Genomic DNA, 144,179 nt, shown 5'->3' with positions numbered 1-144,179 from the left:
GACTCAGACTGATCAAATCTACCACTTGTTTTTCCTTCCTGTTACATGAAAGCAGGGTTCAATAAAGTTCAGATCAGAACTAAGAACTACTTTTGTGATGTCTTGACAAACCTTTCTTGAAATACTTAACATGTTAGTTGAAAAGAAAGAAGCACAAAGAAACTCTGTCATCTTGTTATTTATGGTTTTTTAAATGAAACAATGAAAGGAACAACTAAGTAAGTGTGATTCCTTTCTCTAGACTGCACTACATCATAGATTAATAGCTCTATGAACAGATTTGCAAGTAGCACCATCATGCTAATCAAGATATTAAAAAAGTTTATGAGCAGTTGCTTAGAAAAACCAAGATAAAGCCTATGGAAATCTGATACTGGTCAATGGTGCATTTATTCAAAACATAACAGTCACTTCAAGTCTCCATAAATCCTTTGTAAATGAAACTTCCATTGTGATCACTGTTCCAGATCTAAATGATTTATTTTTTTTCTTTGGTAGACTTTAGATATATCTCAGACTGTACAAGTTATGTACCTATTGATACAGAGTTAATCATGCCCCCATATATTATAAATATTAAATTCAAATAAGAAGATAATTCAAAGAAGGAGTATCTTTAGAAGAAGATTTTTTTTTATTTATTAGTGGATTAACTTACATGAAAAAACGCACATTTCTGTGAGATTTGTTTCAAAATTCGGGGCTTCCACAGTTCTAATCAGTTAGCTCTCGGGAGCAGAGCAGACGCTGGATAGTGTGCAGTTTCAAAACTGAGTTCTTAGCAATATTTATCTCATTGCTTCACCCTAAGCAGCATCAGCCTTTGCAATTTCTATGTGCATTTCAGGAAATGGGTTCTACTGCTTTGAGTAGCTGCTAGAAAACAAGGAATATACTGAAAGGCCAAGCAGAAGAGACCCACCAGGAAAACAGTCTGTCAGCCCATTTTCCTAACTCCATGATCTGAGCTTCCCAATTTGTAGAAGCCTTGTGGTCTTCACCACCTGTAGCTTTCTGGGTTTTTGCATGCTTCTCTCCTAACTGTTCAAATCCAAATGGATTCTCAGTTATCAATTTACTCTCAGAACCTCTGGGCAGAAGTCAAAACAAGTTTGGCAAATTGGTTGGATATCAGCTAAAACCACAATTTTTCATCAGATAAACTTCTCTCAGAGGAGCTACTGGAGTCAGCTTTAGCCAGATACCAGATCTATAATGAAATAATTCTATGTATGGGTAACATGAACACTTTGTAATAGCTACATATGCTTTATCATGGAATGAAAGTTCTTGAATAAGCTGAATAAGTTCTTGAATAATTTTCCTTATTTTACTAGTCTCTGTTTAAGCATAAAAAACCTCTCTGGCCAAATAAGGATTTCAGAGTATTTCACAGTTGCAATATGCTCCACTCCAACACCATCTATCAATAATAGCCATCCAGATATCATAAAGGTTTGGGCCCAGATTTATGAGGACATACGCAAACGCATATGCAATTGCCACCTAACTTATCTTCAGAGATCGTGTCCCTTTGCATAGCTGAATCCAACCTTGCAGTCTCCTGCACTTAGCATCAAAGAAACAGGATTACTCCCATAACCACAGCAAACATATTTGCATACACAAGCCTAGAGGAGGTAGGTTTTCTTCAAGAGCTGTAATATTATTTAGTAACCCTAACCAAAAGAGAAGCCATAGGTCGGCCAGCACACAAGGGATGCTCTGGGCTGCCCAGCAAATGCAAGGAATCCAAAGAACCTCAAACACAGTTAAAAGATGGGAAGCACTATCCACTCCTGGATGCCAAGTTATTAGGTGACTACAGAGCTATGCTTTGGGAAGCACTGGGAGGCTCTGAATAGTCTGGTACAACTTTTCCCAAATCACAGAAGTCTCCTGGGAAACTTCAATAATCAAACAAGATCTCGCGGTCAGGAAGCTTTTCTTCATCCAGCCAATTTTATTTCCACTTCATCATTCCATCTATTACTCATTACATCCTCCTGCCAAACTCGACATAATTCTTCTCTCTCTCTCATGCTTACATGTTTCAGTTACATATAGACCATTATGTTCTTTCATCCTAGCTTTTCCTACCCCTTATTCAGGCTGCACATATTTAGTCCTTTTCATTTCTCCTGCTGTCCTCCTCTGTTCCCTCCAACAGCATCCCTCCAGAATAGAAGCACTCCGAGTTGAACTAAATATTCTGCAAACAATTATATTTGGCAGTCTCTAAATGTAAGGACACACAAACCAATGACTAAATCACCTTGAACAACTGGGTGAGAGTTCAAAACCATAAAATTGTCAAATCAGGATAGGGAACTTTGGATGACACTGCAAGATCACCTTCACAGGAAGCCCTTAAGTAATGACATCTTCAAAAAATTCCCTGGTCTGCTTTATGGTCCTCGTCTCAATGAATGTGTCATTAAGTACATATTTGCAGTGATTCCTATGTACAAAATATTTTATGAGCATTCTGCCACTGCAACATTAGGAAGATACTGGTAAGTGCCCATTATCCTTACAATCTTGTAATATATTCTTGAGACACAACTTAATTATTGTTCAAAGATACTAAAGTTCATGTAAAGGCAACTTTTTACCCAATTAAATCACTTATTTACCCAATTAAGTCACTCATGAGCAACTCATGCTTAAAACATTAGAACATCACTGTGTTACACAGTTACAATAGTTTGCTTCTATCACCATATCCAGCTTCCACAGCCTTTCACTGCTAGAAACGTGTGGTTCTTATCCATAAACAAGGCAGGGTCATTCCACAAACCAGAGCATTTTACAAATTATACTTCATCTACATAACTCACAATTTTAGAAGCTCAGGTTGAAAGACTTCAAGTTTAGTCATCTGAAGATGGTGAACATGGTAATTTATCTCTTCAAAACCTGGGAACACTATATATTTGAAACTGGGTTTACATTCAGTTAGGAAACACAGTTATCTGGATACCCATTTTTGCTAAACTTTATCAGCTTTATGATTAGATGTTGATAACGGTGTATGTTTGTGTAAGGTGCCAAAACTGGCACAGAGCTACATTATCACTCCCTGAACTCAGAGTCTGATTTTCCTTCTATAGCAGAAGAAACAGGTAAAGTTACTGGAACTTCAGAGCACACATCAGCCCCAAGGAGAGAGATGAGAGCCAGGTACTGGTGCTGCGACATGCAGTGCAGCATGTTAAATGAGCTGTGTGCAACACACAGAGAAGCAGTAACTCCTTTTTTAATCTGTGGAAGGTTTCAGGTTTAGTGAGCCCCGATGCTTTCTGTGCCCTTGCCCAAAGCATGTGCTAGGACTGTTCTAACAGCACAGTCCATTTGGGGTCACTGAAACTTCCACCATGCCTGGGAGAAGGGTGATGGCCGCAGAATTAAGACAATTACTATGTGACCTGCGGGAGCTCTCAATGCCTGAGCAAGAAACATCTGGGCATCTTTCAAAATGGAAAGGGCAACTGGCAGATTTAAAGGATCATGAATACACAACAGAAAGGAGACATCTCAGTGAAGCACCTGCATCTACCTGCTAAGCCTGCACCTCCGTGGAGCAGAAATGGCACATAACATGTGTGTCCCAATCCAAGCCCAAATATTCGTACTAGAACTACATTCTTACAGCATGGTTTCTGTCTTTCCATAAAGCTACTCTTTCCCTCTCCCCCTGACTTCCATGTTTGTTCTCTTCCCCCTGAATTTGTTCTTGTTATAAAAGAGAAGGATACACTCCATTTCAGTCTTTCCTAGGTAACTGAAAAGAGCTACATAACACAGAACATTTGCAGATAATTGTCATGCCAAAGACACAAAGGTGCTCTGATTACCTGGCACGCATTTACCAGGGGAAAGGGAGTGAAGGGAGTCTTAGCCCAGCTCTCCTCTCCCCTGCCTCCAACACTGGCTGGTGCAGCACATGGCTCTGCCTCACCTCATGCAATTCTGGACTCTCGGCTGTTCTCTGACTTTTCCCACTGTGAACTGGGGTCACGTTCTTTCTTGATTATGGCCAGAAAAAATAGGTGGCACAGGGTATGCAAGGTATCAGGCCCTACGACTGCTGACAAATCTCTAAGTACTTATGTGGATTATGTTGGAAGCATATTCCTAGAGATACTGTTCGTGTTTACAAAGTCTTTTGGGGTGAACATTGCTCAATGGAAAAGCAGCATAGAAATTTAACAAAAGCCACGCTGCAAAATGTAAAAAAGTAATTCTCCCACAGGAACTGAAAGGCATTTCATACATGTCCAATGAGACATTAAAAATAATTATGTGGAAGAGTAATAGCTCCCTTGGTTGTTTTAATATATTTTTGTCTACAAACAAGAAACGTTCTCTAAACTGCTGCCTTGGCTTGGCTTGAAAGGTCTCTCAAACAAAAGCCCTTCAAGTGACCCTTAGATTATTAAAGCTCAGTAACAATGAATGTGGATCTCAGTTCAAACAAAGACTGTAAAAATAAAAAGACAGCAGTTTCGGTCTTGGAAATGAGTATGCCTCAGTAAACTGGAAACACATATAAGGTATTTTTGATCAATAGTCATACCTTCTCTGAACAAAACCAAAAACCTTAGACAAAAGTTTTCGACATTGTTTTTCTCTCAAAAAATAACTGCAAATAGACTTACTTCTAGTACAAATGGAAAGGTTGGATGCTGTGTCTGAATTTAAACTTCCCAGAGTTCATTCAGAGAGCACTGCAGATCACGAAGGGTTTTTTTGATTCTATTCTTAATGATTTTTCCTCCAAAACTTGCTAAATGTCATTAGTATCAACAGAAACGTTTGTGGTGAACAAAAAATGCCAGCAATGCCAAATTACAAAGCTTAAACACTCTGATCTGTGTCTCCCATGAGAAAGATACAAAGGTTGAGATGTTCAATGACAGACATTAATGTCAGATGCCAAAGCAGGAAAAGCAAACATAGGAGTGGGGAGAGATATATAGGCCCCATAGAGTATCTTGTTTTGAAAGTCATATGTCATTTAAATGGCCTTTATAACTGAAGAAGTTAATTAAGAATATATTTTTGTGTAGTTTGCTGGCAGAACGTACGCTGCTGCCAGTTGATAGAGTCAGTTTTGCACTTGTGAACTGGAGGCACAACTTTTTGGTATCTGCTTCATTGCTGTGAGCACCAATGGCTGTGCACAACACTCCATCTAAGCATAGGCCAAAAAGGATGTTGCCAAAGCAAGTGGACTATACAAAATGATCACAGTTCCACCTCTTTTGTGTCTACCAGATTTGCTCTTGCAGCCAGTGGAAGAATTGGAGAAGTAGGGACTGTAGCTATAGCTGGGAGAAGGGGACAATCTCCCTAGAGGACAGTGGTCCTCTGTCCTTTCCACCTAGCTCACCAGGCACCCCACCAGCCCCTCACCAGTTGCTCTGGCTTTCTGTGTGTGCCCTAGTCTCTTTTCCCTCCCACTCTTCTTCCTTTTGAAGCAGCAGCCCAGCTCTCCCATCTCTGCGGCACTCCCATCAAATTGTGTCATGAGCTCCACTTGCTATTATCAACACACCGGCATCAGACAGACACAAGTGTTTAGCCATTTCTCAGCTGGGTAGACCATGTCATACTAAAACTCTCTCTGATGTTTTCATTATGGAAGTTCACCACCACTGGGAGTACTGGTCGAGCTGAACAGGTAGATAAAAATGCAACACATTTTCCCAGAACAGACACCCTCTATACGTTAACAAAGGCAGACAATGGATGTGTAGAAATGATTCCTCTCATTTGCTGTAGCCAACCAACCTTGTCTCTCCTTTGCCAAATTTCTGAAGAGAAAACTCAGATGGGCTTGATATTTGTAATAGAGAAAGTACAGACAAAACTGTGCATCTGCTTTAATGGCTTGGAAACTGTAACATCACTTCTCTACATGGGGATGCTTAATGACTGGAACTGGATTAGTACCCTTGCTCACCAAAGCTTTCTATTCAGTCTATTTCTATTCAGAGCAGTAAATTAGCTATCTTTGTGTTACGCCTGATTCCTGCCCAGGGGGTTAAGAAGATGTTTGTTCTGCCTAACCATGGCAACAAAATTGGCAATTAGCATCAAGTTTGGCTATTCCTGTGAACAGGAATTACCCTGTGAACTCCATTTACCAGACACCAAGCAGCCAGCAGTGTGACAATGATGCATTTAATACTGTCAAGACTGGATCTGAATACAGTAATAATAAAAGACACTATAACCTACCAATATACCTCTTTCTCACCCTCTCCCATGTTTCGAGACACTCGCATTTTCTCTTAGATTTAATGAGCATCTCTCTTTCCTGCCTTAACAATCATCTCTTTGGTCTCACATTGCAAAGACTAATGTACTAAAGCTCACCTGTGGCATGGAGTGATCACACAGTTCCCTGAAAGCATAACTTCTCTTAGTACATTTTACACAATGCATTAAATGAAATACAGGACAAAAATTAATAGTATATGAAGGAGGAAAATGTTTCTGAATGACATCTGGAAATTAGGACAGATGAAAAGAAGACAGTTCACTGAATAGATTAATAGTTGAGAATGTCATTACCGATGTTCTTCAAAGCACTGATTTACTTTTCATGAGAGTTCACAATCCATAAATGCAGGAATCTCCTCTCTGTTCTGTGTTTATACAGTGCTTAGAACAGTATGGCACTGGTCTGCCACTAGGTGCTTCGGTGGTACAAATAAAGAATAGCAGCAGATGAAAACTGATTATTAGAAAATCTTAATTCTTAACAGCTTAGCTTCATATCTGGTACTAAGAAACTAGGGCCTGGATTTCAACACAATTCTTCGCTGAGTTACTGATTGCTTTTGGCAGTTGCATCATTTTTATAGTTCGTCCAACTCTTCTTACTCTAAAGTTAGATAGATGATAGCACTGATGGCCTCCTTCAGTCATCTTTTTATTATTGTTCTTTCTATATAACAGTATAGTAATAGTAATTAGCTCCTTGGTCAGAAAAGAAACCATAACCACATTGTGTCTTTGCAAACACCAAGATCACATAATGACCTTCAGTTGTATTACAAAACACTGGTCATAATTGTAGAATGAGTTAGGAAAAGGAAGATGAATTTGAGAGAAACTGGGTCTAGTGAATGAGGTATTTATGAATTTAAGAGTCAAGACTTTTTTTCATGAGGATGGACATTCAATTAATGTTGATGCCTGCTATGCTTACAAAAAGGAAAACTAAATACCTTTATCATTAAATATGACATAGCAAAACATGCCAGAAGACTCCATCCTGGTATTCATTTCTGTCAACAAAAAAGCCCAAACAGAAGCATGATGTCTGTTCAAGGAAATTGCAGATGAGGACTTGGCATTTCAAAAGGCCATGGTTTATTAATACTTAAGGAATACTTAGCCATTTCTTTGTACTTTTTGATCTTCTGTGTTAAGTAAAGCTACCTAACACTCAAACACCTGAAACCATGCTAAGGTGAGGAGAAAAAAACTTTTGGACTAATACCATAACCTTTTAAGTCAGCAAAGTCTCAAAGATACTGTGTATTTCCCCCACAAAGACAGCAACATTTGGGCAATGCATCAAATGCAGAGGGAAAGAAGAGGGATATCAAAGGAATAGCATCATGATAGAAAAAATTCTGTGAAGCCAACATGAACTAGGCAGGACTAGCTGTGCCATGCCTCGCTTGTAAAATATGTAAAGAAATAAATCCACTGCTATTTTTTAAAAACAAAATATGCATAAACTGACAGAAAAGTACTAACATGCTTGAAGTACCATTTCATACGCAATGAAATTTAGTTTAATTTTATTTAGTTTAATCCAAGCAGTTAACAATTCTTGCAAGACAAAGCAAAAATACTTTATCTTGGTTCAAGCAAAGCATCTGAAGGCAGGCTCCTTTAGGAAACAAGGCTTATGTGATTGCACTGCCAGTCCATCTGTCTCTCAGATAACTTCTCAACCTCAGACCTGTTTCAGCCAAATTCTGTAGAGACATGACATTCCCAGCAACTCTAAGTGTGCACAAACTTCAAGAAACTGGCAGTTCAATAGAAACAAAGGGACCTAAACTAGTGCCCCCACTAAAGAAGCACTGCTGTGTGAGCTCAGCAGTTATTTGCACAGTTCGGCTCCCCGCTGGCCAATTACTCATCAGAACTAACTACAATATGTGCTACCATTGCCTAGCTGTTATCTGGGGAGAAGTAAGGGAAGTGAAGGTAGTGGGAGGGGAGGGAATCACAGGGGACATGTAGGGAACAGGGGTCGAGGGGTGGGCAAAGAGCTCCAAGGCAAGGATTCAGATCCAGGCAGCTAGGATTCATTAGTTGCACCGTCATAGAACAACTTCTTTCTCAGTTTTTCAGTTCAGCCAAGAAATTAGTGAAGGGAGTTACTTGCACAGCTCAGTTGATACTGGGCTCTCAAAACCTTTATTTGCTGGCATTTCAGATCCTACTTCCAACCATGGAGGCTTGCGCAGGTAGAAGATTTGATCTATCCTCAGCAAGCTGAACTGATGGGGGAAGGAAAAGATGCATAATGACATTGATCTAGCGGTGCAACAAACATCAGGTTGCTTTAAATACTCCAGAGAAGAGCTTGTATCCTTCCAAAAGGGGCTATTTTCTGCTTCTTTTCATCTGCACCATTGTCTCCTATAAACCAAATTTTACTCTGCTTGGGAATAGTAGAATGTGAGAGTAAGGACAGAGTTTACTAAATGTTGAATTAGTTGGGATTGATTTAACCGTTTAGGCTTTTACTTGTGCTTAGGGAAACGTGCTGAACTTTGAAGAAGTTGTTTGATGCCATTTTTTTTAAGCAGGATGTAAACCGATTCTCTTTAATTTCCTATAAAGGACCCCATAAAAAGTTGTCCTGTGACATACACAAAAGGAGGCCAGAAAAAAAAGCAGCTGACAGAAACCACCCCAGACAGATGTATTTGTGAGCTATATATCAATTCCTTGCTCTGTCAAAAACTGAGTAGATGATCTAAAAGTGTCCAGGTCACTCTAGAATACATAGTCTTACAAGAAAAATTTCAGTCTTCTCATTCTCAGTTTTCAGTTTTTCCCATGTGACACCACCTGTGACATCAGCTCCATTGTTATGGTACCCTCCATTCCTAAATGTCATTAAGCATGCAGTGACATCCAAAATGAGCTTCAGTTTTGCTCTCGGTAGAGCAGAGAGTGAGCTGTTAACAGGGGGCTTGACAAGAGGAGAAATGGAATTATCACCAAAGGAGTGAGTTCTAATGTTTATCAGATAAGTAGCTGTCACTTAAAACTCCAGTTGTTATTTCTAACAAAACCATTCCTAAAGGAGTGGTACAAACCCTCTGAAAGCCTTTTCTGGTTCCACTTTTTTTTTAAGTGCAGAGATCTAACTCCTCCATGGTTTGCTCCCAATAGCAGTAGCAGTTGAGGTTCCCAAAGAGGAAGTTCAATATCCATGGGAAGAAGAAGTTTGGACTGTTCTTCAATGTCTCGCTAGCTGTGGGCTGGGACTAGTAGCACTTGGGGCTAAACCTTCTTGATAAAGATTTCCCATCCCAGTGACTGTGTCTGTCTAAACTGTCTGGAGGTACCTGCTACAGCTTGTCCTGAAGAGCTGTCCCCGAGTTACCCATGTGGCTTCCACTGGGACTCTGGGGGTTTCTTCTTGATTGCAATTGAGATGTAGGAGGAGAAGAGAATGAAAAAGACTGGTATGCGCCCAGGTCTCACTCAGAATAAATGGCCAAAGCACGCTGCAGAGAGGAAAAGGGTCTTGATCATTCAGTTCAGATGTAACATGTGGCACCTTCATAGAAAGAAAAGCAGCAGGATTTGCCCACAGAGCAGCTTTAGTATGGGGTTTCATCATTTGGGTTGCAGCATGCTGCAGAGGTAAGAGGAAAGATGAGATGCAGGAGCCAGAAAAGGTCATGCAAACTCACTGGTGGAGCAGACCTGGGTATGTCATGGTGCAGCCAACAGTCTTAGCTGAAGAGACAGCAGAGTTGTTTCTGGAGTGTGGAAGGGTGCAAAGAGGTTTGGGAGGAAGTTAAAGATGGCTGTGGGAGATGGCTGTACTCGCTCTCCTGCCATCATCTCCTGTCCAGGGAATGTCACACGTATCCCTTCTCTGTTCTCTAGGGGCCACCTAATGGGTTGTGTAAGGAAAAAAGATAAAAAATAAGGCGGTCACGGTGGTGAGGAGTGAGCTTTCACACCAGAGAATCCACAGCTGCTTTTTTGGTAATCAAAGCTGGATGCAATTCTTTCCCATTGGTGGCCTTTCGTCTAGACAGACACATTCACAGAGCTCTAACTTGTACCTACGAGAGCTGTATGCCTAAGAAAGCCCAGACCATCTTCTGTTGGCTCCATTCATCTGGCATTTGTGTTCTTAGACTTCCTATTGTCCAGACAAGGACGCTGACAGGGCTAAACAACTCCACAACCAGCAAATAAATCCAGAGCATATCAGTGTCTCGTATACCAGTGTCTCATATAATGCACCACTGACTTCCCATACTTTCAAAACAGATCCAAGAAGTGACACCAGCTACAAGAATGCCCCATATAAGCTAAAGAATCCCTTGCTTAGAGAGCAAGCGGGATTGCACAGGTGTGCGCTTCAACAGCAGACCTACCTCTATTTAGCAGCACCTCGGTCTGCACAAAAGGAAAAGAAAAGGGGGGATTACAAGGCAAGTGCACCTGCATTTGAAATATTACCTTATTTTCACTGAACAAGGCTTGCATGAATCATAACTCAGAATTGCTCAGAACTGAGGTGCATTTAATGTTTTCCTTCTCTTCAGCAGATGACAAAGAGATGCTGATCTTTGCTGTGCTTCACAAAAGGAACGTTACTATGGCTGTCTGCAGAGCAACTGAAACCAGAAGTTCCCAAGACCTAACCTGGTTCTGACACAAATCCCTCCATGAGTTTGTCACTGGCCTTCAGTATCTTGGTTTTCCTACTGATTCAAATTAGGATGTGAGTGACAATGCTGGGGCTAGCGTACAGCACAGCACAGATTATCCTGCAGCTCTCTGGATCATCTGTGGTAGCATCAAGTAACTTCTTTAGATATTAAGCTTTAATTGAACTTGAGTGACTAATATGTTCAAACCAGAAACTTTCCTGTGGGTTTAAAAATTTAATTATATTCCCCCCCCAAATTTTCCTAGTGCTACTCATTGAAAATACACAGCTGCACTGGTGAAGCTGTCAGTGAAAGGAAGCTAGAGGTTTTGGCAGCTGCACAGAGGGGAAGAGGTGAGGCCCTGGACTCATGAGAAGGCGTTGGAGACAGTTTAGGTTTGGAGATCTCTGGAGTCTGCTGACATTTTTGGCGATCTGAAGAAAACTCATTTCATCCCCACCCTTTTGTGAATAAGGCAGAGGTGACTAGGTTACAAGGCAGTAGGTCTTAGTCTCAGCTCTTTCAGTGACATATCGTATGACTATAGTCAAACAGAGCTTGGTTCCTACTTCCATCTGTAAAAAAGGAGGAGGTGCACTTTCTAAGACGAACATCAAGATCTGGGGCAGTTTGGGAGGAGAGTTCTTAGATCCATGAAACAGATGTTTTTGAGGCCCAAAGTGCTTAAGGCATGTGCTGATGTTCCCAGCATGGATTTTAGCTCAGGAACATTGCATACACAATTCTGAGCTAGAGGGTCTTCTAAGGAAAGAACATGTTCATCATGCAAGTAACTCTGAAGGAGCTACACTGAGAAAAAGAACAGCCCTCCTGGTATCTATTTTCCTTTGCATGCCACAGAAATATTTTCTCTCTCTTTGAAGCAAAGTTCACCTTTTTCTACATTTATACAACCCCTATCACTGGAGAGGGAGCCAGCAGTGTGGCTCCAAGGCACTACCACAGAATAAAACAGTAACAGAAATAGTTATTCTCTAGGGAATTTATTTTCAACCTGTATTTTAGTCACTTAAAATGTAACAGAGAAAAGTAAAACCCAGAAGACATACCAATATTCTCTAAATTTCTGGGACTGTGAAATATCATAGAAAAAAAATAATCACCACCTTCAAAACAGGGCTGCCTGAATAAAATGGGACTTCCCTGTGCAAGAGATGCCATTTCACTACAGCAGATGAAAAGTGCTATATAAGTATTGACTAGTATTAATTCTTACTGCTGTTGTTTGAGCTGCCTATACTACACATCAGATGCGTCCCAGCCATGCAGTACAGCAAGACACTTTTGACATAGAATAGCCAGCTTTCAAAGCACAACTTTACAGGAAGGAGTTCGATACCGAAGTTGCATAGCATTATACTGTCACTGACATTAGTATCAGCCTTGTAGAGCATTGCAGTTGATATGACTACTTTATTCCTGAACTATGATCACTTCTAAAATATGTGAACAATGTATATATATAAAACTTCCCATATTCAGAGCTTCTCTCCCACCACTGCCTGTGGGGATGTTCTGCAGCTCACATTGCAGTATGCAATAATACAAGTATTACAAGATATTGTATAATCCAAATAAAATAATGAGACAAAATAAAGACACATTATTGAGAGGAAGAGATTCATGGCATCTCCAAGAGATACCAATGGCTAAAGCAGAGAACAGCTCTCACAAAGGAGTGTTTATGGAAGCGGGGAGGAGCTGTCTGCGCAGACTCTCCACAGGGAGGAAAGCTCCACATTTCACAAACCTGAGCTACCAACTCCTCAGTAGTACAGGGATGACAACGTACCTCTCACAACAGAAGGTCCATCTAGGAAAAAGTATTTTCTCTAAGAGCTCGCCACTCCCCCTTGCAGCTTCTGCATTAGAGAAAAATCTTACTAATGCCATTTCTGGAGTACTCTGCCTTACACACACTGTGCAGGTGTAGATGAACTGGTGATATCTAAGGTGCTGTTAATCGGGACCTGCTGCTTCAGTGGATATGAAAGAAAAATAGTGCATGTGGTCTCACTGACACTGTGAAATTCCCTTTTTCCTGCTCTGCAGAACTGGCCCCTCAAGCTCTCCTTGATGTGGTAACGTAATAACAGACCAAAAAGAAACGTGCAGCTTTCAGCAGTGTACATCAATGAGGAAACAAAAATAGGTTTATCAAAGAAAAACGTGACTCTGACCCATCCTTGGAACCAAATCAAAGAGTATCTAATGGCAGCAGTAGGTCTCCAAGAAGAAAACAAAGCCAAACTAGTTTAAAATAGATCCAAACAAGAATACATGGGGGGTTTTGTTGTGGTCATTGCCAGCCAGATTATGATTGGTTACAAATGTTAAGGGCCCTTGAGTTGCTTGAGTCCTTAATCCATCAAATTGGTCATCACTATGTGCCAAGCGATGACCTCAGTCAAAAGCCATAAATCACTGCTCAGTTAAAGAACCAAGCCTGCAAGCTCCCTCAAGTACCGCTTCTCTCAGCACTTGTGAATGGGGAAGGCAGGCTGCCCAGGATTTTGGATTAGCTGATTTACATGGAGGATGACATAAAAGCTTTCAACTCCAAGTACCAAATTTTACGTTAACAGAAGCTGGCATGGAGCATATGAATAAAACATAATGCCAGAGTGTGTGCTTTGCATGTGGGTTTAGAGCTGAAAGATGTGGTTCCTTACAGTGTGGTCCCAGATTTAAAGCAGTCTGTAAGAAGTTAAAGCTAACCCTCTTGTTGCTAATCCTCTTCAGGGCATCACAAGCCACCTCTCAGTTACTACACTTTGTAAAGAATGCCTAAGCCACGTACTGTTCACCAAATATTATTGCAAATTCCCAGAAGGCTCACTCTCCATTCAGAGGTAGGGGAATCATTAGCTGTATTCTACTTGGCATATGTACCAAAGATGATGAAGCCCTTTTTTAAGTATAAAAGTTAGTTCATCTTTAATTATGTAAATAAAGCAGGTGTTCACCTACAAAGCATTTTTCAGTAGGAACTGAATGATGAAAGTGATCTTAAAAAACCTGTTGTTATAAGGATTTTGAAGACCCAAGAGCATGCAGGGAGGGGAGACGGAAAGGAACATTTAAAACAGTAGAGAATAAGCGTGGTCACATTTTTCACCACTGAGCACTTTACCACAGTGTTTCCTGTGGTAGGACATCTTTCATGAAGCCTTCCACCATCTCTCTCTATTCCAGTGACTGTTAGTCTTGTTTTTCAAATATTTATATGTTTGCGTGTGTGTGTGTTTGTATATATATATATATGAAATATATACATTTAAGTGACACTAATTAACAGAATTATACATTACAGTAAAAACACATACTGAGGTGCTGTACAGTTAAATACAAATATTTCCAAGGCAGTTTGGAGCTGGAGGCTGTATCTGCATTAATAATAACCTGCAAAAAGTCTTAATCTCACAAGCTTTTCGTGCATCCCAAATTAGGTTGTAGCAATTACAGAAGAGGCCAGTTATATTATTCATTCAAATTTAAATACAAGAGTCAGTCCTTATAGGAACAGACTGTATTTTGGCAATGAAATCTTACCTCTCACAGTCCAAAGTTTATCTTAAATGATAATTCAACAGAATGAAAAGCACTGGCAAAGTAAGTATTATGGGGTTTTGTAGTTTGCTCACACTTTTATTTTTAAATGCTTTTGGCAGTTACCTCCTTAATTTTTAAAATTCCATTACATTTATCTGAAATTGCCTTCTATGTTGAAGTGACTTAAAATGATGAGGATAGATTTACTCCTTTCTTTTTCAGTTTCAGGAACTCCTGAGGAATAATACCCTACACATTGGGGATGAAGTGACTTGGCTTTCATGGCAGGATGCTCCCTTTCACAAACCACGGGAGGACAGAACCACTCTGTACCCACTACAGTCCCTCAGGCCACGAGACCCTTGTTCCAGTAAGGTTGGGGAATTTTGTCGCTGGGCCAAAGCTAGTCACAACTGCACCCTCCTGCTGCAAAAGGCATCATGACTGGAGACAGCTTTTTACCGCAGGCTCACATGCTTTTTTTCCGTACACCTGCTCCACCAGCTCTTTTTCAAACTTGTGTGCCTCCTGACATTTAGGAAACTGAGAAGTGCTGTCCTGCTGTGCGCAGGAATCATTGCATAAAGTAATCCAGTCCCTCAGGATTTACAGTGGAGCTACAGTCAGCAACATGCTGGACATCCCCTGGCTGTAGAAAGCCTGGGTTTTGACCTGAGCAGCTCAACATAGAAGGCAAGTTACAATACACAACTGCCAATGCAACATGGTGTCTTTTTTGGCAGAGAAGATAAAAATAGCAAAGAAACAACAGCTCTGTTCTTTTCATGAAAGCCTGGCAGTTTTCCAGACTGAGAGACTTAAGTACTTTTTGTACTTTGGGGGGAAAAAAATGATGGGATGTGGTCCAAGACTGGTCATACGAACCTGAGAAATATGGAATAAGAGGCTGGGCTGAAGCAGCCAAAGTGGTACCACCAGCTGCAGCCCCATTAATTAACGCTCTGCGGTATGTAGCTGTAAGTATGACCCTGATACTTGTTGAATACAAGCAGATAACTATTACAGAGCAGCTACACTTTTCTTACTGAGGTATATTTATCCAAGAAGTACCTTGCACATTTCCCCCATCTCACAGGGCAGTAAATTAGTTCTAATTGCAAAGGTATGTAGTAAAAGCTGTGCTCAGCCTTCTGCAGCATTTGAAGATTTATTTTACAGTTTTAGGTTTTCTCTGGATATCTAAAATTGGGGGGAGAGCAACACGAGGGAAAAATGCAGGTTTTATAGATCTATAAAACTACCTCACTTTAGATAAATAACGTGTTTCTCTGCAACTTAAACAATGTAACCGAAAACTACAGTTCTGTGGCTGACAGTGCACTGCACTAGAATATAGATTTCTTTGTTTGCAGTTCTTCTTTTAATTTGGAAAGAATGACAATTTTATCTGCTTAAAGGGGAAAATATGACAGCTATAATAAACTATTTTAACATACCCTAACTCTAGTTTTATGAATAGTTTCAAAAAAAGTACTGATAGTAGATACAGAGCAAAATTCTACAGCTCCACTGACAACACTGACTTGTGCAAACAGTAGCAGCTGCCTGAACATGAGCTAGGAGAGTCACTGGGTGCAATCCTAAAGCAGAAAGAGCCCCAGGATTTTGGATCTTTATTCTGTGCCAGATATCATCAGCTGGATGTAGCCTTTAGTCACTGTGTGGCATTCAGTCATGCTTTAAATCCTCTTTTACAAATATTAATTTTCTTTGTCCCTTTGGTCTGCTGTACCTTCCTGATACCCTGCTACAAGTGAACCTCCACAGTAACATCAATCAGGGAACATCAGCTACCCACATCAGCTACTCACTCCTTTCAGACCCAGATTGTTCTGGTAGTTGTAAACTTGACAAACAGCCTGAGGATTTAATCTTGAATCAAAGCTATTGTGCTGGTTCAAGAAAACAATGTTTATATCAGACTCCGCAGAATATAACTTGCGTGTACTGTGCTGATGGTGGACACTTAACATGTCTTTCATTTAGCAGTGAGCTGCCTGTTTCTGTCTAGGGATCTAACATACAGAGAAAATACTGTTTTCTTGTTTCTCAGTAAGTGCCAGAAAGGAACCATTTCCTCTGACCAGAAACCAGCATAACAATAGATATGTAGTCTTGCAAATTAAATAAACAAACAAACAAAAAGTGGTCACCTAACTCAAGGCCAAACAAAAGAAGAAAAGACAGGAGAACATTTTTGGACTGGCTGGCTCTTCTGGGAATGCAGCTGTGCATTCCAGCAGGCAGCAAGAATGCGGATTTTTCCATTTACGCTGATCACAAGCTTTGCTACATTCTGGGCAAAAGCATTCACCCCCCATGTATATGGCTCAACTAGATACTGTTTCACAAAATGACACTACTTTGTATAAAAAAATGGAAATTAAACAAAGATTCTTTAGAAGTCTTCTAATGACAGCCAGCACCATAGGACATCAAAATTATACAGGTCACTGTTAGGAACACACATTTCTTTTTCTGGCTGTGCAAGTCTGAATATACTGGGCATAGCTGAGATACAACTCGATCCTGTCTCAGGATCTCTTCAACTCCTACCACAGCCGGTAGCATAGAATCCGACAATTTTGTCAAGTGATAGAAATTCTCTCATGCAGTTGTGTTTCTTGTAGTTCTTTACACCGATTTAATATGATCAGTAATTATCAGCCAAAAAGCCTCCTTGAATCCTTACATTACTGCATGTTTTTCTGTCTCTCCAAAAAGTCACAAAGGGCTGGCTTTTCTAGTGCTCCCACCTTTGGCTGAAACCTGCTTGTGCTGACGCCAATGTGAACAAAGGGATGCAAGGGAACTTCTGAGGAAAACTCCCCCTGAGCTGCTACCCACTGTGACTGTTAGAGATACAACTAATCCTATAGCTAATAAATAAACTAGTGCAAAAGATTCTTGAAACTCATTCTTGCTGCCAAACAGAACAAAGCTTAAAGAGCATCTCTATCTTCCTTGAGTATGCTGCATTAAAAACAGATCCTCCCATTACTGAGACAGCATTGTAGAAAAAGAAGCCAAAAACCAAAAAAAGAACTTTTGGAGTAGCCATCTCATAATGACATGACAAAAATGACCAGTGAGATAAGAAGATTCACAAAAGAATGTGCTGCCATCCCTTCTTCTATCTGACTTTCAAACTGTGTCATTTGCTGATTTCAAAAGTAAGTTGACCATTATGAAAACACCCAATCCATTACCTATCTCCAATGGCATTCAGTACAAATCTGACCAGCTTCATGGCTTTGCCGTATTTTCTAACAATGTTTAAATGTGGAAACAGGCAGAAATTGCAACAAACGTCATGACCGGACCATCACTTACTGATATTTGCTTAAAGCTCTACCTCCACTCAGAGCAAGTACCTACCTGCTGCACCAGTAGATGGCTCCTAACTCCCTTTAGCAGGACACACTTTAAAGTTAGAGCTCTGTCACCTCTCGAAGGAAAGAGTGTTTCATCTTTTTAAATGTCTACAAAAATCTCTTGGGACTTGGTCTGGCTCTCATTAATTTCAAGGGGAGTTGAAAAAAGCACTAGGAGAGTTTAAAAAAATAACAAACAATGAGAAAGAATAGGATATAAAAATAAAATTTATTGCCTCCAAATCTGCCCCATTCTCTTTTTTACCTTTCAATAATGGTTGCATGTGTCTTCTGCACATTTAAGCATCAGAAAAACATATAAACCATTTTTATTGCATACAGAAAAAATGTATCTATGTATTTCAGCTTAGATCTGCAAGAATCCACTTAAATTTTAGAACTGGAGTGAGAAAACAGAGACAGTCAGTTTTATTCCATGCACAGCAATTACTCCAGCTGTCAGCACAAGTCACTTTTACTGCTAAAGCAAAAGTGCGAAGCATCAAGTGGATCCCACAAAAACAATACAAGTTTATTTAAAAAGACCACACCTCCTGTTCTATAGTCCCTCGACACTGTTAGGCACAAGTAACAACAAATTACCAAGCAGAATTAAAAGGAATGAAAGTGCCGTGCATTCAAGGGAGAAATCTAATTATTTCCTTAGCACTGAGAAGAACCAAAGTTAGTACTGAGTTTCAAAAACATTTACAGATCTTCTGCAACTCTCCCATGCTTTGCTGTACAGAGAGAAATCCTGCTGCTAGCATAGTCAACAGGAGTTTTGGTATCAACTTCAGTGGAAGCCAGAACTGTACCCTCTTTTTATTATCTAAGTCCACAAACCCAAAATTTAGCCCTTTGTGATTTGTTTTCAACAATACAGAGGGGTGTTCAGCACTTGCTGTAAGGCGGTGAGTTTTTCAACTGCTGGTTATGCTAAATACTATTCAAACTGTGATCTCTATTAGTCACGAAGGTATGCATATTTCTGGAAATGTCACACTTTAGACAATTCATCAGTATAAAAACGGTAACACTAATTTAATCCTGACAATTCTAAAAGTCTCGTTTTCTTCAAAACAAAATACAAAAATAAAATCTAAAATCAAAGTCTAAAGTGGATGGGAAAAGGTGTTACTAAAAACTCTCTTCTGGATTCTGCTCCAGGTCACACTGATGTAAATACTGTGTATTTCTACTGGTTCTCTTGGCTTCCTCAGCATTTAAACCTAAAAGGGAATAAATCCTAGAACTACAATATGAAATACGTTCGAGCAGTTTAATTAGTACTTGCTGCAATAATGTAAATCATGTGTGTGATGTGTAAAAATAGCAGATTATAGAAAGAAAAAAACCCAAAGCTCTAATTAAATTATATGTCATCCAAAACCAGGATGAATACTCAGAGTTCATCTACCATAGAAGCCATTGTACCTGAAATGGGGTAATGTATAAACAAAGTGCTTTATCTAGGGTATGACTGGAAGCTCCAAGATTGTAACGTCCTTTAAGATAACATTCCAAATCTATCCTTTTAAGTTTCCAGCCAAGAATTTGTTTTTATAATTTCTTTGCTCTTGGCAAAAGGAAACTGTACTTCAGGCGAAGTTCTCCCTCTCATTCAATGCCACTGCCACTCCCCCATTTTTTGCCAAAGAAACGATACAAGTGTTTTGAAAGCCCAAACTACAGGGAACTGGCTATAACTGCTCTTGGTCACTGTTTCTTTCTTTATCACATTTACCATGAAGTATCATAAGACAGCTCATTAAAAACACAGATAATAGTATTGTTTTATCTACCACTGGATCTCACCCTGCAGTTCCTGCTCAGGTACCCCAGAGGCTGCTAGCTGATCTGAGACAAGCTAACACTTGTGCAGAAAAGGCCTGGTTCCTACCCTGGGGTGACAGACACAGCTGAGACCCCCTCTGCACGGACAAGGAGGCTCAGGATTTAGCACTAGTATAACTCTGCTGCTCTAATACTTCTTGAAAACACAGTATTCACTTGCCCACATGAGTAGCAGTTTTAACTTACTTTCCTACTCCCAGATTGTGGGCTGTTTTGTCATGCAGAGCAGTGCTTGCCGCAGTTTTAGGAATCCTAAGGGCTTAAATCACTACTGTCTCCCCAAACTGTCTATAGGCCACTAGGAACACCTCTAGTTCTCAGTAAACCCCCTCACTTCCAATATGCACTATGTGATGAGGTCATTTATTGAGCATGACCATTAATAAAACCACAGAAGGGAGATTTTTAGGGAGTGTCCGCTCCCTTCTCTACCAGCTGCAGGGATATTCTAATCACTTTATACTGCCATAGCACTACGCTGAGATTCAGCTGTATTTCTCAGGGGAAGAAAAAGCTGCTGCAGGGTAAATATAAAGCTAATGTTGGGCAGCTTTGAAAAATCTCAGTCTAAAATAATTACAAATAACATCACTCTTAATTGCACTTTGTAAAAAGAAAAAGATGTTGCAACAATTTCCCCTTTTTTTTTCCTGATAGCCACACCTACATATGACACCAAAGTAAATATTATATATCACTGCAGAGGCTAAGTCCTCATTTCACTTTGTTGAGCAATACCAGAGTGAGGCTACATCACTGTAAAAAAAACCTTTTCTTGTTTAATTTTGCATAAATTCAAGCACTCGCAGTTCACAAAATTGAATCTCTTCTACAGAAGTCCTACAGGCTGTACAGAAATGTTCTCTAAAAAAGCAAGCAGATATTTGCAGCAATTTTTGGTGTGGGGAGATAAGTGCAGAGTATGTGTGCAAGCGTGTGTGATTGTTTGTGTAAGCCTCATGCTGTTGCTCGTAGTCTCCTGATTGATGAAGCCTAGTTCGTGCTCTGCTGAGAGTCGGCATTTGTTTTTCCAGAATTAATTGCTCTATTTTGTCTCCTGTCTTTGGGATACCCTGGGGGAAAAACCCTTCAGTGCAGTAGGAACAATTCTTTTTTCATCTTCATCCCTGAAAACCATTTGGAATTTTAGGAGAGTAACAAAGGCCTTCCTTAAAAAAAAATCCCCCTCAAACAAGGAAAAGGAAAGGAACCTATTATCTACTTGATATTGAGAGTTAAATAGAATTTTACCTTTATTCCCCCAACAAATGAAAACCCAGACAAAGGGAGAGCTTGTCACAGAGTACTTACTCTAAGAAACTCTGAGGCGGCAAGGTGAAACAGAGACAGGTTCATGACCGACTGGATTCCTCCCCTGCTCCAGTTAATTCAGAGAAGTGTTCAAATCCGCAGCCTTTGCAGAGTCTTCCACTACCAGATTTACAGCTTACGCAGATGCTGCTTTAGAGGCTGTGCTTATTATACTGCTCATGTTGCCATCCCAGTGTAGGCATGTTTTAAATGTTCCCTTCCCCTGCTGAAAGGCTAAATTCTGGTCTCTTACGCAGTCTCTGAATTCAAAGGCCTTTCTCTGGCTTAAATATTTTCACCTGGTATCACCAATGATATCCGGAATGCAGGAATTTAAGCACTTGCCATTCAAAAACTTGAATCTCTTTAAAAACAGTTAACTAAATTACGATATGCTTGTTAAATTTTACACTCCAAAATCATAATAAATCCCTGCCTTAGAAGAGCCATCTAGTCTAAGTTGGAATTTCCATGGCAAAAATCATGCAAGCCTGAGAATGTGGAAAGTTAATGCTTACAAAGCAATGATTATTGGTGGTATCTACATAATGTGTGTCCTATTAGACAATTTGGATTTAAAGATACTAAGGAAAAAAGAACTATACCATATGTATATATCAATGAACGAACAAAGACTGATATGTGCAAATAACAATAATCTCCAAGGTGAAGGACTAGAATCAAAGAATGAAATGCTTTTCTTCTGGAACTAGTAATTACCACAACCAAGGTCAGACAATTTCCTGAAAATAAATATAGAAGTCTTTTTATGCTGTTTTCCCCCTTTGTTTTTTGACCAGTATTTGCTAAAAACTCATAGTGCTCAGCAGACAAGTGTTTGGTCTACAGATCAGTGCTAGAGAGGCAAAGACACAGCATTCTGTGACATTCACAGAACACCCTGGGCCAATGACTTTTTTATGCTTTACAGCCATTTATAAATGGATTTTTAAAAACAAACAAACCCATCTCTATTTTGGAAAGCTGAACTAATGGCCTTGCTTTGGGTAAGTTTCCACTACATGATCAACTATAAAATGATAGTACAGGTTTATTGGGCAGGTGAATACAACAATAGTAAAATATGAACAAATTAATCTGAGGAAATGTCTACTGAGTGGCTGTTTTTATACACAGAACATTTCAACTCGCATCCCAGTAATATTTTGGTCTTCACAGAATCACAGGATGGTTGAGGTTGGAAGGGACATCTGGAACTCATCTGGTCCACCCCCCCTGCTCAAGCAGGTTGATCTAGAGCTGGTTAGCCAGGACTGACCATCTTCCTAAATTCAGGCTGACACAACTTTAAAGCAATTATGGCCCCTCCAGAGAGATTTTTGCAGGGTTTTGTTTTGTTTCGTTGGTTTTTTTTAATTATTAATCTCAGTATTCCCAGAAACATGGGAGTTACAGAAAGATGGTCTTTATGCTGATTTCTTTGTATCTGCTTTGTGCAGCTTTTCGAAAGTACCGAGCAGACAGCTGTATCAGCAAAGCTTTCATTTCTATCAGTGATCTCTGTCAGATTTTCCTTCTGGATTATATCAGAATTTGGATTATTTGTTTGCCACCAAATACTACTTCACATTGGTAGCATACAAGGAGAGAAAAGAAAAAAATGGATGTAGACAGATCTGAAGGGATTTCTAACTTAGTTATGTCTTCAAAGTTGTAGATTTCAGCAACTCCTTACTCCAATCTGCTACTTAGAAATCTCTGAAATTCAGAGCACACATTCTCATTGGCTAAACGTTTACAATATTTTTTTAAAACATTAAAAAATCAGTATGTTTATGCAAACTGTTTCTCATTGGCTGTAATTCTATCTCCTAACATCCATTATTCCACAAACATATGTTAGAACCACTCCTTTACTAGCTTCTCAACATTTCTACAGAATATAAAACTTTTTAAGCCAAGGTGTACAGGGTCAACTTAATCCTGCAAATAATCTTTGCAGTGTACAAGAGATTCTCCAGCATCTTTACCTCTTGAGCTTAAAAGGGTTATCAAAGTTAAAAGGCAGGATTACAGTTATCAGACCAGTATTTCAGTTTTAAGAGACGGACTATTGATCAACACAGAGAGAAAGCTGATCTGAGTAAGCACCACATGAAAGATTTCCAGTCCAACCAATAATAAACCAAAGTGTTACTTCAGTGAAGAGGTTCTTTTGAACATTTAATCACACTGCCCACTGAATAGAAATTATATAAAAGCTATATGCAAAAAGCTGATTTGTAAGAAATGTGTACAATATCCTCTTCCTATAACAGGAAGGGATCAGAATTTATTTTAGCTACCATGATAAAACATTAACAAACTAGTCATCTCAAATACACTATTCCAGGCTTGGAAAAGGGAATTTGAAAAAAAACTAAACAGAAAGATTCAGACGGGAACAGTATTTTCACTGGGCTCCAAGCCAAAGTAATCTGTAAATGATAAATCATTTGTATATGTGTATAACTCTTTTATATGGAATTTAGTACTTCTTCTGATATCACATTTGTTTGCTGTTTTACTTGTTCTATACTTACCTGCTTATTTTGACTGTTAAATGGTTTTACCCTTCAAGTGCAGCATAACTGTTTGTATGCAACCAGAAATAGTGTAAGAATGTGCATCCTGATGCCATTGTCTGTGCTAACATCAACCAATTCACACTTGTACAAGAGGGATGCTAATTAATTTTAAGCTTTCAAAATGCAGGGAAGAGGCCTGATCCCCTGACCTGTCACAGGTGCCCTGCCAGCACAAAACCTAGCACAGTGACAAATCAAGCACAGTAAGTATTCAGAAATAAGCTACATACAGCTCTCCAACAACACTGTCTATTTCTCACCAAGAGAATCACCTATCATGTATTTTCTTACAGCTGTCCTTGGAAGGATGTGTGAAGAGGGGGAAATGAGCACAGCAGGTTTGCAAAGCAAACATGGGCACAGAGAAGCAATTTAAACCGAAGCAGCATTTTTATGCACTGTGGCAGGCACCAATGACTCTACCGGGCAGCTCAGAAGATGTAAGCCCACAAATGTACTTAGGTTAGTAGCTGCTTCTTGGGAGTCTCAAAAGCTCTGGGGAGTGGGTCTATCATCTCCTTGGTGGAATCACAGGTTTTATGTATCACCAACAAGCACCTTTTAGCAAAACTGCACTACTACCTCCTGGTCTGAAGAAAACCAATCAGTTACAAAAAATTCACTCTATGGTTAATAGGTATCCGTGACCTGGGCAGCCACTTTTCCTTTTCAGCCTATGTACAGAATTTTCATCTCGGTAGGAAGAATATTTTGGTCTCCTGGGACTCAGAGAAGATCATAACTACACCTCCTGTGGAAACTATATAGGTTCTCGCTTTGTTAGTGTCTTCTAAAGTGAAAGTTGTTCTGACGGAAAGTATCTGTTTGCAATTAATAGATTGAAAACAACCAGAGGAAGTGCCAATTATAAGAAACTGTAACAGGGCACTCAACTAAAAAGATGTATTTTCAAATCAGTCTGACCATGTTCTGAACTCACTTGAAGAGTATAATATTGCAGAGAAAGGAATTTGTATCATCACAGCAAGGGCTGAGTGCATTTATGCCAATTTTGGAAATCTCTCCACTGATAAACAGCTCCACTTGTTTTTAAAGTTGTGTTTACTTATTATGTCTCTGTGGAATTGGCCCAACATTTCCTAAGTATATTTTAAGTTATTTTTGTTATTTTTATTTCACAGGAATTTTCTTACAGGGTACATCTTTTGTTTCCACAGAAATAGCACTAACTGCTTGTGTAGCCCTAGCATTTTCTAGGGACACTAAAGGGAGCTGTTATCTGCCATGCCATGTTTCTTGTGCCTCTGCTGGGGGTACTGAACGTAGTGTGCTACAGGCCAAATATGGTTCTAAATTAAGCTCATAATCTCTCTGTTTTAGGTAGTACTGTTTAGTAAATATTAACATGAATAACTCAACTGCAGTGATCATGTATGCCTTCTTCTACCATACTCTCTACTCTTTGTAAATAAATTCTGAATGGCCGTCTAAACAGTTTATAGTCTGGAGCTGTGTAAGTGTTCAGGAAAACACTTCAAAATGTGCTTTAAGAGAATCTACACCCTTTATTCTTAGCCCAAACGGATGGGGGTGGGGGTGTGTGCAATGCATTGCATTCACAAACATCTAATTTGAGCCTTAATCATACAATCCTTTGAATAACACATACAGAAGTTGATCCTTTGAAGCTAACCCAGGTAAATCCTGAATGGATAAAGATCACCTGTCTAAGAATAATTTGGATTTTAAGAGATGTTGAAGTCATATGTATGAATTGCTTCCTGGTTTTCAGTTAAAAGACAACTTCTCAAGATGTTTGAGGAACTTTCTAAAGGAGTAGGCCAAATCCTTACACATAATGTAATAACTGTTACTGTGATTAATTCAGAAACACCACAGACATCATCTTGTGAGCTCAGGAGTTGTCCCAAGAGAAAAAAATATTGCATCCAAAAAATAATTTTGTGTAATGTATAACTCTGCAAACTGAAGTCTCGAATACTTCTCTTTAATTATTCTCTTATGTTATTATCACCAGCACCACATATGGAGATAGGCTTACACTTGCAGTTTCTAACTTATGTGAATTATTCTTACATCTGTGAGTAGTCCTATTGGCTTCTATATTAAGCCAAATAGTAAGAAAATGTCCCTTTAAGATAAACCCATGACTCTGAATGTAGCACTACCATTCTAGCTTTATGGCCCATGGTAAACTACTTTCTCCAAGGTAATATTTGCCATTTGTAGATCAACTACTACAGATTAAAATAATCTTTCTGATGATAATTCATCAAAGCTCTAACATACATAGACTGTACCTTTTCTTTACACACAAAGCATGCTCATTTTTTAATCTATCCAAATTCATAGGGAGGGATCAAAAATTTTACTTCTTTTTTACTTCTTCTTTAAATCTGCAGTAAACTAAACACAGATGTCTCCAAAACATGAGGCTGCTGATGAGAAATCATCGTTTTCATATTTGGAGAAATCTAAATATAAGTAGAGGCATCCCTTTCCGAAAGTGCTCATAGATTTACAGCTCTGAAATCATGTACTTTGACTTGGGTTTCCCTCTCTCCCACCCTGCACCCTGACAAATCATCCTTGCCTTCTGTGACTGATAATCCCAGCTGGCTGTAATGACACCTACTGGATGTCAGAACTGATGAACTGCAGACCCTGCTGCTGCGGAGTTTAGCTCGCATCACTGCCAATGTAATGTTCAATACCACAGTCCTCTCTCAGGCAGAACTCCCGCCCACTGCAACTCTCTTCCTGACTATTTGGATCTCAGTTACCCCTATGAAGCAATTTCCTGCCTCTTTCAGGCTCATTTCTCAACTCCCAGGTAACAAATTTTCAACCTGATTACAACTGGGCTAGTTTAGTCCAGACTCTTTGAAAGCAGTTGCATAATCTGAGCCGCTCTGCTGCAGCTGTTGTTGTACAAAAGTTATTTATAAACTGTAGACAAAATTCTTAGATATTTACAAAAGCTACTATGCAAAATAGCAAGATATACTGCATCACACCATGGTTATTGTTTTCACTAGGACCTTTCTGTTTGTTCAGTCCTCACCGTGAGAAACCCACAGCTGCATTTTGGATTTGACTGGGAAAGAATTTAAAACTTTAAAGGTCTGATCACAAATTTAACATCACTAAGTTAATGTCATCATTAATTTAATTCATAAATATTGTACCTACTTAAAATGGAAACCGGCTACATGACTAGCACCATCAGGATTTTTTGAAATAGGCTTGGGGGAAAGGTTTGCATTACAATCAGTCACCTTTGCTTGCCCATTTGGTATCATATAATCAGAAAAAGGAGGAAACAGGAAGTTTCCAGAATACAGTATTTGCAAGACTATTAGCCAACCTTCTCCACTGTTGCAAGCAAATTAGGTGGAATTAAACTGGCAGTGGGCTCAAGATTAATCTAATCTTTGCTTAGATTACATTTGTTTTTTACAGATATTACATTAAAGAAAAAGGTGAGGCTCAGTGTGGTATCATGGAGGACCAGTGGAGGCCCAGTGGGATTCCAGGCTCTAGAATAGAATTTTTTTGAATTACCTGAGGTCACTAGGTTTGGAAAGATTCTTGAGCCATATGTGGTGGTCAGGGATTCCCTGGCTGAGGAAACCTTAGAAGAAAACACTGACATGAACCTGAGCCCCTCTTGTGAATTCTTCCTTTCAATGGTAAAACAAAAGAACATTTATCCAAATTAGAAATACTTTACCTAAGTTTATTAGGAGCTTAATCGTCCAGTGAAAGACAGAGAATCTTGGATGAACTTCTCTGCAACTCCAGTTCTAGCATTCAGCAGAGGAAATAAAAACATAACACACTAATGAAACACTAAGTTAGAATCACCCACCCGCCAGCTGAGTAAAATACTCCTTTTTAAAGTTCTTGAAAAAAGAAACAGAAAATGAAACCTACCCTGGTTGGAAAAGGTATGCTCTGACCATGAATATAAACTGTGAAGCCTGCCTAGAATCAAGTGAGATTCTTAACATCTAAAAGAAGAGGAATTCAGCAGTTTCAATGATATATATAAATAAGAGATATTTATTATAGGCCACCCAAGCATGATGTCCTGTGACAGCTAAGAAAAACAGAAAAAAATTTTCTCAGCCAAGAAAAGAAGGTAGAACTATAACCATTTACAGTCTGTGAAAGAAAACTGTACAGAATGCTGCCAATTGATATTTTCAAAAAGGTTAAGACATAAATAAATATACAGATATATACATTACACACACCCTTATCAGTAGCATGTTACAGAGGTATTTCAACTATCTCCACATCACATCAAGCATGATAAAACAATGACATTGAGGAACCTGTCTTTCACATGCTATATACACTCTGCCTGGGGAGAAAAAACTCTGGACTCAACACTACCTATGATCTTTAATATTAATTTTTTTTCAAAACCATCTGCCATTCAGTATACTTCAAAATATTTGTAGAGTTCCTCTCACATCATTTATCAAAGAGGTTTTCAACATCTAAACTCCAGAAAGGTAGTCCCAGCCTGTGGCTTGACCCGAAAACTCAAAAGAACAGTGCAAAATAAACAAACCACGACCAAACAGAGAGAAGATATGCATGAGAGGAAGACTAGTTTTCTAACTGAATCCCTTGGCATTTTAATCAAATCCTATGTATGATAAATTAGCAACGTCAAGCTGACACCTCTGTAAATAAGCTCTTCAAAAAGCATTAGAGACCCAAACAAGTAATGATGAATCAACTCTTTTTTTGTTTGGTATGAAATCATCACAGAACAACTAACAAAATTGAGTGCTTGAAGTGATAGAATGACAAGCTCCAGGCTGCACCAGCCTCCTGCTTCCTCTGCATTTCTGAAAACTTTACCTGCAAAACAGAGATTTGGACTGGTTGCCTGCAAAGAGCCTCCCCCATGGAGAGTACCTGAACAGTCTCAGCCGTATGGCAGCTTGTAGCACAATACAGCTGGTGGGTTACCTCTGCATTCATGCTCAGAGGCAGTTCTTCAAAGCAACAGACAATGTTTAGCCTTATCTTTAACCTTCCAAACCCTCAAGGACAAATTTTGTTCTCTCTCTTAACTGCCCCATCAGAAACTGCCAATTTGTTTACAGCATTTGCACCCACCATATCCCTTGAGCGATCTAGTCTGAGACCTCACTTCAGCTTGTCAAACAGCCTGAATCCAAACCTAGTTTAAGAGACCAAAGGTGAACTGAGCTCCCTATTTACCTCCTTTTGATCTTAAGTCCCTGGCTCGTAACTAGTCCCCTGGCTGTAAACAGCTTGCTGGTCAGAGAGGAGGAAGGAAGCTGTCTTAACTGCCAGTGCTGGCCATAAGAGACAGGACCTTTCTGGAAGTGGAAGGAAAAGGTTTCCTTTCTAACTGGATGCAAACCTTCTTGTCTCCTTCAAGAAAATCTTCTATCTATCTTTTCTGGCCTCAACCCATCCCCTTAGAGCTGGCCAGTCCTTAACATGGTGCTTAATATGTATGTGTTGTACCAAGAGGCCTGGAGCCATTGCGCAGTAAAAGTAGTACTCTAGCAGTTGAAGTTGTCTCCATAAATCCACTAGAAGCCAAGCAAGGGGATCCATCACAAATAGTATTTACTATAAACTCAGCAGAGCTGACACAAGTCAAGCGACAGCAGAAGATGAGATATGGTGACAATACTCATTTATACCAATCCATCAATTCAGAAAAGTCTCAACAGGCTTCTCAAACAAATGCAGGCTGGGATGCTATATCCAGCCACACCACAATAAAAGAATGATCCTGATTTGGATATCGCAAAGTGGCATTGTTGATTCAGAGCCACCAATCGCCGTACAAGTTACGGTTCTCTTTTTTTCTGGTAAAAAATCTTACTGGGGCATAGATTAGAAGTAGCCATTGTCATTACCTAATCTGAACTCCCACATAACACAAACGATTAAATTACAGAAAGCTATCCTTGAATTAGTCTCAAATATTCTGGACACCAAGCACAGAAAAAGTGTTAGCACATAGTAACTGTCTGCAGTGGATTCCCATTTTTGGTGAACAATAGCAAGACTCGATATCAGAGTTTTCAGCCCAAGGAAGACTCATGGCAATTGACAAGTATTTGAGAAAGCTTTATCATCTCTCTACCATTTTACAGATATGGAAACTGAAACTCAAAGGCATCAAAGTTAGGCACAGAGCAATTAATCTGCAACTAAAAGCAAGCAAAATTTATATGCACTAATGAAAGTATGTAAAATAGGGTTTAAATGAGATTTGAGTGCTACGCAGGCTTGCTGCATGGGCCTTCATATTACCCAAGCCACTATAGGGTCAACATAAAGTAATTTCTGAGTCCCAGCACCCTTATTTCTTTTACAGAGGAAAGCTGTTGCTTATTTTATTTTACATTAATTTGATTTGTGTTCTTGTAGAGGAACAGCACAGTGGTGAGAAATGGTATGTTTTTTCACAGAAGAAACTAAGTAAGTTACAGAAAGCAAATGTTCTGTTCCATAGAAGGCTCCATATGCCTGTCTAACCCAGCCATATTTCTGAGGTTAAATGATGCAAAGATAAAAAGCTGACTTTGTGAAACAAAGGTAAATAGCAACCCAGATGCTCTCATTCATATTCCGAAGTTATTGCCATCAGCTCTGTGACCAACACATTTCACAGCTTGTGAGTTTGCAACAATCATAAATTAGGCAGTAAGAGAGGACCACGTATAGTCCTATAAACCTTTGAAAGGGTTTGCTTTATTTATATTCCAGTTGGGGACCCTATCAGTGCTCTAAAGTTTATAAAGTATTGGAATCCAGTAGAATCCAGTCCTTGAATCATTCATTTTATATTTCTGATAGCCTGGATTATAACTATGTATTTGCACTGCTTCACAAGTTCACATACAAGGTATGTGATTGAACTATGATTTACTCTTTGCCCTTCTTCCAAGCAAAACTAGGGCCACCAGGTGCAAAAAACTGTGCAAACTTAACATAAAACAAGATCACGTCTCCAAGGAAGTAGAATCACCCTTCCTCTTCAGAGGCTTCATATAGCCCTCTTGGCTATCACATGAGAGCAAAATAATGAAAAATGAATCTGGGAAAAAAGTTCCTGAGGTCACTGAATTTGGTTCTGATGGCATAACCAACTATACATAATACCTAAGTGCTAAATTAATAAACAGATTCCCTTCTAAAGGAGCTTGTCCTTCTAGGCAAGATGTGCTGATTGGACATGGGAGGGAGAACCTTGTAATGGTGCTCCATAAACATTATTCCCTAACATCTATTTTGTGTACTAAGTAATATGCAACACCCTTGACTTTCCATAATCCAGCATTTGCACTTATCCTACGTTCATTTCATAGAACTTTTTTTCTAGGAAAGGTTATATTAAATGATGTTAAACTGCATTGAAAATATTTGTGACATCTGTCAAATTCATTTTAAAAAATTCACTAGGGTCAGTGTAACTGCAATAAATACGAAATTAATAGCAAGGAGTTTCTTTTAAGGTTACATTAAAATAACATTTGGGATCTGTCTGAATCTGACAAAATCCAGGGAACTGGCTACAGCCACAACTTGTCCTTAATTTCTTTGCGCCTAGATGAGAAAGGCGCTAAACAATCCATATTTTTTATTCACAGTGTTCTATGTGCTGGCATGGAGGAAGTGGTCTCAGAATTAAACTCGGGATTCTCAGTCAGGCAGGTCAGCTTTGTTTGGCTTTCAGCTCTCCTTGAGCAAGTTACTATTTTGATCCCTTTTTTTGTAAATTCTGGAAAACTACATTTAATTCTTCCAACAGCTGTTGTGAGGCAGAGTTGGCATCCATTAATGGTGTAAAATGCTCTGAACCTTCTGCATGGAAGGTGATATACCATGGCAAAGTGCTATTGTTCTCTGTACTGCTAGCAGCGCCTATCGGGGCATGCTGAAACAAAGTTTTAAATGTAAACCCCACTTTCCTAAGTTCACTCCTTCTTTCCCCTTCTGCATTCCCTATTTTCCCCTCATGACACTATGTCTTAGAAATACACCTTCTCTTGTTTCAGAGAAAAGGACATGACAAAATTTGGACCTCTGTGCTGCAACAATTAGGATCACCGGAGAATGACGTTTTCCCTTCAAAGGATTTCTGTGTGTTCTGTTCAAAATATAAAAAGCCAGAGACAAATTAAATCACATTAAATCTGGGATAGATTTGAAATTTTCCAAGTCAATTATTTAATCTAAAAAAGCTCTAATGCACAGTTTTAATTTGGAATGCATGTGCCAAGTACTGCTCATAGCTCAGTATTTTGAAAACAACATACCAGTGACTTCAAGGACATGTGATTGAATCTTATACCTTTTAGCTAAATGGAAAACAGACAGACAGGTAAAATCCTTTTTTTCCAAATTTACATCTGAATCTTTTCCCAGTTACACAGAAGACGCCATTCTCACAAGGCTTTTAAGTACATCTTAAAATTGCACTTAGATCCGAGTGACAAGAAAGATGAATCGTGTCTGAGAATTTATTCAGCATTGCTAATTAAACTCATTCCTTGAGGCCTGGGAAGCACTAAACCACTGGAGTGTAACAGTGAAAATTAGTGATTTGAATAGAAGAATCATGAACTTTGGAAAAGAAAACATTACCCATCGGTGGAGCTCACAAAATAGCCCCTTACAGAAACTGAATAAGATTAATGAAGGTGAAGTCAAGAAAAACAACAGCTTTTAAAAGTCCTCATGTCTTATTTTTTAAAGATCACAACATAAAATAGACTCAGTGCCACTAAAAACCTTTAACATGCACATATACATTTAACACAGAAAATAGGGAAGCAAGTTTTGTAGACTTCACCTTACTATATTGCACAGAAAAAAAAATTCTTCACCAAAAATTATTTAAAAAAAAATTTAAAGTGAAATTAACCTTCAAGCATTTCAAAGTATTTGGGTCCAAATTCTGTCCCTTCAAATTTTGTCATACTTCGCTTAAAACTGTTAACGTAGATGTTTCAGTGTTACCAGTAATGATTACGCTCAGTGAAAGAACTATGCATGCTTCCGAAGTTCCTGCTGAAGAGCATGGAGACCGGCACATCCAGAACATAGCCCTTGAGGGCTCTGCTCCTCCACTTTTCAACAAATGAAACACAGATATGACAATAAAAATAGCACCCCCTGTCACCATAGCATGGAGGCATGAATGGCTATTGCATCTGGAAATCCATGCTAAAGATAGCAAAGAGGAAGCCTTCAAAATCAGAAGTCATTGGTGAAATGTTGGACTTAATTCAAGGGTTATTCTCCTGGTAGGAATATCACAGGGGCCACAAGATGCTGCCTCCTTAAAAGGCAAGATGCCGCCAATCAGCTGTTCAGGTGTATCTCAGCCACACACAAGACCAGGGCTTCTGGCAATGGCAGCTAGCTTGGACCTTGGTGGGACCAAGGAACTGCAAAACAAGAGCTCCCACAGATGCCTCTCCCAGATTGCCATGACTCCCCACCTGCTGTGTGCCATTCAAAATCTGGCACTTTTCTCTGGCATTTGTGGTCTGGCTTTCCAGGGCAATGACTTTCTAGAGAAACACTGGAATTCCAAAATGCCCAGCTCCTCTTGTAATTTGGCCACGTGAGATTGTGATTACTTAGTGCAGTGCCATGCTGTGACCCCTGGTGTCACTCCCAAACCATCCTGGAATGTTCATGCAAATGTAAATCCCATAGATGTCAGAAGATAGCTATGAGGAAATCTGAATCATCACTGGTGAGTATGGAATTGAACCACTATAATTGTAACAGTAAGGTTAGAGATGCCCTCCGCTTCACTAAAGAATGAATACATAAATGCATACATAAATGACTGTAGCACATACACATCTAATATAAACAACTTTCCAGGAATTTATAACTTGCCTGTAAGCATCTGCTTCAATGAAGATGGGATATAAAATCCCAGTCTTCTATTGTGCGCCTTTAAAAAAAGGGAGAAAAAGAACTGTGTGATTTTTTAGAGTAACAAACAGACATCTTGGGTGATTTCATCCAGTTAGCTGGATTATTCTGTTTTTTTATAATGCTATATTGGGGCTAGAGTGGTCTGAGACACAGTCCACCTAGCAAGCACTTGCAGCTTGCCTAGCAGTTCCAAGAGTTGAGACACAACAGCAAACACGGTGCTTATAACCTACTCTCAGGGCAAAACGTAAATTTGCCAACAGCAGGACCAATCTGCTGTTGGCCAAAGGTTGTAGCTGGTTATAGGTGTCACTCTCTTGGACAAACCCACCTTATTTGTGATTGAGCCATGATCTGATAAATTTTATGATGCTTCTCACAGGAGTTTCTCAGATCTGGAGTCCTTAGTAACAGCAAAGCCTCCCCCCAGTTGCCAGCGTTGGACTCCAGCTGTTCTTCATATACAGTCTTTTGACTATAGCATATATGAATCTATACACTCAGAAGCCTATTACTTAGAAACAACTCATCTCTAAGAATAAAAGAAAAGCCTCTTTATTTAAAAAAAAAGGTATCCAGCTTACCAACAGGGCTCAGCTTTTAGACATTAAACCACACTGATATATGAAACCACAATACAAAACCCATCAACTTCATGACAAGAATATTGTAGCAATAAAAATGCATCAGCTCTTGAAATCCTGTACTGTTTGGTGATCTGCTCCAGTGAGGTTCTGCAGAGATCCATTACCTCCAGAGGCTATGGTCTGGACCGAGCAGCAAAACACAGAAATGTGATCTCTGTCAGCCTTCACACGACACTTACAAAACTAACACACACTGCAACGTAACTGACTACTCTTGTTCAAAACCATCAGATGACTGAATATGCACAGCCATAGAATTACTCTTTAAGCAGATAGTTTTCTTGGTGATTTGGAAAAGTGGGAGAAGCCCACTCTATCAATACACACTAGGCAACTGACACAAAATCCAGCCAAATGCTAACACAAGTTAAAACAATAAAACCAGCTATTTCCATTAAAGCTCTCTTTGAGTGCAGAATTCTTAGTTGGTAAGAACATCCCTTCCTGTGGTGTTTACATTCAAAGCTATTCTCCAATGCAAATTACCTCTGACCAGTGGTTTTCCAGTGAAAAATGCTCACTTTCCAGAATGCTTGGTTAATATCATGAATATGAGATTTGAAAGGAAAACATCAGTTGGAAGTAAACTTCTGAAACTGTCCAGTAGTACCCCTCAATATCTAGTCTTGCTACAAACAATATCAAGTTCAGTGGCAGCAATGAGTAAGCAAAGCTTTCCTTGAAGATGAATGGTCAAAGCTACACATAATTATTCTAGTATTGCTTCCTTCTCAGTAGAGTGAGAAACTTCTGTTTGCTCACTTTGTCACTTTGCATTTGTGGTACATTGGACAACTGACTGAAGAGGCATCTATACTATTTATGCTTACTAAAGATGCCGCACCTTTAATTTAAAGGCCAGCTTGGGCTTCTTTTTAAATATGGGGCTTTAACATTCAAATGTCAGATCAGAGCCTTGTATTAAGCAACACATTTATAAAACCTGCCACATGGCAAAAGTGCTAGTGCTTCTTCTTCCCATATTTCTGCACTGCGTCCTGTCCCATCATAATTTTTCAGATAAAAGGTTTTTTTATAGTATGTTAATTTTCAGTATTGCATACAATAATCAGCAAAGAAATCTGCTTATATCAGAGGAACATAAAATTCACAAATAGTGAGAGGCATGATTTTAGGAATGTATGTGAGACTGTGTCACTATTATATTATCCAGCACTAATAACTAACCTGCACATTTTTGGGGGCATGCTGAATGTTAGTCAGCCTGCCCCTTTGCTGAGCTGAAGGTAAGGTAGACATTCTTAGGTGGACAATTAACACAAGTAAAATGAGTTGACCCTAGCATCAATTTCTCTTCATCAACTATGTTTCTATGACTGGATCACATGCAGACATCTACACTAAACAGTCAAGATGAATCTTATCCTCAGTATATGAACATGAAGCATTTCTTTCTCTAGGATCCAAGTTCATACTTCTATTCACTGAGATGCATTGTGTAGCCTTCTTAAAACTTGGCTAGAAGGCTATTATAGTCCTTAATTATATTAATTTTAGGATGTGCTTTTTAGAAGTGTTTTAGAAAAGCAAAGCCAGTTTCTTTATTTTGAGGTTTCTGGGAGCTTTGTCATTTGGAGTTCTTCACAGGTGATTCAAGAAATGAAATACTGTAAAATCCAGCAGAGCTGTAAAACATTACAGGGTTCTAAGTTCTCATCAGTTCCCACTCTTGCAAACATGCAGCAGGAAGGAGTACTGAGAAGGGATTACAGAGAGGTTAATTAAAGAATTAACAGAATAAAGTACTGTCTTATTAGAGGTATCACATTCAAATAGTTATCTAAAACTGTTGCTTTTTCAGTAAGTTTAGAACTTGCTGTGATAACGTGGCAGTAGACAGAAGCTTGCACTCAGCTGTAAATGTGAAAGCATAAACTTTTTGACAGTGTCAAGTTCACACTGTTCCCTGAAGATATTTCTCAGACAAGAACAACAGGATATAGTAAACTTAAAAACAACAGAAGAGTAACATGAAAGGTAGTACCTATGCCTAAGTTATGGAAGCAAGATACAGCTCTTAAAAATTGAAATTTATCACAAAAGTTGACTCTACAGAAAAGAAAGAAAAAAGTTATAATTATACATTATTTATTTGAAATAGATAGCTCATATAATTATATACTGTAACTTTTAAAAAAAAGTTAAATTACAAAAACTAGCAGTGCACTTAAATAGTTAAGAAGTTTCTGAACTGCTCTCTCTCCTAAGAAAAGATGTTCTCAGGTTGCAGCTACCCTGAAAAAATAGCTTTCCAGCATTTGAGTACTTTTAAAGAAAGTATTTCTAACCCAGCAGCACATTAGTATGTCCTTGAGGACACAGCAAGACAAATACATATCATGTATCACTGTGCTCTTAGAATTAAACAGCAAGGGAGAATAAGAATGGTAGTGTAACTCCTAGTGAGAGGGATTCTTCAGAAATGGAAAGGTGCACTGTTTTAGAGATACCTCTGCTCTCTTGTGAGACTTTTACACAATAGCAGCATGCTGCACTTCTGGTACCTTAGAGAGGGATATATCCTTCAAAACTTTTCCTCAAGACAACTTATGGGACCTTTTCCCAAAAAGAGGGTCAGAGCCACAGACAAATTATTAGATGTATGAAAAGATTTCTTGATGAGGAGAGACAGTCACGATGAGGACCATAGAGCTTAGAGAATTATTGAGTAAAAGGGTATTCAGCAGATGCATATTAAAGAAAGAAAGACACAGAGAAAACAGGCACTCTGTATTCAGTCTGTATTATAACTGACTTTTAATGAAACTGAAGTGTAACAGCACATAATTAACTGGCTTTACTAAGCTCGGAAAAGGGATTTAAAACATCATGCTTCCCACTCTTTTGGAACAGGTATTTCTCAATACTTCTCACAGAACATCTTTTGCTCTTCAATAAAATTATAATTGAAAGCACTATAAAAATGGTGTGACACCATGGATCAGCTACAGATCTCTTACCATTATGACGTGGTAATCAATGACAGATTATAAAAACATTCAACGTTTTATTAGAGAAGGAAATTATGTTTACACTTCATGGTATGCCAAACAGTGGCTAAGAAGAGAGAAGGAAGAACCTTTCCACTCCTCTTCCTCTGCCTTCCCCGGACAACTTGTTCCGACAGCCTGTTCTGGAGTTCCATCCATCATCCTCCATATCATCCCCCAACAGCCACGATCAGATGCAGCATACCAAACTACATGACACATTATGACACACTCCTACGTGACCATGGTAATGCACTTGCAAAACTGCATGCATTTACAGAACACATTAATGAAGTTTTCTTTAGAGACATCCTTTTCAAATTTAAGATTACACACACTGTTTACAGTGTAGATGGTCACCAGAATGGAATTTAACTATCTTAGCCATTTGAAAAATATTGCCATATCTTGGACATTTAACAAGGTTTCCACAGATTTTATACAGGTCAAAGGGAGGGAAAGTGCTTCTAAGATACTTTTAAAGTAATGCTTTCATTCCACTTAGAATGGAAACTGCCTTTCTGACACCTAAAGCCACCAAGTTCTTGATCTGCTTTTCTTCAGGTAGAGAATCCTTTAAGTGATGAACAACTTCTCAAACAGGCTTATGTACTCTTTCCACTCCATGCACATGGCCTCAGCTTCTTCCAGCTACTTTGAATGTTTTTGGTGTGTGAATCAGCCATGGGCCCTTGACTGCAAGAACTACAGAATACAGTACTGAGAGGTAAAGGCAAAGCATGCTGAAATCTCATGACTCAGTTTGTGGATTTGGGGAAATTATTCTGGCACCTGAGGGAGTTGTTACACAATTCTGTGAATTTTTTCAGGATGCTTTGAGGAGCACATGGAACAAAGGGCCTCAAATTTCAGGTAAGTACCATTCTTCTGAAATTCATTTTAAAAAAATTTAAATCCAGAACTTCCTATCCTGCTTGCTCTAATAGCAACATTTTCTCTAAGGTCATCACCAGATGAAAACCAAGTTTTGTTTACCTTTCAGTCTACTCAGACAAGATAAATTTTGTTTTGGGAAGATGTTTGGTTTGTAATGTAAAGTGCTCATTGAAAGATGTTTATGTTTTCTCTGTATGTAAGGTTTTCCAGAGGCTTTGGTGGTGTCATAAGATGTATTTCATGATATGCTCATATAAGAGTAGGCTGTTTAAATCACTATGCAAGACCCTGTAACTACAGTAAAAGCTGCAAAAAAGCAATGCTAGCCACAGTGCAGCAAGGCTTGCGTTCTGATAATGCTAGCTCCACATTAAACACTTATTCTGTGTGTGACTTGGCAAAAGGTTCTTCCCCAAAATTACAACTAAACTCCATTATTTTCTTGTTTTTTTCCACAGGAGAGAAAAGAGTAGGCTGATAGAAGCAAATACATCTTTAGATAGCGTATATCCTTTGACTAAAGTCTAACTTGTCAGTTACAAAGGAAGCATGGAACATTCTTGAACTTTATATTTTCACACTGAATCAAAGATAGTTAAAAAAGATAAATCCTAAACAAACTAGATGCAGTTTTAGTTTGAATGTGAACTTGCATATGATATATGTGATTTTTTAATATATATATAAACCACAGAAAATCTGTAGATAATGTACAGAAATGATAACTATCGCTGGATAAAAACCACTACAGATTAATGAAAATATCTGAGCAAATCCTGAACTGCCCAAGAAAGGGTACACAGTTCTGACAGATCCCTTAGTACAGATGGTGGGAGTAAAACATATCCACATGATAATCACATCCTTACCAAAATTGAAAACGTATGTGAAAGTCATGGTGGTCCTGCAAAAATATAAACTCATAAACGATTTCTTGATTTGGTGTCATCATTCATTTCTTTCATTTGAGAAATCAGTTTTAGTAGGCCATACAAAGATTGATGGCTTTTTCATAAAAGGATATTTTATGAAATAGTGAAATGTAGCATATTTCTACCTGATAAATGCAGAGACCTGTAAACTTTGAACCCACATTGGCCTTTGTTGCTCATGACCCTGTTTAAGTGATTTATTTTCTTTTAACAACTATAGTCTGCAGGAGGTAGAATATACTGTGTAGATCTTTAATTCTGTTGAAAATTGAACAGTTTAAACAGAATGGCTGACATTAGAAGACCTATTACTGAAGAGTCATATTATCTTCATTTCAGTATCCCTTTTAGGAGCAATATTTATGGTTGGAGAAAATACATAATTTATAAAAACAGCCTAGTAGGCTGCTGCAGAGCAATAGAGGAGTTGGCATCCTTGGCCCCACATCAGGGTGTCTAGTGGACTGCATGAAAGCCAGAGGCTCTGGAAACCTGGCATGTGTAAAGGTATAAAATCAGGAAACTTGCCTGTTGTCTAGAGGAACATCTTGAGGGAATTGAACACTCCCCACCCTTGTGAAACATTTGGATTTCAAAGATTTAGCAAATTCCAATGAAATAATACTCTGCTAGAATTTTTCTGCCAGGCTCTCGATACAATGGCAGCTTTATCTTTGACTTAAATTAATTTAGTTTCTTTTTTGCCCTCCCTTCACTGCTTTTTATTTATATTTTGTTAATGTGCAACAAAGTGAAATAGCATCATAAGCATACTTCCTACTCCTTGGTTTGAATGTCACCATGGAAGTTAAGCAGATCAGTCCTCTTCCACGTATACAGAGAAGCCATCTCAGATCCAAAACATTTTCCGTACAGAGAGTCCAACTTTGTTTCACAACAGTGGGGACTCATGTCAAGTAGTTTCCCCAGTAGCACACCACACTACTGCTCTAATAATCTTCACTGGATGACTGGCCTACAAAATCTTAGCAGGCTTTAATATGTATCTCTGCATTATCACATAGTGCCCAAGGCTCCCATCTTATAAAATTAAATGGATATGATCAGAGAAACAAGTAATGCTTTTTTAATTCTGTTTTGAAGTTGCTCATTCATGAAACAAGCTTCTTAGGTTAAGCAAATTCTGTGTTTGTGAAACATCTCATGAATATATGGTGCTGTAATAAAAATAATAAATGTTTAAAGCCCCCCTACTTTTCTTTACTCTTCATTATTAGAAATAAATCTTATGAAGCAGATAAAAGTATTACGATTAATCCCTCCTGAATGGAGACAGTATGTACTATTCTTTTCAATACAAGAGAAACTGGCTTTGACTAGAGTGGCAACAACTGGCAAACTGATTTTATAGTTTTGATTTATTGAATATTAGGAAATAGACTTTTTTAATAACAGCTCCATTTAAGTATTCATTAAAATGGAATTAGTACAAGCAGGGCCAGATTCTGATATCCATATTCTTGTCAGACAGCATTTTATTACAGAAAAGTCTCACTGACATCAGTGGGATTACTTGTAAAAGACCATTCAGTATGAGTGAGAACACAGAGCTAGATCCTAACAGGGTATAGAGGACTACAGAGGTCTTAGGTACTTCTCCCCGATCCCAAAAGTGCCCCCCACACTCTTCAGCAATGGCTGGAGCAGTATGTAATTGCCTGCTCGAGGCACCTTGTCTAGACTGGTCTGCATCAACTCCTGGATCTTACCAACACAAATATGTGAGTCACCTTGTCCCTGCTCCAGGTATATGGGACGTGAAATATACATCTTCATCCTCACAAAGGAAATAATTCCCAAAGGTTGATTATTTTGCTTTAGACCTTATGCTAAAGACAGCTGTCTTCATAGTTCTTTCAGTTTGAGCAAGTTTGACCTCAAGAATGCATAGCACATGTTGCCGTAGAAAAGAACTATGAAGATGAATTTTGATTTATAAGAAAAATCATTCAGAAGAAAAAAAAATAAGGGGCTATAGTAATGGATCTTATTAGAAGATCAAGGCTGTATACTCTGTTTCTCTAAATTGCACAGCAGAAGAGAAGACCATCTTGTGTTTTTGTTTTGTACACTCCTGATTTAAATATACATATAAAGAAATTCCAGTAAACTCTTGTGATGGTGACGGGTACAGAGAACTGGCTTAGTTAGAAATACTATTGATAGTTAGAAAAAGCATATTGATTTTTCCATAAATAACCCAAAATGTCTCTCAAACTCCGAGTTCTAGCACCTGTACTATCTTTCTTTATTCAGTAATCTCTATAATGAGCAGGTAAGGAGGTGGAGAAATCTGACCTTTATACATAAAGCAATGATGTATAAGCAAATGGTGAATATCCTAATTTATCTTTCATTCAAAATTATTTGGCAGCTGATTTCGGAAAATAATCTTTAGTATATATGCTGTACTTTTATATTTTCATTACAGACACAGGTCATACGTGCAACATACTTCTACTCCTTGATTGGGTGAACATAGTTAGAATCCAGTCCTGACAGCAAATACTTCACAGGCTGTTCAGTGTACATACAGCCTTTCTTCCTCTAAAAGGCTGGTGTTTCTGCAGAATTCCTTAGCAGAAAACTCATTTGCCAATAGAAAACTGAATACGGTCAAAGCCAATTTGTTTAATACTTCTTTAAAATCTCAAAAAAATGGTCTATTTTTGTTTCTAAGTGTAATTAGTAAACAGACTACTTACTATTGTTTAACTTTGGTTTAAAAACCAGCCAACACTAGTTTCTACTGTATAGTTCTTGAAGGTCAGACTTGAAAGCTTAAACTTCAGGTTCTCCTGAGATAAAGGCACTGTGCTTTGCAAAGTTATGCTACTATCCCTGGTTATAATCTTCACTGACTTCAGAAATAATTACTTTCCTTAAACAAAAAGGAAGTCTGATTCTAATTTGCTATCTAGATCTACATTCTTATATTCTTTTTATAGATTTTTGAACAAGTTATCACTGGAATCTTCCTTCACTCAAACATAAGTGAAAGTTTTATCTTACTTCAGATATCACAAAAATAATTTATGACTAAGGAAACAAAACCTTTTGTCTCACAATATATTTCTTTGCGACAGCTGTGGTATTTCACTGAAAGCACAAAAGCTGTGATGGCCTGGACTGCAATCAACCATTTTTAATAGGAAATTTTTACAGACTTTTAATAAGATCTCCTAACATAATTTATGGGGAGAGGTTTTGAAGTGAAGAGGCATTGTTTGGCAAAGTGTTCTTCCTCTAATCTCAGGAAATTTAAATAATCGAGTGCTCATTTCCTCTAAACTTAGGATTTCTCCTAAAAAAATGGTTAAGAAAAACACCTGCTACACTAGCAGCAAAATAAGTGTATCTAGAGTCCAAACAACCTATATTTCTAAAGGCTTTTCAAAGGCAAAATGCTCCATGTCAGAACTCAATATTATTAATAATAATGCAATATTGAATTTTGTTTCTTAAACTCAGAATATTTAATAAATATTTTGAATGAAGATAGCATGCTGGTCAGGATAACTGCAGGTACTTTTTTTAAACTGATACAGTTGGGGGAATTGAAATAAGTGGGCAAATGTGGAGAATTTACAGTTTATAAGAAAACCAGATAAGCACCCAAAGTTACTATACTTACTGAAGTTATCCAGAGTTCCTCCGACTGCAGAACTTGGCTGGAAGAACTAGGGAAAAACCAGAAACATAAGTAGGAAGCATATTTCTATACATTTATAAAGCTAATCAAAGCTCCTGAATATGAAACAGGTTTTGTTTGGCTGATTAGGATTTTGGATTAATTTCTGAATTATTTTTTACCCTTGCTGAGTAACTCATTGTCTGTAATTCTGACTTGAAGTAATAGCTGACCTAAATGTGTTCCCCCAGTCTAGGTTTGTTAGAGCATCTCTCCCAAAGGAGGAAAAAAGAGAGGAAAAACCTTTAAAGGAAGGACTCGGGAACAGCTCAGGTGGTCACACTACCCGGGATTCGTCCAGGTCACTGTGTGCCAAAGACCTCAAGAGGGCACTCAGCACAAAACGTACCGCATTACAGGAATGAAAAAGGGTCTACAATTGCCATTGGCCAGTTTTCACAGAAGGCAGTTATCCTTACCCGGTTTTCCAGAGAGCCACCTCAGCTTTCATCTCATCACTACAGATGGAGAACTGTAAAAAAAAAAAAAAAATTAATTCTGAAGAGGAAAAATTATGCCATCACAGAGTCTGTACTTGTTTTCTGTATTGAAGAAGATCTGTTTCATCAATGCTTTTAACAAAAGAGGATCAGTTTCTAGAGTCAACCCTAACCTCTTTATTTTCAAAAGCTGTCTGTTGATTTCAAAGAGCTGTTGCCTCCATAAAGACTACTTTTTAAGATGTGTCACCTGAAGAACTTTGTTTTCTTCAGTCACTACGTTCCAAGCATGCAGGACAGAATATCAGTTCTTTAGACTCCATCTCCCCCCTCGCCTATCCCCCTTCTGGCTTGCCTACAGAAACAAACCAAACCAAACCAAACCAGTTTACAGTGGGTACCAGCCAAAATTCACCTTTTCCCTTCAGCAGCCAAGACTTACTTGGATGTTTCTTTCTCCATGTGTATACAAATACACACACATACACACATTAGCCAGTTCTGAAATTGTAGTGACCTCCTTTGGGTCCCTGCTCTGGCCTGTCCCTGAGGCACTGCTCCCACCCGACCCTGCAGACCTGCCTGCTCCAGGGCACTGGCTGGCTGAGGCTGCCCAGCCCTGGTGCACCCGTCCTGGCGGCCTCCCCAGGGACCTCTGGCTCCCTCGGCAGAGCTTCAATCCCATCAGTGCCCCGTTTCTGAACTGGCTTCACAAACTGCAGACAGGACTGCAAACAATTGCCTCGTTTCCGCAGAAATGTCATTATTTGAACAAAACTGAAACCCATTCTTTCACTGCATCCTCTTTACATTGGTAGTTTCACAAAACACGTACTGCCCCCTTTATATTCAAAGTGGACTTCCTGATGCACAAGTTCAAATCCCAGCTATCATCTATCATCTTAATTCTTCTGGGACAAATAAAGTATTATGCAACATACCATATGTGGATATTTCAGCAGAGCTCTTTAGAGTCATGTCCTGTCTACCCAGTGTGATCAATGGTTATTTTATTTTTTTATATTTGGAATACTACATGACAAACCTCCATCTGGGTGCACTACCTAAACAAAAAAAAAGACACAAGAGGTTGGGAGTCAATTCCCTATGTGACTTGGGCCACTGACACCCTGGGGTATCTGAGACATCTTCAGAGGAATCTCACACACAGCATGGGATCTATAGAAGACTCATGGCAGCTTGTAGCCATGCGTGATATCCCAGAATGCAAACTGGCACTAGGCACGTACTTCAGCACCTGAAATGTCTCCTGAAGATCTGTGCAAATCAAATGTATGATGTATCTCTATTCTCCGAGGGTGCTGGGTGTCATGTTACCTTTATTCTCACAGGACTGTATTAAGCAGTACTAGATGAAAGTCATCTGCACTTTAAAAATGCTTAAACGCTCATTCTCTGAAAATCAGATCCCATTCCAGATTAGGCACACAAAGGAGAGACCTATCGCTGTACCTATCTGTAACTTCCAGAATGCTGACCTATGGAATATAAAATACTTCTAAGGCTATCAGTCAGACAGTATTAAAATATTCTGCTTAAAAACACTTCTAGTAAAGACAATTCATCACTTAAAGTAGGGATATTATTTCAAAAATACTGCCCAAACTAGAATAAATTAATTAGCCAGGATTTGGATGAAAAATTAAGAGCTGAACCATTATCCAAAAGTAATACAAGCATCCAGATGATCAAAACTAATTTGAGCCATGAACTTTATTAAAGGCAATGTGGGCCTTTATCAGGTTCATTGCGCTCAGTGCTGTGAAACTTGGAAGCAGGTGCTACCCCTGCTCTGGTTATTAGTCTCAATAACTAAGTCTAGTTGTTACTTGGTGAGGTTTGTAGATGAAAAAAAAGAAAAAAAAAGAAAAAAAGGTTTGTGTACAGCAGTCTTACTAACTTAGGAAATTTAGGTAAGTGTTTAAAAGACACTTTAATCTCTGCAAACTATGGTGGGTATAATGATGATAAGGTGATGTGACTAATAATTAATTCAACCTTTATTGATAAAAAGTTGAAACTGCCAGTGCTTTCAGTATCTTCTACATATTTTATATAAAACCATTAATAGAAACATTTCCCAAAACGTTTGGTGATCCAAAACACAAACAGGCTGTGGACAGAATCACACTATGTGTGTTAGTTGTGATACAAATGTGTAAAACTCAAGAGTATAGAGACAAGAGATGCAAAGGCTGTTCTGGGAAGCTCACAATATTCCTCCAAACCTCAGATTGTGACTTTGATTCCTGCAAAGTGCCCAGTAATTCCACAGCAGAATTAAGTTTTTTTCAGCTTTTGCAGAAAGGGTGGAACTCCCACTCCCCAGTCAGTGAAGCTGAATTCATCAAGGTTTGTTTTACTGAGCAATGAAAAATTTTCATAGGGCATGTCCAGGACGAAAAAAAAAAAAAGCATCTGCTATTTTTTAAGCACAGCAACTATTTGGAGTGCCATCCTTTAGTCTATACATCCCTTGAGTTCATTATCAATTGCTAGTTCTTCCTAGTTACCTTCCAATATATTGGCAAACCTCTCTGAAAACTCCAAGGTTGCCATTAATATTCAATGAGTCTCCAAAGTTTGTGTAAATGATTTCTAAATACAAACCACCGAGAACACCAAATATCGCTGTTAAGGACCCTTTTTATTTGTGTTTCCATATTTATTGCTAAAATCTCATTTGTAAAATTTGGGCTGAGTGTTTCACCGACAACAGAGCAACAGCTCTTTTTGCTAAACAGTGTCAACGCTAGGAAGGCATTCAATGGTATGATCAATAAATCAATATAACTTTTTTTCATACTGTAGATTATTTATTTAAACTCCTGAAGCATAAAACACTACCTCCAGTCCCAGTGAACTATATCTCATTTAGTTATTTTACATCAAGGACAAGACTTTACAAAACACTGTACCATCAAGATGATTCACACATTCTAACGTAAACAATACGAAACACAGCACTGCAGTACCAGCCTCAACTTTCTCATTAGCAGAATAATCATCTCAGCTCTCTTTTCCTGGCACTTCAAAACTCCTTTGCGGGTTGTCGGACTGTATTTCTCCAAAGAAATATTTATCTTGAATTAGTCAACGACTTTTAGAGTAATAAAAAGCTCTTAATTACTTTCTAGTCAGTACTGTTATGTAGCATAAAAAGGCCATCCACGAAGCCTTCTCTCAAACCCCTTCAGCTCTTACTAAATAAGTCTTTAGAAGACATTTAACCCAAATAGTTGTGAACTTGTCTAAGTGTTTTCTAAATTTCTGTATCCAGTGAACACTTAGCATAAGCCCCAGGGAAATAAAAGTTTGCGTGTGGTTTTCTTTTTTCCTCTACTTCTTTTTCTCAGCTTTCATTTTAGCCTTTGAAACATGGGGAAAGCCAAGCTATGTTCCTGTTGGTCTGCCAGAGCTGTTGAATAGGCAATTTCTTAACACTTCAGCTGAAAAAACGTGCACTATGTCGGTAACACCGAGTCATGGTTTGTTACTTTCAGTTGGATTACGAGCTAAGGTGTTAAAACAAACTAAGCAGCGGGTTACTAGCCATCTGGTTAGGAGCTTTTGTCCTTTCTCTGGCCACGTTTCACTCCCGACATACCTACATTAAGTCTATTATTTAAACTCTTCCAGGAGAAAGGACTAGGCAAGAACTTACACTTTTGGGGGTGGGGGGTGGTGGTGGTGTAGGAAACACTCCTTTTAGACGGAAAGAGAGAAAAAAATGATCTTTGTTTCCACACGGTAGCAGTCCTGCCGACACCGACGGCATACAGGCAACAGCGCACCCGGGAGTACCTGCCTAAGGGCGGCCAGCTACTCCCATCTCCCTCGCAGGGACGAGCGCTGAGGCGACCCGCCCGGCGGCAGCCGGCACGGCCCGCTGCCGCCGAGGCACGGCCCGCTGCCGCCCGCCAGACTGTGAGGTAGAATCCGGGTCCGGGCTGCCCTGAAGTCGCCCGGCCGCGGCGGGGGCACCTCCGCCCCGCAGCAGAACTCGGCCGGCGAGGGCCCGAGGGGAACCGCTCGGGGACCGGGGCGACAGCGGGCCAGGCGGAGGCTGGCGGCGATCCGCGCCCTTGCTGAGGGGCCGCGGCCGCAGCCGCCGGTCGCCGTTGACGGCTCGCGCCTCGCCCCGCCTCACCTCACCTCACCGCCACCGGCGCGCGGCGGGCAGGGCGGAGCGCGAGGCCCCGCCCCGGCCCGCCCCGCCCCCCAGCAGCGGGGAAGCGGAAGCGGGCGGCGCGCGGCACCGGAAGCCGCTCTGCCTTTCCGGTGCGGGCGGCGTGCTCGGTCCGGCCAGCGGCAACCTCCGCCGCCATGAGCGTCCCGGCTTTTATCGACATCACGGAGGAGGATCAGGTCAGCGGCCGGGGCTCGGCAGGGGAGCGGGTCGCGGGGGTGTCGGCGGCAGAGCGAGGGGGCCGGGTCCCGGCCCTCGGGGGTCGGTCCCGCCGTGGGGAAGCAGGGCCGGGCCGGGCTGCGGCGGCCTGCGGGGCGGGGGGCCCCGTCCCGTCCCGTCGCTGTCAGTCAGTCAGTCAGTCAGCCCGGTCGCCTTGACGGGGGCGCGCGTCCCTGTGCTGGCCAAGGCCGCTGCTCGCCGCGGAGCCCGCGTAGCTCGTCCTCAACTGCTGTGGGCTGTGTCCTGGAGAGATGTGACAGGAAAAGCGGCCGGAGAGATAAGTCTGCTCGCAGATTCCTCTTCAAAGTTCTTCACCTCCCTAGTGCTTTGTTTTCATTTTTCTTCTGCAGTGCTTTTTTTTTTTTTTTTTTAGCACAGGAAAACCCGTTCAGATACGGGCTGGAGCATTGCATATGCATCTTGGTTTTGCAGGGTTCTCGAATCTGCGGGCATGGGAACTGTGAATTTTGTCTTTGAGCTACTTCTTTGTTTTGTCTTTGAATTCTAGGGTTTCCCGGTGTCTTTTAAGTGGTGTGTATATGCACAGTTGGAAATCTACAAGACATGCATACACAACTACTGGCCTTCAGTCCAGTTTTCGCTTGCCATAATGTCTAGTAAATCGCCATCGAGTAGTTAGTCTGAAACATCTTCAGTACAGTAAGGGGTCCGAGATCATTTAGCTGTGTCTGATGGTACCGTAATGATTTGATGTAAATGACGCCTGGTGTCACAGTAGCATCCCGGTCAGAGTTCCCCTGTGCCAAAAGTTGTATGGCCTCATGCAGATTGTTTCTGAAGGGTTATGGTTCTGCTGCTGAAACTGTGGAGTGTGACATTAATGAATAGGCCTGTCGCTGGGGGAAAGATATTTTCTTAGTGTAGGCTTAAATGCTAATAAGGTAAGGCAGGTTGTAGCATTATGTTGGGAACTGTCTTTAACTTGTGTGAAGACTGTAAGTTCTGTCTCCTCTAAAGTGGTTTTGTTTATACCCTTTTTCTTTTCTAGTGAAGAAGCAACTAAATGGTTTTATTGTTTTGCCTGAAGTTTTCAAAGGGAGTAAAAGATAATAAAAATTCCTAAGAAAGCATCTTTGTCGCAAAAACTTACTAGGCCTGCTTTCCTCTAACCTGTTCCAAGTGACACGTTCATACTGTGAGAAAGTTCAACAGTTGTGTCATCTATTCAGTTCCAGGGAAACCAGCCATAGCACGTGCAGCATCTTACGCTGAGTCGGTATTTGGGTTGTACGTTGAAGTGGAGGAGTGTTGTAGGATACAGGGTGGTAGGGAGAAGTGAGAGGAAGTGTGAGCGAGCAGTGGGGGCAGAGGAGTGGTTGCAGAACAAAATTCTGTAAGAAATTTAATTACTTTGACTTTGCTGTTCACAAAACAACTTTTGTTTGTGTATGTTGTCTTTTTTTTTAAGGCTGCAGAACTTCGAGCTTACCTGAAATCGAAAGGAGCAGAAATCTCTGAAGAAAACGCTGAAGGTGGACTTCATGTGGACTTGGCACAGATTATTGAAGTTTGTGACGTGTGCCTGAAAGAGGATGACAAAGGTTTGCATCTTTAAGTCTTGTTGCTTTTGCTAAACATATCACCATCACTGCTTTCAAACAATAACAGCTGGCAGAATTTAGAGGTATGTTGCATGGCTTGCATGCTTGCATGTTAACACATGCATCTTTATAAAACTGGAAGTGCTTATTTCCATCATTGCCATGTAAAATTTGCATGTACTCTACCCCTCCCTTCTCCAAACATCCAGCGCCCTTTGAAGAAGTCAGAAATTGAGCTAGACTGCACTTGTTATGAAGGCATAGTAAATTGTATGTAAAATAGGTTTTCAATCTGAAAAAAAGGTATGATAAAAATAAGACTTATTGTCAGTTACTGGCTGTGGTGGCGCAGATCAAGAAAAAGAAAAGTGACAACAAAAATTAGGACTAGACATCTGTAAGTAGAAGTTTTAAGGCCTAAACATTATTTGACTATTATTGTCTGAAAACACTAGGATTTTCAGTAGTCAGTAACTCTTTTCGAGTTAGGGCTGTAGATCCTTAGAAAGTGCACTAATATGTTTTAATGCCACTGATAATGCTGCCATAGCCTTAAATGATCTTTCTGTGCCTGTTGTGCTCTGTACTAATATACAAATTCCATTTAGAACTTTTACATGTAAAAAATCAATTGCTAATATGAATAGTATATGTTGTTTGAAAGAATGCATGGTTCATCTAAGAAAGAGTACTTAAGATTATTTCATGTTGCCTTTTACTGTAGGCAAATGAGTATGAAATCCTGGAGAAGCTTATTGCTCTGCTGTTTGATGTTCAGATGTCATTTCGGGGAATAAATAGTATTTTCCATATGTAATGAATTTTGTTCTTGCCCTTTGCCTAACTCGTATTTGGGGAGACTGTGAAAAGAAAACACAAAACCTGTCTGGTCCTGTTTGGAAAGGATGGAACACCATGCTTAAAACAGGAGCTGGGGAAGCTTTTGAATAGACTTTGTTCTTGCGGGTATTTTCCCTGTGGTCTGGGTATCCCTTGTGCTCCTGGTGAAATGTTTTACTGTACTTGAGCACTTAGTGTTAGTATTCTCACTATAGAACTGTGGAGCGGTTTTCTGGATGTGCAGGAGGAAGCCACTGGGTTTTTTAAGGCCAAAACCTGAAGTTCCTCTGACTTCCCTTATGTGTCAACAGAGAATTCAGAGCAAGCATGATACCAAATACCAAATTCTGTTTTGACCTTAGAGGGGTAATTCTTGCTTTACATGAGATGTGTTGGTGAAAGACCACATGAGCCAAATCTCTGGTACATTCTGATGAATATCCAGATTGGTTACCTTGGCATTTTCTCTCTTTCACAGTTCTTGCTGGTGCTAAATAATCATTCATAGCAGAAGTAACTCTCCAGCATGAAATAGCTAGTGATGATTGCTGCTTGCAGTTTTAAACAGCTGCATGTTTTGTTTTGTGCAGATGTTGAGAGTGTGATGAACAGTGTAGTCTCTTTGCTTCTTATCCTGGAACCTGACAAACAAGAAGCATTGATTGAAAGCCTGTGTGAGAAGTTAGTAAAATTTCGGGAAGGAGAGCGCCCATCTCTTAGGCTTCAGCTGTAAGTATTATACTGAGGAAAGTGAGACAGTGGTACCTTGCAAAGTCATTATCTTGTATGTCTTTAAATCCAAGTGTGGGGTGTCTGTCAAGATATGTCTCTCTGATGCAGGAAGCAGTCTTTTTTTTACCTCCTTTTTCCCTGTCATAAAATAGAAGTACCAATATACTTTCTTTGCTTGGGTATTACAAAATTAAATTTAAAATGCATAGTTTTCAGCTCCTCTGCTGAAAATGGTTACAAAACTGGAAGCTGTTAAAATCCATCATGGACATAAGGTGCCACCGGGTGCTTTGGGTGTACTAGCGCACATCTTAATAGAGACATTTATATGCACTCCAGTAATGTTTTTTGAAACCTCTTCAACTCAGTTGTTTGTTGTTTGTGGTTTAGACTGAGCAATCTCTTCCATGGTATGGATAAGAACACTCCTGTGAGATACACAGTGTACTGCAGCCTTCTTAAAGTGGCCTCGTCATGTGGTGCCATCCAGTACATTCCAACTGAACTAGATCAGGTAATTAATGTGGTGCTTGAAGTTATGGCCTTTGTATTAACTGTGTTGCATCTCACTAAATACTAGTCAGAGTTGATACAGAATGTCTCTTATAAATTGCCAGAGCCTAGTGAAATAAGAAATGCAGAATACAGAATTTCTTATCTTTTAAAGGTCTGTCCACTGAATCTAAATCAAGTTGCCATTTATTTTCCATTTCTGATGCTGAACGTAGTTAGATGTGTCTGTTTCATTCCTGTGATAGTAATGAAAGTGAGAAGCTTTGATCAGGAGTGAGGCATCAAGTTCTTGTCACTTGCTCTGGAATCAAGGGTGCATTAGAATCACTCATCCTTATTTAGGAAGTAACATGGAGAGCACAGACTTTTGGCTTCTTGTGGGAAAACTTCCAGGTTCTGCATGGGGAGCCTGAGAGAGGACCCAAAGGAGAAATCTCTGCAAGACCTTTTCGATCCTTTTCTGCTTGAGAGAAAATGAGAAGTACTTTCAGTTTTATTTTAGTCTTTTCTCCAATGCTTCTTTTTCACTTGTTTTCTACCTAGGTTCGAAAATGGATTTCTGACTGGAATCTTGGTACAGAGAAAAAGCATACTCTTCTGAGACTGCTGTACGATGTCCTGGTAGACTGCAAGAAAAGGTATAAAAGACAAGTAATAGATTCTAGATAACTGTATTTTAAGTTGAAGTATTATAAGTGATCTGTAGGGAAAGTATTTCTCGCAACACTTTTAAAATTAATCTGTACTGATAATTCAATCCAAATATACCTGGGTCTTTTTCTTTTTATGTTTTTAAGCACTCTTATGTTAAACTAGTGTTTCCAAGAATATTAAAGTTAGTAGTGAATTAGCTGCAAATCACAGACTCCTGAAATAAAACTATTGCTTTCTATAAGTATTAATCTTTGAGCATTGCAGCATTATGCCAAGTTTATTATTTAATTACACTTTTGACATTTTAGTGCATGGTAGTGCTATCTCTTACTTAATGATGTTGGGAGGCTTATCAATCACAGTTAACAGAATCAGTCTTTTTATGTAAACATTACCTTTAGGACAGAGCTTTCCACTAGTCATGGAAATTAATGTCCACAGAATACCTGCTTGGCCACTTTAAATTATTATCCTGGATCATAAGAAGCATCTTTGATCTAACAAACTTGGCAGACCAGTGTCTTCTGGCATGTAAAGTAATCCTGTGTGTATCGAGTCTGTAAATTAATGTAAGTCTTAACTGAGAGCTGTCATCAGTTTATCTTCCAGATGTGTTACGATGTATTGACTGCATTGGCCAGGGCTATAGAGATGGGCTGGTATCAGAAGTAGTTTCAGCAGGTAGTTCCACAACAGTTTCAGCTGGTCTCAACTGTCCCTGCTGTAGTTTGGGATGTGTGTGGGGGGTGTGTGTGTTGCTTCCCCCCGCCTTTCCCTTTCCCTTTGTTTTCTGAGTTAGTTTTCTAAGGTTTTGTTTTTGGTTTTTTTTTTAATTTTCATAGTGAGGCAGCATCAGGACCTTTACACTGGTAGCAGAACTGCACTTGCGTTTTCTACATTTGCATAACCTTGTACTGCTGCAGAAGGAAGCAATTCTGTCCTGTACCCCCCATTCCTGTTCTGTCCCCTCCAGCTACCAGCACCTGTGTGTGTTTGTACATTTGTGTAACTGCAGGGTGGTTTGGACTGGGGAGGTGACCTTGCCAGGGTTTAAAAAAGGCAAGTGTGGAGCTGTCATAGGAGGAGGAGAGTTTCTTCTGGCAGGAGAGTTAGCTTTTTCTGGCCTGGAAATGCTGTGTCAACATAGCAGGATCATTTTTAACTAACCTCAACTTAGGGATGATTAATCCTTATGGAGTAGTTACACCGTGAGCTGCATCATTATTGGGAATTCCTATTCCTGTTACTAACACTAAAATGCTTTTGCGTTGATAGTACTGTATGACAGATTTGAGATGGTCAAAATAATTTCAGAACTGTTAATCAGAGATCTTACACATTGCTTAGTGCTTACTTTGTTTCAGAAGTATTACACTGATACTCTGCAATGCCCCTACTTTTTTAAACACTTCTCATCCTATTGATTTACTGAGAGGTTTTAACTAGCTTAATTCCCATACTAACTATTTTTAGCTAGTCTTGTTATCAAATCTGTGGATTAGACTTCTAATTTTTGTTTCCAGTGGTACCAGTAACCTTGCTACCAAATGGTTTTTGCTTACTAATAATAGGTAATATTTGCAAGTTAGGCATTAAAAACTTTCACAAACCCTGTAATGTATTACTCCTGCACTCAGTGTCCTTACCATCTGTTGCAGCAAGCTTTGCACTGAATGGAGCAATTTTTCAGAGCACTTGCACTTCTCTCCAGAAAAGAAAACAAGAATTGACCTTAGCACCTTTGACCTGGTTCACTCTCCTGGATCAGTGGGCAGTATTTGCGATAGTATGGGAAACTCACAGCAGCATTCCAGCTTTAGCACTCAGGAATGTTGCTCTATCTAGCAGTATGGGGAGTGGGAACTGAAAATTAAGTAATAAAAATAATACCTCAGTTACGGTGTTGATTTGTAATCAAGGGAAAAGAATAATTGTTGAAAAAATTTGAGTTTAATTTTTTTGTTTTGGTTCGTTTTATGTTTTAACTTCACTCAATGTGGCAGAAGAGGTGGTTTTCCATAGCTAATAGACTTTTCCCCAATGGATAAGTTAGTAGTGAACAGATTGGTAGCTCATGAGAAGTAGATCATGTAGATGTTATGTGTGGTGTTCCTTTCCTGCAGTGATAAGTGAAAACTTGTTCTATCAAATCTTTTCCAGTCACTTTCTGGTTGAAGTTTCTTCTTTCTGATGATCAAAATCATCTTGATCTCTCCGAAGAGGGATTTTTATCTTTCCCATGATCAACTGAAGAAAAATTGGTGGTGGTGGCTGGAAAACAGATGGCTGGTGTGGCTTGTTTCTGAGATCTGTATTTGGTAGCTGAACTTTGCAAGAGATTAGTTACTTTCTCTGCTGCTTATGCTCCGTGCCATAAAGGTTCTGCAGTAGAGTTTTGAGCCTCAGCTGCTTTAGTCTTCAGCATTTTCCTAGCTGTGTTGGTATGAAACTGCAAGGTAATGCAACCTGTTTTCTTTTCCAGTTATAGATGGGAGTTTTACAAGCATGCACGGCTTGCATGCAGCCAGAGAGTTGAGTTCTGCTGAGAGGCCCTGCCAGGCACTAGCCTGATGCAGCTTACAGCTGGTCTCTGCTGTTGACCTGGCAGGATTCAGAGTGGGATTAGTCCTGCCCAAGTTTACATTCAAACAGGTCTGGCAAGTCTGGTTATTCATACCTGTAGCAAAAAGCTCAGCATGTCAGGCATCTGCAAAATAATTGTTTCATTTAATTTTAATTCCATTTAATATCATGTAATGTAGAGGGACTCGATTCCAACATCTGAATACTCTGTATTTTTTTTCTTCCTTTTATCTACCATCACTCTTCAGTTCTCACTGGCTTTTTGTCAAGTTACGCATCTAGACTGGCAAGTGGAGCCAAGAGTACTTGGGCAAGCTGTCTTGCTAGAAAAAATGTTCACATTTGCATCTTAGGTGAGATATACATGTAGCAATGAGCTCTGGTAAAATAGTGATCTGTATTACTGCTTTAAACATTCCAATTTATGGTAGTAATCTGACGCTGAATAGAATGAATAAGATTAAAAGGCCTGCCATATTTGCTGAGGCTTACAAGAATTTAGCACAGAAAGTTTGGGAGTATTTGTCTTGTAGCATTCTGATGTTTCCTAGAAATACAAGTGAAAGATTCCACTCCTTCCCCACTTCAAAAAAAAAAAAAAAGGTGGGGGATTGCAAATACTATTTGAAATTAGTTAAATGCATAGTTTTCAATTTTTGCTCCTCAGGGAAGGGGGAGGAGAGGAAAGGGTCCAGAAATCTGTACCACAGTGCTGAAGTGTATAAGATCAGCTACTGAAAGCTTATATTAAATAAGGAGTCTTGTATTGTTAGGTTGAATAGCACATCAGCTGAGCCTCTTTCTTTGAATGTCTACATAGTATCAGTCTGTATGAAACTGGTTCTTTGTTTTCACTAGAACATCTAGTGTTGATAAGATTTCACCAGTGCAAAAATCAGTCTGTCATAGACTGATTTACATGCAAATGGTTCTGTCATATATAAAGCTGTCTAAATTAATTTTATTTCACTGATACAGAGCTATCAGTTCCTCTACACACCGATATCAGTTGCCATGAGAAAACATAAGCTGACCTTTTTAATGCTGGGTCTTAAAACATATGTTTCATTCAAGTTTACATCCCTGAAGACAGTTCTGGAATAATGGCTGGGACCTATACAAAATTCCCCTGCCTTGGGCACAAACTGTCTTCACTCAGTATACATCCAGATGATAAATAGTATTCCTTGTTTCCCATGATGTCTTAATATTTGTACTGCATATCCATGAGATCTGGTAAATTCTCTATGAGCACAAAACCTCACTCTGTAAAAAAGTTGTCAAATAGTAGTATTGTGAGATTTAAAATAAATACCCATATAAAGATAGTGTAATTGTACTAGAAAGCCAATTCAGACCTGTGCTGCTATATGGGTTAAACCTGTATCACAGCACAGTATGTACTGGGAGTGTTGTGTTGGTTTGTTCCTTCCCTCTGCAATTTATGCCATTAACTTAAGTAATTAAAAAGTGAATTGAAACTTTATTCTTGCAGAGTTTTTTCTTTTAAGGAAAGTTTTGTAGGCCTATTAGACCACATGGGGAAATGTGTTGTGTCTGAAGAGCTTAGCTTTACACTGTAGCTCACTGTACTCTGGAGAGCAGCATCCAGCCTTCCTCCTGTCCACTGAGGAAGTACCTTTTAGTAGAGTAGTTGCCAGTCCATGTATGTGCATGGGAGACTTCTGCAAAGCACACGCGCACATCACTGAGTTTTGGTTGTGCTCTCACTGTTGAGTTTTGGTCGTATCTACATCCACACCTTATCTTGTCAAAGGAAGTAGTAAGATGGCATGAGCAAAATCTATTCTCTGTATAGAAGGACTGTCACAGCCTTCTATTTTGATAGTTAACAAGAATTCCAGGAGAAATAGGAAATAGTTTTTTGTGTGTATACACACAGCATATTCAATGTGTATATTTTTTTGCTGAAAATTTTGTAAAAAGCATCAGCAGTTGCTGGCCTCACTAGTGGTAAGAAGTGTTACGTGAACACAAATCAAAATCTGTTAAAATGACAGGGTAATGGTCTCAGAGCTGGTTTGCAGTAACTGATGAGCTGTTGTTTACAAAATAATCTGGGTAGACAAGGCTGTAGGTTTACTTAATTTTCTTAGAATGAATTGTTTTTCTAAAAGTTGTCTGTCAAAGCAATGTTGCAAGCTGCTTGCTTCACAGCAGCCTAAGCCAGTCTAATTGCTGGCTGCTTAACTTCGTCAGTAAAATGAGCAGCTCTCACTCTGAATACTTGAAGAGAGAATCTGTGACAGAAGAAGAGGCAGCTGTTACACAGTCATTTTCCTGACCATAAATATTCTTTAAGATATGCCATTTTACATTTGAAATAAACTTTGCAGTGCTACTTATTCTGCAATGATTAAATCCAGATGTGCATAAGAGGAGCATTCTAGTGAACCATATAAAGCTGTTCCTAGCTCAGAAAGCTTTTTCCATAACCAGTAGGTAATTTATCAATTTAAGAGAATGAAATGAAGGGTGAAGATAAACATTTTGTAGAACAAGAATTGAAAGAATACATCTAGTTAATTTGTTCTCTCCACTAGAATTAAAATGGATCATCTACATCTTTTTCAAGTGTAATTTAATTTGACCTATAACATCATAATGGAATTACTTAAATATTTGAGTGTCTTGTTTGAACTATCTTTTTCAGCAATCCTGAGGTAACTTTATTTTTCTTCTGTAGTGACACTGCAGCAAAAGTAATGGTGGAACTCCTGGGAAGTTACACAGAGGACAATGCTTCTCAGGCTAGAGTTGATGCTCACAGGTAATACTGACGTCCCAGTTTCCTTAAAAGTAGCTTTTTCTCAATTGCTAAATTACGTTGATCACCTTACTATTAAGAGTATCGAATGGCCTGGCAGGCAAGGGCCCTGACACAGCCTCTTTTCTATAGCATGGCTGACTTGATCGAGAATTTATCTGTCCAATCTACAGTAGGTTTGGTTGTTTCTAGGCAGTCAGGTTTACTGCATTGTGCGAGTGCACAGGTGTGTTTCTGGTCATGGCTGAGAGATCAGTCAGCCTGGGGTAAGGACTTCGTTTACATCAACTGTGCAATCAAACTTTGAATTGGCATCCTTTATTTCAGATTTTTTACTTACTGATTGTTTGATTCTCTAACTAAGAGTGTTCTTTTCAAATAGCACTTTGTGTTGAAAAGAAATTCTTGCTCTCTTTTCTGTGAGCAAGTACTAAGGATGTGAACTGCACAGAAATAAACTTACTTGTTGGACAAGCTGGGAGTGAGTTGATTCTTAACAGTGTATTCTCCCCACTGGCCAAAATGAGTAAAAGCTTGTATTTTGACATTCTACCTATCATGATTCTTCTTAGGAATTAGATTTTTAATAAGTTGTGTAGTTCTGCCAGGTGTGTACAGCCAGTAGTTCTCAAGGGAGTTGTTTATACTTGAGCATGGAGGAAAATCAAGATGACTCATTTTGAAAATTAAAGTGTCTGCATAAATGAAAACTTCATTGACCATCCTACAGCAATCTGAGGGTTTTTACATCTGAGAGAACACGTCTGCCTAGGGTTTATCATATTGCTGCGTCTATGCAGACCGTAGGTACTTCTGGGTGTATGTTATGTGGCAGCATCGTGGTCTAGGCCATCGGAGCGAGTGTAGCACTGTCTTCTCACGTGCCGCTGAACAAAAGCTTTCACCTAGAGTTCTAGAAACACTTTAGGTCTTTTTATAGTCCGGAGCTGCAACTGATGAATCATAGGCCTTGCCGTATTTGGTATTGGGGGTTTTCTCTGTTTTGTGTCACGTATTCAAGGATAATTAATCTTCCTAAACAACTTTATTCTGTGAAATTTTAGGAGAACAGTAAAAATACCTCTAGGAATGAAGGCGGGGCTGAAAATAAATGCAGAGATGGAAACAGTAGGGTGATCTGTAGTCTTACCACCTGGCAACTATCGTTTGTGATGCTGGGAAAATTACTTAATGTTTTCTGTTCCTTATTTTTTCCGTCTGTAAAACGAAGATTAAAATTGGAATGTGACATGTTTTACGTTTAGGAATAGTTGAAAACCCTTGGTTGTTTCCTAGCAAGCAAGGATTGAGTTGCACTTACTTATAAAAATGTGTATTGCTGTAAAAATAAGCATTTTTCTTTTCTAATTAGATGTATTGTGCGAGCATTGAAGGATCCAAATACCTTTCTCTTTGATCATCTTCTTGCCTTAAAACCAGTCAAATTTTTGGAAGGAGAACTTATTCATGATGTAAGTAACTTTGTTTTTAGCAAGATGGTTTGATATCTGTAGAGTGCCTTGTTCTTTTAGTGTCTTCAAATTTACTAGAATAGTTATCTATGTCAGTAATATTGAGCTGCAATGTACTATTTCTTTTAATGCTTTTAGAATTAAAAAATTAAAATACTACATGTGAAGTGTTTCCCTTCAGAAGTTTCAGAAACTCGGTTACAAATCCTGCCCTCACATGAGCTCTGTAGCAAAACTGCCTTTCAAGTCTGAGGAAAAGGAAATAACCGCAGTACAGATTGCTCTCAGCTATTGACAGAAGACAGAATTTTAGCTCTTAACAGTTTATTTTTCTGTTCAGTACCAATAGTTCTCTCCCCCCCCCCCTCCAGTCTACAGGGAGGGAAACATAGATAATATTTAAACTGTTCTTGTATTTCTTTTCCATCTTCTAGCTTTTGACAATTTTTGTGAGTGCTAAACTAGCATCCTATGTCAAGTTTTATCAGAACAACAAAGACTTCATTGACTCCCTTGGTAAGTTTTCAGATCATTACATTTCTGGCTATTTACATGGCTTAAGATACGGAAGCTGCAAAGTGTTTCAGTTTGATCCCATATATTGAAGCCAAGGAAATGTAATAGGAATTTTTAAGAATGGTTTAGAGTTTGTAGACTCTAACCTCTACTAGATCATAAATGGACCATCTAACTATGGTTTGTTCTACTAGGACAAGCTGTTTTATGTTTGGAAGTGAACTGTGTTTTTCCCCACTTCTTTTCAGTTAAACCTTTTGGGAGGGGAGCTTTAATGCGTTGATACTTCTAGGCTAGGCCAGAGATTACAATTTTATTAAGCCAGCAGCTTGTATAAATACCTTACAATATTTTTTTTTATGATAAATAACTTTATAACAGCAAATAATTCTTCTGAACAGTAAGATAAAACATGCAAATAGTGTGTGTGTGTGTGTGTCTGCATGTGCTGATGCATTAGACCTAGCAAGCCACAGTCTGTCCCAGTTAATTTGTTTCATCACATGAAGCAATGTGATGGAATGTTAATGTCAGCACCCTCTTTATTTACACACTGTGGAAAAAAGGAGTAGTAATTAACACTTTGACACTCCCCCGTTGATGTGTAATTGACTGTTTCAAAGGAGCACTGGTTCATAAGCTATTGCATGCATTAAAATTACGTTTTTTATATTCCAGCTTTTTAGGACAGGGGTCAGTGACAATGCAGAGATTGCTCAATGATGCAGATTTTTTTATTACTGCATTAAGGTTTTGACATATTGGTAATGAATAAATGTTTCCATAAAAATCAATTTTTATTTTTTTTATAACTTTGATTTTGAAATGACACTTCAATACTGGCTGAATGCATTTGAGGAAAGGCATAGTTTTGCTAAAACAGAGTTTAGTGCAGCCTTTCAACACATGCATTATTTTGCTTAATGGAGTGTGGTATAATTCTGAGAATAATTACCCTCAAAGGTTTAAAATGCTGGTACTTTGGGTATTAAAATGATGGAAATATCAATGTAATTTTTTGTGGATAAAATTAGCAGCAAGTTTTTGGTAGCTTGTAAATCTGTATATAGGATAAGCATACCTTTTGTCATATGTATTTGAACATCAGTTGTGTAGACATCTTAGGCTTTTCTTTCATAGGGGAAAGTGCTTTTTGTATTCTAATTATTTTTATGTATTGAAATAGTTTATCTGTTAGGTATTTGTCCACAGAAGTATTTGCTGTAAATGCTTTTATGCTGTTGTTTGAATAAATTTATGGAAGATTAGTTAACACATATACGTAGTATCAATTGTATAATATACAATAGTCACAATTTCTTTGCCTCCTTGTATCTGTGTTTACCTCTGTGAACATACAGTGTGTGCATTTTCAGTATATCTAGGATTCACATAATCTTAGCAAAATCCTTAAATATGTTTCGAAAGACAGCCTTCAAGTTATCTTGATTTCTCACCTGCTTCACGGTGTACTCAGAAAATTCTGAATGTCTTTGAGCAGTGGACAAGGTAGAGATTCTGAGGCAGTGCAGACTGGAATGCTAGGAACCTGGTCTGAGCATTTCAGCCATGCATTTGAAAAACAAGGGCAGTTTGGTACAGAAAACAATACTATTATTAGATGAGGCATTAAAAATTCTTCAGAACACCTGTGATCTGTTCCCCAAAATAAACAGATTTTTAACTATGCTTTAAAGTTTTTTTGTGTTTGTTTTCTTTTTTTTAATAACTTGCCAAGATATTGTGCTTTAAAATAAAGGATATTAATAATAGGATTTCAGTGACAGTAGAGCATCAGCTTTAGTTCCAACCCTTCCTGGATAAGGACCAATTAAAACTAATCTATGAAGCTGTGCAGTGAAGGCTTCTACAGGTGGCATCAGTTTGTTACAATTTGTTGTTTTATTAATGCTGACAACTTAGGCCAGCAGTAGCATTATCTGTGTCAACTGAATCGCCCTAACATGTCCACATTTAATCTGGTATTATCAGCAGTCTTTTTCAGAAAGTTAATCAGCATCTCATTTGCATTTGTTAATTAGGGTTAATGTGTGCTAATTGATTTTTTGATGCTTGTAGAGTTCCATTAAACCCAGTTAGGTATAGTTGCTGGTGCTCCTCATTCGTGTGAATTATGGTGATCACATTTTTGTTGAATCAGTGCCAAATAGGGAACCTGCATCATAATTATAGCTAATTAACACAACATGGTGTGCTGCACTAATGTGCTTTCCTATTAGTGTATGGATGTTATAAATTCCAAACTTAAATATTTACTGAAGCAGTGTGACTGTTTATAATGTCATTCCAAAACAAAATGACTGACATTCATTTTAAAGAAGCTTCCACTGAATCTTAGTTGGTACCTCACACAACTCAGATTAAGAAATGCCTTGGTTCATCTGAATGTCTTAACTTTGTTGACCTAGCCTTTTTTTTTCAGGAAAATGGTCTCTGATTTAGACATGCAAGCCCTTGGCTCAATTCCTTGTGTTGCCATTCATATGATCATGTAAAAGATCTAACCTAACTTTTAATATCTGTTCCTCTCTTGTTGAAGAACACTTTTTTGCCACGCTAGATGCTGTAAGCATACATGTGACTCATGATGCTTTTTTTCTGTGGTACAAACAGTTAATTCAGCGCCAAAACACGTTCTCCTGGCACAAAAATGTTATGTTGCTAAACCATTACTGAGAGAGGTTTATTTTCAAGCAACTACATGAGAATGAGCGGTGAGGCTGTAAGAAGGTTTTGACATTACCAGTCGTGTATTTTCCATTTGTTGTTGTATTGCTGTTCTTCCAGATGATGCAGCTGAAAAATTAATTTGCACCCTCACCACCTAAAATTCTGTTAAGATGATGTTTTCACTGTTTCAAAAAAGTCTCTGTGCTTCACTTTTGTAGATATTTATTACCTTTTACTGAGAACAACTGAGTCTTGATGAATTCACAACTAAACTAGCTATTTTAGCAAAACACAAGGAAGATGCATGAATTAATGTTTTACCTCAAAAAAATGTTGATAAGGACAGGTGGAGTATTTTCTTGGTGTGAAATAAATTTTAAATTATTGGAAGTATATATAGTAAAAACATGAAAAAATTAATTAGTGAATTATAATTCATATCCATAAACTATCAACGCTTTTACACAGGCTTGTTGCATGAACACAATATGGCAAAAATGAGGCTACTTACTTTCATGGGAATGGCTGTAGAGAATAAAGAAATATCATTTGACACAATGCAACAAGAACTTCAGATTGGAGCTGATGATGTAGAAGCATTTGTTATTGATGGTAAGAACTGCTGTACCATACTTTACACAATGCTAATGAATAATACCTTTTAGTCTTCTATGCTAATGTTAAATATTCAGAAAAATATCCATTTTTAATTTCTGTGTTTGTTACAAGCTCTAGCTGCAAAACTTCATGCTTAAAGACGTGCCTAACTTGTCTTTTGAACAGTGTTTTTCTTTTCAGTGACAGCGACTGTATTTCATGTAATTCTTCATAGAACTAATACATAGTTTGCAGGTTTAATTTGTCATCTGGTTTTGTTTGCCGTCATTAAAACAGGATGTGTTTGTAGGGGAGAGAAGTTCATAAAAATTGTACAGGATATTGCTTTAATAGGTTGGCACCAAACAATAGGATTCAGGCATGACCTTCATCTTGTTACATCATTTTGCTTTTCTGCTTACTAGACTGTTAAAACCAACAGCAAAACAATATTAAGTGAACTGCTGTGTTTTTATGTTTTTATTGATCTAATTTTGAACATTTTTTATGCAGTTTAATACCTTTGCTCTATCTTGAAAATATTGCTCAAAACAGCATTACTTTTTTGCAGCTGTAAAGACAAAGATGGTATACTGCAAAATAGATCAGACACAGAGGAAAGTAGTTGTCAGGTAAGACTTAATTCTTCATAGCATTTTGCAGAACTTAGTGTGTTCTAATTATTTCACTTACATGTGTAGAATATTTTAACTAGAAGCAAGGTATTGTTCCTATCAGTTGCTGGTAGTTAAATAGTTGCTATTTATCATAATTTTATTAAAGCTCACACTGAATGTGATTAGCTTATTTAATGAAAGAGTCCTATTTTCCAGCACATTTCATTTAATGACCTGATAGTGACAAGAATACTAATGACTGTTGTTGCTTTAAATATTTGGGAAGGCTACAGAATTCTCTTAACTGGTAAAGTGCAGCCCTTTATATAGAGAAAATAAAAATTTCCCTATTCAGTTGTGAGACTAAAGTAATGCTATGAAAGAATTAATAGGTGAGTATGACATCTAGTAATCATCTTCTGATTTTGTTTTACTTCTCTAGTCACAGCACACATCGGACTTTTGGAAAGCAGCAATGGCAGCAATTGTATGACACTCTGAACACCTGGAAACAAAATTTGAATCAAGTGAAAAACAGTCTACTCAGTCTCTCAGACACCTAAAAAAATGTAACGTCACTATAGATGAAATTTATTAAAAACTTTGACAATTTGTGAATGTTTCCAAAATGTATGCAATTGGTTTAAAGAAGCTAAATATTCTAAATTGCAACACACACAAAAAAGCAATAAAACTAACATGGGAAAATATCTTCTGTTGATTTTCTTACATAATTGGCAACAAAAAACAGTAGCAATATTGGTTATGCTTCTTTTGTTCTTGTTGAAGTTTACAATATGAGGATCTTTCTTTGTAAGAGTTGGTGGGGAGGAAGGGAGGGAGATCGGAAAAATGATAGTGCAAGTAATTGTAAAGTAAGAGAAAATTTCCCTTACACCCTAAAGGAGGAAAAATGTGAACCAGTTAGAAGTGAAGCTTTATGAAGGAAGATCTGCTGCCTTATCTCTGTAATTCATACCTGGTGCTTTAGTGCTGAAAGAGACCTTATTGATACAGAATCCACTACAACAGTTATATTTAAATAATGTGGCAGTGAAGATAAGCTGAAGATTTCCCTGTTCTTCTGCCACTTCGAACTGCTGTAAGTTGTTGTAAATGTTTGTAGAAACCATTGGATTTTGAAACAGTTGCATCTGATTTTGCTTGAAAACTAAGCAGTCTGACAGGGAAATCAAATTGAAGTATTTCAGCCAAAACTTCTGAGGAGCAGGAGAAGGGTACTGTTAAGTAATTGCTTGATTTTACTTAGTGGATATCAAAACATTAACTTGTGAACTTTTAAACTTTGGGCAAAACTCATAGTAACTTGGATTTGATTGTAGAAACAGAGAACTAACGTTATTAGTAGGGATTGTAACCATTATTTAACATAAAAAAAGGTCTATACGCTGTATTTAACCTGAAAGCATAGCACACATACATCATATTCTATAGGAATACCTTTACATAAGGGATTTATCTGTGCATGAAAGACAGGCTTTTTATCTCCTGCCACTGATCTTCACTGGCCTTCTTCATATTTTCTTTTTCTTCCTGAATGAAGTCTCTCTAAATCCAGGAATTTCTCAATTTCTTCTATTTGGTTTTGTATAATGGAGTTATGAATAGAACAGCTGTCCTCATCTCTGAGTGCACTTTCACTTCTTGCTGGAGTTACAGTCACGTGAGAAGACTTCTGCTCGTGCTGTAAAGCAGTAAATCCTTCTTTCACCTGACAGAATACAAACTTAGCAGTTAGTAATCCACTGAAATTAATGTATAAATGTTCAAATTGTTGGATTTTGCTGAGCATTAAGCAAGCAAGGAAATGTGAACAGAAAGGTAAGTCAATTCGAAAAAAAATATGGTTAGTTTGAAGTGCTTACTTCAGGTTTAATTTAGAAAACTTGGTAATGACAAATACACTTTGATAAACCAAACCTTAACATAAGACTTAGTACAGAAGAGTATGATTAAAAAAAAAGACAACCTTATACTAGAATGCAGATTAGCAAAATAAATAGTTTAATTAAACAGTTTAATGTTGCAATTGACGTTTCTATTGCTATGCAAGCATTTGATTAACAAAACCCCAAATCAGGAGGTTTATAGTATTAACTCCCTCTCTGCTTTGCTGTATAGATTAGAAAGCAAACATCATTAACTAATGCAAGGTCTGTAATAGGTTGGGTTTTTTATGTTAAAGATCTTTTGGTTCTTTGAATAGTTTTAATTACTCTTTTATAGATACTTCATATCTATCCAAATCAAATGCATATGGCAACACAGTAGGGAAACAGTTTGTTGCTTGAATGATGAGTTCTCCACTTGTAATCCAACCTTGTGTGGCTCTCTCTTGTGGAGGCCAGCATGCAGCACCAGCCACCTCCCTGAGCACAGGTGTACAACAAAGCCATGTTACACAGAGCCAGTGCTGCAGTGGTTCTTGGGGATCTGTAATGTGCCATCTAATACTTTGGTTGCATGCTAGGGTAATTCTTTCACAGGGATCGGAAGATGAGGCCTTCCCCCTCTGCTTAATTATTTTTAAATATTAGGCAACTATGCCCCAACCAGCTGTAAGCCACCAGGTCTTTATCAGGCCTGCCTTTATTTTAGCACATGAATTTTGTGCCAAAACTTTCCTTCCCCAGTGCACAAGCATTTCTCGAAGTTTGAAATATGAACAATAAGCTTCATGCAAATTGTTCATTTAGACTATTGCATCTGTAACAACATTACTGCCATGCAGCTGAAGGTACTGATACTTCAGGTCAATAATGACTGTCATCTCCATTTCATTGAGGAAGTAACTTCCTCATCTGAGCAATAAAATTTTCAGCCTGTTAATTCTAGTGGCCATATGCATACACCCTCCCATGCTCTTTCCCAAGGCCTCAGAAAGAAACCGATCATAATTCATTGCAAGCCATTAGTCAAAGTCTCTGTAGAATAGCACATAGGGCTGAACCTGTCCTGTACTAACAATCCAAGAGAAAAACTTTCATTTTGGTCTTCCACATGTGAAAGTGAAATTTTCCAGTAAAGTAAAGCCATGCCATGTTACTTGGATTTTACTGAAGGCAACAAGCATTTAGACCTCTTTGGAGAAGTAGTTGCAGTTAGGTAATACGTATAGCATTTTAATACAGTTCCGTGACAATGGGTTTAGAATAAAGCTTTAAAAAAAAAAAAAAAAAAAAAAGCTGTCAAACTAAAAGGCCTCAGCATTTTCACAATAAAATGCAAGTAAAACATGTGTCTTACTGCCAGCACTGAGTATAAGGCAGCCCATGGGACATGTGTAAAAAACATTCATTGCTGAATAGCATGACTGCACAGTTAGGGACTTCTGTTTAAACTGAGTTGAGGGTGCTTATTGATCCTTACCTTGGTACTCAGGCATGTACAGACTAATGTTTAAAACAGTTCTTCATATTTTTACTAGAATTTTAAGTGCACCTGTAGCATTTATTTTTAATTTTTATCACTTTTTAGAGTACTGTACTTTGGTTGAGTGAAATTGCCCAAATTGTAGAAGGTGTAAGTCTGCTCTAGTTATAATCACACATGTTAGCCAAAACAAATAAACTGAGCAGCAGAAAGACTGCTGAGCCTATTCTTAATCTCCCAACAGCTTTTTCATATTGGTCATAAAAATGACAAATCTCAGGACAGAAGGTATTAGAATGACACCAGCACAGAAGGGAGGGAGTGGTCTGCAATATCCCAGGCTGAGATTTCATAGATTAAGTATTTGGAAAATAATCTGAGGTCAAACCAGCAAGGCACTCTGTTCTTGTCCATCTCAGCTTTTATTGGGCCAGCACATAAGGAGCTTTAGTTTGGAGGTGACAAAGTAGATATAACTACAGTCATAATGAAATACAGCTTTGTATTAGCTGTAGATCAGGTATTTTAGTTCGCTCAATTCCTGGCTCCACCTCAGTGAGAAAAAGCAAAAGAGACTCAGTAAATACCACCACTATGTTTGGTGAAAAACCCATCTCACTGTCATTCCCAAGTAAAGTTGTGTTAGGAAAGGTGAGTAATTTAAAACATCACTCTTCACTTCTGAATTTCAGAGAACGTGAATGCTAATGGCATTGAGAGCTGATGTAAGTCCACTGCAGTCAGGCAACTTGGTCACTTGAAAATACTACACACCCTGACCTCAAACCTCATCCAAAGAACTACCACTACTAGCCGTAACTACCTGAGAAATACTTCTAGAACCTCTTCTAAAAAGGAAGGTCAACTGCAGTTGTAAATTATTGTATCAGTTTTGAATAATATGTTTAGCATTAGGTCAAATCCTAATAGCAGTTATAGCTGTTCAAGCTCCAGTTTAACATACATCTAAAAATGCAGTATGAACCATTGCTAGTGCTATCCTGAACAAAGTTGTCTTACAGGGAAACAATAGGTTTCTTTTTGACTCTCTGCTTTTACACATTTGTGTAATGTCATCCTACGAAATAATAAGATAACTCAAAATATGTCATCATATAACTACAGTATAGAATAAACAGCTAGGCTCTAATTCATAGAGAGTCCTTCACAGATTCTTTTAAATAACATGTTCCTATCAGGTAATAAAGCAAACAATGGTTTTATACTTTTACATACTACTTTTTCTTTCCCCATTTTTTTTTTCCTTTTAACTCATACTTTTACTGTAGGTGATGATTTTTATTAGGGTACACAATGAGCTACCCTCTTCCTCCCCTTCCAAACAGACTGGTTAGCATCTGTTTGATTCATATGCTGTGACTTTTTCCTGCTGCTTTCTATCAACCTTAATTGTGAAAAATGGTGCCTTGTTGCCCTTTTGATATTATTTTGGAGATTGACTCAGTCTTAAAGTATCCAGATGCGTACAGTTGTACAAATATCTGTGGAATTAGCTCACTGAGGTCTGGTCCGCAATATTTTTAATTGACTTACATGTTCTGTGGGAAAAGAAGAATCATAAAAAGTCTTTGCTATAGCATTCCATTCTTCACTAGGGTCTCCCTGGGGGTCTCGGTGGATACTAGAGGTATTCAAAGCGTTGGCAGCTCTGTTAAAACTGGTAGAACCTGATTGACAAAAAGGAAATGGTAACAACGCAATTTAGTCTCTAGGCACTAATTGTAAAGTAACTAAACTTCTGGTTTACCGCTGATCTTAAAAAATAAAATATTTTTGTTTTAAATCACTGAATCTCTGTTGTAGGCTTTTCCATTTTTTTCTTTCACATACTTCTGCATCTATTTTATCCCTGAAGATGAGGTATGTTTCTACTCCGATTAAAAATGTTTTATATCATTTTCACGTATTAAGTTAATGACAAATTAAAATTGTGATTTATAGAAAATGTATGTATTCTGAATATTCTAACTGAATATATTTTTCCAAACAGTATTACTTTAAGACTCACCTTCTGATAATGATAATAAAATATGTAATTATTGCCATCCTGACATCATGTTCCAGGGTGACTTGTAATAAAAGACATTCTAAATACAAAGGCTTTTAGACAAACAATGAACATTTTAAATAAAGAGTATTTTTGTAAATGGCTATACCTAATATTTCAGGAAATCAGGCTATAGCTATCTACTAAAGGCAGGAAGAGCAAATAAGTAGATTACTTGGAGTATAAGGCTCCAATCCTGCAGTGGCTTTATGCACTGCTAGTAGACTCCACTGAATCCCCTGTCAAGTTTCTTGTAAGATCAAAACTTAGGTGTACCTTCACAATTACTCATAATGCAAACAGTAGCTGTTTTGTCGCTACACAGATGCCTGTCGATCACTGCTACAATAGTAAAATCTTTGTTTGCTATGAAAATACATGTTACCTCATGGTTATGTAACAGTTAATTAAAAATACTGTCATTTTCTCTTGGGAGGAAGAGGAAAACGGTTATGAGTTTGTATTTGTTTTCTTTTTAAGAATTCGCCAGGAAGATCTTGCCTGTTGCCAGTTCATTCCTCCATTTACTGATGTGGAGTGGCTGCTCTCTGGGAACCAGAGTTGTATAGTAAATTGCATTGTAGTTAGGCAGTAAAAGGAATTCCCTCAGAAAGGCTTACTAAACTCTTTCACCAGTGCTCTTCACCTCTAGGTCTCCCATATGGCTAAACTGTGTGCTTCAGTAAGTAAAAAAAAAATAAAAAAAATTGGGGACACTGTCCACATGGATTGCACTCCAGGTTTGCCATTTGGTAAAATATCCAAAAGCAAACCTAAACCAAACCCAGCCACAATAAATCTTGGAAGTTGCAGTCCTGAGTACCACAATGACTCTCAGGTGCCCTGACAGTAAGTTCTCTAGTCTCCAAAGAGGTGCAGGATTCAGAGAGGTCAGCAAGCTGAAGTAGGGACCTATCTAAATTAGGCAGTATGATGAGAGTTAAGAGGCACATTAGGACCCAGACCAAGATCGTTACTGTGAAATTTTGCTAGAATTCAAGAGGTCTGGTGTCTGTATTGGTCACTAGGCGACTCATTTGGGGAACTATGAGTTATATTAAAATCCCTACCGACTCCTTTGGATGAAAATCTTGGAGTCACTTCTTGGAATTACAGTACTTTCTCATACAGAAAGGTTTCTGACAAGAAAAGGAGGAGGAACACATAGAAGAATTTCAGATAGTGCTGTCTGTGCTTACAGAAAAGTTAGTACATGCAGAACTTCACATAAGTATGCATTCATTTTCTTGAAATGGGTATCAAATTCACATTATTAAAAGAAATAATGTACCATCTGAGATCAGCATTCTGCTATCTTGCAACCACCACTATTGTTTCAGGGACAAAGACTTTTCCGACACTGAAATTAAAAAAATTGTGTGCCTATGTGCAAATATACGTCGGCAAGAGACCAAGTACAGTAATGAAATTACCTATAAACCTAAATTCATAATACCAGAACAATATAAAGAAACCAGACTGCTGGTTTTCTGTCTTGCTGCCACTGGCTGCAAAACTAAGGGATGGGAGTCCATTCTGGTCTTTGTACATTCAAGGGGCAAAGCTCAAAACACTACATCAACAAAACCTCAAATAGACACAAACACCCTTTATTGTGGATCTAGTTCTTTTGAGAGACATCTAAGCACTCAAAGCTCCATTTTCTACAAAAGCCAGGCTTTCATTTCTTCTGGAGCCTAGGAGTTAATCTGCTTTTTTAAGTTTACAGCAGGCATTAAGAGTAGAATCCACATGCAAGCTTTATTTTGAGAAAGGCAGGCACCACTCATACTATCTTTTACTCTGTCCAGTTACTGAAGTAGAGGAACATCTGTAAGCGTATGGAGTCAGTTTACTGTGGAAACAGAGATGATACTTTTATTACTCTGGTAAAAGATTGAGTTTAGAAACAGCACTTTAGTAAATAAATAAGGGGTAATCTAGCAGCTATTTTTACTGCAAAACAAATCTAAAATACAGTTTTTCCACATTTCAGTAATGACTTAGAAATGTGGAATAAAGTTCATATTTACTGTTTTGCATACGCAATATATTGCTCAGCAAATAATCAGCAAGTGCCTACAGCAGGAGATGAAGAAGCTCCTTGAGCACTCTTAACAGCTAAGTGTGTTTTCGAGAGCTTCAAAGAATATAAACTCCTCCTTTCACACACTCAACACATTCAGATGGTTTTAAGTGTCCATCTGAATCAAAGATGTACAATAAAATAAAAAAGTAAACTTTCTCTAAGCCCCATTCAAATAACCATCTACTGGTTAAAAAAACTACCCTAATTTTAATGCAAAACGAAGGCACTGAATGATTTCCCAAAGCTGCTCAGTGCTTTTCAGATACATGCAGAGCCCTGATAAGAGTATGCTTTACATTGGGGTTAGAAATGCCTATAAAAATTCAGTTTGTCATTGCACTGCTTTTCTTTCACTAAGGGAAATATGAGAAAAAGTTTATTTAATCAGATAATTGAGCAAACAAAAGCTGTTTAGTTGCATTTATACTATAAATTAAGAGAGAAATTTCATCTTTCAAATTTTTTTTGCCACGTAACTAAAACGTCAGAAGGTTTACATTTTTCTTATGCTACACTAAACTTAGATGCAGAAATTTCACATTCTGATAATTTTTCTAAGTATATTCTAAGTACATGCTTCAAAACATAAATGCTTATTTTTCTTACCTAGTCCTGTTTCTCTTCTGTCAGCATTTTCACTAAAATTTTGGCACTGTGTTTTTGAAATAACCTTTGTGTTTTCCACCAAGCATGGTAGCCTCTCTTTCAAAAGGGAAGGTTCCTTGGAAGCTGAAGTCCATGTAGCTTGACCTCTCATTTGATTTACTCTTGAACAAGAACTGAGGTCTAAAAAATTTAAGTATACTGGAGTTTTCTCAGCTTTTTTATCTGAGGTTGAAAGATCAAAGGATGACCTTCCACTTATGTTTACTAAATTTCCAGATGTTCTCATGGGTAAAGAGCATGATTCTTTCAGGTGACCCTCAGCAAACTTCCTTCCTGGAACTGTACTAGTCAGTGAGTCTTTTTTCTCTTTTAGCAGTGTGTTATTTGTTGAACTATTAATCTCCAGGGAATGTCTGTTTTTGATGGAGTGTACTTGAATATCATCATTAACTGTTTTACATGGAATTAGTTTATCTGTACTAATTCTAACTGTTGGGGTTTTTTTATTAACAATTATTTCAAGACCATCAGCCTTCACTGGAGATATGGCTTCAGTGTTCAAAGTACATGAATTTGTAGCATTCCCTGTTTGTTCAGTACTGTCTTGTTCAGGTTGCTTGCTGTGCATATCATCCACATTTATTCCTCTTTCTATTTTGGGGGGACATAAATTGAAAGTAGCACCCAAGAGAGACATATTATCACTGAGTTCTTTTGTGGCATCATCACTGCTTGCATTATCACAATAAACAGTTAGTAGATTTGGAGCATCAGTTGTTAGAACACCAGTACTCCTCAGTGCACCATTTCTGTTTATGTTTCTGGCATTGGGATCATAATTTCTGTCCTCAGCTTCTATGTGTGTCTGTTTAAAAGGAAGTGTATCTCCATGTAAACCACTCAAATTTAACAAGTTTTCTTCTGTTTTATGTACTCCATTGCCTACATAATTGTCACTGTCCAGCAAGCTACATTTTTGGTATTCTGTTTGAGAATTTTCTTTAATATAAGATAGGACACCAAAACTTGATTCCTTAGCTTGATGATTATCTGTATTTCTCTCATGCACAGCATTCTTCTCAGTGCAAAGAACTGCTTCAGACTTGGTTTTGGGTCCTTCAGGTGTAAGGACACTTTTGTTGTGTTGTATGGTATTTGATTTTTTATCTGCCTTAGTACAACTGGATTCATCTGTAGTATTGCACAATTCTCGCTTGTTAGAGTCTGTCTCCTGACTTCCATTTTTCTTGTCGGCACCTACAGTGTCAGTACTGTCTAGAAAAATCTTTCTTGTTTGTGTGTGGCATGCTGCCAATAGCTCAGTGCTGGCCTGTAGCTTTTGTTCTAAATTTGCATTGTTTTCATCCAGTAACATTCTATGTGTTGCTTCTAGATTTTCTGCTTCTTTGCACTCAGTGACATGTATTTCCGAGGTCTGTCCTTGGGTAATTAAATCAGTATCTGTGCAGAGGGTATTCCTGGGAGAAGCCTCCCTTTGCTTTTCTGCATAAGGGCTAGCAACATTAATTTCATCCTTAAAACTGTTTTCAAGAACTTGTAAATCTGTTAGAGTAAGTGTATTGTCTAGTTAGTGATAGATAACCCAGACGTTAAGTAATGCTTTATTTTTACAGTTTAAAATTTCCGAAGAGATCAACTCAAGATTAATATCAATACTGATTTTTCTTATCTTACATTACACAAGTCTATCAAAAAGTTACTGAAGGTAAGTATTGCATTATGGTAACTTGCAAAATATATTAACAGATTTTTAGATATGGCTTATAGTTGAAATATTTCCCAACTGGTATCTGTCAGCCTTATTATTGAAAGAGGTCTTCATTAAGAAATTGTAACACATACTTAATCAACCATTGTCTACATAAAGTTTAAGCCACTGGTTACTACTGCAACTGTATTTGTCTTTATTTTTGAAAGTGACATTTTAAGCTAAATGGAAATCAAAACCAAAAAAACTGTTTGAGGGACTATGTTCATACCAAAAGGAATATGCTATGACTTCATGGTAGTGGACCAGTGAGGAATAACAAGCATTTCAATACCAGAAAGGTGTTTTCTGAAAAATACACTCAAAGGTTGTGAGCACTGATCCTTTAAAGCAGTCACTTTGCAGTTAATAAGCTTTTAAATTTCCACTTATCTTTGCTACATTTTAGAGACCGAGTGTTAGAGACTAAGTACATTTTGTTTAGGTGGCTTAAAAAAAATTACTTACTGGAGTTACAAAGTGCTTTGTATAGAAAAGTATTATGATTATCCACATGAACAGACCTTCATTGTCTTCTGAAGTGCAATCACTCTCTTTCTGCCTTTTTTCATTGTTTTAGGGGAAAGGGAAAGGCCTTAGTTTTGCTTCCAAACACTTCCATACACGTTATAGTTCTTCCTAACCCTATTCACTTCTTGAACTGGCATGCAGGAAGAGTATTGCAACACCTTGAGTGCATGGATCTTACTTAATGGCCCAGGGCAGCCACTGAGGTATTGTGCTTTCATTCAGAGCTTTGTGAATTTATCATAGATTAGCACTACTGATAGAAAGAATTTTACTGTTGTTACATGTTTTTGTACTAATTCAGGGTTCAAGCATTCTCTTGTCATATACTGTATCTGTAAACATTTATCCTTTCTTCAACAACACTACTTATCTCTATTATCCATGTAATGTTATTACTTTCTTCTATGTGTAATTCCTCAACGCTTAAAGAGTAGTCCATTGTGTTTTCTACTTCAGTTTGTTCTTCATGTCCAGAATTACTGTCTTTTCTTACTATAGATTGCATACACTCATTTTCTTTCTGAATAGCCTGTATTTCAGTGTCTTTTGAGTGTTCCTGATCACTCTAGCATAAGAAGGAACAAAAGATTATACATATTTTAATAATTTACTATAGTCACTGATTAGATTTAAAGTTCAGGACTTAGATTTTAAATTATTTTTACAATTCTGATGGAACACAAAGACCATTCACCTGAAGTATACAAAGTTAATGTAAATGGAGAAGAAAGCAGACTAATAGCCAAGAAGAGTAGGAAAGAAATTAGATCCTGCTATATTACAGTCCACAGAGAAAAGTTACACAGATTGACAGAATTTCTCAGAGGAAGGAATATGTGTCGTACATGTGCTGACTGGATCACTCCCTCTGTCTGGCTAAATCAGTGACCTGCTCAGTAATTACATGCGGAAAAAACCTGCGTGATGGCTATTTACACTCAAACACATGTGCATACACACACATACTAACTCCCCCCCGGTCCCCCCCAACAAACCACCTAGGATTTTTATGGGCAAATAAGGCTTATGAATTTGCAATTCCTGTCAGTCATTTCCTCATTCCCTCTGTTGTGGTTTAACCCCAGCTGGCAACTAAGCACCACACAGCCTCTCACTCACCTCCCTCACAGTGGGATGGGGGACACAATCGGAAGGGTAAAAGTGAGAAAACTCATGGGCTGAGATAAAGTCACAGTTTAATAGGGAAAGCAAAAGCCACACACACAAGCAAAGCAAAACAAGGAATTCATTCACCACTTCCCATAGGCAGGCCGGTGTTCAGCCATCTCCAGGACAGCAGGGCTCCATCATGCCTACCCATTACTTGGGAAGACAAACGCCATCACTCCGAAAATCCCCCTCTTCCTCCTTCTTCCCCCAGCTTTAAATGCCGAGCATGATGTCCTATGGTCTGGAATATCCCTTGGGTCAGTTGGGGTCAGCTGTCCCCACTGTGTCCCCTCCCAACTTCTTATGCCCCCCCAGGCTCCTCGCTGGTGGGGTGGGGTGAGAGGCAGAAAAGGCCTTGACCCTGTGGAAGCACTGCTCAGGAGTAAGGAAAACATCTAGGTATTATTAATACTGTTTTCACCACAAATCCAAAACATAGCCCCGTACTAGCTACTATAAAGAAAATTAACTCTATCCCAGCCAAAACCAGCACAACCTCCCAGATGGCTTTTTAACCTGAACTTGAGTGAAATTACAACAGAAGAAGCCTGAATCTACTGAAAACTTTAGAGTCACTGGTCTACTACTGTAGCTGTATTCATCTTTGTTTTTGAAAGCTGCATTCAATAAAGTTCTGTGAAAACTAGGAGCTGAATAGTGAAGAAACACCCTAATAAAACTCCACAAAAAAAAGCCCAATATTTAAAGCTGTGGGAAGGGGGATGGGGGGACCATTCAGAGTGATGGTGTTTGTCTTCCCAAGTAATGGTTAGGCATGATGGAGCCCTGCTGTCCTGGAGATGGCTGAACACCGGCCTGCCTATGGGAAGTGGTGAATGAATTCCTTGTTTTGCTTTGCTTGTGTGTGTGGCTTTTGCTTTCCCTATTAAACTGTCTTTATCTCAGCCCATTAGTTTTCCCACTTTACCCTTCTGATTCTCGCCCCCATCCCACTGTGAGGGAGGTGAGTGAGTTGTTGTGTGGTTCTTAGTTGCTGGCTGGGATTAAACCACAGCAACATAATTCATATTTCATTTTCATTCAAAAGAAACAATGGTTTTTTAAAACTTACACAATTTGCATTATACCTTGTAGAATTCATACAGCTTTGGCACGATAAGCACTCATTTCAAGTTTAACTTTCATCGCGTTATTAAGCACGTACCAGCAGGTATGTATGTATATATATTCATGTATGAGTGTATATGTATGTGAGCTATAAACATACATACATGCCTTATGAAGAAAATGATTTTAAGTTCTTCCAAATTCTAAAATATTATTACGGTTTGTCATTTTACTGACAATTCATAGACTAGGTCTAAAAAAATAATCTGTCTTTACAGTCCTAGTGTCTTCCTATTTTCCTAACACTGAAAGCAAAATCATATATATGCAAAATGAGTTTTCCCTTCTTTGAAGGATAAGTTGTTATTTGGATGTAAAAACTAGTGGAAAAACTGACATAACCAATACTCAACAACAGACTACACTCAATGTGCAGGCAAAGTTTTTCTTATGGCTTATGACTCTTCCCATTTTTTCAATCTTATATAAGACTGGAATATAAATTGGCAATCCAGTATAAGTAAGGGATAACACATAGCTGCAGGGCTACATGCTCTTCCTTTTGCTCTGAAAGGCCATCTTTATGTGCTTAACCACTTGTTGACTTCTCATATGTGCTCTGAATATAGAGCTGAATGTGGATTTGGTTCACCCAGCACTGCAAGCTCAACTCTAGTTCAACCTGCACTGCATAAACCAGTCTTCTACCTCCTGCATTCATTACTTGTTGAGCTTGCTATGCATTTGATGATTCTTAAACATGCTAAGTGAAATAAAGGCTGGGGTTTTTTTAAACTAAAACTGAAAAACAGATAATCTATATGTTGATAAAACAAATCTTCTGATCTGTCCTATGTTACAGAGGCTGAAATTATTCCTCTGAGTAGAAGTGGACATACTTCCACACTTCCAGGGAACTTATATACATATGAAGTCAATCAGTCTGCCACAGTATTTAAGAAACACTCATAAAAAATATGTTTGTGAAATAAGATTTAGTAAAGATAGATTAAGATAACTGCTATCTATTATGTATAAATTTATCAATGAGGTAACATCTCAAGCTTCTATGACATAAGCGTCCCTCTGGATGAAAGGGGAACATTTTCTGGGTATAGTGAGTTTTAATGGGATCTTAGATCATTGATTACATTAGATAAATTTTTAGGTTTAGCAGTGTCAAAGGAAGATCAGTGGACATGACAGCCAGGTTAGAAAAACTGTCATGTCTCTCATTCTCTAATATTTTTTACAAGAAATTGAAAGTACTGCAGCTATTAGAGACACTTACCTGCAAATTTTCCACTTGCTCAGAATGCTGATTTCCCTGAGGAGGATGATAATCTTCAACATGTCTATGAACTCCTTTAAGGGAATTCAGCTCATTTTTAATAGTGTCTATTTCTCTTCTCATGTTTTCCTCCTGTAATAATTGAGGGTACACAGAGCACAGAAACACAGATCTTTACTGCATGTTCAAATATATAAAATGGTATTTTACACGGGTATCAACAGCTTAGCAAATTAAAGTAAATCCTTAAAAGAAAGTATAGATACGAAGGAATTTCTTTGTACAAAGATAATTTTGAACTCTTTCATTCAAACCAAAATTTTAACTGCATTTCCATTACAGATGATACCTTTTATTAATTGTTTTTTTTCACCATTTACTTCAAGTAGCAATGCTCAAGTGAGATTTGTATTTGTAGCTTTCTTCCTTTTTTGGCTCAAAGATAAACATGCTAGTCAACATTCATTCTCTACCTACGCTGTCAAGAAACTACAACAGCAAATAATTTGCTTGGCACTTTACTTCTATAACTAGCCTCAAGTATCCAATGCTTCTTCAGGGAATATGTAGCAAATCTTTGTATTTAGAACAAAAAGTATGGTAAAAAATACAAGTTGTAAAAAGAACAGAAGGGCAATTTTACAGAAATACCTTCATTTAATTTACAAATATTTGCAAAGCAGTGTATAATGTTAACATTATCCATGATGATGCTATACTTTAAGATATCAAGAGACCAAATTTCAAGTTAGGTTAGCCACAGCAGAAATATGGAGGGGGTGTGTGTGGAATTATCTTCTAAACAAATATTGTAAACATTCCTGAGAAATGAGCAGGGCCAATTCCCATGTCTACATAGGAAGCTATGGTATAAGACTCTCCTAGGAATCAGGGAGATCCAATCTTCTCAGAGCATTAAGCATCAGAACAGTTCAGCTAGTCTGTAGTCTCATGATTGCAGTCATCTCCATAGTAGCTGCACTCAAAGAATTAGCCTTAGACAACAGTATTACAAGGACAACTTTGCATTATTTCCCCACAGCCTCCCTGAGAATCAATCTACCAATTTCAAAACCTTTCTGGCAGTAGGTGCCGATTACGTAGAAATAAAAAAGACAGACTATTCAACAAATGCTGCTTAGAGTCTGGTTTCCCCACACTAAACAGATCTTGTTTTATTGAAGAAGTATTAATGTTTCTTACTTGTAAACATGCATTTATTATTGCAGACAATTTTTACAGCTACAATATTTTGCTAATTATTTTGGATTAAATAATTACTGAAGTATTCTTTAAAAGTAATGAAGTAGTAAAAAGAACGGCAAATACTGAAGAGAAATTAGTGAATGTACATGGAGGTGAATTCACTGAGTACATACAAGTTTTTACCTTTTCTTATCCCCTTCCACTCCACAGTCCACAATGAATAATTTCTGTCAAATCAGGACCTCTGCTTTAATGCAGGCCTTCAGTATCTCTACCTGATTCAGTAAGAGGCTGCTTTTTCTTTTTTTCTGGGCATACGACCCTTCAGAAGTACCTTCAGTCTGTGTCATCTCAGTCTATGTGGGTTTACATTAATTTTTTTTACCATGTGACAGTTTACTGATAGTTTTTTCAGGGTACAAGAGTGCAGCCTAGAAATGCTGGTATTCTCTGAATAAGTTGTGTAAAAAAATTGAAAATTTCCTGAAAAATACATAAAATTCAATGTAAATTAAAAACTATGTCATCTTCCATGTCTCAGTAACGGCAAGTGTGTAATTATGGAATATTTAAGTGCTTAATTCAAGGTAACACCTAATACCCTGGCTCTTGCTTTACGGAACTGCAGGAAGTGGACTGACCTTTTAGAGCACAGAAGTCAACACTTCTCCTAAATCTACCTTTTAAAAATATTAATTTCTAGAAGAGTGCATTACTGGAAAAGAAATTGGTTGTTTTTATTGCATTATTTCTGCAATATTTTCTTGGCTTTTAGGAATTACCTGAAATGCTTGATGACTATTTCAAAAACCTTTTAATACTCTAACATTTAATTTAATAAACCTACATCTTTTTTCCAAGTTCTTAGTGCTTTCTCATGCTCATTCTGAAGATTAAGGAACTTTTCTTCATTTTCCTTTGCCTTCTCCCTTTGCAGCTCATTATCTCTTTCAAGGGTCTGCAATAAAATTAATTATCCAAAAAATAATCAATACCACATTAATGAATTTTGATGTGTTTTATGTTGCTTGGACCTTTGCTTCTAACATGCTGAAAGTGCCATACAGATCAGTGATAATGTGCTATCTCAACAATAATTTTCATAAATTAACAGAAAGGTGCTTATAGTTTAGCTAACAGGAAACAGGGGGAGGTTATGAAAAAAGAAATGGCTATAAAAGGGTATAAAAACACTTGCCATTATTCAGTTTCACTGCATAAGTTTTAATGTGCTGAAAAAGTAATATGAAGTCCAGAGATGAGAAATATGAAATGTAGCACAATCTGGATCCATTGTACTTCAAGTAAAAATGACTGTATATTCAAAGAAAATATTTTTATTTTTCTGATCAGTTTTTCTATCCTAAATTGTTTATTAGCCTATCTTACAAACTATATAAACGTTAAATTCTAAACCATAACTACTGGAATATGAAGTATAAGTCTGATTATTTTTATTAGATCATTGAAATAGAATAGAAGTGCATTAAAATAACAGTAATACTAAGTTCTATACTATTGTAATAGTACTCGCAACATTTTTGGGTTAACTCTTTCAGCTTTCCTCTGCTAAATTAAAAAGAGTCTTGTGTGAATCAACTTCACACACATCTCAGGTACTGTTGGAATTTTTATTCTATCACATTTTTACAGCAAACAATATGGAAGATAAAGGACTTACTGCATCCATTATCTAATATATAGATGACACAAATACATTTGATAATGTAAACATAACTTTAATGCATGTAGCGATATGACCAGCTACTTCTTTATCACTCTGCTGAGCTTCTTTGTAAGTCCACTTGAAAAATGTTGTTATGGAGGCAACTCCAAAGCAATTCCATTTTAATTTTTACTCATTTTACTAAAAATGAGTCTGCTTCTTGATTCACTTAGCATTCATTTTTAAATGCCTATGTTAATTTAGCTACACTATTAATACAAATTTATTTTACAGGTAGTAACACTAGGAAAATTCAGACTACCTTGCATTTTTACACACATGGAAAAAGTTGTGCATAAGAATATAATGGATCTTCTCTGACAGATTATATAATTAAAAAGATGAGACAATTCAACAATACATTGTCTGAATAATTGCACTCTGATGTAGCGCCTTTCATCCAGTTCTATAAACTAGGAGCCCAAGACCTCTTGTCTTTGATAATCCTGCTCTAACTCCAAGGATGCTTTTACTTGCATCTCAAATGCAGCCTCCTCAGAGATGGAATGTAATAGTTATTCACAGCATAGCTCTTAGGGCAAAATACCAGGAGTAGCATATGAATAGAACTGATCGTATGTTAAAGCCAATAGTACAGAGAAGGGAATACCTGAATTCCTTGCATTCTCAAGTATTCTGTCATCTGTTAAAGAATTACAACTTATTTTTCTGAACTCATAAGAACATTGGTATCCTAGCACCAAGTATGCATAGATAGAATGAGAAAGGACAGTATGATCCTTCTTGAATGCTACCTTGCAATTTAAGTATTCTGTCATCTCAAGCCCAAAAATAAGCAGTAATTTTTTGTGAGTATAAGAATAAAAATACTTCCATGGGACTGTACAATCACTCCTTCTATTTTTCTATTATTCTGAAGAAACTCCTTTTGTTGATGAGCAAGGTCCACAAATTCGACAGGGGTGTAAGAGCATAAGAATAATACATAACACTCAGACCCCATTCATCATATTGTGGTTCTAAAATCAATAAAGATGAAAGCAATAGCTCTCAAATTGGCAGGAAAGTGAGTAGACCCTTCAAGTTATATATTCAGCTCCCTATTTTATAAGTTCCATTTGTTGCTTTAAAAAAATAAAACCACAAAATAAGCAGTTAACATTGTGTCATCCCCTGGAATATACCCTAATTGTATCAAACTGTCAGCCAAATGAGTAGCTATATAATGCAACAATATTTTATGACTACTGTTTAAACAGAAAGACAGACATTTCTGACAAATCAAAATAACACCATGAGTTCATATGGAAAGAACAAGAACACGTGACATTCACTTTTAATACAGCATTGTATTTACATCATGCTGTTTAAGGGAATTGCTGCATTTTATGCATGTATTTGCTGGGTTTACAAAAAATACATCTATTAAAATATCTAGATGTGGGACTGTTCTCTAGGTTAAGAAGCATGTCTTCTTGGTTCTGGAACACTCTGAGATCAAAGAATTTTAAGTCATGAAAATCCAACACTAGACTAATATAAATACAGGAACCTAAACATCTGAAATCAGTGACTTGTCTTCCTTTTCCAGTCCCTACAGCTTTATCCAGTACTACAAAGCAGGTACTTTAATTCCTAGTAAAATTTTAGCTAGTTTCTGATGGAGAGCATAACTCATCTTTATCCTTGTTTCATCAAAATGCAAAATTCATATATTTATATTGTGGCAGAAAGCAAACTGCTTACATCTATTAAAAGACAAAGTAAAGGCTTATGTGAAGTGAATCTAATTTCAATTTAGCATAGAAGCATTTACTTAGAAGCAAAAGTATATATGCACACAGGAAGTTTAATTTTATATTAACTGAGATCCTAGCTCAAAACCTTGGCCTCACAGGCCAAGCAAAGAATGGAGTAGTTGTGGTTATGTATGGACAAATAGTAGATAATAATTATTAATAGTCCGATTAATGATCGTACCTGAACTCTGCATGGCACATCTGACCGGAGCAGATATGACCTTAATCTTTAGTGCACTGTGGGCCAATCTGATTGCTAGTGTAATTTAGAATCTAAACTGTTCTGAGCCACTTTGACATGCTCAAAGAGGAACTGAGGAATGCTGCAACTCCACACTCTCCAGTGGGACTGCTTACCACCTCTAGCATAAATATGACAACAGACAACACAGCAAGAAATGTCTAAGGGTATGCTCTTTCTTAAGCCCTCTGCTCTAATAAAACCGGGGACAAGCTCTGGCCATGAAGATCTGAAATTTGAAGTCTTTTCCAGAAATGAAATTTATACCTACATGAAAATTATAAGAAACAAAAGTCAGAAAATAATTTGATTTCAAAATACTTGAAAGCAACCCCCAATATGTTCTGGTTTTATCTGCCAGAAATGGCTGATAAGAATGGCAACCATGATTTACTTTAGGGGCACAACTAAAAGAGGGAAACCATAGACTGCTCTTCAAGGTTCATGCTGACAGTTAAGGAGCTGAGGGAGCAATGGAAGTGAGGTCAAAAGTTCTGAAAAGCATACAGATGTCTTTAACAGCTCCGGACTTAAAAAATACATAACAGATAGTAGCAGCTTGTCTAATCAAGAAAGATCTGACCTGATATTCTTCTTTCAGTGCTTTTAATTCACTTTCCATTCTAACATTCGTTTGGGTTATTCGCTGAAGCAGCTCCTGCACACATTGTAGAGAGCTGAGAATTTCCTTATTAATACAAACAAATTAAGACATATTGAATAAGATTTTGTTTCTGAAGTTCAAAAGACATAAATTATGTAATATTTAGATTAACATATTTATTTTTATTCTGCCAGTGTTTACAAAACAATGTATATAAAAATGTATTCCAACATCAACACTGGGGAAGGGCTTGTAGGAAGAAATCAGAACAACTCCATTTTTTTCTGGCCTTTTGCCTTGGAGAAGATAATATTATTATAACTTTCTACAACTTACTCTTTTCAGAGAGTTTTCTTATAACTAAAATGGACAATCCATTGATACTTTAAACATACTTCAGTGCAAATCTGAATAATATACATCTAATCCAACGCCAGTGTGAGTTCAATTAATCTAGCAGAATAATTTTATGGTACCATATTACAGTTCTGGAAAATATGGGAAAATCCCAGAGAAATTATATGACAGGCAAGTAATCACTTCCATTAAGGGATCACCCTTAAGTGATACTCAGGATTTAATTCAGGAGATACAAACAGATGTGAACCACCACACATTAGCTTTGCATCATATTGCGCAAGTACATCAGATTTTGCTGTCACTGTCTGAATTTTTGTGGTACCTTCATCAAGACTATATTGTTACTTCAAGGAGAGTAAGTTCAAAAAAAGAGCCACCTAAAATGAGTTGATTAAAGTGGTACAGATTTACAAAGCCATGGGTGCTGCCATTAAGTTTGTTGCAGTTAGCTGAAAATATGGATGGAATGGAGACAGAGAGTCATTTTATATTAAACACTACAAAACGCACTTCCAAAGATTCAAAGACAGAGGGAATGATCTAGCCAAGTTAATCTCTACTCCCTAAAGACCAGAACAGCAGTTACTAGAAGATGACATGCACAGGAAAAAAACTGAGTTTCAGGCAGATGACAGTCTTAAATGTCCTCAGTTGCTTCAAAATATACTGAGAGGAACGTATTATTAAAAGAAAGTACTTTCATGTACTTGCAAAGATCTTTCAAATTTATCTACTTTTGGTTCTACTGTATACACAGATACAGCTATCTACTAAAAGTAAAACCATTATTTTGGGTGAACTCTTATTCCTTTTCATGCATGTATACTCTTATGCAGAGATAAATAATACTTTTGCACTGAAGCTTAACTTATCTTTAGTTCCATTTTACATCTAGAAAACAGAATCACAGAGATGTGGAATGGCTTGCCCAGTGTCACCTGGCAGGTTGGTAGCAGAGCTGGCCATGTCTTTTAAATCTAGTACAGTGTTCACTCAACAAGGTTGCTTCTCTGCATACAGTTCAGTGTAAATCAGCTGTAATTTAGATAGTATATTCAGCCTCAGTCCAAGAACCACTGAAGCCAACATCTTCAGTTAATCCAGATGGTGAATTTGTAGTGCTCTATAATATGAAATCCAGGTCTTCTAACCCAAGTTCTTGGAGAAAACATGAAGTTCATCTCGATATTAAAGCTCTCCCCAGATTTATACCAAAACTCTCCATGTGTTAAAACCAACCAACCAACCCCTAGCAATTCACACAGAACAAAACAGAGAAACAAAATAGAGTCCTTCTCATAGATAATACATACCAAATATGCATATGAATTATGCTGCAAGCATGTCCATATAAATGCTTTTAGTGCATTCAGGGCTGTGGGAGTAATGAGGCCTGGGTATGTCTCTCGTATTTTCCCTGTGTTTATTGGCAAGTATTTTTAAAAAGCAAACTCAAACCAGGCTTTTACAGATTGGAAGAGTACTGCTGGATCAGTCTTCAATGAGCGCTCAGTGGGTATACAAGTAAGCTACTGCTTTTGTCTCTCCCTGAGAACAAGAATGATACACTTCTCTGACATGTTTGGTTTAAGGAACTGCAGAATGAAAATTCTGCAACTGTTTAAGAAAAAAAAAAAGCCAAACCAACCACCCTTTTTATGCTTCATATTCTGCAAAGCAGTGTATTATGCTGTTATTACAGGGAACATAATTTTTTTGCTATGTTTGATACTTGACTCTGTGTACCTTGGTTTGAATATCAGGATTTGCTCTGGAACATACCTGAGTTTGTGATAGAAGACAGTTTTAACTCTGTTAGCTGTGTATAAGTGTAGCTTAATATTCTAAACATATATGTTCTGTATGAATGGAACACCATTTCCTTTGTATATGATTGACAATGATTGACACATGATTCCAATTTTACCTGGTTTCAATACCAGCAGTATTGTAGTAAACTGTTGGCAACCAGAAAGCAGAACAGCGAGCATGTTATGCAAACCTTATTGCTTATTTGTACTGAACCAATATGTTAACAACTATTTCATCGGTATACCAAATTTCTCCCCTCTGAATTCAAAGACAAAAGTTAAGACTTGGAATAAAGTGTCAAACAATGGACTTTTTTCTGGTAATACACTTTCTAAAAACTGAGGAGTAAGATCCCATTTATGTTAGAATTAAAATATTTTTGAAGACTAAAAAGTGAATTTAATTAGTTTTAATAGCTTAGTATAATATTTAAGAAACTTAAATATGAAATATAGCACATATATTATTCTTAAGTGATTTTTTTAAATAGCAAAGTTGTATTAACAACTCACCAGCTTTTCTTCTTTAATGTGAGTGTTTTCTTCTTCAACTTTCTTACTAACTGCTGTCTCCTTAAAAAAAGAGCATGAAGAACAGTAAAAGGCATTTAAAATTACTGTCTATTTTCTGCAGTAATATTGTATTAACAAGATATTGTGAATCATCGTGAGGCTATTTAAAGAAACTGAATTATTTTGAAATGTCTTCTTATCCATATTTTTTTTACTATAAAGTTATACTTATATTCCTATAGCTTATTTACTTCCCTAGAAAAGGTTGTTCTCAAAATAGTTTTGTTATATTGCATATGCAGTCAGTAGAAAGGAATGACTAATCTGTATACATCAGAGAGATCATTGCCATGATGTTTGCTGAACGAAGAACAGAAAATATTCACCAAAAACTTAATTAGTTTAAATTCCAAAATACCATTCTGATTTTTTGTTGCAGTTCTTGAAACTGTTTTTCCTTTGCTGCAAGATTGATGTTTTCTTCTCCCACCCTGTACTGAGATGTGACCTTGGACCTTATCAAGTCTGTAGTTACTTTCTTCAGTTCCTTAACACAGGAAACACATATAAATAGTTGATCCAGTATAGGCATTGCAATTCAAAACAAAGACAAATCTTTTAAACTATCCTGAGTCATGCCCTACTTTTAGATAACGTATGGAAACAACAGAATAAATTAGAGGAACTGAAATTTTTAGGACTGACTTGCTAAACTTTAAACTTGTCACACGCAGCTAAAAGTTTATTTTCAGAGGTAAAATGTTATTGTGCTAACTTTACTCTCATGTGTTTATGATACTTAAGCATTTTGTTATTTTCTCTTCCAAGAAGTATATGAGAAGTGGAAATTGAGTTGGTGTTGGTAAAATCTCTTACACCAAGATATACAATAGGAATAAAGTACCTATTATAACTACTGTGTAGGTTCCTGGGAATCAGGATGAAAAAAGGAAGAACAGCGACTATCTGGTAAAAACAGGAACTGGCTATAAATTTGGAGGATCTTTGCTTTTCCTGAAACATTAATTACTTAATCTCAGGAGAATGCTAAATTAATTTTATATTAGAGGCTTCTACAACATGATTTTCCATCTAAAATATGCCTTTGATTTTATAGTCTTTACAGTCTTTTAAATATCCTGCTTTTTTTTTTTTGGTATCTGTTTTCTAACCGGTTTATTCCAAGCTCCTAGTGCAGCAAATAAACAGCAAATGCTTTGATCTCATTAAATTACAACTTACAGTTCCTGGAGTCATAAATATTGTGCCCTGTTCTCCCCCACCCCTCCCATTCTGGTACAAGGTAGTCTGTTTAATATCGCTCTCTCCTTGAGCACTCTGACGTTTACTCAGACAAATAGCAGAGGTTATGAATGCTGTTCACAGATAGTATCAAGAATTCTTCATGATGCCATAGTGGTGAACCAAGCATTCAGAATGGTAATAGTTTTATCTAACAACTAAGTTCAGTCTGTTTAACTTTTCTTCACAAAACTGGAATTCCATCTTATCACAGACCAATGGTTTAACTGTTCTGGACAAAATCATATAGCAGTACAAAAGAAAAAAGGAAGATTACATTGTAGCTGAAATTCACAAATACAAAGTTTTACAGAAAATACAAGTATAGGTACGACTTTTAAATAAATAATTTTTTTGCTAGAGGCATTATTTCTCATGTATTTTAGCAATAACCGAATCAAAAATGATCTAGTAAGTACTAAGTGTAATTGCAGAATCAATTATAGAACCCAAAGACAGCAGTGCTTTAGAATTGTGATACCCTGTAAGCTAGTAAGGCTTTTTCCATCTTTTGCAATAAAAACATGTATTAGTTGTATTGTTTTTACTAGACGGCTCTATAATGAAATATGCAAGGAGAGTTCCTCTATTTAAAGTGGCAGAAGGTGCAAGCAGTTTTAATTTTGTAAAAGTGAAAAGGTGCACTGTGCCAGTCTTTACAGAAAACTAGAGGAATGGTATACAAAGCATAGCTAACAGGTTGTGTGCTACACAAGCAGGTGCAAAAGCCTGCTATGGATCTGATACTATGTATTTTCCAAAACTCAGGAGTTTATTGTGTGCAGAAAAATCTTGCTACATTTTTGTCACCGGGAAAGAACAAGTCATACTAAGTAAATCATGCCCTTGAGGTAGCAAAGATGACTGGATTTTCTTCTTTGTATATAGCAGGTGGATGTGTATAATCTATCTGGAACCAAACCCAGATCTGCTAATCAGCAATCAAAGCTGTAGGCAGGAAAAAACAAAACCAACAGACAACCAAAAAATGACACAAACCTAAAAAGAACCAACACAAACCAGATCACCAAAAATAATGAGAAAGTTTTCCATGGTGAGTGAAAGCACAAGCTATGTAGCTGTGAAAATAATATAAAACAATTTTAGAAATACATATGTGTATTTTCTTGTACTCTGAAATAAATGAAAAAAAAAAAATCATCCCCAGAGTTTTTGCTTCTTTTTCTAGTAGCTTTCTGTCATTAATAAGATCACTAGTAGTATTCAGAACCCTATAAATTAAATTGAATCTGGAAAATAATTTTATCAGTTTTTGGGGAATGCTAAGAATGAGAAGGCTTTAAACCCATTCCTTTGATGTGTTGCTAGCAGCCAACGCTTAGGGACATGGTTTCAGAAACACTTCAAGCCAGCGTAAGTCAACAGTGTCACAAAAGAAACAGTCCTGCTCCTTAAAAGTATTTTCCTTTTGCCAGTTGATCTAAGCTAAAACTTCCTCCCTTTTTTGGTAAAATGTAGTTTTGATCAACACAAAATTTTAATTCTACTTTCCCTCAAGGCCACACAAATATATGTGCCAGCATGAAGAGGTGGTATGGCACTGGAAAAGCAGCTGGCACAGGGAGATGTAACCACTTCACAAGACAGTGCTGATACCTTACACAAACTTTAAGTGTATCCAAAATTGCAACTACATTTTTTGTTCTCTTCCTAGATTGGTGCAACTGTCTTCTAATCTTTCAGGCCTTGAGCAGCATAGCTGTCTTTTAAGCAGCAGAACGAAAGAAACCTTTTTCTTGGCCAAATTTCAATGCAAGCATTTTCATAGTGGTTGAAAAGAATCCTACCACACTGAATATCTAAGCGTTCAAATCCTAAAATAAACGTTACTGGAAAGGAAATTGTGCCACAGTCCATTAAGCTAAGATTTAGGAACTGGGCTTGTAAGCAGGCAATGTCAAGAGGAAACTACAACCTCTCCAAATAATATTTCTTTCCACAAATCCCATAACACTAAACCTGCGCAGAATGGACCTCAATTTAACCCACATTTTACTGTTGTACATATTTAATGCCGCCATCACACACTTGCAATTTCATTAAAATTGGAGATTAGTTTATTTTTATCCATAAATGTTGAATAGCATTCACTAACTTCATGTTCCCATTAAGAACAAATGTGTGAGATCATCCTGGTCTGAGTCGAAGTAATGGCCATGATAAGAGCTGACAGCCAAATTAAGATTTTTATTACTATAGATAGTCATTCCCACTCCAGCACTGAGGCTATAGAGGAAAGAAGTTTGAACCCACAAGCTGTCAGAGCTGTTACAGGTCAGTCAAGACTCCAAGGCAGATAAAACCAGCTTTGTAAGTTGTCCCAACTTGTGCTGCAGATATCATGACTTCTTTCAGCTATGTAGCAAGTGAAAACAGCCTGGTAATCCCTCTTCCAAACTCCCCTAAATATCAAAGTTTTCATTGCTTTATACCTGTTGTAGGTCCCTTCAGCCCTATGACAGATACATTCCCCAACAAGGGAAAACACTTGACTGCTTTAAGATCACTTCTGCAATGGTTAGGCTAAGTACAAGGTCACCACAATCAAATGAAACAAGCTCAGGGGACTTCTTACTGGGTTCAAACACGTCTTTTCTCTTCTCTTGCAGAGTAACTGAAAAGACAAGCCCACAGCCCTTCACAAACAGAAGTTGTGCTGAACTAACAAGTGCCATTACAGATATAGTTCAGAAATGCACTCTCTCACTGCATAACTTTCCAGAAATGTTTTATAAGCAACCTGTTGAAATAGGGAATGATGAGAGGGCTGTATTTCTTTGTACTGTATTGTTAATTTTTAACTCTGTTTTCACAGAAATTCTGTGTTTTGAGGAAAAAGGAATGTCTTTCTGTTATATACAACTTTTGTTTATAAAACTATGTTTACAAATAAGCAAACTCCCACTTTTTTGCAAAATAAGGCATTGCCACAGCAAAGTGCTACAGCACTACCTAAATATTAAAATGCTAAGAAATTAAGTTCCAGTTCAGTTTTCCACCATCAGAATAGGATGGTCAAATATTAAACAACCAATAAGAAATTCAGAAATAGCCACAATAAAGGCATTTCCTGGTGAACTGAGGAAGCCAGATTAAGTTTCATTTGGCCTCTTTTTCTGCTTATCTAACAGTATTTTATTTAAAATTAATCACCCATGACCTTAAGAATCAAGACTACAGCTGAAAAAAAATGGATCAAGCAATATGTTTGATTACTGGAACACATAAATCAGTAGCAGTTTGTCGCACACCTCTGTTACTCACAAATTTCAATACATAAAATTTTCATAAACATTTTTTTTCTTACCTCTCAAATTACTTACCCTCAGAGAATTCTAAGTAATGAATTATTCCTGGTTTCTTAACCAAAAGCAACAAATCTGATTTACTGTGATGCTTACAAATTTCTAAATCTCCTAAATTTTTATATTTACGATATCTTTCAATAAAGGTATGCTGCATTTTAGATGAATATCCCTCTTTTTGTCACATACAAATTATTTATTCTTTTTTAAAGGAATTGTACAGATGAAGTGTACCCAATGCACACAAGACAAAGTTGTCTTCAGACCTTCAGGGCTATAACTATATTAGCATTCTAACAAATATGGCTTTTCTGTAAAGGAAAGTTATCACTACTGACAACTTCCAATATTTTTCTGTTGCTTTTCCATCCATCAAATATATCAGATAAATAGTTTTTATGTATAATATAGAAACATATATATAACCTCTCATTTGCTAAATAAACATTTCTAAATAACATAAGACCTAATAGTGATTTAGATATAGAGAATTTTCCCAGTATTCTGCTTTACTGTTATTGTGTTTCTCAGTCTGCTTTTATGATGGTAGGAGTTCTGAAATCTCCAAGATCAAACAGTCACTTCAAAAGTTTATCTTTTTTGACACTGAGGTTTGCCATGTTATATTCTAGTATCTACCTAAACAAAACTAGATTTAATTCCTGATTAATCTTTACTGTGGCTAGAATATTTTCATGTAATAAAAATTAAATAAAGCACTAGAGAAGGTAAGAATGAAACAAATGAAAAAATCTTAAACTGTCTCTGTTTCAAGATAAAATTTAATTTAAAGTCAAGCTTCTAGAGGCATCATACTCCAAAGAATCTTAACAATAAGAGGCTATGTGCTCTTAAGAACAAAAAACAACACTAGATTCAGGAAAAATTTTCAAGTACTTCTGTACCTTCAAATCTCATTTTTCAGGCAAAAAAAAGTCATGACAAGTAAACATCCAATTTTTGATCAATTTAACCCAAATATAAAATGGTCATAGTCCCTTCTCCTCATTTACAAATTATCTCCCCCCACCTCTTTTTGTCTTGCAAGAAATTCACAAACTTTGCAAAGTTTCCATGGTAGTCCAAAGCATTCGTCTGGAAGCTGGGGATTAACATTAGGCCAAGAAGTTGAGAACAATCATACATTTGTTACCTACCTAAAATCCTCAGAGAATCGAAGGGAGAAAAGAAAAAAGTGGAACAGAAAAATAAGGATATGAAAAAGATGTGGTATGGAAAGATACTGAGTTCACAGGACAATTTTGACTTCAGAGGGTCCCTTTGCTCTTCTCCTGTCAGCACTTAAGAAACAGCTCAAAGGAAAAAGAGAATTTATTCTTCTCACTATTATGTATGTTCAAGAGTGCAACTCAAAAACATACCTGGCCAATAGTAGTTTCTGAATAGATGAGAGCAGAAAAGAGCTTAATGGCCAGACAACTACTTTGTCCATGTATCACTATCATCTAATGTCTCAGTTGCCCTGGCACAAAACTTTCCCATTTCTAATGGAGATTCAGTTACGCTTTTTATCCTACCTTCAAGCTACCAGCTTGCTTCTATGGCAACTACTCTTCATGTTCTACCTCTCTGACTAAACTGAAAACACCACTGCTACCTTTCCATATGAGATGGGAGAAGCAATGACAATACAGCACAGGGAAAACAGAAGTTACTAATAACTAACAAGAAATAAGTAGGATCCTGTAGAGGTGACTGAAATTCCCAAGTTACAGAAACTGTTCAGAGCTCCTCCAATTTTAATTGGCATTTATCTGAAGTATCTGTGCATAACAAGGGAGCGTAAGACTAATTTAGCTGTTAGTCACAGAATGAAGAACAGTTCTGCTGCTTGTCCACTACTTCTATTAATACTACAGCAGCTTGTAGGAGTCCCTAAGAATCCCACTTATACATTCAGAAATGCATACTATACTTACTTCCTTCAGATTACTTATTTCTGTCTCTTGTCTTTTATTCACTGATGTGAGTTTCTTATTGAGCTGTATCGCTTCCTGTACTTTAAAAAAAAGTTAAAACATGTTAATAAACACTTGCATATTTGAATGAGTATTCGATTTATAACTACAATGTATGTGTATATAATTTATAAAACAATTAAACATCTTTGTGGAAAAGAGACTAAGACTGAAAACATGACTCAACTACTTTTCTGTATAGTGTAATACTACACTGGAGGATTACACCAGGTGGTACCAGGTGTTCTACACATCAAACAATGAGTTAAGACTTTTCTGTATGCTGGTTTGCTTTTTTTTTTTTAATTGTAATTTAATTTTTAGTGTCATTTGATGTCACTTTATTAGGATCACTTCTCCATGAACTTTTAATCTTAGTTTTGTTTTTTAACTAAGGCTTTGCTTGTAATTTTCTGATGATTTTGGTTATTTTTAGAGGAACATATAACACAATGGACCACAGAACATTCAAATAATTGAGTTAACATAGGTACAAAGCTATATGCACATAGGACACGGAAGACAGCAAACAGCAGAGGATAATGGAGAGGAAAACTAAGAATAAGCTCTGTCCCTTTTAAAAGGGAAGAGAATTTTCCTCTTAGACTTTATACAGGCCAAGATATCACTGGGAAATTGCTTGAAGTTTCACAATGAAAAGCTGAAGATATTCACTGGTCCCTGTACTTTTTCAATCACCTCTATTCAATCTTAGTATTTTGATCCTCTGAGGTCTCTCTTCAGCCTTTTTTATTTCCTGAGTCCTCTTTATTCACTCCTGATCTTTTTTCTTTATTTTCTCAAAAAGCTTCTGGCACAACACTTGAATACAAGAACTCTAGACACTCCATCACACCCAGAAAGTCCTTGCCTTTTCTGTTAAAGGTGGTAAGCATCATAGGGAATGATGGACAACAATAGCCTTACAATACCATAAGCAATTTTATAGTTTTATATGAGAATATGTGCTCAACAAATGAAAATAGTTCAGGATGTAACAAATATCTTCTGACACAACTTAGATAAAAACCACGAAAACAAGCAGGCAAAAAATGGTAAAGCTCTCTCCTATCTTTCAACAAGAGTCATGTGTAGACTCTCTAGCTTTAAAATACTAATAGTGGGGTGTTAGTTAGGCAATAAAGTTTTAGATTTATTATAAATTGTAGTATTTTTCCCTATACAGCACTATAACACATCAATTTTCACTTTTTTTCCTACATGCTGCTTTAATATAGCAGATAAAGAACAACAGTTTATAAATTTAAACAACTTGCATAAGAAATGGCTCATATACTTTCTTTCTGACTTTTCCGCTGACTGCAGTTTCTTGCTCAGAATTTACAAGTTACCTACATGCCTACTGCACGTCTTACATACTGCAATGCAAATTGAATTCTCTCTGCAGTAAAAGACACACTAGAGTCAAAGCGGTAAACAGACTGGCTTCTTGAACAAAAGCAGTTAGTAACATTTAATCTTTTCTAGAGGTTTGTTTTATAATTACTGATAAATGTAAGTAGAAACATGGCAAAAAGCATTTATATATGATTCAAATAGTGTAAATACTGAGACTACATGTTATTTTTCCATGAAATTGCAAAAAGACTTTTCTGTATCTGACACAATAGAAAAGCCCTGTCCAATGAAAATAAAAGGAAAGCACAGCAATGTGTTCTCTTAATTTGTTTTTAATATTAAATATTAGCCCAATAAAAAAACCAAAACACAAAAAGTAACTTGAGGTACTGAAATATCACAAACACACATAGAACATGTTACCAATTTATTCAAACTAGATCTGAAAAACTGTTTGGTTTCAGGCAGAAAAACTCCCAAACTTATAAGCTTCGGTATTTGAAAAGTTGTTGGCGTTTTGTGGTTGGTTTGTTTTTTGTTTGCTTGATGTTTCTTTTTGTTGTATGTTTTGAGTTATACAACTACTTCTCCCTTTCCTTAAAAAAATAAGTTATTTTTATTTACGTCCTGTGTATGTGTTTACATGGAGGAAAACTGCAGGCACACAAAACAATATACAAGTCCATATTCTACACATACTGTGATGTTTGCATAGAAATTTATCACAGTTATGAGAAACAAGGATTTCTCTCTCAAATTAATACGTACAAAACTTCATTTAAATGAGGTATTTTTATTACATGAGGTTATCAGCTTTGTTATTTTACAGATAAAAATATACTTTTATATAAAATAGAAGTATGTGGAATAGTATTTTTGTGTGTTAGTAGTCTCACAAATAATTTTATGTTTCAACACATGAACAGAGTTAAGGTACGTATTTGTAAAGCTTGAATAGCTATATAGTCAGAATCTACATAACAATAACTGCATAAAATTATTCATACCATCCTATTTATTTACTGAACTGGTTTTAAGATTTTATGTTTCTGTACTAGAAAATAATTTTTATTATTTCATTAGTGCTTTCTGTCCATTTCCCAACATTAAACCTACTTTAAAAAGCATTCATTTTCCCCTATTTGCTAATTCCTTTACTTTCACCCCCTCATTTGAGCTGGTAAAACTGTTTAAGTTGATTGTGCCGAATGGCAACAGGAAGCTGATCCAAATTAAGCATAATTTTTTTTTTCTTTTTTTGAAAGGGGTGGGTCTGCTGCTGGACTGTTTTGAACATGGATCAGTTCCTCAATATCGTTTACTATATGGTCACACACACAACTGTAGTAGTGTATCAGCAAAGAGCAGAAGAGGTACAGGGCCTGTGCTGCTTAACCTAGCACTGTCACAGAAAGAAACACTGAGGAAGCTACTGAGATACAGTCATTATCAGTTGTTATATTTGATGTTTAGCACTGGGTAGCTGCTATTTTTCTGAATTGTCAGGTGTCTCCACCTCAGTGTTGTCAAAACACAGCAAAAACAAATGCTGGATGACATTTCAGACATACATACCACTATGCTCTAGTTTTCCATGAACACCTTTTACGATTCCAAACTGACATGCAATAGTAGCATAACACCTCTCAACTTCATTCAGTTTCTTATGATGCTCCTCTTTCACTGTTAGGTACATCTGTAATTTCTGATCCTGTTAGAAACATAAATGAAGTACCTACTTAATGATGGTAACTAGCATGTATAAATCAGCTCTCCAAATGCTTTTTAACATAATAGCATAAATGCAAAATCATTCCCAGATCATCTCAGTTGTCTATTTCATATCTAATCATCAGTTCCCATTTCCAGATAGCAGCTTATGCCGCAGGCCTTCAGCTGTGTGTTAGATTATCAAAAAAGCACATTAACATATTTTTATATGTTGTCCCTTATATTTAGGAGAACTTTCATGTAAATGTCTTGTATTTGCATTAACTGTTTTCAAATCCTGATTTCAAGTTTTCCTTTGTTATGTGGCTTAAACATGTTATTTAACTTGCCATTGTATTGTGAACATAGCCTAACATGATAATGTTGCCTGTGGTTTATACTTGCTGTCCTGCACTACTACTCAGTACTGCATTGCGTTCTCGCATTCCTTTGATGTAGGACGTCCACGCAGTTTAATGCAGTCCCCACCCTACATCAGCTATTCAGATGGGGGCTGTAGCTGCCCATGTCTTTGGCTGCAGATTCAAAAAAATACAGTGGCTTCAGCAGCTATGTTTGTATTTCATTGCCCCAGCTGCTTATTTGTCTCTACTGTAGTATTAAACCAAATATGCCATGCTCTCAGGTTGCAGCAATGCAACAGAATATGGGGCCCGTTTAGAAATTCTAGACAGCTTAAATCACAGCCCCCACAACCATTGTCCCAGCACCTTCATAGAGCAGCACAGGGCAGAAATGAGTAAGCAGCTGGAGACAGCTAAGAGTAGGAGCTCCTTAAACTTTGTTAACAGTGCTAGTGTATGCACCATGAAAATAAGGCCTATAGATAGTTATTGTCTCCTGCTACATAACAGAAGCAATCTATTATGCACACAATATTCACTTGTCTCTGTAAAGCCACTAGTAAATGTACTGTCTTCCTTTTATGGTCTTAAACACTTTCCAGCATAACATGGTTTTCATCAACAAGGAAAACTTTAAGCTACATTGCAATACAAACTGAAACAAAAATACTGGGTTTTTTTTTCAATACAACATTGTTTGAAGTATAGGGCCACTATGATAATCAAGGGATTTGAGCACCTGACATGTGAGGAGAGGCTAAGGGAGCTGTGACTGTTCAGCCTGGAGAAGACTCAGGGGGATCTTTTCAAATATGTATATATACTAGGTGGGGAAGGAGGAAATAAAGACAACACAGCCAGACGGCTCTTAGTGCCCACTGACACAAAGTGAAATACAGGAGTTTGCACTTAAAGTTGAGGGGACAAAAATTACTGTATAGGTGGTCAGACATTAGAACAGGTTGCACAGACAAGCTACAGCATCTGTCTGTGGAAATATTAAAAATCAGACTGGACATAGCTCTGTGCAACTGGCTCTAACTGACCCTGCCTTCGAGCAGGGCAGGGTTAAGCTAATAGATGCCTGACAGTCTCATCCATTCAGGTTCTGGGATTGTTAAAAATTACATAGTGCCAGAACAATTAGGAGAGAATTTGTGTATTTGACACACCTAAATAAAATAATCTCAATGTACTTCTGTAAACCAGAAGTGCATCAACTACTTCTAAAGAGTAGTGGTGACTTTGATTTAGATTAGTGAAACTGATGCAGATTAATACCCCATGCTTTCCAGAAAAACCTAAATAACCTTTTAACAAGTAATTATTAATTCCTCAGTATCAATTAGCAGTTGTAGTATCTTCAAATATGATGAATTCACTTCTATTTTAAGATTATGTATCTGGGGGGGGGGGGTTCTAACTACTTTTGTAAGCATCTAACACTTTATTTTTACTTCTATTAACATCTTGGCCTAATTAATACATTATCACAATGAATCCCACATGGTAATTAAGTAAAATGTATTTAAGTTTAATGAATTTTACTTATCTCTCGTGTTTTGTGAGGGGGTGATTGAAAATACATATTCACAGGAAACTATATTCAGTGACACATGCCACTGTTTTTTTAAAAGTTATTTGTTATCCCTTCTTTCATATACAGTAAGTTTTTTGTGTTCCTCTTTATACTGTATTTTAGTTAATAGCTTTGTGGGTACTATTTGGTCAATTTTAAAATTAATTTTCTCTGAAAAGAGTGAGTTAAATTAGTTCCTGAGAAAAAGATAACCATTTATTTAGACATCTAATCTGTTTCTAACCTACAGTAGAGCAACACAGCCTGTGTGTAAATTCAAGTTACACAAGCATGAATCTGGCCCAGTCTGTTTGGCTTCTGTAAGGCTCCATTTCCATACAGTAACAAATGCAATACATGTCCAAGCATCAGAGGATAATAAAAGCTGATAGTAATCAAAAGAAATGACCAACATGAGGCTAGCAAAAGAGGATATACAAAACAAATTTCTCATGTTTTATAAGGTATGAAATTAAACACACTACAGCAAATGGAAAGTCATAATGGAAGCACTGGTAAAGAAACACCACCATTTACAGAATCACTGCAAGGAATGTAGGTTGTGAATGTCCATCTACTTTCTCTTTTTCCTAATCATAAGTAAACTGTTGAAGAACTGTGCTTAACTAATGCTAGGATGTGGATTTTATAACAAAACAAAACAAAAAAAAAAAGGAAAAATTGTATTTGTTTTTCCTGATAATCATTCAGGTGTATTTATTTTAAGAGATCGATGAACAGGGAGGCATCACTAATTTGAGACTCGAACAGCTTATGGCAAGATCTGAGTTTTTTTTCACTTTCTTTTATATGGATTTTTCTTCATGTTCTCCCTATTTCTTTCTTAAGTCAGCAAGACAGTGCTAGTCCCTCCTCCTCACTAGAAAAGTAGAAATAGGCTTTGTAGTTTCCCAGGGCTCTTTCCAGTGAGAAAAGGAATTGGCCTGCTATATCCTCAAGAGTTTTATTAAAAGCTTACCACTGGCCTAAATATGATTTTTGATGGCAAGCTGCTCTCCAGGCTTAGTGCACAGTAAAATAAAAGCCTGAGTATGTGATTCTTCTGCTTACAGTGAAAAGGTCTTAAAACATTCTTCCATAGAAGACAATCAAGAAATACCAGGAGACACTGCAGGATAGGGAGGGTATGACCCTGGAGTTGGAGTAAGACCCACAGAATCTTGGTGGTTCTTCCTAATGTCTGATACTGCAAGGATAGGAATTATTGCCCTGCTCTCCACCAGTAATAAAGATAAGCTGGGATGGGGAGTGGAACTGATTGTGGCCATATGGTTTGTTGAGGCACAATGATTTCTTGGTGGAACTAGACCAGAGAAATGGCTCAGGGTCAGGTAGGTGACTGGAGGAAGACAAAGAGGGAATTGCTCATATCTCAAAGATATTCTGGAAATTGAGTCACTAGTCAGAGTTACTCAGTGAAGCAGAAGGTGGTAATTGGGAGGTGAAAGTGTCAAAGAAACAAAGGAGATGTAATAGCATGGAGACCTAAGGCAAGATCATGTGAAAATTATGCAAAGGGTTACCAATTGTAAATCTCCAAAAGAGGAAATTTTTTCCACAATAGTTCCTTTACTTCCCACTATTTTTCTACTTCAAAATAATTATTTTTAATTTATACTGTATCATTGCCTTCTCACTGTATTTTTAAACAACATAGTAGTTACAGGCAAATTCCTAAAAAATGTGGAAAGGAAATAAAAATAACATTCCTATCTTAATAATCTAAGAACAAACCAACTTTTAAAATTACATTTATTTAACATTTTACAGGAATTAATTTTTCATTCATTTGGCAACTACATCCATATTAGAAAACTAAATGGTGGCAGGGAAGCTCTCAGGAAATGCCTATACTGTTGTTAAAACATCCGTGACGCATTTTGGCCTATGCCAAGTAGCACTCATGTAAGCAGTTCCTGGGCACGGTTCAGGAGACTGTCTGCCAGGAACAATGTGGGTTATTTGGATGCAGCTTCCCTCTTTTTTGAAGAGTGGTAGAGTTTAATGAACCTAAACCATTTTATAATATCACTTGACTGCAGCTTCACTAAATGGTCTCACAAACATTTAGTTTACCAATATAAACACAGTCAGCAAGTGAAATTAGACTAATTACCAATCATCCACAGAGGAAGTTACCCCATCTACTTTACTTATTAATACTGATGCACTGAATCACTACCTTGTAGTCAGTGGTGTTTCCCCATTGACTACACAGAGATCTGGCACTCCAAGTTTGCTCTTCTGAACTGCACCCAAGACTTGGTCTCTAAACCAGCCAGCACTAGCCTTAATATCATTCTTGGGTTTATTTTATGTTTTAGCACCATGATAAATATTTAAGTACTGCAGAAGACAAATAACTCTTAAATGCTCACTCTCAGACACGCCCAGGATCAGACAATGCAAGTTAACAATGGAACACATGAACAGATGCTACACTCAGACTGTTCTAGCATTCTACATTGTATCACCTGCCAGGAAATTAATGAAGGAGGAAATCAAGACCTGACCAAGGCCATTTTCCTCCAGTTATTTCTTTATTTCAGCAGCCAGAATACAGCACAGAACCTAGACTCAAGTGTATTCTATCAAGACAACTAGCTTCGTAGTAATCATCCTGTAGCCTCCTGACTGCATGAGTGCTACTATCCATATGCAGTGAGGTGCAAAGTGACTACACCGCACATAATAATCAACACTTTTATTGTGGAAACAAAGGAAAGATGGAAGAAAATTTTCTATTTTTTATTTCTTTGTCTCTATACAGTCTTTCAATATGAAAGAAAACCTTTCACTATTTTAAAATTCTAGCATATACTGTAAGAATTATATCAGCACTCCAATTTTCACATAAACTTAACTGGATAGCATGCTAAAATATGGTGTATATGCAAAATATTAACATTGCCTATACCAGACTAAAAGAACAGAATTAGAGGAACAAAACCAGAATAAAATGCTACATCAGTAAGGCATGCTCAATCCCCAGCACATACAAAAGCTACTTTACTGACTGGCAGCATTGCTAAGGTGCCAGATATAAACTAAACAGCACATCTGCTTACTTTCAAAACACTAGCCAGGGCATGATCTAATCTGTCTTTAACAAAATTGAAATAGAAATGGGTCTCAGATAAATGAATGGTTTGGAATTTCATCCCTTTTTACTTTTAAACATTTCGCCTTTTGTGATAACTGACTAAGAGAGTCTACGTGGGCTACTACACTACTTTGATCCCTAGAACATACCATTTATTTCAGTGTAACTACTCAGGGAGTAAAGTTGGTAGAATTTGACCTGGTCTAAAACTGTATTAGCCCACTACTGCATAAGCTTGTAGGAAAGATTTCACTTCTGTTTACACCTTGTGTTTTTGTTTTCATCATTTCATATCAGAGCATCTTCTATAAATATGGCCAAGCCATACATGGTATGTTTAGTGCCACATGCGAAAGAGAATTTCTAATACCTTGTCCCCCACTCAATAGCTTTTTTAATAACCATACTCTCTATCAAAGTAACAGTACCCCAATGTTTTCAAAATATTCAAATAATCAATTATTGAAAAGTTTATAAACATAAGAAAGGAAGATATTTCTTTAAGCAGCACAGATGCATTTCCAGCTTATAGAAAAGGTGTTGTGATTTAAATATTCTCATTCATATGGAAGACTGAGCTTGCAAGTTATGAAAGAATGGTAATATGTGAAATGACCTAAATGTAAGTTCAATAATTTTGTGTATTTTAAATACATTTTTAGATCAGATGTATTTTAAGAATAAATACAAGTTAAAAGTGAAGAAAGACAAAACACATTTTATGTTGCCTTTGATCTTTAACTTGTAGCCTTATCTCCCAGGTCAGAGGGCACATTATTCAATTTCACCATATTTTGTGTAAAACCACTGTAGCGTTGAAGATGACTTTCAGTACAAATGTCATGGTACTTAAAGGTAAACTGGACCCTAGTTTTTTGAGCTTCTTAATTAAAATCACAGTTTGTAATGGTCTGACAGTATTATCTTTATTCTTTCCAGTTGAGCAGCAGCAGAATTTTCACAGCATTTATTCAATCAAGCCTAGCAATGTTTCTGCAGCTCACTCTTTCACTTCCTAAAACAGACAACAGGGTTCAGAGCGACTATGCTGTCACTCTATATAAATTTATTCTCTGTGTCAAAGGGAGTAAGCTGGACTGGATGAAATCTAAACTCTTCAGGGGAACTGATGTTAAAAAGTAATTCTGAGGAGTGAAAAAGAGTGAAAGGAAAAACATTATCAGTTTTTCTTAAAAACAAAACTAAGAACTGCTTGGAATTCTCTATTACTTCTTTGAGACGAATATGCTAGATCCTGTAAGGGTAGTATAATTACATTATTCAAATCACAGTCTATAAAAAAATCTTCACTCTAGTCTATAAAGAGAACAAATGTACCAATTACACTTTAATTCAGGGAGAAAAAATTCTACATGCTAAACAGCAGCTATCACACTATAAGAACCTAAACCCACCGTATTTATAAGTTTTTCAGGTTCAAAGCTGGCATCACCTCTTTTGGTTATTTGTAATAATTATCACATTATCATTTAAGTATTAGAGTTGTTTAGTATTTGCATTATACTCTAAGCAGGCATTCTCTTTTCATAGAAGCTGTTCCTTATTTTTTCACATTTATTAATTTCTTACCATTTCATTCACCTTCTTTTGTAAAGTGTATTTTGAAATCTGTAAAATGAAAGAAAGGTATTCATTAAATTGTAGTTAACGTTTTTTCCGATGACAACCTGCATATTTAGGTATTCTCACACTTAGGATTTAGTTGCATTTATTGCCAATCCAATACAGTAATACTGGTTTGAATTAAAGATTACACTATTTCTTTTATTATTAGATTCACTTTACATCATTTCACTTCAATATTTAAATTACATAAAAATGCTTTACAGTGATTTGTTACTAGAGGAGTTTTGAAAAATGCATAAATCCTTGTGTTTTCTTACATGTATCATAAAAATAATGTGTAAATGGATCACAGCCTGTAAACTAGATTCTTAGAAATAAACAGAGAAGAAAACAGAGATAAAAATGAAAGTATTCCCTCAAGTCCTAGAGAAATGTAAGTGTGTTCTCTGTTGGGGAAAAAAATATTCTAGGTAGATATTCTAACTGGTAGCACATAAAGACATACTGAACAAATCTTGCATGCTTTAATAACAAAACTGACATTTGAAGTCATTAACACTGGTTTTCATACACCACAGACATCACAGAATTTTGACTTGCATAATACTTAAGACCTCAAGAGCTTTAGTCTCTATAAGTTAGAGCACTTAAAGAGAAATGTCAAAGAACCCAGTGTGTGTAAATCTTATACAGAAAATATTATTTCTAGAAAAAAAACCCCTAAGCCTAGAGAACAATCATTTTAAGGTAGAATTCTGACTCTCCGGATGGAGAGGACTACAGAATCAAATTAGAAATTCTTCACTCTTATTTTAGGCTGATTTCCAAACAATTTTTCTGGGTCCACAGGTTCATTGTAACCTCCTGCTTCCACAAGCCACAGCAGAATTTCCTAGATCTGAACTATGCTGTTACACAAATATTTGATCTGTGAACATTAAACATTTAATGTTAAGCTTTTTTGTTTTATCTTACAAAAGAAAGGCCAGTGGCATCTTTCATTACTCTTGCTGTCCCCACACACTACGTTCAGCAGACCATGGAGAGATATTCTACATTATCTGTGCTATACCAAGGTTTGAACAAGGCAACAAAATCCTTACAGCTATTGCATAGAAGGCCAGCCATGAGAATAATTTTCTTTTGCTCTTAAAATACCTTCACTGTTAACTAAATGGTTAACTGATAACGAGTAAATGCATCCCATTGTAAGAGAATGTTAATAAGAACCAAACATGTTGCAAAATCATGGGTAATAATACATTATAACCACTTTGTTTTCAATAGAATTAATTATTATCCCACTCAGTTTTGGGCAGAAAAATAATTGGTTTGTGGCAATACCTGAAATCTGACAAATCTGACAATGCATTACAATACTAATTCTCTTCTGTGTTGAGTTCTACTCTTTTAATCCATTTTCAAAATATCTGCCTTGGTCATTAAAAGAAAGCCAAATACTAGCTATGTCCCTATGTCTTCCTTTATTTCAAGTAACTGTGAATCACAGCCACAACTGCTCCAACACCATGTAATGATATAAAATACAATACAGAACTAACACTAAGCAGCACCAGAGTAAATTGTATGTTTATCTGACAATTTTACTGACAAACAGGCATTGGAAAGCCATGGATTAAGTGGTAAATACAGAAACCTCCTAGTGAAACAAAGGAAAATAATAAAAAACCACAGGTGGCACTGAGTTGGAGGCCCAGTGTGAATACTTGTAACTGTTCAGGAGTCCAAACCCAAAGTTTCCAAACAGGTGAGAAGTAAGAAGACAAGAATAGAAAGAAAGCGGAAGACTATGGAAATGAAAAGAAAGCATATTTCATGTGCTATTTGGACTTCTACTGAGTCTGCATTTCTTCTGGAGGAAAAGCACTTTAGCTGGAAGGCTAACTTAAAGTCATCTTGACACTGAAGACTAGAACAGAAACTCAGAAAGCAAGGTGTACATGTACTAGAAAGATTAAATGAGAAGGCCTTAAAGGCCCTCTTAAAGACAACTATTTTCTTTCTTACCAGTGAAAAAACTAAAACCAAAACACTTGCATACTAAGGAAAGTTATTTAACAAAAATAACAGTTTACCTGTAACGCTTTTAATGCTTCTTTCAGTCCATCAATTTCTTTTTCTTTTGTTTCTACAGCAAGTTGATATTTCCCCTTTCAACAAAAGCTGTACTTCAGGATTTGGACAGAATAAATGCATTTACAACAAGAATTTATCAACAAGAATGTTACAAAAATAAAGCACTACTCCACTATGACATAACAATTCATTGGAAAAACAGGTCAAAGTTCAGCTAAATAATTTTAAAGTGTACACATATATTGCTATAAAAAGAAAAGTGAAAACATGATAGTATATTTTCACCACTTATGACTAGTCAGTAAGTTTTAAAATATTCTGTTCTGGGAGAGACAAGCCTGACAAAGGCAGAATTAATAAGTTACTTTAGAACAAAGATAGTAAATAACAAAGAAAGTATCAGGTAAAACCACTTTCTTATCTGCTGTAGCAGGCTCTTCACAGAAACAACTTCCTCAGCTTTTCTAGTCCACAAAGATTGAACTGTAATCTGCTACCACTAGAATTACTAAATACATGCAAGCACATTTTATATATATATATGCATGTGTATATATATATATATATACACACACATATATATGCATGTGAATAAAGTCAAAGGACTTCAGTGGAATTAAATCAGGTAAGAAACTTGGGCAGCAATCTATACAGGGAGAGCAGAATCTAGATATCAGAGAATAAGCCAGGGAAAACAAATACATCCATTCAACCACCCCTGCGCGTTTCGGTCATTTCTAACATAGTGCTGGCTGTGCAATCTCCTGAAACCATCTTGATGAGTTAAAGTACATATAATGTAAATTGGAATGAAAATTGGTCTTTGTATTCAAACTCTGTCCTGAAACACTACAGCCTAATTTATTCTTTCAGTTACTTTGGTATAAAGTACCGAAAGTACTATTGAATTCAATGGAAGTATTTAGAGAAAAAAAAACCCAACAAAGAAAAAACAGCACACAATTTAATTCTGAAACTGGCTGTCATTGAAAATACAAATCAGGGACTACTACATAGGTATGTATGGACCAAAAGGATGTCTTAACAAGAAAAAACTCCAAATACAAGCAAGAAAATAAGTTAACCAGATAACATAAATGCAGCAGACAATAAAGTTTACTTTGATATACTTTCAAACCAATTTCACTAGTTTGCAAATTTCTGTGCAAGCTCTTTGAAACATATAGTTTACTCATCCATGCTTAATCATTGGGAATTTTAAGTGAAACAATAAAGTCCACACACAGACATTCATTGGCTTTGCTGTTTGAAACAGGCTCCTAGCATAACAAATGCAAAACCTTCATTCGGAAGAGGAAGCAGGCACTCAGCTTGGTATAAAAACTCATGTGGTTAAGAAAAACCCCATCAATTCAGACTTGAGTATATCTTACTTCAGTTTAGTTCAAGTTCCTTAGGAAATCAGGTCAGGTAAATCAATAAAAGCCCTATTAAAATCTGTTTTTACTAAACCAGTTAGAATTGTTATTTTTCACTAGTATGTGAAAAAGGCTTATGACAATTTGTCCCAAACCCCCAAATAAAACTAAATTTTGCATAGCTTTAGTAGCTATACAAAAGGCCAGGTGGGGCTTCGAGCAACCTGGTCTAGTGGAAGGTGTCCCTGCCCACGGCAGAGGGAGTTGGAACTAGATGATCTTTAAGGTCCCTTCCAACCCAAACCATTCTATGATTCTATAAATACAGAATAAGCAAATAAGACTTCCCCCCCCCCAACTGATTTTTAGCATAAGCAGATTTTAAAGTGACATTTCACAAGGAATTAAAGTTCTATAGGCTATAAACAAAAACCCAAAAGTAACAAAGGTTATAAAGAAATTTCTTTTGCAAAGACCATAGCAAGAAAAAAATAATATAATTGTAATATACTTAGTTTATACTTAGAGCACGTTTGGTAAGTTATATGGCATTATCATTTGCTTATGTGCTTCACTGGATGACAAATAACAAATCATTGTAACAGAGTACCTTTTCTTCTTCCATGGCAAACATCCTTGCCTGTAACTTGGCAGTGGCATAAAAAAAAAGAAACAACAAATCAATACAGCACATCAGATTAATTTTACTCAAGCAGCTTGACAAGACAACTTAGTTATATTACCCTGCATAATGTACTTCCTGTTTTTTTCTTTAACTATAGTAACTATAGAGTCACAAGCAGCAACCTTGTGAATCACAAATTATTTTTTCAAGAAAGAAAAACCTAATTACTTGTCAATTTCTGTTTTGTGTGATATGATTGTGATGCAGCATTAGTGATAAATTCTTCATCACCATGTGCAACAGTTTGAGTTCCTACGACTGTTCTCTGCTAGTTCTTTCAGCACTCATATTTGTTGGTTATATATTATGGAGGAAAACCACCACAACCCTAATGTGAAAGACTGAAACACACTTTCAAATGTTGAACAGACTAAATTATGTGGCAGATCTTTTACCATGGTTTATTAATGTAACCTTGCAGAGGATGTGTCATCTTAAAGAGGGGAAAACAAACAATCCCCAAAACAGATTAAAAGAAGCATTATTTTCTCTAGGAATTGTGGGAAAAATAAAAGTGAAAAATCCCAGAAGATTGGCTTACTGGGAAGACCTGTCAAATTACAGGCATTATACTGTGTCTGGAAGAAAGAAAAAGACCTGATTTCTTTGAGCTGTATATTCTAACATTTTATATGCAACATAAAAATATTTTAATACTAACTGATAACTTGCTATTATGCCATCATACTTTAAAATCTCATCGTCAAAGCGAGAAGGCCTTATTTTGCTACCTGTTTTTTAAAAGCTGCCATAGCTTCTTTGTTTTGTTGGTGCAATATGTCCATCTGATGCTGCAGGGTTTCCTGCTCATGCAAAAAAACAATAGTGTGTTTTAAATATTATCTTACAGCAATCCATACATACAGTATTTCAAGAAAAAAAACGATTCCTTGTTAAGTATTTTTAGAAAGACATAACTGATTAAAAACAAAACCTGAAGACTAAAGAGAGACATTTGTTAACTGGTAATCATCTTTTTGGTAGCAGCTTCTCTTTAATTCATAACAGGTAATGATTCTCACCTCTGGAATTCAGATTTGTTGTTGCTAGGACTTCTATAAGCAACTCTTACTCATCCTATCAAGCTGCAGAAGCAATCCAACACCCATTGCCATCTTAAGACAGCATCTTGACATGGTTCCAGGTACTTATAATTTTAATTTTAATCTCTATTAAAAAAATATAATCCCATTAAAAAATAACAATCTGTTATTCTGTTTTTAGTTAAATTTTAGTAATTTAAAAAACTACATGAAAGAGCTGAAGGAGGGCAGAAAAGACTAAGTGTAAGGTTTTTATCATCCTATTCCCTGGCTTTACTTTCATTCATACAAACAAGAAAATGAGTTAAGGACATAGTATTATTTTTATTTTTGTTATTTCATATCATAATCTCATAGACTAATACTACACTCTGCAAGTTGGAAATCTTTGACATCTTTAAGCATGTTCCTATACAAGATAGGAACCCTCCCCTCCAATCGAGGTGAAGTAATACAGAAGATACGTTTGTAAGATCAGTTTTTACATTCTAGACACTAAAAAAGTATTAGGTAAAGGTAGTCAAGAGGCTCTGTCCTTGAACAGCTATGTCAAAATATAGATTGGTGTTTAGCTAAGGAATATTAGTGTGAAGTACGAAATGATTAAGTAATGACTGCACAAAAATAAATATAAATTGAGACTGTTACGAAGAATGACTGAGAGAAAATAAATTGATCATTTGTTTCACACATAAGCCCAATTTCTTCTTCTGCCTCAATCGAGAAATTGAGTTTTTCAGACATAAAGCCCATTCCAAAATTGCTACTTTCTCCAGCAAATTGATGTTGCTTTCAAGTTCCACAAGTGAGAGCTGTTGCCCTTTGTTACCTCCACAGATTCTTGTCTTGTAAGGTGTTTTATATTCATGTACATATTCATTAATTCATTGTAAGATAAGTAGAGAAGGTTTTGATTTGCATCTAACAAACAATACATACTAAATGAAGAAATATTAAAAAATGTGAAAATAAAAGTCTTGAGGAATGTTTTCTTCAAGGTGTCACTTAGAACTGTGTTCAAAGACACAGGTTCTCCAGTGGGTAAAGAGCATACCAAGTATGCTACAGAGCCAGAAATAGTACTGCAGTGACAGCAAATCAACTATTCTCAGTGGAGTATTCATACTCCCCACAGGAATAAAATTTTATATCTACAGTATTGTCAAATTAAGGTGACACTTCTTTAGATTATAGGAATTCAAGCCAGTATTTTATAATAATTTATGTAGATATAAGTTTGTTTTCACAAAATAGTAATCCTTTATACAATTTTGTCATTGACATAATTGATAGCTGGAAAAAAGTGTTACTGAGGTCTTCATAATATACCACAGTCTTCCTTGTACTGTATATTCAAGTGACATATTTTATTCTAAAAAGGAGATGGGAATTTTCTAAAAATATTAATTTCCTAACAGGCCTCACAGCTGAGACTATTAAATAAAATCATTATATATAACTTTCTCAGAAATTCAGTTTTGGAATAAATTTTCCATACATGCCATGTATGTGTGGTGCAGGGAGAGTGAAGAACAAACTTACTTTTTAAAAATATAAGCAAAATCACCTTTGATATTATAATGTTATAGTAAGTATAATAAGTATACTCATTAGATTTAAAGGAATATTTTCACCAGTTATTCTGTTTTCCCTACTCTAGCATATTTTTTGAAAGCAGCAACAGTATTCATAAAATGTAAACAAAGATTTGCTTTAAAACTGTAATATTAAACTAGAAACTTAGCTCAAGTCATGTCTTTATTTTAAACTAGTTTCCTAAATTCAAGGTAAAATATATACTGAATCACAGAAACATCGACTGTAAGGGACACCTCTGAAGGAAAAAAAAGTATAACAGAACCTTTGATAAGCCAGGGGAAGCTGTCTACTTACTGAACTACTATTGAGGGCAATATGATACTGCATTCAGAAACCATCAGGTCACAAATTCAATTTAAATGTCATACTTAGCATTTTCATCTTACTAGAATCTCCAGAATTGGAAACTTGTATTAGTTTGTTTCTTTGAAGTTCCAGAGCTCTGTATATGCTCATACGAATTTCCTAAAATGTACAACTCATTGTTTACATTAGGTTTGCCATGTGCCAATGTTAAATGCAAAGTGCGGGGGGGGGGGGGGGGGGGGGGGGGGAAGAGTTCACCTAACTGCTTGCAAGTCCCATCTTTTTATTAATGGTAAATTAAATTGCTGTTAAGGTCTCAGAATAAATGGAAATCATCCCTTTTGAACCCAGATTATTAATAACTGCAATGCTAGGTTAAGAAAAGCAAAGAAGGGTTACAAATTGAAAGCACTGTTGCTTTTACAAATATAAAATGTTTCCTGTTTCTGTGTGTACATATATATCTTTCAGAAAAAAAAATCACATAGTTAGGATTATTAATTTAAGATGGTTAGGATGAACTCTAAGATGAAATAGTCTTCCTTTACTATTAAGATGTTAAATATCCCAAGATCAAGGATAGACCTGAAATTATTGTTTCTTCTGTGATCGTAAAATATACAGAGTGAAGCCTTTTATCTTGTGACCTAGTGACAGGGGTCATAGGTTTGATTGTATTAGAGAAGGGAATGGATTTCCTATGAAAGCATAACCTCAGGAGCCCAACCCTAAGAAGAATGTTAGACTTATTTTACTGCAAACTTCATTCTGAGTGTTTAAAAGCTGATAAACCACTTTTGAGTATGTCTAACACGTAAGTTTCTGTGTAAAATTTTTTGGAAAAATTGCCACCTCCAAAACATTGCAAAGTGAAGTTGTTTGTACAACTGCACTGGTACTTGCACTTGCCAAAGCCCAGCGTAATACAGAGAAGCTGATGCGTAGCTTCCCCCACACCAATGTGTCAACATGCCTCATATTAAGCTAAATGTCTTATTGCTTTAATATTTACATCCCTTTTGACTGAAGATTTCCAGTCATGTCAAATATTATGATGGTACTCTTTTGTTAATCAGACTTCTAGATTGGGCACAATCCAAATCAGTATAAAAGCTACAGAAGTTCATGGCTAGACAATAAACTACTGGCTACCACATTCTACTATTAGAAATTACAATAGCCTTAAAAAGGGGAATTGTACCAAATCACAATCCATATTAATATTATATTAAAATTAAATCCCAGCAGTTAAAACACTAAAGGCATGTCGTAAAGTTACCTTCTGCCATTCAAGTTCCTGTTTCTCTACAATGATTTTACTGATTTGATCTTCATAATTAATCTCTGTTTCCTAGTAAAAAAACCAAACGTATTTTAGACAGTACCTGCAAATCAAACACCAACATAAATTGTGTATTCATACTTTTCTTCCTTTACAGTCCAGTACACAGAACAGTATGTGCCTACAAACCACATAGCGAAAAAGGCAACAAAAGCTCTCTGGATGTGGTAAAATAGCAGATTAGTTCAGCTGTTTTCATCAGAAAATTTGCAGAATAAGTAATTTAGATTGAAATGCATAGCAGAAGATTAGAGCTAAGATTATAGCTCTCTTAATTAGCAGTAACAGTTCCCTCTTCATATATATTGTCTTCTGCATCTTGCAACAAAACCAGGCTCAAAGGGAATAAACCAGACTTGACTTCACAGTTGAAAAATGATTGAGAATTCTGATGAACTGAGTCAAAATACTGAGATTAAGAGAAATTCAGCAAGCTGCAATAAGTGTTTCAAGAACCAATGGTTAGTCAATGATACACATAATCATGGTTAAATGAGTCAGAATCTTTGGGACATCTTAATTATTCAACTCAAAGCATTTGAATCTTTATTCTTTTTGACATGTCCCAGGACAACTGAAAAGTTTGTGTCAGCAATTACTTCTGTTATTATGGAAAAAAGTGAAATATTTATCATAACCTTTTGTGCCAGGAAGACTTCTGACCTACCAGATGAAAGTACAAAGTTAAACGGAAGTCATGGATAATCAACAAGTATTTTTGATAAGATGAGCTACCAGAAAATCTTAGAAGAATATTACTAAAGTCTAAAGTTTCCTTCACAGTCCAGAACATGTACTAGTAACAGGAAGGTGCATCACATCTCCTGTTCTTGCAGAAGCACTTCGTCAAGAATCAAACTATCTCTGTGATAATAAATGAGACTTACCTGCTGATAATCACAGTTGTTAAAAATTTATGGGAATTTTCCTGAAACATTCTGGTATTAAAGTCAAATTTTCCTAACTAGAATCAGCTTCCCCTTTGAGTCAAATTTTTATGAGCACTGGCCTCCCTTTACAAATACAATACTCAAAAAAGGAAGAACAGGTTCCCCTATCAAACAGTCATGACATCTTGCAAAAATAGTATTTAGGCTTTTGATGCATATCATAAGCAATTCACCACTGTCCTGCTACTGCAAATGGTCAAAATAATGAATATCCTTTAAAGACCTGGAGAGCTACACTAATGTGTTGCTCTGAGCTTCAAAAAAGTTAATTTCCTGCCTTTTCTCTGCATGCTGATGATCACCTTGAAAAAGCGACCACTTTAAGGTAAGATCCTCTTTGATGAATTGGTGCACTAGTAACATGTATTGAGGTCTTGTGTTGGACACACTCCAACAAGGGCCAAACTGTCTGTATGAGGGTAAAAGAGTACTCCCAATACTTGAACTGTGTTCTCTTAATTACTGTATTTTGATATATTATGTGCACCTTTATGCTTTTTTGAGTTCAACTTCCCCACTCCAGTTTAAAACCTGCATTCTAAACTGATGAAAAAATAAGCACTCTTGGAATGACTGACACCTCAACAGCCCAGACTACTACAAAAGAAAGGGCTATAATCCTTAGGGAAACAGTGACAAAAAAGTGCCATTTATGGATCTCTCTAGTAATAAATTAAAAGCAGGCCTCAAAAAGATTATTTTCTTGATATTGGGTTTTAAGTAAAATTCTACTGAACTGCAATACCATGAATGACTATTACTTATAATGAAAGAAAAAAAAAAAAAAAGATCACCTCTGGATGAAGTAATAAATTTTCTGAAACAGTGAAAGAGCAAACTGAGGTTCTTCCTCCTTCTACAGTGAAGCAGGTAATACAAATGTTTTGGCTATAAAGAATAAGTATGCTGCATCTTTAAGAAATGCAATTCTTTCCTAAACCCAGTACAAATGAGGGTTCCAAGTTTTTGATATAAGGATATTTACAACGCTTCACCAATTTTTGCAAAACTATTTTAAAGAAGATTTTGCAACCCTTTCTCACTTGGTGTAACATTTGTTCTATAGTCCCACTGTACTATCAATAGAAATAAAATGGCATAGTATGTCCCAAGGTGATTTAAAATATGTTTTTGACATTGCCATCTTTTATAGGTTTAAGGGTCAAAACTGACTTCCTTGATTAACAGGCAGTTTACAGGCACATGTGTGGATAGAAGTAACACACACTTCTATCCACAGGAGGCTACCCCTAAGCATTTCAAGAGTTACTTGCAGGATCTAAAACTAAAGCTCAACACTCATGTGAATTTTTATATATCAAATATTGAACATACATTTAAAATTAAAATTTCGCTCACAGAGAACTAGAGAAAAGTTCTTTAGCTCTTGCTTCTCTGATATGTACCAGTAGAGTATAGATGGAGTAGAGACCTAAAGATTTCATATGCCTTAAGGTAAAAGAAAAAAAAAAGAAAAAAAAAGGAGAGAGAATTGAAAAGATTATCAATGCTTCCCAGTTCCCAGTTCTGCCTTAACAAATAGTACTTCAGAGTTGCAATGAATTTGTTTTCTGATACTAATCTATAAGTACTGAAAGAAAAAGACATCCCCCTAAGTTCCCTGGAGTGATAAAAACAAATAAAGTTGACTTATAGCTTCTTAGAGAAGTGTAATCTTAAGCAATTTATGTCATTAAGCAACAAATGCTATTAAAATGATATATTATTAGTAAAAGCCTTGTTCAAAATTGTAAGAAGTAAGGATTATAAAGTCTGACCCTTAAACACACCATGTAAATTATTCCTAAACTAATCAAAATGCACTGCAGTAGTATTCTTCCATAACTCCAGACTACCGCCCCACTGTGCAGGCACTAGCATATGTAAAGGTATTTCAGAGACAAAACCAGAATTTTCATCCAGTGCACAACCTACACAGGGAGACAGGAGGTTGCCAGTTATCCCATGGATCAGATCTAGCCTCAGGGAACCCAAGAATCTGTACCAGTACAACAAAAGCAATAGTAACATGTTGCCACAGGAAATGTACCATGGATTTAGATCAACATAATGGACAGTAAACCTGCCCCCAGAATACTTGAAGTGCCTGCACATTTGAGTCCTAATATGCTTTTTGATAACATGCTAGTGAATTTTTCAAGTATATTTTTTGAAAACATGCAAAGTAGTCACAGGGACTACTGCATTTCTTCAGCTTCTATGCATATAACTGTCTCTCCTTTTCTTTGTAGACTCATCTAGTTTGGTGTATTTGTTGTAAGTCAAAAGCTCAAGTTTAGAGCATTTACAAAACAAACTTCAAACTGCAACTAGCATCAGAAAAGAAATACAGCTATGAAGGTAAAGTGGTAACAGAGAGAAAAAAGCTTAACATATGCTTTGTGATTCTGACCTCACTAAAGTTTATGGCAAATATATCACTAATTTCAATGGTTGTTGGAGATCAACAAGTATCTATCCATATTAAACTTACCATGAAAGAAAAGGAAAATAATATAATCTTTTAAAGGGGAACAACGTAGCAGATACTAGCATTACAAATTCTTCACAAAGAAAACTTCAATTCACATAGACTGGGCTTACCAAAACACAACAGCTACCTAAATGAAACCCAGCCCTTGGGGTATATAAAAAAGCAGCACATATACCATTTCAATTTTAAAATGTGTAAGTATTTTAAATCCTAATGAAGACACTGAAAATACAGAAATAGATTTTTGTGCAGATACTTGGTTTAAAATTTCACACTTGTTCTAAGAAACAGCATGTTAAAATTTAAGACATTTATAATTGTTAATTGCCACACCCATACCAAACACTTTACATTTAACTAAATAAATACAATAATACAAGCTTGAAAACTGCATTAAATTCCATTTTAATCGAGCACTTTGCTTTGAATACTAAAGGGGATAAGAACCAAAGTTCTAAGTGAACAACACTTCTCCCACTTACTCCGAAATTATAAAGGAAAATCTCAAAGCTATCAAAAACATGTACATATGTAACTACTGTTGAAAAAAAACCAACAAACCCATCATAAATACTTAAACTGAGAATGACAATTACATGATGAAAGTGTTCTCATGTGAAATCACTAACAATTATAAGCCTTATCCATCAATTTTACTTCTTTCAAAGGACATTTATAGTTTACCCAATTTGAATTGAAAGCTTTTAAAACTTGTGTGAAGCTTTTTTTTTTTTTTGAAGTTCCACCAGCTGTTTAATAAGACAAAAACATTTTTGTTATATTTAGGAGAATAATATTGTATATAAAACTTTGATGGGGTATCAAAAGCCCACAAAACCTTAAAAGTGTTCCTTTTTTATTATATGCCTTAGGACTACATGGATTTAAGTGTTTTTATAAAAAAGACCACCATAACAATAAAAGAGGAGTAATTTGATGGTTTATTTACTTGTTATAACCTTTAGAAAGTGTCAAGCCTTCTTTAAAGTGTTTGCTTCAGGCTGTAGTTTTACAAGATGGGCTGTGGATTGGTCAAGCCCCCTCGATTCTTGACCCTGAACAGATTTAGGAACAGAGTACAGATGGCTCACGTCCAGGCAGCCAAAACTGCTTCTAGGTACTTTTATTATCTTTTTTGAACTCATAATCTACCTCCTACAAAATTGCACATCCAATTTCTCATGCAGGTCAATCAAATAGTACTCAGAAACTACAGTTTCTGATTGTTTCGTACTATAATTAGAATAACCTTCATGAACTAAACAGTCCGGTATAACTTTTAGTAGACTGCATGGATATCCTTCTTAAGTTTTGTTCCCAGGACAAATGTTAAAGGGAGAGAAAATATTTATAACAGCTTTATTCTAACTTTAGTTCCTGACACAACATCTTTGGATCTTAATAGTTATGACAGGTAACCACTTTCCTTTTTCAGAAGCAGAGAAACAGAAATGTATACCAACCACCTCTTCCTTTGGAAATCTTTCATTGCTCTGTCCTTGATTCCACTGCATAGGCTGGAATTGCTCTGTATTTAAATAAAACTCAGCTATCGAAACATTTTCCTTTGTGTTTGCATTGATACTTACAATGTTCTTCTCTCCAAGTAATCACTTCCTAATCAAAAGCCACATTATTTACTAACACAGAAATTATAAGCTAACACACTGCTTACTGACTTGAATAACAATGTTGTGTGTGTCACAGTCATGAGATCCATAAACTTCAATATTGCTTATTCTTTTATATCCACATACACGCTTTTTTGTCTTTTTTAAATATTCAGCTTTCCTTATTGCCATCATCTTGCTAAAAAGTACCCTAATTTACATTTAGGCAGAAAATCCAGATATAAGACTGCTAGAAGTTTTTGTTCTGTTTCCCTGCAGCCTGTGTTAGTGGTATCCTGTTTGCTGACTTCTAGGTAACAAATAAACAAAACAACAACAACAACAGAAAAAGCCACCCACATTTCTATTCTGTGTTATTTTATCATTGTTTCTCCCCCCTGCTCTTAATTTCCTCTTTTTATTCTACCCTTTAAGAGAATCAAGTTCTTCACCATTCTTACTGTTTGTTAGCAGTTAGAATTGTTCCTTGCAATAAACCTCACTAAATCTTGCATTTCCCTAGCATCCTCTTTGTTTCGAGAAAACATTTCTGTCTTACCTTCTGCAATAGTAATTGTCCTCATGAATAGAAACTTCAAAATAGATTAAAACATTCCTTTCTTTCATGATTCTATACTTACCCTATGCAACAGCCTGAAAATAACTTAAAACCAAGCTCTTTTTTAAGTAAAAAAAAAAAAAAATAAAAAATTTATTTATGCAACAGTTTCATTCAACCTCACATTTTTGGTTGCTGCAGAATTATTGTTTCCACACAGCTACCTATATAGCTACAGCAGGTGCCTCTGGTGCCCTTTTTAATTTCTCTGCTATTCCACACATCTGAAGGTGGTGGTTCTCCTGCAGAACATGCCTCCAACAAGGTTTAGCTTTACATGTCTTGTAATGTTTCTGTTTTTTTTTTTTTTAACATCTGGATAGTCAACCAATATGACTGTTATGACCATAACTGGCATGTCCACCAATATACCATTAGTAACTCAAGTTTAGTCCTTCTGCTTTGCTCCTTCATCTGGTAACTAAGTTCATGGTTTCATCAAATTTCTTCATTTAATATCTCAAAAAACAATTTGCCTTTTGGGCCTAAGTGACATTTCCAAATACTAACCTTATAATGCAACTATTCAATTTTCATCTCAATACTGAACTCCACTTGCCCATCTTATCTGTGAAACACTGCTAAATAGATGAGTTAGCTCCGCACAATTTTGTACCTCTCTCCCATTCTGGAACAGACTAGCCCTGGAATCCAGAGCTACCATGTGCTATACAGTGCTACACTGTGCCATACAAATCCTTCACAGTTGCCAGAAAGCAGAAGTACATTTTGGCAATAGGAGAGAGTAGTTAAGAGTGAGCAAAGCTCCTTCCTGTTCTCCCTGTAAGAAAACCTAGAAATAGGCCACTGTGCTGAAGAACTTGGAGTAGGCTAGCCAAAGCCATAGCAAAGGTAAAGTAAGAGGAATTGAGATAAACTTGCTCAAATCTATCTGAAAGGAAAAGCACATACAACTCTGCAGCAGTAGGGTAAGCTACTGCTTCTGAGAACAGCAGCCAGAAAAAAAAAATTCAAGCTGAGATGTTGTGAAAGCCATAATATCTGCATCATGACAACAGACATGATTCAGAATTTGTCTCTTTTAGCAAATAAGTAAGAAAATACAAGAAGGACATTTACTTTCTCAATGACTGCTTACTGGCCATCAGCATGAAAGTGGGTAAGCACAAAAAGGTCTAATTTATATAAAAACAGAAGAAGGCAGAACAAAAAACAGAAAGGGACAGAAACTAGAAAAAACAGGGAAAAGGAAGATGAGAAAAAGAGCATTAGGGGCAGGGAAGGAGACTAGAATCAATAACAGCAAAATGATAGCACCAACTAGCCTTTAAGGAATATTCCTGTCCACAACATGGAACTGATTCCAGAAGTCTTGAGACCCCGCATTCCTGTGCTGTGAGCACAGGTAGGAAATTTCCTGGCAAATCAGACATCTCATCCCCACTTCTGGTGGTTGATTCTAATACCACCTGCTATGTTGACATACACCTTTGTATCAAGCAAAGGAGAAGTTTTATACAGTGCTTGACAGTAAATAGTAGGATGATAAATACCAGTAACAAGTCAATATGGCTTCAATTTACAAAATTCAGGGGTGGGGGAGGGATCCAGGATTCTAAAAGAAAATATTTAAAGAATCCTATATTAAAATATTCATTTTAACATAGAAAATGTTTTTAGGGGTAAACTCAATGCCCTTTGCAACGCTAATGTTCTTTAATACAACCTAGTGTTCTTTTACGGTAAAGAAAAATTACCTTGTAAAAAATGTGAGAAAATTTGACAGCTGGAAAAACCGCTTCTTAAAAAGTAATTTAGTTAAAAGATAAGCACTACCAAGTTATATCTATATCATAACTGCCCAAAGAGAGAAGAGCAAAATTTATTCTTTGTAATTTTTACTAAACAGAAGAGTATAAAATCTAATAAACTCAAGGCACAAATGACATAGTCTGTAGTATTAGCCAGACTTAACACCAGAAAGAGCCTCAACAGGTGCTTGTTTTCAGGTATGGAAACAGGTCACTGAAACTTACCCTTTGCACCAAAGAAAAACATTAGTAAAATTTTAAAAATCATTACTAAGATTTATCTTTCTTGTGTTCAGCTAATCAACACCTACACTGCTTCAACCGCTACTAAAAACACCCATATCCCCAGGGTATTAAAATACATTTCTACAGAATTAAGGAAGAGTTTCCTTAATGTCTTACGTTTACATGCTTTTCTGGCTGAGGATGTTTTTTTGTATCGAGGTCAAGAAAGAAAATAATTCAATACACAACATATATGCTTTCTTGTCCTTGTAAACATTATCCTTAAACCTAATGTCGGTTGTCCTATATGCATTGTACTTCAGGAAGCATTAAAGACTTCCAATTGACCTACTATGCTGCACCTTTATACTGTCAAAATCAATTATATTTATCTCTTATGAAAAGGATCATCTCTTATTACTCAACAAAATGAAGTTGGCTCATTGCAAAGCAGGGCTGACAGACTTTGGAACAAAGTGAATGGGATATCCACCACAAAAGAATCACTGGACTGATCGGTGCTTGATGAGTGTGAAAGCTAAACTGGCAAAAAAATAGAAGGACATTCAAACTATTGGAGTGTGAAGTAATCCCTGGGGGCAGGGGAAAGAGTAATATCATTTTTTGTAGCTTTTAATTACATACATATTCATATTAAGTCAATTTATATTAGAACAAAGACTCTGTGAACAGCCAAAAGAATAAAGTGAAGCTGTATCAAGTATAATAGGTTAAGCAATATATTCTCCAGAATAAACATGCACAGCTACCATTAATTGGTATTTAATCTGTAAAATAGCAGAACAGCCACTTATTATCAGCAACTCCTCTAAATTATTTTTGTTTTGAGAGTTTAACTACAGCTATATGCTTAACCAAGAAAAGTGAAAAACAGATAGATGAACTCAGTGCACTTATTTATATCAGCATATTCAGAAAAATGAATTTTCTTCTTTAAAATAGTATCTTATGGCATCAAGTACAGATTGTATCAAGTCTCTCAAAATAGTTTAATATTTAATTAAGAGTTTAATTTGTATCAGTCTAGCTTCGCACAGATAATTTCATCTGCAAATTAATTTTTATTAATTTGAATTTATACTACAGTACAACCAGCCATTCAAGGCAGTTCATTGAACTCAAAATACGTGATAGTTCCTGCCCTGAAAAGACTCCTGTCTAAGTGACAAGCAAGACCAACAATGGGAAGAGAAACAGAAGCAAACCAAGGTAAAATATCTTGTTTAAGGTCAAGCCACAGGTCAAAGACAAAATTGAGAGGAAAATCCACTATACTGGTTATACTGCCTTCATCAGCCTATCAGTCTACTGTGAGCCTCACAAGCAACTTGTAAAGGAAGTGGCAAAAGTAGTAAGAAACCAGCAGAACTTTTACTTCACTTTCTTATGCAGCAGTTTTGTGGGTTTTTTTGTTTTGGTTTGGTTTTTTTTATGGCAGTTATTCTTTTGTTTATGGTTTTTAAAGAGACGATTATAGCATTTAACTTAGATCAAAATAAGCACAAATCAAGCATGTCATCAATACTAATATTTTAAAAGTAATAATACACATCTTTTGAACAGGTCAAATTCATCAAATGCAGAAAGATATACGTTAGGTCTTTCAAAAAAACCCAACAGTTCAGAAACACTAAGGGGAGAAATAGAAACAAATGTTTACAGACATACAACTGAAAAAGTAACCACAGAAAAACATAACTGAAAAATTAACCACAGGAAAAAATATAGCTGCCTTCAACAGTGCAGAAACAATTTTACCTTAGTACTACAAGATGATTCAACTCGTATTTCAAACACAAAACACACACCCCACCCCCAATACTCAATATGTTATTACTGTAGAGCTCTAGCTTAATAGTTTAGCAATTTAAAAATGGTGAAATAAAGTAGATTTGGTTATCACAGTAGCTCTTTGCCCTTTTAGGAAATTCTAAAAAGCACAAGTAAACAGACAAAAATAAGTCAAAATCACTGCTTTTCTGGCAAATAGTAAATCCATCTATGAAATGAGAAAGACTTATGGACTTGGCAATGACTTGGATTATCTTTCTTTCCTCTTCATATCAAAGGCTGTTCTTAAAGAGAGGAACTACAATGAAATAGAAAAACTTAATGTAGATAATTTTTGTCTATAGCCTGGTGATCAACTTTGTACATTATTACAGGAAAGCCAAATTCATTGCCATGCAACCCTGTTGTCTTTGTGCTGCCTGCACAGAAATTTCTAATACAGACACTGCCTAAACCCATGACATTTTTAAACAAAATCCTGGTTGGTGAATTACTTTAAAAAAAAATGCTGCTTAAGTGTGTGTAAACTTCATGATGTATTTTATGATTACATACAGGGGGACAGAAATAAGACAAAGAAACACTAAAAAACAATATAAACACATTTACCCTTTTTATACGCAATTCTTCTATTGTCTCCAATAAACTTGTTTTAAAGTCTAACAGTCGAATGGAAAGTAATGTCTCTGATGGACTTTGAAGACTAGAGTCAAGTGCCTGCGTTTTAAAGTCTGCATCCATTCTTCAGACTTGTTTCTGCAAAATAAAAATGTGTATTTCCTCTCCAGTTTATCTTTAAGAGAGTATTCAAACTGCAACATTTGCAAATATGGAAGCAAATTCTTTTTGCAAAGAGCAAAACTACTAGTTATAGCCATCATGCAACAAATAGTATTTTCATTTTAAATTACTGTGCGATATTGTAATAGAAAACAAACAGCTTTATCATTAATTCACCACATTCATTTGTTTTTCCTCTTTTTTTGGCTTGGTTTTAGTTTTAAATAAAGACTGTAATGAGCATGAAAAAGGTAGTAGTACAGGGTTTTTTTCCAGAGCTACTGCCCTGCACTGGCATGAAGGTACTGCAAGTAACACATCAGGCCATAAAAAAGTAACTACCTACCTTCAAGATTTCAAAAATCACAAGACAGGCTCAATTTTAAAGGACACCTTCAGACTGGCTTGAAATTATTAACTAAAGGTTCATTCACAGTTTCTGCTTCTGAATTTTAACAACAAAAACTTTTTGGTTCTGTTCCCACAAGATCAAGTATCAAAACGTTGTACTCTAAGCTAGCTATATTAACTGTTGTCAAGGTAATGAGTTATGCTAACATAAAACCCATGTGTCTCTGTAGGGACAAAGCAAGTTCATTAGTAACATCAGAGATGACTACAACACTTAGTATTTGTTTTACAAAAAGATAACAACTGTACGTATTTCAGCTGTACTTGCCAGATCATATTTTTTTAATACTTGAAACTGAATTTCCACCAGTCCACTAGAATACATAATGCTATTCCTTCCCAGAAACACCCCATGCATGTTTCTAGACTAAGAATTAAAGAGGTAGGGGTAGAGCACAGGAGTTATGACTGACCTGGCCATGCCACAGAACCCTTAGGAAGGAATTCCTGCAGGAAGAACAGAGACCTGGTCTGTATCACAGGGCCATAACAACTACAAATCAGGGCTCACCACTTTTTTCTGCTGTTGTCTAAATAAAACCCTAACATAGATCAAATTAAAGCTGCTTGGTCATGGGTAATAGATTGATTCCCTGGCCAGCTGCCCCACCACAAAAGTTATTCTAAGTTACTGAAATAATGGTTTTGCTAAAAACAGAAAAATCAGGCTCATTTTTGTCTTCAATTTTAAAACATACAACTAATACTGAACTGTTCAATATAGAATATTTATATAAGTTCTGTTGTCAGTGTCAAAATGCGTATGTTTGATGGACTTCTGAAGAGGCAGTGAATATATGTCTGAATAAGAACCATGTACAAACATGTACCACTTCAGGCAACCAATCTGTTCTGTCAATGTGCCAACATCAATCAGGCACTGTGCAGCCAATCTGCATACATTTTAGATGCAGTTTAGGCCTAGGTTGTTTGGTGGGTTTTGTTTGTTTTGGTTTTGTTTGTTGGGGTTTTTTGTTTGTTGGGTTTGGGTTTTTTGTTTGGTTGGTTTTGTTTTGTTTTTAAAGTAAAGCATCAAGATAAAAAACCCCACTCCTCTTTTTTTTTTTCTAAGCCAAATAATTTAGAATTGATGAAGTCAGACTCTCTCAAAAGCACATTAAAAAATATGTTTCTTTCACCCAAGTTTTCAAAATTGTTCCCTTACCAATAGATGTTGTACCACTAATTCATGAAGCACTACTACAAACAAAACTTTTGATTTCATATCAAGTACTGGGAGATAATCATAGCTACAAAACTAATAAAAATGGTAATATGTGCAATAGATTAGGCACAGAGCCATTTGATTTAATTTTCAATCATGCTATATTCTGAACTGAAGGGTAATATTTTGCAAATATAATGTTAAGACATGATGCATGCTCTAATTCTATTGTTGTCAGCTGACATTATAGGTTCGGAGTTGGGGGATTCTCCAGTGAGAAATTTCTACAAGACAGTACTGTTACCAAATGAAGAATCTTGGTAGCCTGTGTTAATAAGGGAAAAGAAATAAGAGTGCTTGTGAAAAATGTGACACAGAAAAAGGATGGTCCAACTCTGGGATCATCCTACAAAGGTAGGTGTGCTTGAAGAAGTGCACTTCAGTTATGAAATAATTTCTATTCAAGTCAACCAGTAGAAGAATGTGTATTAACTGATACACACAGGGGCTTGCGATTTTCCTTCCCATCACAGAAGCGATCCGAGAATTATTTTCTCAGGGGGATATTTTCAAACCAATGCTATACTCTAGGAGATGGAAGAAAATGGGCCTCAGGCATCCATGGGCTTTCTCTCAGCTCACTGATCTCACCAGGAGCACTTGACAAACAAGACTTCACCTCCCTAATGCAGTGAGTAAGGATAAAGGCTTTTTTGAGTGAAGCTCATTGAGTCTTCACCCATCCCCTCATCGTGAAAGTACTATTTTCTCACGGGCAATTTGTACTCAGACTGCTTTTTCCAAGACTGCAACAAAATGCTTCACAGCCTACTGTTGAAAACTGCAAGGTACAGTATATGTTATACATGCTCCCTCTCATCCTCCTCCAAGCTGAGTGCAAGGCACCTCTGTGGTCTCTTCCACCTCAGAGAGATCAAAGAACTTGGTTACCTGCCAAACAGTTTATACTATGCTTGACTAGAAACCAAAAATATACAAAATATAATAATAAAGTTACAAAATACTTAAAATGTCTACCATACTGATAAAATGCCTACTTTGGATATCACACATTAATACAACTGTCTAGAGCTACTGTAAAGATGTACGATAACTAATAAATGTCCTCTGACATAGAAAATATAAAAAAATTCTAGTGTAATCAAAGATATTCCCAAATAGATGCATTTTCACTTTAACTGGTATTTGTCAGAATACCTGCAAGTTAATAATTAAAAAAACCCTAGAGAATACATGAGATAATATTCTAAAAGTTAAAGTAAAAATTATTGAAGTTCCTATTTTGAAGCATTTACTACATTCACTTGTTTTATGTTTAACAAAATAAGGACAAAAATTACTTTTTAAAAAGCACATTACAAAATCCATTTTAACACAATTTTAAGTGCCATAAAGGGCTTTATATCTTTGAAAAGCACTTATTAAAAATTACATCTTAAATACCCTACACTAGAAAGTAAGTTAGCCTATAAGCCTGATAGGGGTCAGGGTAATAACACAGAATGAACAAATTACACTGTCATTCCACTTAAATTATTTAAGTTATTTAATTTGACCTGTAGATAGTCTCTTGTCTTCTCATCATGCCTGACTTTTAAGTGGGAGGTCTTCATTCATGATGATCCTTTAATGGAAGCAAAGCTTTCTCCATTTAACCCATGGTGTTATCAATCATGTACAGGGATAAATGAGGCTGTAAGATTTTGCCAGTATCACAAATGACACTGTGACCTGAGGCCAACATCTTTATTTGCTTCTCCAGTGATTCACTTCAGCAGATATTAACCAATTTTATAATCCATGAAAGGCAAAATTAAAGGACACCATCCATAAAACAGAATAATTCCTATCAGCAACAAAGTGATGTCGGTATTATCTTATAAATTATATGGCCATACAGTGTGGTAATGTAATGAAGTAAAGATGGTAATAATCAAATGCCTAGGGCAAATGCTAATATGCATTTAATCACACAGCATGAAGCCATTTGTCACTACAGTTGAATGCATGTGTACATAAAATACATGAGTCACGTCCTTATTGTTATAGTATAACAGCATCAATTTCATACTATCATTTTACCACAATAACAACTGTAGGTTTTGATATTAACTAAAACATTCAGACACCAGAAGTGCAAGTGATAGCAATATCTTTAAAAAACTATTTTGAAATACATTCCCCCTACTATTTGACTTAACACATTTGAATATTGCATGTGTGCAGAATTCTACAATGTTTTTGTACAAAATCCCCTTCAGGTACATTTTCACAACACCCTGAGTGACTTTTTAGAAACAGGCTAATTTATGGCATTTCAACATAGGCTGAATCAGTTTTTAAGCATTTATCAACCTTGATAAATAATTATTGATTTTCATTTGTTTATTTATTTATGGGTAGTTGCACACACAAAAGAAACAGACAAAACATCTATGCTAAGATAATCTAAAGTGTTTGCAAATGCTACCTCCAGAAAAATTACACTGAAGTATAAGCATCAAGTTCTATGCTTGGTGCAATACAGGAATGAAAATATTAATGGAGAAACTTTACCTGCTTAAGTGTAATAACTTCTGTCAAAGGGATGGCCATAAAAATATGGCTATGCCCATCAGTTGCAGATACAGAAGTTATAAGAATCAACTCTATCACGTAGTTCTACAACTATTTGTGAAACAGTACAAAAGTTTATGCAACTGAAATAAATTAATCCAGGTACATAATACATGCATATACATACAGTTATGTCTAGCCAAGAGCTAGAATTTAAATCTAAATATGTTGAGTTACTAAATTTTTCAAGATGCTAGTGATTCTGTGGAACCATCAGGTCAGATTACAGTTTAACAAGTATGCTCCAGATTTTTGCCATGTTAAACTAGAGTATAGAATACTGTCCACTTTTAAATCAAATACTTTAAAAAAATATTTATATGCAAAAATGGCATAGTATGACTGAATTTTATACAAGATGTTATCAGTATCATAAATAAATAAATAATCACACCACACAGGATAAGGTTACCTTTATGATCATTAAAGACCAGAATACATTTAGAAGCACTGCCTGGTGCATAAAAAGCAAGACAGTAAGTCTCACATATACATTTTCACTTTCAAAGAAAACGTCTTTTTGATACTGTTTGAACATCTGCTTTTATCGGAAAGAACTAAAACCAGATTTGACTCGAATCCATTCTTTTTAAAAAAACCCACAAACAAAACACACCCCCCCCCCGCCCCAACCATAAATCTTTACGTTCTATTATAAGTTTATGAAGTTATAACTTACATGCATGTTTAGGAATTAGAAAACAAGCAGTCAGCTGTACCAAAGGAACATAAGACTCTGGACTCCATAATTATGCTAGGAAGAGCTCAACAGAAAACACTAGAAAAAAAAAAGCAGGTGTTCATCAGTTTCCAGCTTCCATCTATCATGTCTGTCTCACACCTTGGTTGCATAAGTCAGGTGGGATTCCTCCATAAGATAACCTACTGGCACACAGTGCCATAAAATTTGGACTATAAGACAACATGGTAAATTGCCTACATAGAAACAACAACAGACAAGAAATCTAGAATAAGCTACATCACGTAAGAACCACTGACTTGTTAAGAATCCATATGTAAAGGTTTACGTGGCTTAACACCTATTTTACTGGATCAAGAGAGTTACAGCACCTTAAAGTTCTTGGGCTCACTTTGATTTTAAAAAAAAAAAAAGTTTGAAGACAGCACTCTCCCTACCAAAATTGGCTTTTTTTTCTATTTTAAATTCAGAGATTTTCTGTAGGTAGGGTTATTTATTTTAAAATTTTTACAGGCTGAAATTGTATGCAGTTATGTTTGATCTTGCCTTAATTTTTCAATTTAGGGATTTATAGAAAAATAAGTTATTTTTCATTTTCAGTAGAAGGTTATAATACTTCTCCATTCCACATCTTCCAACAAGCACATATACCATCCTTTTAGAAAAAAACAGCTACCTTTGTGTACACCAGACATCACCCACACCCAACCAACACATGGGATTTGCCCACCCACAATTCAACTGTACACATCCAGAAGGTGCTTGAGATTTGAAAAAGCTATGCTGGCAGGTTACCACTAAGCCAGGAGCTCCTTTCAGGTTTCTGAGTGCTGACAGTGGTGTAATGAGGAACACAGAGCAGATAACTGGATATAACACACCCTCTTGAATGAGCCCTGTTGGTTTAATTCTCTATTTTATTTCATCTTAGGTTGTGTGACTTTTGACAATTGTTTTGGTTTTTTAGCTGAGAATGGCTCCACTCACACATACAAATGAAACAAAGCAAATAACCTAAACATTTCACAAAAATGCAGGTTCTGGGAAAGAAGACACTACCTCTAGCAATTACAGAAATTAAGTATCTGTATACAATAGGGTGCTATTTAATAAAAATATTTCATTCCTAGAAGAGAATCCACCATGCAAATTGTATTTTAAAGGTGCTCCTCTACAGTTTTGTTAAAAATATTGCTGTATCTACTCATTGTCATCTGTTATCATGACAATCTAAAAATCAATATAGGATCATACAAAAAAAAGTATTTCCTTCAGAGTCTTCTAAAACTTTAAAAGTTAATAAATTTTCAAAAAACCCCAAACTTTTCATTTTCAAAATTGTGTTGCCAACCTTAAACAATTTGTTTCTAAAAGCTAAGATTAATATACCAGTATATTGGTATTCATTTACAAAGAATTATGTTCTTCTTCAAAATACAGTATCAAGATCAGGACTCTTTAAAAAGGCTCAAAACCAGAAGACAATAAGAATCTAATATTTGTATTTTTGTAGTCATATCATCTTAAATCAAAAATCATTTAGAGGAAGGATGGGGCAGACTTGTGGTTTTTGAATGCAGAAGATTGTATGATTTATTGGAATTTTACAGTAAATCAGGTAGTACTGTCAATGCAAAGTACTTATTTTATAGGACCACTTTATACCAATTTTAATTCTAAATAAACATTGATTTATACTAAAATTCCATAGAATCTTCTTTTATTCATACACTACATAAAGGTAAGTTTGGTCAGCATACACTTAATGTAATAACAGCTGCCCCAGGCCAGGCAAAGGGTCCTTCTACTTTACTATTTCATCAATAACAAAAATCCAGTTATAACTCTCTTCTGCTAAATGAAAGTGAACAGAAATTCTTCTCCTTGACCTTGCAACTACAGGATTTTGAAATTAGCTGAGAGGACTAATTTGGATCATGTGGTGCTTTTTATAGTGTAAGAGTCAAGTACAACAATAGCATGAGAATGCAATTTATGTTTTGACAATACACCTTTTAAGACTGGTGGAACCAGACTGCTTTTTCAAGGCTTTTCTGGAGAACATTCTCTATCCCTTTACTGGGATTGTTTAACAACACTGCTGTATCTACTCTTTCTTGTTAAGTAGCTCTATCTACCCTTTTTCATGCTCTTCCCTAAAGTTAGAGGTTATGCTTTTAATAGTTTACCTTAATAAAACAGGACAGAATTGCCTAGAGGGCTCATGACAGAAATTCTGAAACAGAAAGTGCATACTAATATAAAGCCTGTTACTAAAGAAAGCAAAGATGTTGTTCTTTGCTGCTCTAACAGCTGAAGACTTAGAATAACAGAAATATTCCATATAGTAGATATCCCAGACTTTAGCACATTTTATCCAAGTAACAGATTTGTGAACCTGCCATTATTTCTTATTTTCCAAATACAAAATAGTCCTAGTCACATCAAGTTGTCCTTATCTATGGTATTAGAAGCTCCTGGCCTAAATTCAATGGCATTTGTTTAAATTCAAGATAAGCGTAAAGATATTCATTCTGGAAGCTGTACACTTGTTCTAAAGCTGCCTTTGTCAAAACCCAGGAAAGTATCATGTCCTTTGTGGGAGGGAGACCAACATTACCTCCATAATAGAACACAACAATTGTCCTTAAAAACAGGCCTTAGAATCTTTGCTGACAAAACCATCATTGGATAGTATTAGCCTAAGACAATCTGGTTGGTAATATATCTCTTTTCAAAGTTTCAGTTTTTAATAAAATTGTGGAAAAACTATTGCACAAAGAACTCTCAGCTGTTAGAATCCTCAAGTTTTCTTGCTCAAGAAGCAATGGGTCTGTGCTGTTTGTTTTGTTTTTCGCATTTGCCTAAAAGGAGTTTTTTTGTTTGTTCTTTTTCCCACATTTTGAACTCTGTTTCAACATGTTAACAAAGTTACTGTTAGGGAGTACGGATAAGTGACTTATTATAAAATATAGTGATATGGTTAACATCTTTATCTGTGTTTCAAACCCATCTAAATATAACAGCTAAGCATGCTGTATGTATACTCATCGTATGACAACAAAAAGATGAAGGAAAGCTGAACAACACATTCCTAATAGACCAAACTAATGACCCAGAAAGCATATGGGAAAGTCCCTCTGAGAGTCTTTTTTTATTCAATCTGCAATACTTGATTTTGATGTGATAATAGCTGTTTCAAGCAATTATCACAGTGCTCCAGTTCAGCTTTTTAGATCATAAGCCAGTAAAGATGACTCCCATTAAATACAGAGCTATAGTAAACATAACTTGAAGAGTGAAGTTTTTAAGCATGTTTTGTCAGTTACTCCAAAGTCTGTATTAGCTACCTGTTGAATTCTGCATGAAATTTAAGAGATTGCATCTGCTTGTCCAACTACTACATCACTTGGGATCTGCATTTTTCCCCCATTACAAGAGGTTCCTTTCAGTAACTTCAATTCTTTTGATGAATATATATAATCTTTCACGAGCTAGCCAGCTCAGGCATTTTCCAAAAAACAGGTGATTTAAAATTTCCATATCATATAAGTTGGTTAGCAGGTCTAACACACACAGAAATACATTTTCAGGATCCTTACCTCCTGTAATAAAAAATAATTACATAGTATATTTTCTCTCTTTTATAGGATAATACTACAGTAAGACCATGCATAGATAATAACAGAAGATTTTTTTCAGCCACAGGTAAAAAAGGTTATTAAGAAATTGGCAGAAAAAAAAATCTTAACTCATTTCAGCTCAAATTAAGAAAAGAGGAAAACGTAAGATGGTTGCACTCTAAGACTCTAAAAAGGTTTATCTACTTACAACATTTGTATGTAGGACTAAATTCTGCTTCTCTCTAACCTTTCAATCCTAATATTTTTCAAGATTTAATCAGCATCCTTTTACCTATTAGTATGGAGACATTAACTCTTCAAGGGATTAACAGAACCCAGGTTTACCCAAATTTTACAGGCACAAAAAAATCTAGAGGTCTTTTAGTGAGTCAAAAGCAGTTTACCTTCGTTTTAAACACGATACTGCCACCTAGTGGACAACCTAATGAACTATGCTGTTCTCGATGCACCACAACTACAGCTAAAGCCATGGAATAAAATTAAATCGTTTCCTAAAGACATGTTTGTGCAAGGACTAAGGTATCAGAAGCAATGGGAGCTCCAAATAACCTCTTCATCCAGTAGAAGTACTCTGGCAGCACAAAGCAAGCAGCAACTGCAGTTTTGAATACTCATTCGCAACATGTCACTCGCTGCAAAAAGAGCAGATGTATTCAGGTAGCATTCTGATGTGGTAGTTGCTACTTGTTTGTAGTTACAGTTGTGAAATAACTATACCAACTGTAAAACAAGGAAATAATAAGACTCAATACCATCAAGTAAGGGATCACTCCAAAATAATATAATATTAACATTAAACAGATCTATGCTGAGGAATGTATTGAGGAAAAGCATACCCGTATGTGAGAAATCTAAAGATCTGTGAAATTTAGTTTTATCAATTAAAGAAGGCTGTCTGCTACGGAAGCATCATTCAGAACCATGTTGAGCTGTGGAGTGTTTCTTACATGACAGACTCATTAAGGGGAATAAATGGCTCTCTTGGCTAAATCTAATCCAAAAGATTAGGGACATGACAGCAGGAGGAGCAAACACAATCTCCTGTGTCAGCAAGTTCAGGCACTACGATATTTAACTTCTTTCCAACATTTTGGAAGTACCTATTTTATATTCATTAAGAACTGATTTGCCTGAAGGCTGGCTTATTGGTTGTTTTTTTTTCTTCTTCTCTCTTCTTTTAAATGTGTCTGACAAGAAGCACTACTTTTTCCTCTACAAACCATTCCTCAACACAACTAACACTAACATTACTATTAAATATTTGGGGATCCCTATGGTAGAGCTTCAAAAGGAAAGAAATTATTATCTCAATGCAGCATAATATGATAAGAAAATTGTTTCTTTTCTGCCTAAGCATCAGAGATAATGTCGGTATCGGTGAAAAAGATTCCTGTCTCATCATTAGCACACTTTCCAAATCCTACATATGTGCATCCTGCTATAGGTTAGTGTAAGGATGTCTCTGCAGCACCAGGTTTGGAACAGCTCCCACAGGAGGTTAGGAACGGCAGAAGGCAAGGAGCAGCCTTGTACCAGGACACAGAATTTTACGTCTCTTCCCCATGTCACAGCATCCCCAAAACTCCAGAACAGCACAGACCACAGACACCAGGCAGATGTTCTTCTCCTTCTTTGGGTACCCAGTCTAATAAATGATCAACAGGTACGGGATTTTTGCAGGACACAAGACAGAATGCATGATGTTTCTGTAAAGATGCATTAGAAGACCATAATTACATGGCATAGTGATAAAAACTTGAATGCAAAAGGCATAAGAAACCAAAGCAGCAACAGTTTTAAGATGACACATAAATAAACTGAAGATGGTATTTTTAGAGCTTTTTTCCATGTTAGCCTTTACCATGAACACAAGAGACAATGTGACTGAGATCTTACTAGAAATACTCTGTAAGTATGGATGTTTTACATATTTGTTCAAACTCCTAAGTGAAAGACAAGATGTAAACCTTCCTACTGAGGATAAATTTTGCAACTTGAAGCACTCTACTATTGACTACACGTTTAGCTATGTTTTTCAGCTAAAAATTATCGCCATGGCTATAGCGACATGCAACTGGCACTGGGGTATCAGAGGGAACTAAACCAGAAAAGACACCATGGTTTCAAACCAGAAACACTTCTCTGTAGTTACCTGTAGGCTGAAACACACTGGAAGTCAGACACAAGCAATGCAATAAGCATCAAATAAATTAAGTGAGGGTATGCATGCAAGTGCAAGGAGACACACACAGGAAAAGGAGAAGAAACTCTCCTGTACTTTGTCCATTTGGATTCAGAACAGACTTGAAAAAGGTGGCACTGACAGAAAAGATTCACCAAGTATTAACATATTTTCCTCACAGACCTGTAGCATAGTGAAATTGTTCTTATGCTGAGAGGCAAGCAGCCTGGCAAGAAGTTTAAATAAGTATTTCCTGACTTTGGATAGGGCATTGCATAAACAAATCCATATGAAAAGCAAGAGACTAAGCCCTACATAATAAAAATTAGGAAAGACGCCACTCTTTCTGGGACAGGCCTGAGATTATTAACAGTGCTGTGGCCTCCCAGGCCCTGCTGGAAAACTGCCTTTAAAAAAAAAAAAAAAAAAGAACAAAAAAAACCCCAAAAACCAAAACAACAAAACAAACCAAAACAACCAACCTTGTTTTCCCCCAATTCCACCATAGCAGAGGCAGGTTATTCTCGCAGGTACAGTTCCCCTGCAGGCAGCACCGAGACCGCCGCCAGCTTACCCCGTTCTCGGGGCAGCGGTCCGGGGCTCCACAGTGCCCCCTCCGTTCCCTCCCCGGCACAGCCTTCCCGCCAACGCCAACGGCCGCCCTCGCGCCGGGGCGGGGCTGCTCTCCTCAGGGGCTGGGGGCAGAGCACACCGGTTTATAAACCAGGTTTTTTTACTGCGTTAGCAATGCGTATACGTACAAGTATGGAAATGCAGTTAATATACCCCCGAATCCTTTACTCTGCCCTCTAGTGACACCACGCATAAATTCATTTTTGAGGTGAATGGGACCCAGAAGGTACTTTGTTTTTCAAAGTCACATCTGGTACTTTTCTTCCTTCACTCATACATCCTGCTAGGTAGTTCTGAAGTGGATGAGTATTCTCCCATAAATTTGTACTACTTTTCCCCAGAGTTTTTTTGGCACAATATATTAGATTTGTCTATTTGATTTCATTTAAACCATAACAATATTACTTGATTTAACAGCTAGTTAAAGCACACACTTCACTAAAGGAGAAGGTGATTTGACTTTTGGGAGGTATACAGCCCAAGGTTGTAGAAACACGCATGAAAAAGAAAATGCTTTATATCAAAATCAACATTTCCAAACCACTTAAGTTAAAAAAGTTTTTTGGTTTTTTTTTAAATGCAATACCTGAAATAATACGTGCTTGGTACTAAAAAGATAAGCAGAATGATGACGCTCAGAACTATACTCTTAGCTGGTCCAAATAATTTCTCATCAAAACCTTTGTTTTCTTGGCTAGGCGTCTTCATCAGCACAGGGTCCCAAAGCAATATTCTTAGGCAGGCTGATTCCAGTAATCCTGGAAACCTGCAGTGACGCTGACCCCTCTGAATGCTTCCTATGCCTCTGTAACCGTGAATCTCCTTTCTAATGCATGATCAAGTTAGTTCTCATTAACCTTACCAGGTACCACCACAGAGTGCTGGGGTTTCTATGTACCACAAATGGATCCTTACAGACCTATTGCAACAAAAATCCTCAGCCAACACACACAAGGCTTAAGCTAGTGGAGCAGCTGAGCGGTAGGTTGGTTGAGAATGTATTTTCCCCATAGGTCTTCATGGCTGTTTTGAGTATTACTGGATGACTACTGGAAATACACAACTGGAATATATTATCTGTTCAGGAAGACCTGCCAGTGAATTTTCACTTTTCAATGAAATTGACCTTTTATTTACACAAATACTTAGTACAACCTTCAACTGCAGAATCTTAGTATTTAGAACTCAAACTTACTCTCACTCCCACTGACTTCAAGATAAAAAGAGCCAGGTAACACAACAAGCATAGCATGTTAAATGCAACTGAATCATTTAAAGATAATACAAAATTGCTTGTCCATCCAGCAAATTTTTTTCTAATAGCATTATATAAAGAACCACCACAAAATTTTAAACAGTTTAATTAAGAACAGCTTCAAAAAGGTATGTTATTATTCATTACTTATGTAGTAACCACAGTGTCAGTTTATGACTTTACCAACTAAGTAGTTCTCTGAAAAACTTAACATTCATTTTTATAATTATCTTTGTATCATTAATAAATCAATGCTGAATTGCTGCATGGAAGAAGATCTAGATGTAAGAGGACGAAAGGGGATACAAAGTCATACAACTCAGGCAAAGCATAATAGGAGTATAAAGTGAAAATGAGCACTATAAGAAAAAGGTATGCAGGAACTTATTTATCAAGGATTTACATTTAACATGGAATGCAAGCCGAAGTCATCTAATAACTGACTATTAAGGTCTATTACTTTTGCTTGATCAAACTTGAAAGAGGCAAAAAGAAATGGGATAATGAACATGAGAAATAAATAGGTTTCCAGTAACTATTTCATTTCCTGGAAAAGGGGAATGGAATGATCTAAGTGACTTGCAGAAATAGATGTCCTATCTTAAGAGGAAAAAAAACCCCATAGATTTGAAGGTCATATAGGAGCCTTTTTCACTTATTTTCCCCTCTATGCTAAAATTCAAATATAAATGTACAAAAAAAAAAAATCTTTGCTTTTGACTTGAAATGTTTGCATTTCACCTGGATTATTGTCTTCAACAACAGCATGAACTTCCATGAAAGCATCATTTCTATAAATTGTATAGTGCAAGTGTCTTTCAATAAAGTTCACAGCAAATAGTTATATATATTTAATGTTACACATAAATCGCATTTTATGGAACGATAACATAGTAACTGTGGAATGAGTTGCTTCCCCCCCCCGAAATCCTATGACTTACTTGGCAAAAACTAAAATATTTGAAACAATGACACCTGGAAATGTAATATTTTCCAAAGCACAATTCGGAAAGCATTCTTTTGCAGAAGTTTTGAAATATGTAGTCTCAATCTATTAGACAGGGACATAATTTGGACTGTCACCAGTAACATGAGATTTATTCCTGTCAAGGCCACAGTTGGAAGCTAAAAAACAAATTGAGCAGAGGACTGACCTTCATACTGAAGTTTATAGACAGTGCTACAAATGAACACCAGATTAGTACATATTGCCTATGGCAGGTGTTGGAAATCATGGTGTTTGCGATTCAGCACTGCACTCCAATCTTGGAAATATATTTGGTAGTCTAAGTAGATTAACATACTAAGCAAACCTTTAACATCACTCTAATGGTTTTCACTAGGAATTCTGATAGTGTTATTCATCTAAATTTATACTTAATAAAATTCCTTTTTGAAGAAAAGTCAAATTTTTTTTAAAATACTAATGAAGCCTCTGTATAACGAGTATCTTCAGATGTCATCTCAAATCCGCATCCATCTTTATTGTAAATACCTGCTTTACTTCATGTGCACATTTTTTAAATACAGTGTATACTTGATAAAGAAACATGCCAATCAAATGCTATGTTTCAATAAACACCTTTGCTCTTTCAGCAGATGTTATTGCTAGACTTAACCCAAATTCAGTTAATTTACACTTAGAACCGACAATATTACTATTAACTTGAGATATTTAATAAAATAGTAATGTAACATTTATTCAGCAATTTTGGAATCCATAAAATTGTATTTCTAGAAAATAATAATTGCAGTTACATCAGTTTGTGTTGTATGTGTGTGGGGGGTTGTTTTGGTTTGGGTTTGGTTTTTTTAAAGTTCTTTACGTACAAACTTATCCCTATACTCTGGGGTAACTTGGACATAGTACACTGAAGTGAAAACATTGTGTTTTCACTTTAAGTTATTTTAAAAATAGAGCATGGAGCTACAAATACAATTGGTATTTTTTATTTCTATTAATATGACTACTATCCAAAATAGTAATATGAAATAATTTGGGTATTTGTGCTCTGTGTCAAAAGAACATGTTGTAGATTACCTGTGTATTTTTAAGTGACCAGGCATATTGGGACTAGCAACACTTTAAAGAGGAAACTTCTGTCTGAAACTTCAGCGGTAGTGCCAATGCTGCACAGAATGTGGTTGGTCCGTTATCAGTTATATGTCTATGATGATTCAGGGATTATATTCAACTCAGTCTCAACTGCTGTTCTAATAAGACGATGTCCTCGCTAATCTGACAGAAGGAAAATAGCAATAACTTTTAAGATTAAAAATGGGTAACAGCCAGATATGTTTCCAAACTTTATATATTAAATAATATTTCCACATTCTCTAAGTTACGCTCTGATAGGAGTTTCCCATATAACTAAGAAATATACTGAGACTGTATTTAATGCTGAGATTGAAGATTCATATTCCCAGTATGGAAGCAGCATAAAATAATCTGGACTACATTTTACTTTAATGTGTTCTACAAGTAATGAGATATGGTGAAGATATCCAAGAATAAAAATGGGAACAGTCCTCCTATTTGGCTCGTGTTTACAAAACTTTATTTGATGGTTCCATTCATAATCATTTTTGTATAAATCTTTAATATGATCAGACCAATGCATCTGGAATGAATATTCCGTTCCAGATGGACTACAGCAAGTGGACTGTTCTTCAGCCTTTCACATTTTTTGTGTCAAGCTCTCAGAACCACAACAGAACACTTGGTATGTTCTTCCAAGTTGTTAATTATTGCAGTTAGACTGCTGCTTTTTAATTCAGCATCAGTCTTTCTGTGATGGCTTTCAACTAAGTAAGATGAGTTTACAAGAAATATATCTAGAGAAGAAAATATTGAAACACTTCAAGACTGAAATACTGCAAACAAGATCTACCAGAGACATTAAAAGAACTAACTACTGGGATTCATTTCTGAAAATAAGTAATACAGCTGCATACAAATATCAAAACAGTAAGAGAGAAAAAACAGTAATACAGTCCTGAAAGACACACTGTTCTTCTCCTAGAGCACTCCTGTTGGAATCAATGGTTCTTACAGATGATAAAACATAATTGCTGAGGCATTATGTTGCACATGGTATGGAAGCAAAGATAAAAGAAAATATTCACTTAATGGAGAGAATACTTTCTTCTTCAAAGAGACGTATTTAAGAGTCAAAAAGTCATTCCTTTGGTTTGGCATAAAGGGAAGGAATTATTTGTTCAGAATTTACCAAAGGGGGTTGAATTTAGCCGCTGTTCTCATTTTGGCTTTGCAAAACCAAGACTGTGTCTGCAGGTACTGCAGTTACTCTGGCTACAGTACCCCCTCATATTCAAGACAGCCCAGATGAATAAAACTATTACAGCATAGGCATGCCTTGTCTGGTGCAATGGACCTTCATGTAGTTGTTTTCCCTCTGCTAACTCTTTCACCATGGCAAATTCATTTTTGCAGTCAGATTGACTCTTACTGGCATGGCACACCACCAGGATGGTAAAACACAGTTTGGTATCCTTGAAGGAGTTCAGTGGTACCTACGGCCAGGCACCCCAAATCAAGAGGTTTCCTCAGAAGCTGCCCCCTCCCACAGCTGGAAGCTGCTGCACAAGGTCTTGCCCTGGGCTGGCAGGCGCTGCTGGACATCACCCGCTGTAGCGGCTGGGCACAGAGATGCAGCCCCCGAGGCGGCAGCGCCTTGCCCTGGGCAAGAGAGCAGCCAGCTTGCTCTGAGCCAGACCCCTGCATGGGGCTGGGGCTCCTGACTCACAGGAATTCAGGACTCCTGCTTTCTGCCAACCTCAGCGCCGGAGTCCCAATTCTCTTCCTCCCACGTTAAATGGGTCTGTAGATCTTCCAACACAATATTTGCTACTTTTGCTCAAACCAGGAGGTGGGACAAGGGATGTGAAGGAGGGAAATTAATTTCTTTCCATCACCCCTGTGTACCAAAAAAATGTTTTTGGCTTCCTGTATTTGATTTTTAAATCCTTTCAGATTCTATGGTCTCAAACCTTTCCAAAAAGCTCCATGTGTTAGATTTCCTTTATCTTTAGAGCAGCTGTATTTTCATTGCTTCTTGCTCTGCATATCTCCCCATTTTCTGAATTGTGCCACAATCAGACAAACCAACCAAGTAGTGATGACTAATAAAGCTCAGTTGTTCTGCCTCTTGCAGAAGCAGTCCTGATCAAGAAATCAATTAAATATATTACTTACTTAACCCTTTAGCTTTTTGCTATCAATGACACTATTCACATGTTAGTTAGGTGCACCATCAACTGCTTTGCTGAACACTCACCACCAAAAAAAGATTAAACCCCTGAAACGTCTGCTATAAGTAACTGAGATTCTTCCCCCAGCTTTATATATTTATTTATTTTTAAATCTGAACTGCTTCCTAAAGGGAACATTAACACAGTCTCATAGTTTTCTTCCTTACATTAAGGACATAAACTGCACTCACACCGAGCGTACTGTCAGCTAGTGCCTCACTTGTGCAGGGAGTGCTGTTTTACAAAAAAAAATTAAAAAAAAATTAAAAAAATCAAGCCACTCACGTACATAAAATGAAGTCTGTTTTAAGACAAGAAAATAATTTCTAGTACTGTAATTCTGAGCATCTCTCAAATACCCATTTCCAATATCTTAAAATAACTTCTTGACCTGGTTTTTCAGTTATAAAACTCTGCTCAAATATACTCAAATATATCTTTCTTCTGTATTTAGCTCAAATAAAAAGGATGACATTTTGACCACATAAAAACCCACAAATGCTACAAAGGTATGTGAAATCAATCACAATTCTTCCTTAACATCATCTGGCATTTTTTAAAGAGGGTGTGGGGTGTTTACAGGGTTTTTTTAAACATACTTTTTTTGTTGTTGTTAAAACAAAACCAAAACTAGCAAGTACTACCAAATTCAACAGATGTCTTTAGTGGGAACAGCATCAGACCTAAAATCAGGACATACTGACATCTGAAAGACATAAAAAGACTTGAATCTCTTTCAATTTTGTTTTTCATAATTGTATTACACAAAATAAGCTGGTGTAAGAGATTGGGTGGAGGGGGAGAATCAGAGACTCTTTGGCTGACTGGATGTGTTACATTAATTTCTTAATATGTGAAGGAGTGGATTACCCCTCTAACAGCAATGGGAAATTAGTTTCTTTATTTCTTCATTAAGACTGTGGGAGGGAAATTAATTTTCTACTCTGGTTTTCAAAATTAATTGAATATATCTTTATTAAAGTGATAAATATATACACATACTTTTTGGTTGAAAGAATTCTCTAAATTAATCCTAAACAGACATTTTCAAAGCAATTTGGTAACACATGGTTATTTTTTTTGTTTCATTTTCTGATGTTATAAAAATATTGAAAAAATGGCTCATATAAACCCAATGTAACAAAGCTGCCTATAGAAAAAAGTATCTGAAAACAGTTTTTCTAGAGTAATTTTTGTAGTATTAGTTAAATGGCATATTGTTTAGCCTTCATTTCTTCCTACTCTGACTGTATTGGTTTTGTACCTATGTTCTTGCAGCTTGTAATGAGTACCTAGGTGTCTATGCTTTCAAGCATATAGCTATATTCACCAAAAAATGTTTTTTGATTGCTCTAACAAGAAACCATAGTTTTTAAAGCATCATCCACTTAGTTTGAAGCATGAGGCATGGTATCTTAGGGTGTCTAGATATATTCATGTGTGTATTGGAGGAATTACAACGCATCTCAAAGTTACTCACTTAACTTCCTATGCATTCAGTGTTTTTATATCTGTTTGTATTGTAAACATATTTCATATGGTGTACTTCCACCATTGCATCATTATATTCTTTTATTTACATTCTTTAGTACTCTTGTATGCAAAGTCAACCACCTCAAAGTGAGCTTATGCCAATGATATTTTTATTTAGCCTTCTATTGCTTAAATAGTATATTCTTTTTATCTAACATCTTTCTTACTCAAAAAATAAGTCATAAGCATTTTTCTAGAGAACATGGACATTCAAGCACTGGAAAAAACCTACTGATTGCAATAGTGACTTTTCCATCTCCTGGTATCTTCAGATGAAGACTAGATGCCTTAGCAAACCGCATGCTTTGGCCAAACATAAGCTCTGGACTGAATACAAGAATACCACAGTAGAATCCAAGAGCTTATAACATAAGGAAAATTAGATTTGTCAGTCCTTTAGAACCATCAAGTCCTTCATGTGCTTTTGGCCTAGAGGCTCAAAAGAGTAAGAAAATCCATAACAGAGCCTCCTACAACTTTATTTTCCTCATGTACCTCAAATTCATTAAACAGAGAATACAATTTTTCATCTATTGTTCAATGACAATTAAAAGCCTATGCTATTTTATGGGGCCTCTGTCTCCCTGTACAAATAAGTAATCATGCCCCAAACTGTATCAATAGAGACACAGGTTATTTTAATTTCACCTTTTTTAGTTTTTAAACTTAAATGGCCAACTTTGTAAATTCTATAATCTTTCACATGAGTTACTGTATTATTCTTTTCTTAAAGAAAAATCTAAGAAATAAATCAGAAGACAATTATTTCTGAAGTTGTACTGCAGTTACTGTAAACCCAAACTCAAACTGTAACCTCTGCCACTAATTTCCAAGTGAAAGCCACCAATTTCTCTGTTTAGTAAGATCTGTAACTGTTTGACAGTCTTTCTTACCAAAAAAATGCTTTGTTGTATAAAATTAAAAAAAAAAATAAAAAATCCATGAATGCAGAGGGCCAAACTACCTTTGTAATCCTTGAAAAACAATGGCCTTTACGAGAGTTGTCCTAAACAATCACTTCAAACTTACAAATTATTTTCAACCTGAAAATAATATTTATTTATTTAAAAGCTTGTAAGTTTTTGCATTCATTTTCTAGGTTCAAAAAATCCAAACACAACGTTATTCCCCAAGATATACACCAAAGACACAAAAAGAACCACACCATCAATGGTGATTCATCTTTGCAGAAGTTCAAGTTACCTCCTTTTTATAGGCTCCACCTTAATTTATGTTAATAGAATTCTGGTGAATTCTTATGACTTTATTCTCACTGTAAGAGAAGAAGAAAAAGTGGAATACAAGTAAGTAATTAAACAATGGGGGGGAAGTTACAGTTGATCTTACTAGGAAGTTCTTGTTTGTTTGGTCAAACAAATAACATTTTAATTATAGACACACAGAGTATAGGAATTAAATATGCAAAGTTTATATCGAACAAAAGCAAGACTGTCTCAAAAGCATTCACACATCATGATTCAACCTACTTGTTTAATTCATTCCATTGGAATAGTTCTTCTCTTTCATAACCGCCAACAAAAAAGTTGCAAAATGCAACCAAGAGGAAGAAGTAGAACAAGTTCTTCACTTGTTTAGATAATGTATTGCTTGATTAGTAGCTTGTTAAAAAATATGAGTGAGTCCACACAGCATCTTTGTTAATACATTAACCATAATTTGCAAAAACAAAATAAGATTTGTTCTTTGCCCAGAGAAACAATTTAACTTTAATGCATAGAGAAGTAAAAACAATCTTCAACTCTACCTCCCCCTATTAGGGGAACTTAAAGAAGCAGAACAAAAGGAAGTCTGGATAAAAATTAAGTAGCAGACAAAATCTCAACTATCTGAGGAAACGAGTCAATGGTGAAATAAAGAAACCATCACCAAAAATCCTCTTCCTTAGGAAAGAAAATCTATGATCTATCCCATAATTAAAACGGCAGAGTGGAGCCCCTTCTAATGGTGTAACATTTATCAAAATTTAAAGTCTGATAGGCTTTTACCAATATTGCTGTTTTAATTGCCTCATGCATTCGTGGAAGAGGTTGTTGAGGGCTCTGTAATCCTCCGTGTCACACAAACTCCTTCTGTCACAGCTCCAACAAAACCACATTATTATCCTCTCCTCTTCCAGAATTTTTTTTTTTGATTAAAAAAATGCTCCACAAGATCAAGAAGCAGGGAAACTCCACAAGACTTTTCATAGCGAACTATACAATCTCCAGACAGAAAAAGAAAAAAGAAAAAAAAAGAATTTTATAGAAAGCATCCTCAAAACATCTTGAGCCAAGACTCCGTAACCTTTTCCAATACACCACAAAAGCTCTGCATGAATGGGACAACTTAAGATTATGTTTATCATCCTTGCCACAGTACAGATTGTTAGCCTGCACACCCATAAGTCGGGTAAGAATGGCATCATAAGAATGCTGTGAATATTTAGAATACAAGACCAATGCCCTGACTTCTGATCCAAACTCATTTATTTCCTTCTTACTCATATGAACTTCCCCTTCAGTACTGGCAGCACAGATACAGGTGCCACAACGGCTGTGCAGAATAGTACCCAGTGTTTGTGAGCCACTTCAATGATTTAAGGGATCTGCAATATCATTTATCCAGCAGTTTCTCCATAGCAAAATTGTTCATCCATGTTCTTTTTCCTAAGCTAAAGCAGAATTCAAGTAATTGCTTGCTTACCTGCCTAGGATAATATAGATTACGTCCCTGAGAAGGAATGCTCACCAAGCATTAAAGTGTTTGGCATCCACTGTGAAATACTTTGCCTTTGTTGTAAATGTCAAGAATTGTACATACACCTGAGATGCAGTCACCAAAACCATTCTGTTGGAAGCAAAGTGGCATTTTGGGGTCCACAAAGCAAAAAGAGCTAGAAGAATTCATACCAGTACTCCTCACTGGACCTCTCTTTGTAGAGAGACTGCTTACCTAAATTTTCTCTGTATTTTCTTAGGCAGAGAGACTATTTAGGCAGCTTGTCATTACTAATCTTGGTAACATTTTCAGAAAAATCTTTGCTTCTCTCTAGTTTACAGATATTTTTAGAATCAGCTTTTAGACCACAGCAAAGAATAACTGCATCCTCAACAGAACTGCGCTGGCTCTACCTCACACATGGCATTCTCTCATTTGGACTAAAAACCTGAAATCTCTCACCGATTGCTTCCTCAAACTCAATAAAATTCACTTTACTCTTTACCTGGCTGTAATGTGCTAGACCATTTTCCAGAAACTGTAAACATAAAAAGAACAGCAAATTACAATATGCAGGAAAAAAAAATACAGGTTAACACCACTGCCTATAAAATCAGTAATCATGAAAAACAGTAAAAATTTGATCTATTATCAACCCTAACAATCACTACTTCTGCTTGGATAAAAGCACCTCAAATAAGCACCTCACCCAATTAAAGTTGGCTTCTACTCACTAGTGCAAATAAGTTGAATTTTTAAGATTACATGTCTAAAGAAAATTTAAAAATCCCTTTCTCACCTTAAGTCTTCAAGCAACCCTCCCACAAGCACAAACGAGTTCCTTGTAGATCAACCAAATACATACCAAATAGAAACTGACTGTAACACAGCAACAAAGGTTATAAATATATCTCCACAGCTACCAAAGTAAATGCAAAGCATAACAGAAACACCAATATCTAGTGCATTTATGCATGTTAGAAGCCTGCAACTGAGCAAAATTAAAACATCAAAGCTATCAATCTGGTGTTACAGTTCTTCATCTACAAGTAACTCAAAAGCTCAATTTTGTTGGAAAATTAAACCTTTTCAAGACATATTTTATACAGCTTTGTCTTGTATACTTCGATAGCAGATTCTCAGCAGGAACATCCAGAATTCTAAGTGAAAGTAAAGCTGCAGGAGTAAGCTGAAATGCCACCAGAGAGCTCCCTCTAGTGTAAGCAAGAAAAGGAAATAATTTAAGTCCAAGATACCAACTGTACAGAGAAATGTTACCGAGACGAAAAAGGTAATGCAACAGAAATAGTTAAGGAGCTAAATATTAACCCCAGATCTTAGAAAGGTGAGATGAGGTTGAAGCATCAGGGCTTTTGCTCTACTAGTAGCAGACAGTATCACAGAATCACAGGATGGCTGAGGTTGGAAGGGACCACTGGAGGTCCATCACCTGGTCCACCACCACCACCACCACCCCCCCCCCAAGCAGGACCACCTACAGCCAGTTGCCCAGGACCATGTCCAGACACCTTCTGAATATCTCCAAGGATGGAGATGCCATAACATCCCTGGGCAACCTGCGCCAGTGCTTGATCACCCCCTCAGTAAAAAGGTGTTTCCTTACATTCAGGAGGAACCTCGTGTGTTTCAGTTTGCGCCCATTGCCTCTTGTCCTGTCACTGGGCACCGCTGAAGAGAGCCTGGCTCCATCTTCTTTACATCCTCCCTTCAAATATTTGTACACATTGATGAGATTCCCCTGCCCCCTGAGGCCAAGAACTTTTGTTCCTGCCTAGTGACCTTAAATAATTTTGCTAGTTGAAAAGTAGCTCACCAAAATAAGACAAAACTGTATCAAGAACAGCCAGAAGCAGATTTTCATCACACTGCCAGAAGGTTTTGACATGAATTTTTTTTTACCTTGTGTATATTTGGGAGCGCATTGTTTTAAATAAGCCAGTTTATGCTGACAGTTTTCCACAGACCATTTCCTGGAATTCTCACATCGGGACACGTACATACAAGTCTCACAACATACTAGTCTTTCCAATAACAAAAAAGTTCAGCCTTATTAAACTTGCTGCATCTAAAACTATTTTGAGCAACTGACAACACAGAATTTTAATCCTATTAGGTGAGCAGCATTCTCTGTGCCTTCAGTGGGAGCTGACAGCACTCAGCAGCTGGGAGGACTGGGCCCATTACTGAAATCAGAGTGGGTGTTTGCTTCCCCAGCAGCATTGGTAACATTTCCATTCCCTTTCAAATATTGAAGACATAGGCAACTATTTGTGAAATTGAGCCCCACAAGGCTTTTACTGACCCTCTGTAAGCATTTTTAGTTGAATAACTTTCCCATAAAGATTAGTATGCTGACAATAACAAACTTTGTTAATTGGATGTATAATTACTTTTGTTCTTTATGTGCTATTACAAGTGTCTATCATTATTTCTGAGCAGTAAAAATTATCTCAACAGCTTAGTGGTTAATAACCAAATACTCAAATTAGGTGTAGGCTTTTTTTTTTTTTT

General features: G+C 36.7%; 2 protein-coding genes across 2 annotated transcripts; one reads left to right on the top strand and one right to left on the bottom strand.

Moving 5' to 3' along the window:
- Positions 1–47,506: 47,506 nt before the first annotated feature.
- On the top strand, positions 47,507–63,958 carry EIF3M (eukaryotic translation initiation factor 3 subunit M). Its single transcript, XM_075048198.1, has 11 exons — positions 47,507–47,643; positions 49,113–49,245; positions 50,676–50,814; positions 51,208–51,331; positions 51,874–51,968; positions 57,275–57,358; positions 58,728–58,827; positions 59,262–59,343; positions 62,503–62,646; positions 63,203–63,263; positions 63,691–63,958. Exons 1-11 carry the CDS (start codon positions 47,602–47,604, stop codon positions 63,809–63,811), a joined length of 1,125 nt encoding a protein of 374 aa, XP_074904299.1. The 5' UTR covers positions 47,507–47,601; the 3' UTR covers positions 63,812–63,958.
- Positions 63,959–64,062: 104 nt separating this feature from the next.
- On the bottom strand, positions 64,063–142,505 carry CCDC73 (coiled-coil domain containing 73). The gene is made up of 19 exons (XM_075048669.1): positions 142,447–142,505; positions 140,133–140,202; positions 120,327–120,473; positions 110,173–110,244; positions 106,677–106,748; positions 105,871–105,906; positions 103,881–103,955; positions 101,788–101,826; positions 94,995–95,130; positions 92,022–92,101; positions 85,872–86,000; positions 85,454–85,513; positions 82,749–82,853; positions 79,286–79,396; positions 77,233–77,364; positions 74,100–74,268; positions 71,405–72,967; positions 68,196–68,329; positions 64,063–64,980 (listed from the first exon to the last, which is right to left on the bottom strand). Exons 3-19 carry the CDS (start codon positions 120,456–120,458, stop codon positions 64,771–64,773), a joined length of 3,255 nt encoding a protein of 1,084 aa, XP_074904770.1. The 5' UTR covers positions 120,459–120,473; positions 140,133–140,202; positions 142,447–142,505; the 3' UTR covers positions 64,063–64,770.
- Positions 142,506–144,179: the final 1,674 nt, after the last annotated feature.

The sequence above is a fragment of the Buteo buteo genome, chromosome 16 (assembly GCF_964188355.1).
Source record: "Buteo buteo chromosome 16, bButBut1.hap1.1, whole genome shotgun sequence".
NCBI lineage: Eukaryota > Metazoa > Chordata > Aves > Accipitriformes > Accipitridae > Buteo > Buteo buteo.
The sequence above is the reverse complement of the archived record's forward strand: the minus strand, read 5'-3'. Positions and strand labels throughout refer to the sequence as shown.

Bases quoted from the DNA above. Each gene is read 5' to 3' on its own strand.
- EIF3M (XM_075048198.1), top strand. From the start codon at position 47,602: ATGAGCGTCCCGGCTTTTATCGACATCACGGAGGAGGATCAG. The intron at 47,644-49,112 runs GTCAGCGGCCGG...TTTTTTTTTAAG, and splicing joins ACATCACGGAGGAGGATCAG to GCTGCAGAACTTCGAGCTTA. The intron at 50,815-51,207 runs GTAAGTATTATA...TTTGTGGTTTAG, and splicing joins CCATCTCTTAGGCTTCAGCT to ACTGAGCAATCTCTTCCATG.
- CCDC73 (XM_075048669.1), bottom strand. From the start codon at position 120,458: ATGGATGCAGACTTTAAAACGCAGGCACTTGACTCTAGTCTTCAAAGT. The intron at 106,749-110,172 runs GTAACTTTACGA...TTGCATGAGCAG, and splicing joins AGGAACTTGAATGGCAGAAG to GAAACCCTGCAGCATCAGAT. The intron at 103,956-105,870 runs GTACTCTGTTAC...TTTTGTTGAAAG, and splicing joins TTGCCATGGAAGAAGAAAAG to GGGAAATATCAACTTGCTGT.